General features: G+C 41.3%; 5 protein-coding genes across 15 annotated transcripts; 2 read left to right on the top strand and 3 right to left on the bottom strand.

Moving 5' to 3' along the window:
- Positions 1–11,276: 11,276 nt before the first annotated feature.
- Positions 11,277–26,859, bottom strand: ZFX (zinc finger protein X-linked). The gene is given in 9 exon segments (XM_077927414.1): positions 11,277–14,008; positions 14,010–15,181; positions 17,868–18,008; positions 18,424–18,558; positions 18,642–18,785; positions 19,198–19,347; positions 21,660–22,229; positions 22,925–23,014; positions 26,741–26,859. Coding segments are annotated over 8 exon segments (2,412 nt in total). The 5' UTR covers positions 22,986–23,014; positions 26,741–26,859; the 3' UTR covers positions 11,277–13,969.
- A 5,623-nt stretch (positions 26,860–32,482) lies between these two features.
- EIF2S3 (eukaryotic translation initiation factor 2 subunit gamma) lies at positions 32,483–44,314 on the bottom strand. The gene is made up of 12 exons (XM_028727481.2): positions 44,068–44,314; positions 41,874–41,937; positions 40,729–40,856; positions 40,481–40,602; positions 39,418–39,512; positions 38,982–39,140; positions 37,121–37,255; positions 35,110–35,204; positions 34,361–34,505; positions 33,496–33,665; positions 33,186–33,358; positions 32,483–32,888 (listed from the first exon to the last, which is right to left on the bottom strand). Exons 1-12 carry the CDS (start codon positions 44,134–44,136, stop codon positions 32,825–32,827), a joined length of 1,419 nt encoding a protein of 472 aa, XP_028583314.1. The 5' UTR covers positions 44,137–44,314; the 3' UTR covers positions 32,483–32,824.
- Positions 44,315–44,467: 153 nt separating this feature from the next.
- KLHL15 (kelch like family member 15) lies at positions 44,468–73,191 on the top strand. Of its 8 annotated transcripts, none has more exons than XM_028727475.2 (5): positions 46,257–47,384; positions 47,620–47,678; positions 48,141–48,270; positions 54,747–55,458; positions 66,945–73,191. In XM_028727475.2, exons 4-5 carry the CDS (start codon positions 54,754–54,756, stop codon positions 68,052–68,054), a joined length of 1,815 nt encoding a protein of 604 aa, XP_028583308.1. In that variant the 5' UTR covers positions 46,257–47,384; positions 47,620–47,678; positions 48,141–48,270; positions 54,747–54,753; the 3' UTR covers positions 68,055–73,191. The 8 variants fall into 8 exon arrangements, with proteins under 8 accessions (XP_028583313.1, XP_028583311.1, XP_028583309.1 ...); XM_028727470.2 differs by having other exon boundaries at positions 47,638–47,678; XM_028727478.2 differs by lacking the exon at positions 48,141–48,270 and having other exon boundaries at positions 46,256–47,384; positions 47,638–47,678.
- Positions 73,192–73,727: 536 nt separating this feature from the next.
- On the bottom strand, positions 73,728–85,719 carry C4HXorf58 (chromosome 4 CXorf58 homolog). The gene is made up of 8 exons (XM_077927415.1): positions 85,598–85,719; positions 83,911–84,010; positions 81,464–81,558; positions 79,723–79,834; positions 77,916–78,047; positions 77,184–77,413; positions 75,320–75,461; positions 73,728–73,974 (listed from the first exon to the last, which is right to left on the bottom strand). Exons 1-8 carry the CDS (start codon positions 85,663–85,665, stop codon positions 73,801–73,803), a joined length of 1,053 nt encoding a protein of 350 aa, XP_077783541.1. The 5' UTR covers positions 85,666–85,719; the 3' UTR covers positions 73,728–73,800.
- An 88-nt stretch (positions 85,720–85,807) lies between these two features.
- Positions 85,808–100,442, top strand: APOO (apolipoprotein O). Of its 4 annotated transcripts, XM_028727484.2 has the most exons (10): positions 85,845–85,908; positions 88,130–88,167; positions 88,572–88,682; positions 88,895–89,014; positions 91,483–91,537; positions 94,477–94,572; positions 94,939–95,030; positions 97,097–97,204; positions 98,417–98,500; positions 100,058–100,442. In XM_028727484.2, the coding sequence occupies exons 3-9, from the start codon at positions 88,584–88,586 to the stop codon at positions 98,471–98,473; spliced, it is 627 nt and encodes a 208-aa protein (XP_028583317.1). In that variant the 5' UTR covers positions 85,845–85,908; positions 88,130–88,167; positions 88,572–88,583; the 3' UTR covers positions 98,474–98,500; positions 100,058–100,442. The 4 variants fall into 4 exon arrangements, with proteins under 4 accessions (XP_028583315.1, XP_028583319.1, XP_028583317.1 ...); XM_028727482.2 differs by lacking the exon at positions 88,130–88,167 and having other exon boundaries at positions 85,808–85,908; XM_028727483.2 differs by lacking the exon at positions 88,130–88,167 and having other exon boundaries at positions 85,847–85,962.
- The last annotated feature ends 4,774 nt before the right edge of the window (positions 100,443–105,216 follow it).

Genomic DNA, 105,216 nt, shown 5'->3' on the forward strand with positions numbered 1-105,216 from the left:
GGGTTGGAAGAAGTAAGAAAAAGTAAATATCCAAAATGTTCGTTAGGAAATGACTTGTGACAAATTTTGGGTCAGCTCTAATCAGAGCAGAGACAGCCTTGGAGAAGGCACACACTCCAGGCTGGGAAATATATGCCACAGAGAGAATATTTTGGCTGCTTAAAGGGCCTTTGAAGAGGCGAATCAGAGTTCCATCACTCCAAGAAGTAGTGATGGATAATTATGGTGGCATCATCAGGTAGGCAGCTGCAGGACTGAATTTTCCAAATGCTTTTATTCAAACTGAATTAGTCAAAATGAGGGAAGTATTGTTTACACAGTAGCAAAGAGACTGATTCCTCAGCTGATTGGAACTCTGTTTTGACATTATTTGAATGGTAGTCAACCAAGTATTACTCACAGCAGACTTAGTGAAATTTATGGGCCGACTTAGTCATGTTGATTATTTCTGTGGGTTTATTCTGAGTAAAACTTAGGTGAATACCACCCTTTGGTTCCTAATTTTTACCTACTGGATAATGTATTTTCCCCTTCTATCTGGAAATTGCCACAAATGCCTATCTGATATTCAGTCCCTTAACTCATTTTAAAGGGTATGCATTAATGTCAAATGGAATGTTTTTAATCAACATATCAAACCCTAGGAATCTGGATTCCACAGGAGACGCCTGTATTTTAGCATGAAATAATGAGAATTAATATAGGAGTTCCAGGACCAAGAAATAAAAAAATTAATACCCGATAAGCAACTTCACATGCATTTTTTTTTACTGCACAAAATACAACATCTGTAGTTGTGCATTTCTTATGTGTCTGGTTATGCACACAACCCTGTAATAGGACTCTTAATAGCAGTGGTTTCAAATGCATAAGTTCTACCTTATCCTAATGTAAATCTTAGAACACTGCCATTATGCTGCCAGCAGCGTTAATGTACAAGGTCCCTCCAAAGTGATGCATTAAGTAAACTGGGTGGAAATCCACAAAGTAAGTAATGGAAAATCATTTGAATTGGAAAAAGCATTGACCTTCATATCAGCCTTTGTGATTCCATTGTATGTCAAAGAAGCTGTTTTCTTCTACATGCAGCCATTCTGTTTGTTGCCATTCAAAATATTTCATCTTCTTGAAATGCTCATTGTCAAAAATATTGTGTAGAAATGCATTAAGCATGGAACTTGGCTCCTCAAACTGGAATTTTCAAATTTTATTATCTGCTGGAAATTGTCATGTGCTGTTTTGGAAGATCACACCATGCAGTTGGAATAGGAAGACTGAAAAACTGTCATGCACAGAGTTGCAAGCAATTGTTCTTCAGCAATAATGGAAGGGAAAGAAGTATGAAACCAATAGGTTAGGTGTGCAGAACCTTTGGACTTCCAGATGTTGAACTAGAGATCCCATCACCCCTGGACATTGGCCAGGCTCGCCAGGGCTCATGGGAGATGCAGTCAGGTCAGCAGCACCCACAGGTTCCCTACATCTGCAATTGGTAATCAAAGGTCCCCAAAACTTTTCAAACAAGACATTGTCTCATGGGAATGATTTTATAAGCTATCAGTTTAGGACATCTTATAAAATGTTTATAGCCATCTTCTGAACTGATAAGCATTCCAAACAACTCATAAAGAAACAGATATATTTCATTAATATGAGAATCAACAAAGAAGGCAAATGCAGAATATTAGAATCACAATTCTTCGTATAACAAATAGTATATTTTAGGAAGTGTCCGATTGGACCATATGTCAACAAAAAACGAACATACCTGTAAGAAGAGTGAAATATACTCAGAGTCGAGGGTGGATTTCATGATTTTTATTCAGCTCATAGTGGTAAGGAGGAAGGAAAGTCCCCTCAAAGTATCTGCTTTATATACATTATTTACACAATGGGCTGCACGTGATTGGCTAATTCCGGAATTCTCCTGTAGGCCAATCAGGTTGTGGATTCACTTCCATCTGGAGCTGGATTGGGTGGCTCCTGCAGACCAATCATACTGCTGCATTGTTCTAGGACCAATCAGACTGCTGCATTTTGGATCCTATTCAACCCAGTACATAACAAAGAGCCAGCTGGATCAGGCCAATGACCCATCTAGTCTAGCATGGTGTTCTCATAGTGGCCAACCAGATGCCTGTAAGAAACCTGCAAACAGAACCTGAACACAAGAGCATTCTACCCCGCCCTATGATTTCCAGCAACTGGTATTCATAAGCATTTACTGGCTCCAATCGTGGAGGCAAAACATAGCCATCATGGCTAGTAGCTGTTGATAGTTTATCCTCCCTGAGTGAGCCATCCAGGTTAGTGGTCATCACTGTCGCTGTGGGAGCAAGTTCCATAGTTTAACTATGGGCTGCATGAAGCAGGTGGCGCTGTGGTCTAACCCACCAATCCTCTTGGGCTTTCTGATCATAAAGTTGGCAGTGAGCCCTCATTGCTTTGTCCCAGCTCCTGCCAACCTAGCAGTCTGAAAGCTTGCCAGCATGAGTATATAAATAGCTACTGCTGCAGCAGGAAGGTAAATGACGTTTCTGTGCTCTCTGGCACTTGTCACGGTGTCCTGTTGCACCAGAAGCAGTTTAGCCATGCTGGCCACATGACCCAGAAAAGCTGTCTGTGGACAAATGCCGGCTCCCTTGTCCTGAAAATGGAGATGAAATCTGCACCCCATAGTCAAATTCAACTGGACGTAAACATCCAGGGGTCCTTTACCTTTACGTTTTGCATGAACAAGTAGTTCCTTTTGTCTGTTCTGAATCTTCCAACTTTATTCTCCTGGACAGATTCTAGAGACGTTTCGCCGCAAACCACAAAAATTAAAGCCCCCCCCCCCCACCTTTGGTACTGTGTGTTTGCTTTGGACCATCTAGTTGGCTTCATTTAGACATCTGGCCATGCAAAAAGGAGGCCGCTTGCCACTGCCATTCTGTCTTGGCCTTACTTCTGGAGTGGCTTGCTATGGTAGACTCCTCAGGCAAGCCAGAAAACAACAGAGATGCCAGTGGAGGTTGACTCTGTGGCAGAAATGAGTGGTTTTTACTCTGCCAGAGTGCCAGAACATTTGAAATCCCAAAAATGTCAACGGGATCTCTATGCTAAAGGGCAGTTTAGCGACTGAACGAGCAGATAAATAAATGGCTTTGTTGCCTGATCATTTTGCCCCTTAGGGTGACTTGCTCCATGCTGTTATCATGGCCATAAAAGACTGTTGTGAATGCAAATATCCCATTGATTTAAACACCTTGCAGATTCCCAATGACCCTTGGTTTCTGCTTGTGTATATGTGCCTTGTTCCCTCTCCCATAATGTGTCTGGGATGAAAGCCCTGTTCTGTCTGTCTTCCATTGCCTTTTCTTTCCAGTGGCACCTATAATAACCTCTTTGCTTTATCTGTACCCTCTCAGTCATAATGTTGTCCTTCTTCTGCTTACTTGTTCCCGATTACCACTGAATTCACATGCTATCTGATAAGTGCAGGTATCTTCTTTTCTCCCTTGTAAAAAAAATTGGAAGCAGAAAGTGTTCCTAATTCTGTCAAGAAAATGACTTTCGATCCCCCTCCCTTGCATATTATTCTCGTGAGGGTCAGATGTGAATCGATTTCTGACGTGGGTTTTTTTCATGGCTGTAAAGTGGTAAAATGTGGAGTGCTTTGAAGTTAGAAATGTAATTGTGGAGACATAAAAATTGTATCTATAGCCATCACAGAGATATTTATCTCAAGATGACTGTCTCAGTGTCCTTCAGAGCAATAACTGCAACAGCCGAGAACATAACAGAGGGAGCTGAAATGTTATGACTCATTTACTTCTAACAAGTCTAATACACTTCAGTGAAAACGTATTGCACATGACATAAGGGACTCTCTGATATACTGGAACAAGCTTCAAAGGCCATTGAAATAAAATACCAGCCATTACTACTGCTCAAATATTCTTCAGTGTCTAAATTAGGCCACCAATACCAAAGATTGTAATTGCGTTATTCTCTCTGATTCCTTGTCGCTCAGAGAAATATCTATGTTTTGCACACTCTTTTGTCCAGGAGGAGTGAGGTAGATAAACCAGGCTCATAAAACATGTTATTTTTTATTGTCATGTGCAACATTACTATTGCAATGTAATTTAAGATGTTAAAATGTTCACACTTTAAATGCATAAAAATATCTGTAATGGCTTCCTCTGACTATGACAGAGGGAATTCAAAGGAAGGCGTTCAGGATGCTATGCAGAATGTCTTTGTGAATGGGGAAGCGGCGAACAATTAATGCTATGTAAACATTGCCGGCATAGGTTGTCTTTTTCTCAATTTGGATCAAAGCTGGTTTTGGGGGGGAAACACATAAAAAATGCAGCATCAATAGATATGGATTGGGACTAATGTCATATGTACTCCGCTTCCCTAACCAGTTGTGGGAGTGCACTGGATGAAGAGTAAACGGAAGAGGGTACACAGCTTAATTAACCTAAAATGGGGGGGGGTGTCTCTCTCTTTCTCACTCACTGCAGTATGTACTTGGAAATAGGTGCAATACTCCCAGGTGTGCCATCCACTGGCCATCACCCTGGACACGACCAACCAGCAGCAATGGACACAGGAAGCAGCCTTAATCGAGATGAAGTGATTTGCCCTTGTACTCCAGTATTGTTTGGCTACCCGCAGTGGTTCTCCCGAGTCTTAGGCAAAAAGTCTTCCCATCACTTCCTTTTTGGTCCTTCTACCTGGAGATGTCATGGATCGAACCTGGGGGCTTCTGCATGCAAAATGTAGGTGCTCTACTACTGAGCTATGGTGCCTTCTCTGGCAACGTAAGCCGACTCCGCGTGGCAAGGTACGCCACCTTCATATCGAAGCCATTAATTAAGCTCTCAGTCATCTTATCGTGCTTGCATCTTGAACCTCCAGCTCAGGCTACTGGTTTTAAATTCACAGGATCCCAAGGATGCTCTGTTGGTGAGCCCCTCACCATCTTCACAGGACTGATTCTCCCTGGTCCCTGTGGAAAAGCCCAGAAAGTTGCCCTGCTTTTCAATTTGTAGTGCAAACAAAGCCTTTGGTTTAGTCACCTGTTTCAGTTAGTCCTGCCACACCCAAACTCTCAGTGTCTCTCCCTTTTGTAGTTTTTTGTCCTTGTCCTCCCCTTAATTTGTCAAACATATTGTGTGTGTGTGTGTGTGTGTATGCATGCGTTTGTATACACACAGATACACTCTACCGTTAATAAAAGATCATTAAATACAGACCATAATCACAAGATTATTTAAAGAAATGTTTCTTTTAAAATGCAATTCTCTTTTACGGCGAAAGTCCTAGAGATGCTGTAGCACATTCAAACACACACACACATGGGTTTAAATGTGTTAAGAGTAATCACGGAAACTGTCACAGAGCTTAAGGGGGGGGGGGTGTTTGCCCAAATCAGGGTTCTATTCTTTGGCAGAAAGCAATACTGTAGTTTAAATTAGTGTGGTGCAGCTGAACCCTTATTTAAAATGTGTTCCACTGACATTCCACGAAGAGGGTGTCTTTGTTTAATAGCGCTGGCAGAACAGCACATTTTCCGCCGAAACCCGTTGGAGTTTAGACCTTTTAATAGAAAGTGACAATTTAAATTGCCATGACGGTGGCCTAATGGTGCTTAAAACTATTACTAGCTGATGCTACAGTTGGCTCCAGACCAGTTGGTTAACGCTCAAGAAAAAGGTAGATGGGAGTGGGCAATTAAGCGATGAATAATTAGTCATTCCTTTGTTCTTGACTATAATACCATTACTCAAAGATGAACTCATTTGCCTGTACTGTTAATTCCATTGTAGCTCTGGGCTAGTTAACTCTCAGGGCGAGGAGACCTGACAATTGGTCAGCCCTTCCCCACCCCCACCCCATGCTTTCCCTTTCAGTGGATTGCCTCCAGTCTCTCTCACCCCTCCCCTTTTCTTGACACATAAAATAGTATCAGTTTGTGCCATTTATTAGCTTGAGGTCTGGCCTAGCTAGTGTTAAAAGACTTGTTGGCACTCCTGCTATTTCCCATTCAGGACGGCAGGAAATTTAGGGTGGGGGCACAAGGCAGTTTATGTTTTAAGAAAAAGTCTTACAGTACAGTGGTACCTCTGGTTGCGAACGGGATGCATTCCGGAGCCCTGTTCGCAACCTGAAAGGAATGCAACCTGCGTCTGCATGTTTGCGCATGCGCGGGTCGCAATTTGCCGCTTCTGCGCATGCGTGTGATGTCATTTTGTGCGTCTGAGCATGCGCAAGCGGCGAAAGCCAGAAGTAACCCTTTCCGGTACTTCCAGGTCGCCGTGGGATGCAACCTGAAAATGCACAACCTGAAGCAAACGTAACATGAGGTATGACTGTAGTAAGGTGCGCAAGGAAACATTGTCTTCTTGGAGAGGCAGTCAGTGCAAGCACATCAGAATTTTTGCTGCTAGCTGCCAAAGCAATCAGAAATGCTTATATGAAGTATGAAGTCTTTTACAGCCGTTCTTCACTGTATGCATAATGAAGCTATGCTACTCTGCCGTAACAGATTCATTTCGTTTATACCTTGTACCATTCTGCACTTATTGGTGAGTTTCTCAACAAGTGCCAATTTCCAGACCTTATTATACCAATTCGTCAAAGAGGCTCCTTCCACATATATTTCTGGTGCCTAGTTACAACGATCTTTGCTGCGAAAAATAGTCGGTGGTTTAAAGCGCATGCCTGCATTTTCCCCACCGAAAAGATTTAACAAAGCCAATTCTGGGAATTTAGCCACCTTTTGTCCAGCAATTTTGTGGATATCATTAAACATTCATCCCAAAATTTAGCTAGCTTCCTACACGTCAGCCACATTTGTTGGAATGAGCCCCACTGCAGAACTTTTAGCCCTTAAGAAAAACAGTGTCTGTCACCTCAAGCTTGAGATTTTGCTTTGGTATCCAGCTTGGATATATTTCAGTAGTTATATATATTACAGGAACTACCTATCTCTCTCTCTCTCTCTCTCTCTCTCTCTCTCTCTATATATATATATATATAGAGAGAGAGAGAGAGAGAGAGAGAGAGTGTACAACTGTGGCCTTTATGATTGCTAAACAGCACAGACACCTTGCTAACTACTATGCTTGTGCCAGGCAGCACAGTCTACTTCATGCAGATCTGGAATGAGCTGAAAGTCAGGCATCCAATAATTTTTTTAGGCACACGGGTAATGTGCCTGAATCCCATGAACAGGGTCAGGAAAATTAACATATAACTGGCCATGAAAGGCACAGGATAGGCATAGACAAAACTGTTCTTTAAATCCAATTTGCACATCTATTTTATTTAATTAATGCTAAAAAATAAGTATTCAGAATCAATTATGCATATTAAATATTTGATTATATGTGGTTTGATCAATTTAATGTGCTAATAGAATGTAGGCTTTAAACAAAACTGGAATTTATATCAGATATTTGAGTAGCAACAAATACTTAGTAGAGGGAACAAAGGGGTATGGTTACTGCCGTTAGATTATCGTGCAGAATGGTCAACAAATCCCCACTTCTTCTATCTTTGATGTCGTGCCCAGCTCTGCTCAGATCTCTTTAGACCATGCCCAAATTTTATCTGTAGCCATGGAAGATTAATATATGCTTTAAAAAAAAAGAGCTGGCTATTTTTGGACCAGTTTTCAAATCTGGACTTCCCCGCCCAAAACTGGGCACAATAATCCACAGGCCACATCAGACCACATTTTCTGACTCAAGTAAGATACTTTTCCATGTATAAGACTAGGTTTAAGACTAGGTCTGCGTCAATGGCTGGTGTTGATTGGCTGATACTGTGGCAATTGGGCTGGCGATTGACAGTTTCTGCCGGCGAGGGGACAGACGTGAGATGGTTTTTTTGACATGTGCAGATGAGTGGTTTTCGGCAATCCCCCCCCCAAAGCTAACCCCCCCCCCAAAGCTCAACAACTCTGAGCCATCTTCCCCCATTTTCTTAAATTTGAGTCCCCCAAAATAGGGGGCGTCTTCTACATGGGGGTGTCTAATACACGGAAAAGTATGGTAATTACATTTTTAAATAAAACTAAAACTATACACACACACCCAAAAACAAACCTGCAGGTTTAATTTGCTTCATTAAAGGATGTGTTAGCACTTGACATTGCTACCAAATACTGAAGTGCTGCAATAACTCTGCTGAACTTTGACTCATGAAAATAGTCAAAGTTCAGCAGAGTCAGGATCACCTAGGAGCTATTAATAATAATAATAATAATAATAATAATAATAATAATAATAATAATAATAATTTATTATTTATACCCCACCCATCTGGCTGGGCCTCCCCAGCCACTCTGGGCGGCTTCCATAGAAACCAAAAATACAGTAAAATATCACACGTTAAAAACTTCCCTGAACAGCGCTGCCTTAAGATGTCTTCTGAATGTCAGGTAATTGTTTATCGCTTTGACATCTGCTGGAAGGGCGTTCCACAGGGCGGGCGCCACTACTGAGAAGGCCCTCTGCCTGGTTCCCTGTAGCTTTGCTTCTTGCAATGTATTTAATGTGAGACTGCCATCTTTCTGGCTATTTGTTACAGTGGTACCTCGGGTTACAGACGCTTCAGGTTACAGACTCCACTAACCCAGAAATAGTACCTCGGGTTAAGAACTTTGCTTCCGGATGAGAACAGAAATCGCACGGCGGCAGCGTGAAGCCCCATTAGCTAAAGTGGTACCTCAGGTTATGAAAAGTGTCAAGTTAAGAACAAACCTCCAGAATGAATTAAGTTCTTAACCCGAGGTACCACTGTATTGCAATGCATGTGGTTGTGTTTCCCTCATTGCCCATCGCGAGCCTCTGACATGGCTCCCACAGGTCCACACTCTAACCATTACGCCACACTTGCTCATTAAAAAGAAACCCAGTGCATCTCACCATCGTAGGGGTGCCTCCTCAGTCTGTGGTGCTGTGTCGATGGGCAACTTCAGTGCCCCTCTTTTTCTCCCTTCTTACGGTTCTTTAGCTTTAAACTAGACCTTGGACTGACAGGCCTACAAACAGAAGATTCCTTCACTGAAGAACATGCTCGCCAGGCCACCCTACCTACAGCAAGTCCCATTTAAGTCAATGTGATTTATTTCTACAGGGTTCTGCTGCATGCCCTATCGTTCAATGGAAATCTCTCCTAGGTTTTATATGATAAAATGCCATTATCCTAACAGTTATTTGGGAGCATGTTTTAAATACAGTGGTACCTCGGGTTACATATGCTTCAGGTTCCATACACTTCAGGTTACAGACTCTGCTAACTCAGAAATAGTGCTTCAGGTTAAGAACTTTGCTTCAGGGTGAGAACAGAAATCGTGCTCTGGCGGCGCGGCGGCAGCTGGAGGCCCCATTAGCTAAAGTGGTGCTTCAGGTTAAGAACAGTTTCAGGTTAAGAACGGACCTCCGGAACGAATTAAGTACTTAACCCGAGGTACCACTGTAAATGGCGTCAGGGAAGGCCAAATGAGTCTTCTTCACACAAACAGCAACTGAAATGGGAAGCTTTTGATAGGGGCATGCTAAAATGTCCACAATGACTTAAAACTAAATAAATAAAAGGAAGCTGGCACAAGAGCAAAAGGCCCTTGGTGCGCATTTCTGTGCTGATACACACTGCATTGTGCTCAGAGACATGTGAAAATGTTATGAAGTAGAAAGTTCTTTAAATAGCATTATAACAATATCTGCTTTTCCAAACAAAAACAAGTGATGACTAGCAGCCCCACACCACCCCACACCTATAGTACAGAGATTATATTGTCTGTGTCTCATGTTTTTGTCTAGGATTAGTTGGAAAACTTCTTTCTTTTTAAGAGTGGTGTGGGGGAGATGTTACTTCAGTTTTTATCCTTTATTGCCACCTATTGGCGAAGGCTTCAGTCCACAATGATGAAACCTGCTGTACAGATGAGCTGGACAGTTATCTTTTACTTTTTCTTGATTACTCATATTCTGCAACATTCAACACTGCATTATATAGCCCAGTGCAATGCACTTGAAGATCAAAACTAGGTAATTAAAACATCAATAAAGCTGCAAGAGCCAAGCCAATTATTTGAGAACATCATCTGAAGGCCTCAGGTTGGTCAAGGCTCCTATAGCTCTGCTGCAGAAATGGCCAGTGTGCTTAGCACTTGAGGGTCGCTTCCAATGCATGTTCTTAACTTCCTGATTTTCCATATCATTCTGAAGCAGTCCCCCGTCAGTTGTAACAGGAACTTTGCCCCTGAGAAATATTTGTAGATGCTGTGCTAGTTTTTTCCTTGCATGAGAACTGACAACCTATACTTTAAAGGTGAAGTAAAAAGCAAAATCCCGTATTTTTCTGTTTTGTTGTCTCATAGTATTTATTTATAATCTGTTATTTATTTGGCAAAATTGTTTGCTTGTTTGCTATGCATTTGGACACCTCTTAGGTATCATCACCAAAATTTGAGGTCAAGGAGCAGGTTTTTGTGTATGTTTGGATGCAATTGGGACACCATTTTAAATCAAGAGTGGACTTCACCAATTATTTGGTTTTTTAGAATTTCTGGGCAACACTGGGTAGAAGGCTGCTGGTTTCTAATGTTTCATGGCTATTTTAATTATATTTTTATTTGATTTTGCAAGCTCTTCCAGGCTTTGTAGTACTATAGCAATTAAATAATGTCCCATTCTGTAGACAATGGAATCTTAATTTTGCCAATCCTGCGAATTTGGAGGCAGTCCCTAGGCACTTATCTTTACATCAAGAGCTTTAGAAAAATAGTTTAAAAAAGGAATACAGTGGTACCTCTGGTTAAGAACTTAATTCGTTCTGAAGGTCAGTTCTTAACCTGAAACTGTTCTTAACCTGAGGTACCACTTTAGCTAATGGGGCCTCCCCCTGCCGCTGCACAATTTCTGTTCTCATCCTGAAGCAAAGTTCTTAACCCGAGGTACTATTTCTGGGTTAGCAGAGTCTGTAACCTGAAGCGTCTGTAACACGCTTGTGTACAGTGGAACACTGTATACAAAAAATCACAAAACAAAATTCACTATTTAGAGAAAGGAACTGGTGGAATCCTAGTGTCAACATCAGTTTCATCATATATTACACAGTACCCTTGAAGAATGTCCCAGATTTAGTTCCCAACATCTCTCAATGTTCCAGAGAAATAATATTCTGCTCAGCTAACAAGTTTATGGTAAGAGGAAACAGCATGAATTTTAGTGGCAATATGTGAAAGGGTTAGCTTATCAAATGAATATTCATTAACAGGAAAATAGTCTGATTTTTATTTTTTTTCACATTATCATCAAGTACACAATACAACGTTACACATCCCTATATAGGACTCTATTTTTCTTTTTCTTTTTTTACAAAGTGTACACAGGGAGGGACATATAGTATTTAACAAGCATTTTTACAGAACAATTATTTATATTATGTTCTCAGTTGGTTTTTTTTAAATGTACCATTTAAAACATGGAACTGAAACATCAATTTTATAGCATTCGCTAATCAAATAAAACTAGCCTGTAACTATTATTACATTAACAATAACTAGTTTTGATTTGCTCTTTTTACAGATACATTGTACAAAATCCACTTCACTAAACTCTTAATTGCATACGTTTCCAAAATTATGCTTCAAAACAAGTATTTACGATTCCAGATGATGTTACAAAAATAGGAAGTGGGTCACTTTTTTGTTCTTAATTTGACTAATTGTCCAAGAAGAGTTTTTCAATATGGATAATACTTTTCAGCAGCAGACTGAGAATTTGAGGTTTACTAACTTTTTAACAGGCTTGAAAATAACTTTTGTAAATTATTTGGAAATCTGGGCAGGACTTGGAAATCTGGGCAGAAAATTGAGGCACCTAAGTTTCCACTGAATCAATGAGTACAAGTGCTTTTAGGACCAGGCTTTCAGGCCATAATCCCACAGTAAAGAAACCACCTAGAATCTTTTACAGGATTCTATACAAGCGCTGCTTAAATCTACTAAAAGATAAAGAAATGGCCATGTGCATCTTGGAGCAGAAGTCATGAGTGCATTTGATTACTAGAGGTCCCCACTATCTATTCCAGGAGTTTGGTGAACATGCAACAGTCCAAACACAAAAGGTCAGAAACAAACATAGCTGCACATAAATCCGACACACTTAGGTTTGTATAAAACAAAACGTTTTATGTTAGCATATCAAGTGTTTATGTTTACATATGGCTGTCTCAAGTAATTCTTGTTTCCATTAAGCAAAACCAATCAACCCAGGAATACTGAGGTATTTATTTGAAGAAATGTACAGACATTGTATTTTCTGGCCACATAGGGATATTGTGTTTCTGATGAGAGGTGAAGGAAGCACAGAGGAAAAACTGTTCATTTGGAACTTGCGTCTGATCTCATTATATTTGACCAGTGTACTTTTGGGACCAAAACAGAAGGGAAGGGGTTGAAGAAGCCAACAAGCCAAACACACCAGACTATGTACGTTCACTAAGATGTCATCCCTTACAGCATGCTTTGGAGTCCCCGCCCCACCCTGTTTTACTGCACTTTGCAAATTCATAAGAGTACATTGTTTGCCGTGAAGCAGGTTGTGGCAGCCTTAGCTTTCAGAGCACAGGTGATCATTGCAACATCTATCCAGAAGGGTATAAATGGATAAGGAAGAACTAGACAAACACTAGATAATTACTACTTAATAAACTGATTGGAAGGACCACTACACGCTTGTTACTGAAACGATTCTTTAAGAAAAGCTGTGACATCTAATGTTTCACAGGGGGAAGGAGACAATTACTCCTCCTCATAGCTCTCTGTGCTCCATCAAAATCTGCTCTGGAAGTTTGAGGACTCTCCACAGTAGATTTTGGAGGGGCTGCACTGGGGAGGAGGAATCAATGAAAACTGCCTTGTTTGCCTACCGACATTGACTCCTTCCATCAGCTGAGGGAGAAACATTGGATATCACCCTGTGTTCCTAAGAGAGCAATAGAGAAAATATACAAAAAGTTGCTGGAAAACAAGTTCTTCATGAAGATAGCATCTGTTTCTATTCTTTATTGCTCCAGCTAATGTGCTCCCTTTATACAGTTTATAGTCTTTGAAAAGCTGTCCAAAGCTGCTGGTGGATAGTTAAAAATATGATTGGACCAAATATTTCATGGAGTCTTGTAACAAAAATGATTTTTAATTTGGGGTAACCTTAACAACCGTCAATTGATCCTGCCAACAACTGAAACAAATGTATCCATACGCACTATGAATCAGCAATAAGTTTCAAAACACAAATGCATTTGTAATACAGAACCAAAAGAGAAGCACGTAGTTAATATGTATGAACAAATGCCTGAAGTTTTAAATTCACACTTCCTGAAAATAAATGCTCCCAGCAACCAACTATTACTTATCATGGAAGAATTAAACATTATGTAAAAAGAACTCCAAATGATGGAGAATAGTAATGAGTAACTACTCAAATGAAGATTGTGTCACAATTTTTTTAAATATCAGATGAAACAATAAGTGGGTCCTATGGTACAATGTTATCTTCTTACATTAATTTCCTCCAGTTTATTTTATACAATCTTTTTATGACTGCTTTATTAAGAGCAAATTAAAAATATATCTTTAACTCATGACAAAACTGTTAATATGGTCACTGAATATGAACCATGTCAGTAAGGTAAATATTTCAGAGAACAAATGTGGTTGAAAAATTCATTTTGAGACAGGGTTTACTTTATTAAATGCAACTTTATTGTTGCTATCCTTCCTCATTTATTAAACGGAAGAGAATTCAGAACACACTAATGAACAAAATGTATAAAAGTCAACTAGAAGCAATAATCCTATCTGTATACAGCACTAAATCAAATGCACGCTAGTTTGTTTGTGTGATCTGCTTTATAATACAATGACTGCCTAGAAAGCGAATCTTTTACACACACCCTTCTAAATTTCATAGAATAAGGAGTCCTCACGGCAGCCCAATGTCTTTATGATGCCGCATAATGTGCTGGTTCTTCTCTGAAGGTCTTCTGAAGCCTTTTTTGCAGAACTCACAACGGTGAGGGTAGTCTTTTGTATGAATGGAAATAACATGCCGTTTGAAACCTGAGGCATCTGTAGTGCTATACTCACAGAACTCACACTGATAAACTTTTCTACCACTGTGTGTTTTCATGTGTTTTTTGAGTTCCATTTGCAGCTTGAAGCCCTTCTTACATCTCTTGCACCTGAACGGAAGATCCTTTGTGTGAACTGAGAGAATATGGCGACTTAGAACAAACGGATCTGCAATCTTAAAGTCACAATGTCTACACTGGTGCAATTTTTTGCCTTTGTGCACTGCAACATGTTTTTTCAGTTCTGAGGGCCTGTGAAAGCCTTTGTCACACATGTCACACTTATGGGGGTAATCCTTTGTGTGAACGGAAATTATGTGTCGCTTTAAATCACTCGAGTTTGAACTTTTGTGGTCACAGTGCAGACACTGATGTGTTTTGCTTTCTTGATGCATAATGATGTGCTGTTGCAGCTCTTTGGTATCTGAAAATATCTGAAAACAAATGTCACATTTGAAGGGCATTTCCTTACTGTGTCTAGTCTTTACGTGAGTTTTCAGGTTGGAAGAGTCAGCCGATCTATACTCACAATATTGGCACTGGTAGGGCTTTTCACCGGTGTGGATTCGCATGTGTTTCTTGAGCTCTGACGGATGCCGAAATCCTTTGCCACATTCCACACAAATGTGTGGAAAGTTCTTGCTGTGCACAGCCAGAAGGTGACGATTCAGTAATCCCTGCTCTGCTGTCTCATACTCGCAGAATTTGCACTTGTGCATTTTGTTGGCTGCCTTGTCCCTGTGCACCATCTTGTGTGTAAACAAAGCTCCTGCATGAGAGAAACTTTTCCCACATTCGTCACATTCAATTAGCTTCTCGGTCTTGGTAGTAAGCTTGTGGCTCTCTAGATGGTTATGCAAACTTAACTTTTTATTTGTAGTGTAATCGCAATCAGTACATCGATATTTTTTCTTAGCAAGAAGGTGCTCAGGGTGGTTTTTCATGTGCCTTTTCAGGAAGCCTCTAGATTTAAACTTCTTCCCACAAATCATACAGGGGTAGACTGTCAAAGGATGGCCATCGGGCCCAATTATTATTGCTGTAAAATAAAAGCAAAACCCAGATCATGAAAATGGCACTCCTTAAACAGAAAAGAAATATGCTGATATGTGTATTAACAGCTATGTAAGTTGAAGTTATGCACTTCAAAATCTTATTCATTTCAGTGACACAGTCAAGCACATACTTATTAGTGCAACCCTATATATGTCTGAGTTAACAAGGCATATTCCCAAATAAGTAGGTAAAGGATTGCCGTCCCACTCACTGAAATCCATAGGATTTAAATATTGGCTGGCAATATTACCTCTGCTAAATTAAATTAGCCACAATAATGTGTCAGAACTAAAGCAAAATCATTCAACACAAATGGGGGAAGACTTGCAGCACTTCAGTATTTGGTAGCAATGTCAAGTGCTAACACATCCTTTAATTAAGCAAATTAAACCTGCATAAAGGAATACCTTGACATGTCAGTAACTGCAGAACCCAAGATCTCTTAAAGGTGCCTTGTAATAATAGGAGTCTTTGCAGTGGATGAATCAGGTTTGTCAGGTTTGAGGACAACTGTTTCCAAAAGAGTCCACCAGTACAGGAATTTCTAATTTTAAAACTGAAGATAACTATTTGTTCTCTGTTGCTTTGTATGGCTCTCAGATAAGTGAGTAAGCTACTAGAAATGTTAATATTAACTATAATCCAAAATAACAGTTGCAAACAGATAGCATGAGATAAGAATTATATATAATCATTGTGCAATCAAAACAAATATGAGAAGCAAGTCAATCCAGACATAGAATACATGGAGCTTGATGAAATGTTTTATTATGTATTTTCATTATGTATTTTTTTGTTGTGAACCATCCTGTGATCTTTGAATGGTGGCATACAACAACAACAACAACAACAACAACAACCATGCTTCCACCACCGGAGCTATGCCAAAAGGGCAGAACTGTTATAGTAATCCCTCCACTCCTTATGAACCATGCATGCGTATTACGTAACTGTTGGGGCTGCCAGGAAGGCAGTGCTAATAGCTGCTATAATAGGCCTATGCTTCCAATAGGAGCACAACAGATGCGTATATCCTCTCACATTTTATGCATCAGTCACTGGCAGTAGTTGCAAGAGAATAATGTATCTAACAACTTCTTTTCTCCCTAAAACGTTGGGGGTATGTTCGCATCAGTACGACTTCATAGGAGGTGTTGGGTAGGGTTTACTTTAACTGCTGCCTTCCTCAGTGAGTCCACATGCTCTATCTTAGTGCAATTTCATTTTCTTTGCATTTTGGTTACTAGGGATTTGTGCATTCTTAAAGACAAAAACACTTGTGTTAACCCATCTTTACAATGAGATGAGTCACATCTTGAGGATTTATAATTTATAAGTTGATGTAATTTATTACATTGAGTCCATTAGAGATGTTTCTAAATATTACAAGCTTTTTGTCTAACCCTCATCCCCACCCAAAAACAAAATGCCAGAAACTGAACAATCTTTTGGTAAAAGGTACTCTATATTGAAGTAATGTACAGAGCATACCTACGTATGCAATCTACATTATCTCCCACTATAATTAAGTGTGTGCATGTTACTCTCCTTTGAGGTTCCAACCAACCAAGTTGTCTTCCAGGATACTCGTTCACCCTGCACTCCACCACCAAAAATTAGTTAGCATTCCAGTTCAGTTCTCACTGCAATGTTTTTGGTTCTGGCCCACTCAAGCTCCCCCCCCCCCCTTAAAGGTTTGTTTTGGGGTGTGTGTGTATAGCTTTACAAACTTCAGGGTTCCCAAAACCTACCGATATCTCCCTTTTGTGTGTGAATAGAGCTGTTTGGGCTATAGGTGGCGCTGTGGATTAAACCACAGATCCTAGGGCTTTCTGATCAGGTCAGTGGTTCGAATCCCCGTGACGCGGTGAGCTCCCATTGCTCAGTCCCTGCTCCTGCCAACCTAGCAGTTCGAAAGCACATAAAAGTGCAAGTAGATAAATAGGTACGGCTATTTTATTCATATCTTGGCACTGAGAACAGCCTTTCCTGTGGGAAGTGCTTGGAGTGCAGAGCTCAAAGTGAGTAGTGACTGATAAATTCAACATGTTTTTGTGGTTTCTTGATGCTGGTATTTCCCCCGTCATTCCAGCTTCACCCTTTCTTAAAAGAAATCCAGTGTTTGAATACTTCCAGGGGGACACTCTGTTTGGGTGAGAATTGGGAGATGCCTCCTGACTTTGATATTTTGAACTGGGTGATGTTTCCCAATGAGTCTCGTGTCCATGTGAAGGTAAACGGCGTTTCCGTGCGCTGCTCTGGTTCACCAGAAGTGGCTTAGTCATGCTGGCCACATGACCTGGAAGCTGTATGCCAGCTCCCTCGGCCAGTAAAGTGAAATGAGCGCCGCAACCCCAGAGTTGTCTGTGACTAGACCTAACGGTCAGGGGTCCCTTTACCTTTACTTGGTGATTTACATTAATAGGTGTACACGGTGTGTCTATGAATAATTTTCTGCCGAAACCTGACTTTTCAAGTAATTTATTCGTTCTTTCTGTTAACAGTTCTAAATTTGTGTTCTTGTGATATTATTAAAGTACAAAACCACAAAAAAATGCATCTACATGGTTTTGCTTTTAAAACCTTTAAAATGCTCACAGAAAATGCATTTCTATTCTCTTTCTCTTGACAGGCAATCATCATAGTCACTAGAGTCGCTGGGTACCTACCTGTTTGATATTGTCTGGATTCCAATCTCCTCCTTTTCTTTGGTTTTTGTTTTGCTAGCCTTCCAAGACCAGCAGACTCATCTATGTGCAAGAGAGCACTAGCTGTTCCATTTCGGTTTTCAACTGCATCTGTGTTATTACCTAATGGAGGATTGAATGTTACATATCATCAGCACTCTAAGGAATATTCAAAATACAGAATCTATACATGGTAATAAAATACTAAGTTGGTAAATGGTTGTTCTGTGCCTTTTTGCAGTCAACCTGGGCACTGAATGAAGTCAGATTCACATTCAAATAGAAACCTTTGAATGCTGCTCCACACAGTGAGCCTCTTGCTACTCTTGTTCGTGACTCATACTATGGATTTCATCACCCTATCACAAGCCAACATTGTTGGATAATAAAAAGATGCCAAAAGCAAACATTACCCATAAACTGCTCACGACCCAGCAGCCGCCATGTGGCTGCTTGTTTGCACAAAATAGGAGTGGGAGCCAATTTCATTTGGCATGAGCTAACACTACAGGGAAGTGTCTTTTGATTTACAACATACCATAAGCTGCTGCCCAAGCTATCGGCATAAAGCTTTTAATATCATTCTCATCAATTTGCTGTTCGTGAACAGCTGCTGCGTCTTCCTCTCCTACAATTACCTCCATATATACCTCATCAGCAATTTCTGCAACATCTAAGAGAAGAAAAAACAATATAATACAAATTTTGTGTCATTTTAAACAAATTCTTAACCCTAAATAAAGGTCAAATACTTACTTAAATCTTCATCTTCATGCTGGGAATCATTTACTGTCATATAAACCATTTTTTCCCTTGGAATGCGAACACTGCTATTTTGATTCATTAATGTGTCTCCATTGTCATTTTCAGATTCACTTTCCACAATATCTACTGTGCCTCCTGGGTGGGGGGGAAAAAGTTGGTCAAAGTATTTTGTAAAAGCATGTTTCTACTAAATTATGGTTTAAATATAAGAATAGAAAATAATCTACACTTTCCCCACACGACATCTGAAAGAAGCCAGAGTCAAATAAAAGGAGATACTATGAAAGGTTAAGACTCAGCAACTAATTTCCTGGAGATACGTTGAGAAGAACAAGGGATAGTGGGCCTAAACCTTAACTTCCACTTTCTATTGCTACCAGCCAACATGTCAGAAAGGCCAGATTCTCCACCATTTTTATTTCTAGTTTGGCACCTAGAGGGAAAGGAGGAGTCTCATGAAATCTCAAGAGCACAGCTTTTGTCCTTCGACCTCCAATTACTGATGTTTAGATTAAATTTAAAAATAAAATAAAATAGAATTCTGTACCTAAGTCATCTTCCCCTGGATCAGCTTTGAAAATGTACACCTTGATGACTTCTGGGCAAATGCCATCCATTTTACAAGGATCATTTTCTGACACAGTTTTTCTTGTCAGGTCAACAGAATCATCAGTTTCTGCCTTGACAGCATCATCCACTACAGAGAAAAACAATAAAATGGTCAATCCAACATAAACTGATTGCAGTAAGCCAAAAATTTATCATTTCAATTTTAGAAATGTTTTAAAATGCAGTAAAACTATAAATGACAGTGAAAGAAATGTTTATATAATTATTCTAGTTACATGAAAACTAGTGAAATATGTTAAGAAGATAAATTCAAAATGCTCTCCTGCACTGCCTCACTGAATAAAATATTTCTCTTAATTAGCTTGTAACTGTGACCAAACTTGAAAAATGGTAATAAATCAGGGAAGCAACATGGGCTGGGGAACTGGAACAGGCTGGTGGGCTGGATCATTATCTCTTCCACTCCTAGTGAACCAAGCATTTCCTAAAAGTTCTCATACTGGAGTTGGATCCTTAGCTGGCTCAGTCACATACATTGGGCTTCACAGCTGACTGACTGCAGTTTATGGACTAGACCCACCAACCAGCTCACTGTGGGAATTCTGCAGACTTCTGTGCACAGTACTCACAAGCCCCAACAACCTGATTGCCAGAACTTTGTAAGCACTATACACTGGGTTTCGCAAGACCCACCAATCAGCTGACTGTGGGTACTTGCAAATCCCTCTTTACACACCAGCTGATCAATGGTGCATGCAAAGCCCTTTTGGCTTGTGCCTTCATCTGCCCCACACCAGATAAAATCATGAGTAGGGTAGGTGAGTGTGGCTTGTCCAAACCGGTCTTGCAAGTCAAATGGAGAAGCCTGGTGAGCCTAATTAGGCCTGGGGGCTAGAGGATCCCACATGCCAAAGTCACAGAATAGCCGTGTTAAAAGTCAAATGCGAGTTTCTTTGTAGTTTGCCTTCGTAATAGCCAATTGTGAAACAATTAATCTGTAATTGCCTTGAGGAAAGCGGGGTGATTATAAATAGAAAAAAACTGATTTGAGGTTTTTGCTACAATCAAGCAGTATATAATTTTCATGAAATAAAATAACTAACTAAATTGTGCTCTCATGATCTATCAACAGACAGTGAAAATGCTGATGATGAGGCAGCACAGCACAATTCTACCTAGAAGTATATATGAGGTGGTGCACACCTCTATTTGTGCCACAACAGCTGAAATGGAATTCTATGCAAGGCAAGCTCATACAGCCTGTCTCATCAATTTCCATTCCACCCTGCTTGCTACATCTTTTGTTTTTGCCAATACTAGGTTGCGACTTTACCGGGAATGGGATGGAGACACTGTGAGTTTGAGAACCACTGCCGAAGCCTCAGAACACTCCTTCTACAGTTTGCCACATAGCACATTAAACAGATACATGAATTATGTAAAAAGTGGAGATTTGAGTTTAGAAGCATGTTTTCATTTTGCTTGATAAACTGCTACATACTGGCCAAGGCAACACCAAATTAGGCATCAAACTCATGACTTAAAAACTGGTAGAGCTTGTTTGGGAGGCTGAAAGCAAAGAATGAGGTAATAGGGAAACTTTCACTTGGCATAATTATTGTATAAGCATTCTCATCAAATTATAAAGGGTGTGGATTTATATTTTCTTTGAAGAGAAGAACAAGTATATATAGTTTAAGAACAGACTAAGAATTTAGAACATTGATATATGAGAATACAGAGGTGGGATCTATTATCTTTATAAGAGGTAATAGCTGAGTAACATAAGGTTGCATCTTATAGCTATGCATAGCTATGCTAGTGCACTTTATTGATATCCTGTGCCTAGGCTATAAACAAACTCACCCATCCTACTATGCTTCTAGAAAGTCCTAAAAATTCTACTATGCCTCATACAGCATTACATTGGTGGAATCATGCTAGCTAAATAGCCTGACAATTATGAGAGTTCTCCCCAAACAATTCCTACCACATGCTTTCTCTGCCTAGTGCTATGCCTTGAAATGACTTTGTGCATTGCTGCTATGTTGCATTTGACAAATGAATGCCATTTGTCAGCACAGTATTACCAAGGTATAGTGCTGTGCTGACATAACATACAGGGTCAGTTCATGTTACAGCAACCATCCTAAACCCTGCATACCCTTCTCGTCCAGCTCTTCCTGGGTTCTTCTTGACAAAGTGGTGGTGGAGAGCAATCAAATCAAGACTCACAACCACTGAGCAATATGATGGTTGCCATCTTCTCTCCACCCCTCCCCAACTCACCAGCAGCTACTTAAATTACTACAAGTGTATTTAGCATAGATTAACACCACAGAAGTCCAAGGGGTTAAAAGTGAAGCAATAGAAGTACTCTGGATTAAGGAATTTGTAAATAAATTTGTGGCTTTTGAAATACTTCACCCAGACACTTACAGGAAATCATAAGGTAGTCTTCACAGTTGCCCTTGTCATTATCATGTTCCACAGGTATTCCACTGGCATCAATTACAGCTTCAGAGGCACAATCTGCTACCAAAACTTCAGAAACTACATCTTCTCCCAGAGAACCTGTGGCAATTTCTGCTTCTACAACATTACTATGATCATGAACAACATGTTCCAATTGTCCAACATCAGGTACGTGCATTGACGCACTTGTGAGCACATGCTCAGGTATCGACATTGCTGAAGCTGTGATCTCAGAGGATAAAACATCTTCTGGAACAGTGCAGTGTGCTAAAGACACTTCCTCAGTGACATCAGTGTCCAGCACTGGTTCAGGCATAATAACAGTTTGAGATACATCAGTATCTTCCATGATATCTGGACACTCAACATCTTCTATAACAACGTCCTCAATTACATCCTGGATTACTACAGAATCAGGATCCTCTGGGACAAAGTTATGAACTGTTATGTCAGAATCCTCCACATCTGAGACATAGACTGTTTCCTGTATTTCAACAACAATCTCATTTCCATTCAAATGTGTTCCATCAGTTCCTGAAATACATAAAAATAATCAAAGTTACTGTGACAGTATAGTTTTAGGTTTCATGAAAATGAGATTTATTTATGACTTCTTTCCCCACACATCCTATGCAAGTTCTTGGATTATTCCCTATGTGACACATTCCATATTGTTATAAAGTTTACAAGCTTCTTGTTAGCTCCTGCTGGTCTTATTGTGCCTTCAAAATCACAGAGGGTTGGAAGGACGTAGAATTCACTGAAAAAAAGTGTCAGGTGGGTATGACTTTGTGGAAAGTATAGGAAGATGTGAAAACTGATAAAAAGAACAGAGAACTGAAAATGTATGTAAAGGTTAGGAAGCGCTAACCCAGTTGTCAACTATCTCGGTTTTCCCATTCTGTAACAACCGCCTACGCACCTCGCATTATACTTGGTATCCAAAGAAAATAATTATTATTATTGTCTTATTCTAGAGAAATGGTAAACAACAATATTAGTACAGAAATGCTTAAAAGATTATATAGTGCATTTTAGTGGTGGTTGGTAGTTCTTGTAGCATCAAGGTACTTCTCAAAACATGTTAACTATGGAACAGAATGAATTTAGACTTTCAGGCAGGAGAGTAGAGAAATAATAATAATAAAAAAACCCAGTCTGGTGTCATTCAGTAAAGACCAAATAGGCTACATCATGCATTTAGAGAAATCCATTTTAGACTGTCATACCTGTAGGATCAAAAAACGCATGTGGGTCATGTGGCTGTAGCTCAAGCCCATCTTCATCCATGGCCTTTAACTCTCATCAGTCAGAAATGTCTATAAAATAAAAATGAAGAAGCTCCAATATTTATGCAGCATGCATACTGAACTCAGTTCATGGATGAAAAAATCCCAAGAGGGGAAAATATTGTCAAGAAAAGAGTCAATTCCTCAGGACCTGCCCCCAAGACTACAAAGTGATACGCACACACTGCTTGCTATATCCAGTGGGGGCAGGAAAATACAGCTTTCAGGGCAAAACACTCCTACCTCACTGTATGTATTTGTTCATTCAAAATATCTTTGTGGCTCTCAGAAAGCAACATATATGAAAATGAATGATACAAAGCTATATGAGATATATTAGAGAGGTTTGTATTAGCATTAGAAAGCTGCTCATTTACAATCTTAAGAAATGGCAGTGTTGAGATTTTCTTCAAAACTATTTAAAAAAAAAAAAAAAACAATATTGAAGAGGTCAATTACTGTGGTACCTCTGGTTGCGGATGGGATCCGTTCCGGAGGTCTGGCCGGATCCCGAGGTTTTCACAACCGGAGGACCGCTTCTGCGCATGTATGTGCTGTAAAAACCTGTTAAATTACTTCTGAATTTGCCACTTACGCATCGCGAAGTTTACGTAACAAGAGGGTTACATAAGCGGAGGCACTACTGTACACTAAAACTGTGGGGCCATCACCAAGAAGGTCGTTTCTTGTTCTCCACAGCCTAGTTTATCTTATTGACAGGCATACAAACAGGACCTCTGAAAAAGATCTTGGGACAAGGATGGGGAACCCTTCTGATGCCTCAGAACTACAATGCCTATTGGCCCCAAGGCAAGCATGGTGAATAATCAGGGATAATGGGTGCTGTAATGCAGCAACATTTGGAGAGCTAAAGTTTTCCCAATCCTGTTTTAGGGCACAAGCTGGGCTGTACAGATAAAGGCAATCCTTAAGCAAACCTGAAAGATAAACACAGCACTTTGAATTGGGCCCCAGAACCATACAGTGTTAGATGAGAAGACTTTCTTGCCTCTATCTGTATGTATACACCACATTTTGCACCAACTAAATTTTCTGACCCATCATCAAAGGCAGCCCCCATGGAAACAACATTACAGTAGCCCACTTTGGAGGACACAAGTGCATGGGTAACTGAGCCCAGGTTTGACTCATCCTGAGCTGGTAGAAGGTACCTCCGGCCACTGCCACTATATATGCATTTCTGGACAGGAATGAATCCAACAGCACCCCCAAGCTGCACAACTGCTCTTTCAACAAAAGTGCAGCCCCATTTGGAACAGGTCTCACACCTCTATTTAGATCAGCCAACTTCTCAACCCACAGAACTTCTTATCTGAATTAGGTTTCTGTCTTCCTCCCCACCATCTTATCCCTTCCAATATGCATCCCAATATCTGGTCAGCTTTCTTGGGATGCATAGGTGGAAAAGAGAGACTGAGCCGAATGTCATCTGCATATTGATGTCAAGACAGGAGTTGGAAGCAGGTCAGCAATAACTCACAAGGTGTTAGTGAAGTTAACTCTTTATTGAAATAAACAAAAACAGCTCAGGCCCAGTGAGCACAGTAACTCTTCCCAGTAGGTCTTGGCCCAAAGAGGCAGCTGGTGCCTTTCCACAACTCCCTAAGTCTCTCCTCCCCCAGGGTCCTTCCCAAGCAACCTGAGACTTCTTCCCCTTGCCTGTCTTTATTCCTCCCTCTTCACGCCTCTTCGGGTTCTGGGAGACCAGGGGGCAAGAGAGCTTGCCACAGGAGGGGGAAACTCCTTGCCTTCTTCAGCAGCCTGACTCATCTCTGCCTCTTGGTCCCCCTCCTCTCCAGCCTCCTCTTCTGCCTCTGGTTCTGGACTCTACCACACTCTTCCTGCTCACCAAACCCTCTTACCTGTTCAGCTTCCGACACCTCCTCCTCCCAGCCTTCTCCCTCTGACCACCCATCGTTATCCCACCACCAGTTACCTGGCTCTGATCCTTTTTTCCCTGGGTGGTTTTCCAGCTGGTGCCTCCCACCACTTCTCTGCATCCAGCCAGTCCATGACAACTGTTAATATTGCAACTCAGACCTCCCAATGACTTCTCTCAACTGTCTCCCATGGCTTCTAAATACTGAAGATAATACTGAGATAAAATAGAACCCTGAGGCATTTTGCATGTCATGAAGCAGAGCAGAAACCACCTTCTTGGACCATTCAGGAAGAAGTGGAGCCACTGTAACATGGTGTCTCCAACGCAGACAGGAGGGGCAGAAGTATGTCATAGTAATGGTATGAAAAGCAGCTGAATAGCAGCATTACCAAAAGTTTCTTGCTACTCGTGAGCAATAAGTTGCTTTTTTAAGTAAATCCATGATTTATTCATAATGAAAATTTGAAATATTGATATGCTAATGTGCAAGGAATAAACAGAAACTGTGTTTTTCGAACTGCATCCTTAGTCGCAAGCAAAACTACTCTACATGCATTTAAACACCCACAGAAGTTCGGGACAGTTAAAAGCTTTTGATTTGCTTATTGCACAAATGCTGTTGAGTCCAAAATAAGCTGAAATTTATTATCAAAGCAGCCAGGGAAATTACCACGCACATTATTTTCTGCTTCTATTCATTCTGCAGAAAGTGGATACACACACACACGAAAATATATATATTTACTCCAGAAAATCATTTTTCAATCTCATCTCCCTGCCTGATTGTCATATATATTTCATAGGAGACTTTAGTAAATAATGTTTTTTCCCTCTCTAAAGCAAGTTGTACATTAGTAGCCCTTTCGCACTGTCCCTAAAACTGAAAGATGTTCTCTATGCAATCCCCATTAGCTTTTCAGACGTTCATTTGGCAATTGCTTTTTATTGTTTCAGATATATTGACTTTCAGTGGCCTTCCCGATTCACAGTAACCCGACCTGTCTACTTCACATATTACAGTTAAGAAACACAAAAATCACTAATCCCACACCTTGAGGCACTTTGTCTGACATCCTAACACGTGAGTGAAACTCCCAGAGGCTGCACTGTGGGTTACCCAGAGAAAACTGCCTTTTCCTTTTCAATTGGGTGAGCTTAAGCTGAAGACTGCAAAATGTACTAAGCCTGCCTAGTGTGGCATTTTTAATTTGGTTTCTAGCGTTGCGCCACCTCTACCCCGCGAAAGTGTTAACACCCTATGGAAGATGTCAAGCGACCCCGCATCCCCTTCACAATGAAGCCAGTTGGTCTTCCCCAGCATGAAGAGCCAGGCGCCTATATTCCCTGGCATGAAGTATTATGTATACTGTATATGGTTGTCCACACACTCCCTCCCCCCCCCCCAAAAAAAGAGAGTCCCTTGAATAAACTCTGGCGCCTTTGCAGAGGAGCCTGGGGGCGGTTGTGTGCGCTGCTCGTGCCCCGCGGAGACGGGACATCGTTTAACCGCATCGTTGGCAGCGGAATCGCCTGGAAAAGCCGCCCAGCCCGTCAAAAGCTACGGCGGTGGGGCGGGAGGCTGCGGGGCTGGAGCTGGCCCTCGAGCAGCAGAGCAGGACAACTGGGCACAACACGGGGAAGGAGGGGAGGGGCGAGCCTCCCCCACTGGCGCCGTCTCCGCCCTGCCCTGCCCGTAATGGGGACTGTCTGGGGCCAGGAGCGATGAATTCAAGATGGCGGCCGGCACTCTCCCTCAGCCTCCCTTGCCGCCGCCATCTTGTCTCCTCCTTGCAGACAGTCTCCCTCCGACTCGGCCCCGGCCCCGCTCGCTCCCTCAGCCCCGCGCCTCAGACCTGTTCCCCGCGCGCCTCGCGCCACCCCGCCGCCTCTTCCCTTCCTGGAAGCCGAGCTGCGGCCGCCTAGGCCCCGGAGCAGGGCCTCACGGCCCACTCCTGCAGGACGCAGCCCGGGCCCGCGGCCTAGCTGCGGCCTTCTCGGGGCCTGCACGTCGGCGGGCGCCGAGGCCTGGTCCCGCGCGGGGTAAGGGCCTAGCTGGGGCCTGTCCCGTGCTGCTTACCGGGCGGGGCGGCGGCGGCGGCCTCTGCGCGGCCTTTCTGCGCGTAGCTGGGCCGATCTCGGTGGTAGAGCCGCAGCGGCGGGGCGGGCGGGAGCGGAGGGGAGGGAGGGGCCGAGCTCGGAGCTGAGTGGAAGCGGCCAAGCTCCCCGGGCCGGGCCGCCGTCAGCACGTCACGTCACTGCCCGAGAGAGACCCAGGGAAATGCGGAAGGGAGAAGCCGGCGCTACTGCCGCATGAGCCGCCTGCTCTTCAGGCCAGGAGCCGGGCCGGGCCGGGCCGAGCGGGCGGGCGGAGGAGAAGGAACCGGGCCAGGGACGGGAAGATGAAGTGCAAGGGCGGCGGGTCTCTGCCAGCCCCTCCCGCTGCAGCTGCCGCTCCTGCCGCCGCCGCCGCCGCCTCCTCCGTTCCAGCTCGGCGGTAAAATTCCGCTCCGGGCTCAGACTTGCTCAACTCGGCGCCGGGGAGCGGAGGGTGGTTTAGGCCTGGAAAATCCCCAACCTTTCGGGGTGGCTTCCCCGCAGGCACTGCCGGGGGCACCCCCGCCTCCCGGATTTCTCTTTTACCCCCCTCGATCGCCGAAGTTTATTCTGCTCACCGCCTTGTTAAAAAGGAAGCGTTTATTGCATGCCGACATTTTTGGATTAAAATCTTTACATATTCAGGCCCCGTTCCCCCCCCCCCTCCCCACCTCGAGAACAATACATGTTTTTTGGGATGAAAGATTGAACAGGGAAATGCAGGAAACTTCTCAAGAATCGGTTTGTTAAAGGTCATAATCTTCAAAAAACAAACAAACCCAAAAAACCGTGGTGCCGTTTTTCTTTAAAAATGTTGTTTATAAAAATTCAAATAAATACGAGTTTAGCCAGCCAGTATAATTCATGTGATAATTGGGCATTTCAGGTATCGCCATAGCTTGCGTTCTGTTGTATCAGTTGGAAAAAATAGGTTATAAATTTTAATTTTCCCACTTGCAGTTTTAAGTTGTGAAGCACCTCTACATTTTATAAGTGTTATAATTATTTAATATTTAAAAGAAGATATGTTACACAAGCTTTCCAGTGAGTGTATCTTTTCAGACACAAGAAATGATGATAATTATATGGAGGGTTGCTGGTCTGTCACAATAAGGGCCAGCTCCCCAGCCATAGTATACCACATGGTTAGACACAGTGACAGATTTTGGGGGTATAAGGAGAGGTGGTTCCACTGTGTAGGTGGACCTCTGTGTGCAGTGCTGTATATACAATACTTTGTTTTGAGAAATACTGATGTCTAACAGCAGAGTTTGTCCATTTCCTTTACTTGTAGACAATTTAAAAATACTTATTCTGCCCTTTTTATGGGATTTGGTGGTATTAGTGAAGCTGGTGCTGCTGATACTATAGTACGCAAGGGAGAAAAGTGCTAAGAGGAAGGCACTCTTGGCAAATCCACACTGATCAACTCATGCCCAGAAACCAATGTCCCCACTGTGGAAAGATGTTTAGATCCAGAATAGGCCTCCACAGTTACTTATGGACTCATTGTTAAAACCATGTTTATGGAAGACAATCTTACCCAGCTACGAGTGATCGCCAAAGGAGATTTCTGCAGATATTCAGTCTGCACTCATTTCCATCGGACACCTTAATTTCCACAGAGAAGACTTAGCGTACCATTCCTCAGTCTTAACTAGCAATGTACTGTATTCCACAACTGTTATGGGCTTTTCTGTACTAAAGTGCAATCATAGCCCCCAGTTAGGTCACGTAGTAACCTCCCAACTAGAGCATTTTCCCACCTGCCAGCTGAGAGAGAGCTCTGCTGCTGGTGTAAGTTAAGATGCAGAAATTATGCTAGTGTAAAAGTAAAAACGGGGCATGGCAAGGGCAGAATAAGGGAGGAACAGACACACTGCACCCTGAAACCTCCATCTGCTGGTCCCACCCATGGAATTTTGCCTATTGCACACCACCAAAAACACGGATGTAACAAATTTCACTCCACAGGAGTAAATGGTAGGATAGAAGGTGAAGGTTTACACACTGTCCCATCTATCCCCACCCAAAACCTTTAGGATGCAGCTTCAGGAGATATGCCAGCATTTCTGCCCTGTCAGGATTGCCCGTTTGAATATACTATTTTGTAAATTGGATTTTTCACTGTACTCAATGACAAGTACTTTCCTGTCTAAAGTTGCCCCATGCAGGAGGGGGCAGACAGGTACGCTTGCCCTGGGCCTTGGAGGGCTAAGCCAGCAGGGTGGGGTGTGGTACTGGGGGCCTGCCAGACTAGTGCTGTTATGCCAATAATGCATAATAATAATAATAATAATAATAATAATTTATACCCCGCCCATCTGGGTGGCTTCCAACAGAATATTAAAATACAATAGTATATTAAACATTAAAAGCTTCCCTAAACAGGGCTGCCTTCAGATGTCTTCTAAAAGTCTGGTAGTTGTTTTTCTCTTTGACATCTGGTGGGAGGGCGTTCCACAGGGCGGGTGCCACTACAAAGAAGGCCCTCTGCCTGCTTCCTTGTAACTTGGCTTCTCGCAGCAAGGGAACCGCCAGAAGGCCCTCGGCACTGGACCTCAGTATCCGGGCAGAACGATGGAGGTGGAGACGCTCCTTCAGGTATACTGAACCGAGGCCGTTTAGGGCTTTAAAAGTCAGCACCAACACTTTGAATTGTGCTCAGAAGTGTATTGGGAGCCAGTGTAGGTCTTTCAAGACCGGTGTTATGTGGTCTCAGTGGCCGCTCCTGGTCACCAGTCTAACTGCTGCATTCTGGATTAGTTGTAGTTTCCGGGTCACCTTCAAAGGTAGCCCTACATAGAGCGCATTGCAGTAGTCCAGGGGAGAGATCTAGAGCACGCACCACTCTGGCGAGACAGTCTGTGGGCAGGTAGGGTCTCAGCCTGCATACCAAATGGAGCTGGTAGACAGCTGCCCTGGACACAGAATTGACCTGCGCCTCCATGGACAGCTGTGAGTCCAGAATGACTCCCAGGCTGTGCACCTGGTCCTTCAGGGGCACAGTTACCCCATTCAGGACCAGGGAGTCCTTCACATCTGCCCGCCTCCTGTCCCCCCAAAGCAGTACTTCTGTCTTGTCAGGATTCAACCTCAATCTGTTAGCCACCATCCATCCTCCAACCGCCTCCAGACACTCACACAGGACCTTGACTGCCTCCACTGGTTCTGATTTGAAAGAGGTAGAGCTGGGTATCATCCGGATACTGATTAACACCCAGCCCAAACCCCCTGATGATGGTATGGTCGATGGTGTCAAACACTGCTGAGAGATCCAGCAGAACTAGGAAACAGCTTTCACCTTTGTCCCTAGGCCGGCAGAGATCATCAACCAGTGTAACCAAGGCAGTTTCAGTCCCATGATGAGGCCTGAATCCCGACAGGCCTCCCACTCAACCAGGGAATCTTGCGTTGGGCTTCAGACAAGCTCTGCATAGGCCTGGTCTAAAATACCATTTCAAATACCACATAATTAATGAAACTACCTCTCAATCTTTAAAGATTAGGTGGATTTGTGGAGATAAAGTGTATCAGTGCTATTGATGAGATTCCTGAGCTGGAGAGCAACAAAATGGGGAGGTTTCAGAGCTTTTAGTCCAATGTGGTACATCAACCTATGTTATATTCCACAGTAACCAGCTTAGCTAATAGTGTGTATAATATCAAAAAGTTGTTCATGCACCTTTTTGTTCTCTCTGGTTTTGTTAAGAGCAGGAATGGCCAAGACCTTGATTTTCCAAGGCACTTTATGCTCCAGACTCTGCTCTCAGGACCATAAACATATTTAGCTGCAGAAACAATTCCTTTTAGTAGTAGTCAAACTCTCAATTGTGCAACTTTTTGCCAGTCTTAAAACAGTTGCCCTGGTTCCTGGTTTGTTTCCCTGACCCTAAGCTTTAAATCTATGTTGCCTGAGTCAAGGTACGTTACTATAATTGGTTTAAGATTTGGTAGGATTGCCAGGAGCTAGATGGAACTGCCTTATCCTGGGGACATGGGCTTTGTGCTGTGGACTGCCAGTTGCAATACATAGTTTAAAAGTTGGAAGGGGAGCATCCTTACCACTATCAGAGAAGCATGGAGTGGGCTTTGCCCAGGAAGCAAGGTTGAGAGCTTAAATTTCATTTCATGCTGGATCTGTAGGCTATAGGGCAGGCATCCCCCAACTCGGCCCTCCAGATGTTTTGGGACTACAACTCCCATTATCCCTGACCTCTGGTCCTGTTAGCTAGGGATGATGGGAATTGTAGTCCCAAAAACATGGAGGGCAGAGTTTGGGGATGCCTGCTATAGGGTATAAAATACTATTTGCTGTTGCAGTGTTGGATCTTCTGGAGAATGCAAGAATCAAGCGCTTAAGAGTGTCTTCCACACGAGAATGCAGTTTGAGTTCTTCATAGATTTTCCTCCTGCGGGAAGAGACTAGCACATGTAGTTTAGAATAAGGGTCAGGGAAAGTCATTTCAAATTCCTGTGCACTGGAGAGTTTGGAGGCACAAAATCCTTAAGATTGTGGATGTGGACAATGGAAAGCAACAGCAAACATCTACAATCCTAGATGATTTTGTGCCTCCAAATAGTATCAGAATAACTTTCCATTCTTTGTCCTATCCACTTTGGAACACTTCAGACAACAGGAATAAAATCAACATGCAATGGCATAGTTAATTTATTCTTAAGGGTTTTCCCTGCTACAATTCAGGATCAAACTGTTGAGCTATATGAATTTTGTACCAATAAGTGGGTTCAAATTCTATCCACAACACAATTCCCTAAGTGAACCCTGATATTCACAGGCTCTTCCAACTCAGATGATCCATTGTAGATGGAAACCTATTCACATGACAATTCTAAACATGGATTTCTAAATACCACGTATTTTAACGCAGTCATACCTCGTGTTGCATTCTGCTTGTTACGGACTTTCAGCTTACGAACGTGGCAAACCCGGAAGTGTTTACTTCTGGGTTCGCTGGCTGCGCACATGCAGAAGCGCTCGATTGTGCTGCGCACATGCGCAGAAGAGGTGCGCTAGTTGTGGACTTTTGGGGGTGCTAGCGGCACCCCGAAACATTAAGTCTGCAACTAGAGGTACCACTGTATTGTTCCAAGGGCATATGGATCACATATACAGTCACTTATCTAAGAAACTCAGGACTGCAATTAAGTGTCTTCTTTTTTTTAGAGAATCTGCTTTGACCATTATTACAAGCAAACATTTAAAATGTGAGAACATTCTCGCATTCCATGTGAACAACATTTTATGTCCTTGTGGTTTTAGAAACATCTACGAAGTAAGTAAAATCAGTGATTCTTAGTGATCTCAACTATAAATAGAAAAAATACAGTGACTTGCAGAAAGAAAATATTTGCTAGAAGCCTGAAAGCTAAACAATAGGGCAAGAAAGGGGACTGATCTTCCAAGGAGTGTTTATTATTATTTTTTCCACTGGTTCAACAATCTTTTCAGCTTTTTGCTACTCAAAGACTTGTAAGAATTAAATGAAAAAATAAGCAATATTTTTTATTTCAAAACAGATTGTGGGGTATTGTGTTACATTGTTTAAAGTTAGGTAAGCCAGCCCCAAAGAGAGTCTCAGACAAACTGACATAAATTAAACATGAGTCAAGTTTAGTTTTGCTGTAAGTGAGGATAATTAAATCCGTCTTTGCCAATTTCTTTTACACATTTATTGCAGATACCAACTAGAATTTCAGTTAAGAGGCTTGATTTTCAGTATAATGTGGACATTGTACAACAGCTTCCACTCTGAAAATGCACTCTCAGGTGTATGGAAACACTTCAGCTTTTACAAAGTGAAGCAATGCATTTCAGCTTTTCAGTCGTCATCTATTGTGGGCTTGATTGTCACTCCTCTTCTAATCTGTCCCCAGCCAATTAAACTGCAAAACAGAGAAAAAGTTGACAATTACTGGAAGCTGCATTTAAAAAGCTGTAAGTATATATTTTAAAAAAGTTATTCTGGACAAAGTGTGTCATAAAACGGTATGATGGCTTGTAGTATATGAACAAAGCACACTTTTGTCAATATGCATGCTGCTGGTATTGGAGAGGCTCAATCCTGCCTTACATTTTGCAATCTTTTCGCTCATATAGATCTCATATATTAGAACTACTAATGGGCAATAACCCACTCATCTAGGAATATAATTTTGACATTTTTTTTCAAACCAACTTACCGCCAATGCTTTTCAACTCTTCGACTAAGGGCAATTTTTTCTCCTACTTCGGTGCACACAGGATTTGTTAGGACTATTTTGCCCAGATCAGCTTTCACTGCACTGACTCGTCCTCCAGTGGACAGTGATCCTATGTTTACCATTAGAACTTCATTTTTGGATAGTTTTTGCACCTGAAATGAATGGTAAAGGAAAATCAGATACAACTCTTTTATTATTTAAGGTATATAAGCACCCTTTTCAAGTACTGAAAGATGAAGAATTTCAATTCTTCCCAGTATTTTTACATGGAAAGTGCCTAATAACTGACCTTTGCTGCTTTCTTGTCTCCTTCAGTGCGGACACCTAACAGTCGCCTCAGCAAGAAGTAGGAAATTTCAAGTTCTGTGAATATTTCAGGTAGAGCTCCAACTGCACCAAGAACTTGCCCCACCATTCGATCAGCTCGGCACAGAGTTGGATCAATCTTGGTGCCAACACCTAACAACAAAACACTTAAGTTACATCAAAAGCTATGTGACCAATAGATTTTCTCAAAACTTGCCATGCTGGCTAAACCACATATATACTTAAATTCCTCTTCAGAATTGGATATTTTATCCAATATCAAATATGTCATAACATCTAAATTTCAGATGAGGGACTCCCAAGTTGTCTCTTCAAGCACACTCTCTCCAGAGAGAAAGTGAGAGTGTTACATACACTGTTGACAGTGAAATACCAACACTGAAGAGAAATCAGCCTCTTCAAATCACTTAAAGGGCAGAACAACTAAAGTGCTATAGTGATAGTTTTCTCCCCCTCAGCCAAGAGGCACAGCTATTAGTGAACGGGCAAAAAACAAAGTACACTTCTTGCCCACAATTCTACATTCTGTAAAACATCTACGTGCATATTCTACAAGTTAACTGCTGTATTCCAATATTGGCTATGCAACTAAATAGATTTGCTATGGATGTACACAGCTACCACCACCCAGCACATCCCTACACAATATGTGTTAGAGAAGTTCTTGGAATAATCCTGTTAAGAAATCTCTCTTAATTAAGATGTTGGAACAGTTATGTTCGTTTATAGATGCTCTTAATTTATGTTACGCTTCCTACGCTCTTAATTTATGTTACGCTTCCTACGGCTCTTAAATAGGTATGGCATAAATATAAAATATAACTTACCAATAAGCCCTCCAGGCACAGCATACTGCAGATCATTGTGTTCTGCAAAGAGTGATACAATTTTGGAAAAGATGGGCTTGCACATAAGTTTTCCTTCACTGTCCTTTGATACAATGCCAGGCCTTACCTCAAGCTCCTGGCCTACCTATAAACAGATTAAAAGACAGAATATTAAAAGAAATAAAGGTGCTCTATGCCAGTAAGATGCTAGTTACCTAGTTTAGAAATAATAATTAAAAAAACCTGAAGGGTTACTCATAGTTGTATCACGTTACAAACTTTATATCTGTAGTATCATAAAATTAACCTTGCTTCTATATAACAATTTTGTTTTTTGAGAGAGAAATGTTTGTATGGGCAAAACCAAGAAGAGAATTAGGGTTTTCAAAATAGGGATGTGAAGACACGAGGCTTGGTTGAAAGAAACTAGTTTCAGTACCCCAAGAAAGATTTTGGTCTTTTCATCAAGCCCTTCTATGGCTCATGACAAACTCCATCTGAAACAAAATGGAGCACCATGAATAGTTTGTGATTTAATATTAAAACCTCTTGTTCCAAGGATTTATTTTTTTAAAAATTACATGTCACATCTAAGCCTTGAGCCTCATATAAAAAACCCTTTTTGGATCCTGGTTATAAGTGCTATCAGGATACCATTTTAAACTGTTTATTTCTTCCTCAGCATAAATGCAGGTTCTGTGGTTTGCCATGCAGCATCTGGGGAAGCAGCAGTGAAATAATGCCATTACCTTTAATACACCTTTTAGAATACTACCGCCTGCTACACCTCCTTTAAGGTCATCAACTTCACATCCAGGCTTGTTGACATCAAAAGATCTAATAACTGAAGAGACACATCTAATCAGATACATTCAGTAAATCCCTGCGTCAATCTTTTACTCCCAACAATTTTTTCTTGCTGACCAAAGTATATACGTAATGTTGTTCCCATGTGACTGTGGCAAGCACACAAAACTTAAGGTGCAATTTTTACAAGTCAGCGGACAGACTTAACACACAATAAATTATTTCAAGGGCCCTTTAATGCCTACCTATTGTTACAATGTACTGTTCAGAAGAAAGTATAATGGAAATCTCATGGAGTGCTTCAAGCAAAGCAAAAAAAACCCTGCTATCAATTAAACCTAGAACTTACAATCTTTAAACTGATTAGTTGAAGTTGTATCATTTGAAAGACTAGACAGATAAAACTGAAGAAGAGTTTGGATTTGATATCCCACTTTATCACTACCCGAAGGAGTCTCAAAGCAGCTAACATTCACCTTTCCCTTCCTCCCCCACAACAAACACTCTGTGAGGTGAGTGGGGCTGAGAGACTTCAGAGAAGTGTGACTGGCCCAAGGTCACCCAGCAGCTGCATGTGGAGGAGCGGAGACGCGAACCCGGTTCCCCAGATTACGGGTTGGAGTAAGCTGTGAGAAAGGCATCTCAAGTCAGATAAAAGGTTACTTTAAGCTTCCAAGCATGCCTGTTTTTCTTCTCCTGAGAAATGAAACCAAACTAAGTAGGGACATGCCCAGAACTCCAGAAGGGATAAGGTACAGAGCAGGGAGATGGGTCTAGATTTGAATCACAGTGAATTATTCTCCTAGGGCACTCCAATCATAGTGATCTGGGGAAGGGATTTGTCACATGTATCTCTGCCTTCCTCAATGCAAGTCAATAGAGAGATCTCCACTGTATCTCCACAAATCCAAGAAGGGCAGCAGTCTCCCACCACTTGACATAACGGTACTTGCTGGGTGTGACATTTACCCCACCCCAGTATTTCCTGGAGAGCCATACTTTTTTTCCATCACCAGCCACAGCCCCCTTAAGATTCCTATTGTGTCCACCCTACACAGCTATCATTCTGAAATGTGGCAGGCTTCATCACCTCTCACAGGGCAAAGATGCCTGCAAATTGCATACAATTTTGGCGGAAAATGTAAAAGTTAATACTTTTCCTGTTTGTTTGTTTGTTTTTAAATGAACTTTAAAAAGCACCCTGCACAAAACTCCCCACAAATGCTTCTGTCTACAATCTGGCAGGCTTAGTCCACTCTGAAGCGGCTTCTATACATGAAAATTTTCACCTACTTATGCAAAAAGGAAAACTTAAAGCCCATGGATGAGAAACAAAGCTTCATATTTAACAAATCCAATTTAGTCCTGAATAACAAGCCAAAACAGAGAGACAAAGCAACTCCAAAACAGACTAGGTTGCTTTCCAAAGATACAGATACAGGTCAGATCTTTTGGCCATTTTACACTCCTAGTTTATGCAGGCTCTGCATAAACAAGAGGAAGCAGCTCAGAATCTATGTTATTCACAGCATCTTCCAGTTTTATTCAGCTTGTAACCTCCATCTTGGAATGGAGCCTACAAGCTGACTTTATGGCTGCAAAATTCCGCCTATGTTTCTCCTTCATCCCCCTCCATCCCTGCTGTGTGTAACATCTTGCCTGATGAAGAGTTCCAGGGAATTAAAAAAAAACACCTCTTTTGTGACATTTTGATAGGCCCCCAAAAAGCCTGTGCGTTTTGGAAGGTTTTTTAAACATCCATCATGAACTAGCGTGGTTACTTTTTTTTTTTACGTATTATTTATTCTTCAGTTTTTAAGTCTGAGTACTTGCACTACATATGCTTTACAACGGCATTCTAAATCTTATTTAATTCTAAATATTGTTTATCCAATGTCATGAGCAAGGGGGTGAAAGTCTACATATAAGTGGACAGGTCTGAAGCAGACATACCAATAAGCCTTGGTTCTGATGTGAAGTCTCTTAATGGCACTGGAATTTTCTTTACTATGTATTCGCAAACAACTTCAATGTTGTATTTCAGCTGTGCTGAGATTGGAATAATTGGAGCTCCTTCTGCAACAGTACCTATTTTCACAGATAATAATGTATTAAAAGCACCAGTTATTATGTGACTTCTTCAAAAGTTAGCTACATCACAAGTAAGCTTTCTGCCTATTTTCTTTACAGTCTACAAAACAACACAGAACTGTTGGGCGAATACACTTGCACCAAAAACTAAAGCTTGCTCTTCAATATGCATATGATTTAGCTATATATTCAGTAGTGATATTCATAAGCAAACAGTCCACTCAGTTTTGAGTTTGTAGAAGCAGAATAGTCAATCTAAATTTTAAAAAATTAAAAAAACAAACCCTGGCTCATAGTAAAATCATCACAATCTACAATAGTTTGAACCTTGGAAACCAGATGTTTCAGAATGAATGTCCAAGATCCAAACAAACTAGTGGCCAAAGAAACTTTGGTCTTTCCTTCCTTTTCTGAAAAAGAGCTTCTCACACCACGTGGCAAATTACTTTTTAAATTAAAACAGACTTTTAAAAGCAATTTGCAACATGAGGTCTGCTACTCAAAAAAATATATTAATTCCACTAGGAGAGATGGAAAGTAGATTGTTAAGACTATCTAGAAAGTGAGGATTTAATTTTAAAATGTGAGACTTTAGTAAAGAAAAGGGGTAATCATAATCCTACCCATTAGGTGCAACAATATTATCAAATCTATTGTGCTTTAGTCAAGGTTTGGCATTTGAATCTGAAAATACAATTGTTTTGGAAATCATGTCTGGATGTGGGTACAGAAAGAAAGGATATAATGCTTAGTACTTCTATTTGTTTACAAATCCTGATTAAAGACAGTGTCGCTTATTTTTGAGTGCACATGGTGAGAATTGAGGGTTGGGGTGATTTTGCAAAAGAACACCACCAACTAAGAATCATTATTCCGTTTCGAATTTAATTCAGCTCCCTTCTAATTCAGTCCATCTTGAAACAGCATTCACTCCCGGCTTGCCAGCCCTGTTAGGGACCCCTTACCTTTTTATTTGGGATTATTCTCACAGATTACCATAATCTGAGGACTTTGAAGAGACACATATTTCATATGTTCAAGATTACTGAATTTTCTTTTTGGGCGAGACTATTTGAAGCAATTTTTCAAAGACAGAATAATAAATACATCCAAGTGTTTCACCCAACAGAATATTTTGAAATATCTGAAACTAGGAAAGGAACCATGGGAACCTGTGTGACTGAGGCAGGTAAAAAACCCCAATGGCACAAGAGCCTGTGGTTGTAAAATGCGCCTTCCACTCGGACATGGAAAAAGCCAAAAGGGACTAATTTCGACATTTTCACCAACACCAGTTCCTGATGTACATACACTAGTGCCAAAATCAAACTGCCATTCTGAATCCCTGGTGTAGTGACTGTATACTGGCACAATGCCAATGGTCACCCAAGCCGCTTAGAAATGCAAGAGAGAAAGCTCTCTAAAATTCAAGCACTTTGCACTTAAGCCTCTCTTGTACTGCACAAACATACTAGATGGACCCCTTACTGTACCCATTACTTAGCATTCAAGAGGGGAGTCCTTGCATCCCATCTGCTCAAGGCCTGAGCCAAGGTTTATTCATGCTTATTTTCTAAAACCTTTTACAGAATTTTACTAATATATAGATTAATACACAAAGTGATGTTTTAAAACATGGTTACCTGCTGAACTCAGAATTTATGCTAAGTGTTTGCTTGTAATAAACTACTTGGCAGTGGCTGGTTTTGTTCTAGAAACCTACCTTGTACAAAAGCTAGAATTTGCTCATACTGCTCCTTGGCTTGGCTTTCTTTTACCAAATCAATCTTATTTTGTAGAATCAGAATGTGTTTCAGTTTCATGATTTCTATAGCTGCTAAATGTTCTGAGGTCTGCGGCTGAGGACATGACTCATTGCCAGCTGGAAAGACAAAGGAACAAATAATTATGCATTGTTTTAGAGTATGGTCACTTTCCTTAATGAAAGATCACAATGATATCTCATCCTATTATTTCTGTGGGTCACAGTTCCTAGACAGGAACAATCTAAACATCCAGCACTGAAAACATACAGAATTCAATGCATCTTAAATATGATTACAGAACTGGATTCATCAACAGTGAAAATACTGAACAGCTATTAAAAAGCAGAAGTACTGTATCAATACCATGTCAAATTTCTCCACTCCAATAGTTACCTATTAACAGCAGAGCTGCGTCCATGACAGCTGCTCCGTTTAACATAGTAGCCATCAAGATATCATGGCCAGGACAATCCACGAAAGAGACATGCCTATTGTGCAAGGAAGAGCAAAATAAGCAACATTATTCTGAAGCAAAATAATAATTAGTCTAATTAAAATAATTGAAGGTTTATGAATATGCAATAACCACAAATATGCAGAAGATGCAGAATATCTGCTTCTTGAAGCAACTGAAGAATTAAAAGTGACAACTTTTGCACGGTATACATTTAAAAGCAGATACATTCCTCTTAGTTCTTAAAATGTACTCAAAACGAAGTCACACTATGTTTAATGGTGCTTACTCCCTAATAAATGTGCTTAGTTTGGAGCCTTAATCATTTGAGATATAGAGAGGTGCAGTTACTGGTTTGCAGGGCTTCCATAAATTGTGCAACTAATTTGCCCTACTTCCTCTCCCCCCAAAAACATGCTAAGGCAAAGAATCACACAACTGTAATAAGAGAAAGCCCAAACAGCCAACAGCTTCTTTCTTCTAGCAAAGAGCTGCTTTGCCATAGGCCAGTCATGCCCAAACTGGGCCCTCCAGCTGTTTTTGGGACTACAATTCCCATCATCCCTGACCATTGGTCCTGTTAGATAGGGATGGTGGGAGTTGTAGTCCAAAACAGCTGGCAGGCCAAGTTTGGCCATGCCTGCCATAGGCAAATCTGATAACATTTCCCGCCTTCCAAATAACACAGGAATGACAAGGAGCAAGAAAGCACCTCAAGCCTCTTCTAGCTTCCTTATCTGTTGGGACAGATTCTAGAGACAAACTTCAGAGTTTCTTGCCATATAAGCAGTTGAACATGTAGCACTGCTCTTAGGGCAGCTCATTAGTCTTCTTCTGCTGTCAAGACCAATACTGGTTGCAGACTTAATCAATACAGGTAAATAAATAAATAAAAAATCAGGTATTTTAAGTTTGAATTCCATATAAGCACATACCCACAGTAAAAACCACAACAAACTATGCGCCAATGCTAAATCATTTATGTTGAGCTTTTCATGTTACCTGACTAGTTTAAAATTCCCTTTGGTCCCAGAAATATCTGTTGGGAATTCATCAGGTGTACTGCTCCCACAGGATCGGTAACATTCTGGTCGAGAACAACTTGGATCATCAAGTTTGTAAATCTGCAGAGAAAAAGTGAAAATGAAGGTTTAATTTACCATTGGTCAGCTGACTTTGCACTGAAGAATAGTAAGAGCATGGCTTCAAACCAAAACAGGCAATTTGTTGGATATATGGTAGTGACATACCTTAGCATTGGCATAGCCCAGCTTGATAGTGATATTTCTCTCCAGTTCATTTTTGAATCTGACAGTATGAACTCCAGAAATAGCTTTTACTACTGTTGACTTTCCATGAGCTACATGGCCAATTGTACCTGGATTTTAAAAACAAATGTTTGTCAATTTCACAAAAATCCTCTACGGAGTAAAAATACTGTACATCACTTTCTGCTATACCTTAGAAGTGCTAGTTTCTCTAGTTATCCCTATGTATCCAAACCAATAGATTCCTCCATTTGTGAGGTCAGTAAATTAATTTGTTTATAATAGATCACAGGTCTAAAACAACCCTAAGACACATTCTTCCAACTCCAGGCTACATTATCTGTATACCAAACTTCATATTAAGTGAAGAGACAATACAGTGGTACCTTGGGTTACAGATGCTTCAGGTTACAGACTCTGCTAACCCAGAAATAGTACCTTGGGTTAAGAACTTTGCTTCAGGATGAGAACAGAAATTGTGCGGCGGCCCCATTAGCTAAAGTGGTACCTCAGGTTAAGAACAGTTTCAGGTTAAGAACGGACCTCCAAAACGAATTAAGTTCTTAACCCAAGATACCACTGTAACTAATTTGGTTTCAGAAAATCTTCTATGAAGAAACGTGATAGCTTCAGTTCAAAGTAAGAACCACTATAGAACAAGTATGATGGGAACCAAAATGAAGGCTAACTGCTGGAAGTGTGGCATTATATAGAGAATGAATTCTGTTTGCCTAATGCTGAACTTTAAGGCAAAAGAAAGCTATTTAGGTTTCTCAAATTAAGACTGATAAACTAGCAAACAAAGAAAAATGGGATAAAATAAAGCCACAGAGCAGATATGTTCCAGGAGTAGACAATTTAGTAATTAGGACGGGACAAAGCATGGTCAGTATTTTGATTTGCGGCCAAATAAGGAAACAATTTTGTCACATGCATTTAACTCCTATTAAAACTCAATGGGTGGTAAGTACACCTAAATCTGCGCTGGATCGAGACTTTAATCTGGAAGACCTCAACTCTCCTAGCATTTTTTACGGGCACCTCAGTTCACACAGAGACCCACGGGCTCAAGAAGCTATGCTATTAATATATTTCAACCTCTTCCAGTTAAATTTGTTTTAACTTACCTATATTAATTGTAGCTTGCCTACTGATGACTTCTGGTGACAGAGGTGTCAACTTAGTTACATCCTGCAGGAAAGAAATATTCTATTACTTCGAAAGACTTTGTTAACAAATACAGTTGCTAAAAAACCTATATTATATTTATATTAGTTTTCTCTTTCAGAATAAAGAGGGAAGAAACAGTAACGTGTTTGCAATAGTGAACATAAAGGCATTCAAAATGAAGATTAACAAGATAGTTCAGCACTAGATAAATTATTTGATTGAGTTTATATTTATTCCTTGTCTATGAAGATCCAAGGGCATGTTAAGCAATGTGAATGAAATAAACAATTTTGCAGGACACACTGTTCCAACATCTCATTTTAATAACAGCCAGGCTTGTGATATAAATGGATTTGGAATGCCTCCTGTAATTAACTGGAAAGAAAACAACTGGATTTTTAAACCTGATTTTTACAAATGCTGCTGGCAAAATTTTAAAATGTGACACAAGTTTGGTTGTACAATGCTAAATCATTCATATTTAACTTGCAATATTTGTCAAATGTTCATGTTATACATTCTTTCATTAATTATACAGCCTGTCTACAGCACAAAGTGTTTTGCATGCTTTATTATTACTGTCTTCACGTGAAGGTAAAAGTAAAGGGTAAAGGGACCCCTGACCATCAGGTCCAGTCGCGGACGACTCTGGGGTTCCGGTGCTCATCTCGCTTTACTAGCCGAGGGAGCCAGCGTACAGCTTCCAGATCACGTGGCCAGCATGACGAAGCCGCTTCTGGCGAACCAGAGCAGCGCACAGAAACACCGTTTACCTTCCCACTGGAGCGGTACCTATTTATCTACTTGCACTTTGACATGCTTTCGAACTGCTAGGTTGGCAGGAGAAGGGGCTGAGCAATGGGAGCTCACCCCGTCGCAGGGATTCGAACCACCGACCTTCTGATTGGCAAGCCCTAGGCTCTGTGGTTTAACCCACAGCACCACCCGCGTCCTCACGTGAAGATATTTATCCCTATTTCATAGGTTAAAAACTCAGGCTGAGAAATGGGTCAGTTGCCCTAGGCTACTTGTTAACACAGTGTAATGCTAACCCCTGTGCTGCTGGAGAGGGTTAGGATGAAGTAAAGGTGACACTCTGGGGACTCTGATGTGGAAGGCTCTTGTCACTACACCCAGCTGGAACTATACTACTGGCAGTGTTCCCATCAGCTGCTGCCTGTGAAGCAGCCAGAAACAAGGGGTTTTGGAACGGAACAGTAGTGGCTTTGGAGCCACTGCATCAAAAACTCCCTTGGTGGGGGTTAGATTTTTCTGTAAATTATTGAGCTCTGTAGTTCCCAAATACAGTTTAAGGTAAGAGAGATACTGCGCTGACAAACTCAGTCTAGTCAAGCCGCACAATCCATTGCCAGGTCAAGATCCAACCCATTTGCAATCAACCTTATGGCACGTTGCATTACACAAGATACCAAAAGATATTAAAGCACGCCACTGAGCAAAAGCTACATCCTCTGCTTTTTGCACGTTTTGACTATTGCCATCTTGCTTCTCTCCACAGAAGCAGGTAGGCAGCAAATAGTAGGCATATGACTTCATACCCAAATGAACCCACATATAAGTAAGGGACAAGTCTCCATTAACATACCCCTCCGATGATTTCTATCTACCCTGCTTTTAGTTATGCTATGGCAAGAGAGGTGAGAGGAGGAGGAGGAGAGGGAACGCAATTGCATGACACCCCAAACTGTGGATGCATCAGAAAACTCTCATTTAGCTGTGGCAGGCTTCTAAACGCTGAATTTCAACTACACCCAGGCACTGTGCTTGGGACTGGCACTCAAATGACGAAGCGAAGCTGTCCCTCCAGAGGAGAAATGAAGCGTGCGGACGTGCAACAGATCCCCCAGAGCAGGATCCCCAGATCCCACTGCCCTTCCCGCCGAAGCTTTTGGCGTCCGCCTTCTCCAAACGGCTCCCTCTCCCAGCCCAACCACGAGGAGCGCCTGTCCCCGCTTGGACGGAAGCGGAGGCGGCAGTAGGAGCCCCGACGGGAGTCGGCAAAGCCCACCCTTCCCACTCGCTGCCCCTGGGCTTCGCAAGGGCTCCCGGGCAACGGCCAGCCCGCCGCCGCCTCGTGGGACGCTGCGCCCCGCGAGCCCCCCCCCCCGCCCTTCGAGACCCGCTTCTCACCAAGGTACTCAGGTCCTGCCGGGAGAGGTGCGGCTGCCCCAGAGTCACTCCCGCCTCGTCCCCCGCCATCTTGCCTGAAAGGAAGTTAGGAGGCCGGTGAACCTGCCTGACCCCTCGCCACGGAACACAGCGGTTGTCTTGCCGTCGCTTCCCGGCCCAGGCGACGCCGACAAACGCAAAGGGAAACAAATTGGCCCCGCCGCCTCTTTCTAGCCCGGAGACTGGCTTCAAGGGGCTTCGGGGTTGGCTCAGGCATGGAAGAGGGCAGCCTTGGAAGGACCCCGGGCCTGGCTGATGCAACCGGCACTTGTGAGGAAAGGCGTGACTGCCATAGAGCGTCGCGGCTCCGCGTTCCCAAGCCTAGTGGGCGGGGCCGGAATGTGGAGAAGGGCGGGCGGAGGGGGATTGTTGCGGGTTGTGACTGAATAAGAAAGGGACTGGAATGGTTGGTTCAGCGCGGTTCCGTTTTAAGAGCCGCCTTTGAAGGATCTTACGTAGGTTTTCTGAGAGCGTTCAACATTCTGTTGCAGTACAGCTGAATACAAGAGGAAATCCTACTTTTCCTTTTTACTTATTTTTTTTATTGATGGTAATTTTGAAAAATATATACAGAACATGCAACATAATAAAATATACAGTAGGAAATAAAATATCAGAAGTTAATTATATGCTGTATACGCTTGCATTTATAAACAAAAAATATTCATCCCTCCTTCATATGTTTAGGAGCAGGTGGGGCACATGGACCAAGGTAAGGAAATTACTTTTTAAAAAATGAACATAAAGTCTTTAACCAAGCTGTCACTTTCTTTACAGGGAAGACAATATGGACTCTGGTCTGCCAGAAAAAGTGCCACCGTTCTAGTATACAGAGTTTACATGGCCTAATAATAATAGTAATAATGGTTTGGATATAGCTAATTATACTGGAAATGAGTGTTCAACCCCACCAAAACAGCGTAAGCTTCCATTTTTCCTATGTGGAACATGATAACCAAGGTCTCAGATTTAAATCCAGAATATAATGTTTCTCTAAAAAAGATGGACAGGCGCTCCCATGCTCAGGGAAAGAGAGCCAATAAGAAGCACTTTTTAAAGCTATCAGCCTTTTTAGCCTCCCTCTCCTAGCAAATAATCCGCTCTCCTTTTACTTTGTGAGGCAGGTCATTTCTGATAGGATCCCAGCAAGCCTCATTGTCCATCTTACTTGCCCATACTGGTGTCATACAGTATAGCAGCAGCGTACACCCCACCTGTTTAATCAGTTTAGCTATTAATTGGAGTACATTTTATGTATACATGTGAGTATGAATTTCTTTTAAAGATATGAGCCACTTCTTCCCCATCCCAGCTTTTCTCCTTAGGGAAGGATATGCATTTAGCAATATGAACAATTGTTCTGGAATATTTAGCAACAGCGAATCCATTGGGTGGGACCAACTACAGTCTCCTTCTTCAGACGCATATTCTGAATATAAATGCATATAATTTTGGGGAAGGGAAAACGAAAGATGTCAGCTGGAAATGAAATGTAGAAAAGTTGTTGCTAGCACAAATCCTGGCACTGATAAACCAATTAACTGGTATAATGAGCACAAATCCATTTGTTTCTGTGGAATCTACAAGTGACAGCTTTGAACTATTGATGTATTATAATGATTGGTTTCATGCTGCCGTCTCCCTTTAAATTCATTTGGTCCGAGATGACTACTCTTAAGTCACTGAGAGTCATAGGAGGCTTATATCATTATCATAGTAGGTAATCTTAAAGGCAAATCTGTACTTAAAGGCAAATCTGGCTTAATGTTTGTTACCGTATTTTTCGCTCTATAACACGCACCCAACCATAACACGCACGTAGTTTTTAGAGGAGGAAAATCTGTAGGCATGCCACCCGTAGGCATTTCCTCCATAACACGCACAGACATTTCCCCTTACTTTCTAGGAGGAAAAAAGTGAGTGTTATGGTGCAAAAAATACGGTATATACCATATTTTTTGCTCTATAAGACTCACCTTTTCCCTCCAAAAAAGGGAGGGGAAATGTCTGTGCGTCTTATGGAGCGAATGCAGGCTGTGCAGCTATCCCAGAAGCCAGAACAGCAAGAGGGTTGCTGCTTTCACTGCACAGCGATCCTTCTTGCTGTTCTGGCTTCTGAGATTCAGAATATTTTTTTTCTTGTTTTCCTCCTCCAAAAACTATGTGCGTCTTGTGGTCTGGTGCGTCTTATAGAGTGAAAAATACAATATACGCTTTCCCAAGTGGACAGTTACTCTGCCATGGTATGCAAGTGTGCTGTAGCAGCCATGAAGCTCAGTTATTTATTAAAATATTTATATCATAATAAACTTCAAAGTGGTTTAGAATTTGTATGTATACACCAGAGACAGTCAACTAACTATGCTATGGAAAGATGCGTTCTTAATTGCTTGCAGAAGTGCGAAATGAATAGATACTGCTTCAGGATTCTCACCAAACTACAGTTCCCAGGAGTCTTTGGGAGGAAGCCATGAAAATTAAACTGCTATATACAGAGCAATCTTAACGTGCGTTTAGTTAGAAACGTTTCGTTCCCGTGCAAGCAGGCAGAGGGCTGCAGACTGCTATGTTGGTATTACACAATGATAACTCGAGTTGGAAGTGCCCCTCCTGAAGTGCACAGCACTGAATATACGTGCTCAGAGAGAGAGGGAGAGAACTTCTCAACTAGGTCAATGCACGTCCTGTGCGCTAGGAAATGGAAAATAACGAAACCAAACGATGTCATGTTTCGACTTTTCTGCTGTTAACCGCCCTGTGATTCTCAAGACGAAGGGCCATATACAGGCATTTAATAAACGATGGTGGAAGTTGATAAGGTGTGAGAACAGGAGGGGAGGAGGAAAGCCCGCCCGGCGGCGGCGGCGGGTCCTGAGAAGCCCCGTGTAACGCCCGGGGAGCGACCGTGCGGGAGGCTGCATTTCGGCCCGGCTGAACGGGGCAGCGGCGCTGTGGCCGGAGCTCCGCCGGGAGGCGGCTCCTGGTGCGGGGCGCTGCGCGAGGAGGGGCCAGTGTTGCGTGTGGGGTTGGCGGCTTTTGTGAGGCAGCGGCAGCACCGGCGAATGGGGCGGTCCTGCGAGAGCCGGCCGGGGAGCGCGCCTTGGGAAGGCGAAGGAGGCGGCCTGAGCATCCCACTCCGCCTTGATGGAGGTTCCTCCTGTGCGTGTCCCGCTGCCTCTCCCACAGGTGGTGGCGGCGGCGGCGGAAGTGACGGCCGGTGCGAGGTGCTTGTCGTTGGGGGAAGATGGCGACTGTGGCTGTGCTAGGCAGTGAAGAAGGTAAACAAGTGTGAGAGGGAAGGGGAGAGGTAGGGACTCTGGGAGGGAGCGGGCGAGGCAGGGGCCGGCGAAAGCCGGTGCCTGGACGGTGCCGCCGAAAGAGGCCTCGCTCGCTCGCGCAGCCTCAGCCCCGGCAGGCGAGGAAGGGGCCCGGGCGCGATACCTCGGTCTCCGTGTAACCCCACTTCAGCCCCCCTGTGAGGCTCTCCTCCTCCTCTGTCTTTATGTCACCCAGAGACCCCCCTCTCCGCAGGTTCAGCGGGAAGAGCTGTGTCTTCAGTGCTGCTGAGAGAGGTAGGTGAAGCTGCCCGAGGACCAGCCGTCCCCCCCCCCCCCCCGTATGTGTTCATGATGTTTGCTGCTCTTTTTCTAGACCCAGTTAGGTCAAAGTCACTCCCGCTCCTCTCCTCCCTGAGATATAGTATTTTCCCTTTTTTTCTGGCTTGCCCTCCACCATGTTTAGGGCACATCAGTTGAGGTACTTCAATATACTTCCCATCTCCAGCTTTTGAAGGACAGCTGCTTTTGGGTGTAAGGCTTTGGGGGGGGGGAGTAAAGGCAGTGGCTGTGATGGAACTGGAGGTTTTCATGGTAGCATCATCCTAGTATCAGAGGTTCAAGGGTTTTTCAGTTGCTAATTGGATAGTTGTGTAATGCCTCTGGGTTTCAGTTGAGCATCTTGCCCTCTCAGGTGTCTTTGTTTCTCTAAAAGAGGGCGGTATGATGAAGCTGTCTTTCCTCTTTCTAATTCCTCAGAAAAGTCACCCATGATGAACAGGGTGGGGAAGAAGATTGATATATGCCCTGGCCTTTGTGTATGTGAGCATGCTAGTGATGCTTCCAGGAACACAGCGCACTGAAGTCTTCTGTGCTTAAAATGCACATGGTAGGGATAACAGTGTCATACACTTCTTCTCCATTAATCTATATCCATGTTTTGATCTCTGGTTGCATGCAGCCCCTCCTTTAATACTTCACTTTGTGCTCGAGATAGTAAAGTGTTTGACCGTTTATCTTAGTAAATATTACGCCATAGTGTTTTCGTTCTGTACCAGGTGTATCAGAGTCACCAGGGTACACAGTAATTTGCCACGATTCTGCACAATTTTGATACATTTGAGGATTGATATGTAAAAAATTTATGGGATTTTATAGTCTCCAAAAACTATTTGCCTTCATCTTTGGTTTGAACACTTGTTTGTAAAAGTTGGATGGTATACGAGTGAAGAAATCTTCAAATAGTTCTTGAAGAAAAGAAGCTCTTTGTTTTGAGATGGTGTGTGCTTGTTACAACAAGCACTGCCTTAGAAGAAATATTCCTTTTTGAGTGTAAGAGAAAGAGCAGTGGTCTTTTTGAGATAACACTTGCCATAAGTCATTTTTTTAACTACTCATATTAAAATAATTAGCATGAATATATGTATTTCTCAATTACTCAGGAACACTTAGTCAATGAAAAGTTATAAAGTTTAATAATATAATAGACCAACTAAATTGTGTGGCCCTGATTTAAATGTAGCAGCAAGGTGTCTAGTGCTGCTGAAAGATAACCTTACAAGCCTTGCTGTATAAATATTAGGTTATTTTTTTAACTTTGTTCACAGATTGCCTCTAAAATATAGTAGTACTTTCTGAAACTCAGGCCTCAACTATCGAAGGCTGTGTTGAAATTTAAGTGTGACTCTTACTGGGCAAAATCCGTCACGGTTTACAGTGTTGAGTCTCTAGCCACATTACAAATTTGCACAAATACTAAGATGAAAGTTGAATACAGTATAGGAAATTGTTGACATATGGAAGAAACTCCTAATTATGAAAAAAATTAAAAGTTTATGGTGCATAGGATAAATCTTTTTGTACAATAATTTGTAGAGCCCATGGGTTTTCAGTTGGCTCTATTCAGAACTGTGTTGTCTTCTGTTAGTATCAATTTAATGTAGCTTTCAGAGATACCACCTGTCTGCTTGTTTGTTTAGTTTGAGATCCTAATACCTTAACTTTAGTCCTTAATAATATACTATTAAATCAGCAATGTAAATATTATAGTATCAAAGTATTGCTCCTTTCATAGTAGAAGTGTGAAAATTTGCTCAAATGTAAAGTTTTGTAGCTGATCAAAATAGAATATAGGACTAATCCAAATCTGTCTTGTTTGGCAGTGATTGTCATTTTAAAAAAATAGTTGTTTCTAGAAGCTTCTTATGGAAATCGCAAAATGTAGCCGTGAGAAATAAAACGAGCAACCCAAACTTCACCCTTAACTATAATCTGCTGCTTTTTATTATGCATTTATTTTGCTTTGTAAATTGGTTAATGCTATAATTTCATTAGCGGCATTTACATGTACACAGATATGTGCAGTGCAATTATTTTTTCTGAAACAAGAACAATTTACTGAACATTCTGCCTTACATCTGATTGTAGGCAAGAAATGAAGAATAATGTAGTGTAGTTTACATACCATGGCAGCTTTGATTCCAACCCCATGGTAATGGAGGTTGAAATCTTTGTTTATTTACCAATGATTGTTTTCATACATGAACAGTCTGGTAGATGGTATGCTTTTGCAAGCCATCTGCCATTAGTAGAATGTGTTCATTATATATTCTGTGAAATATCTCTTCAGTCACTGTATGTGCACTCACTGTTGTGGTTGTACATCACAGTATAATGTACTTCAGTTACCTTAAGGAGTGGCAATGCTTTGGCCTTCCTTAATGTCTCAGACTGACAGCTTAATTAAACATTTTTGATCAGAATCATTGAGCATCTATCAGTGGCGGTGGCTTCTTTTTTATATCATTATCCTTGACTCCTCTTTTTGGTTGTGTGGAGCAATGGTACTTGTGTCAAATTAACTGTTGCCCCTCAGGAGATGCTTGTTTGTTCCAGATTGTCTCCGCAAGAAAGGTAAAAAAAAAAAAGGGAAAAAAAAGGTGCATTTCTAACCATGCCTACTCAGAAGCAGTTTTAGAAACTGAGATATGAAAGTTAGGAGCTAAATGGCACCTTAAACCTAGGTTATGGGTGCAACAACGGAATGTCTAGGCACACTTTTTTATAACAAGAATACAAAGCTGAAAATGAATAAACTTCAGCTAAAATATTATGTTCATTTTTCACATGGTTTAGTCCTTCCCCTGCTCATCCCTCTAACATTCTTAAGAGGGTCTCTTCTCCAGTCTTCAGAGAGTAGCTGGAAGTGGGGAGGCAGAAAAAGGTCCTCCTTTCCTTCTGCTCTACAGTTTTAATCTGAAATCTTTGGTGCGGTACTGCGCCCAGAGCTCAGAAACTGCTGCCGCTAATGAAATTCCCTGTTGCAAAATGTGCAGTGGGAGTTTTGAACACTACTCAGAAGTAAGTCCTATTGAATTCAATGAGTCTTACTCTTAGGTAAATGGCATTAGGATTACTATCTTAATCCTACTTTCATTAACTTTTAAGAAGCTGTAACTTTTAAGAAGCTGTAACTCTTGGTTAGCAGTTGTATTGAGGGAGTAACTCTGAGTCTCACATCTGTATCTTTCTTCACACACATTCCTCCAGGTTACTTTTGTGATTTGCATCCTATATGACATCAGTTCAACCAGTTGTGGCCTGGTTTATTCTATGTAACAAGCATTCATACCAAAGGGAATCATCAGAACATCAGAAATCATTGTGATCAATGTTACGTTTCTGCAGAAAATGAGATACATTTAACTATGAATAAGTCTTTTGGTAATCTTCTTTTGACTAGTCATTGTACACCTGAACTTCACTCTTCATAATAGCTCTCTGTTCCTTGTGTTTGGAATCAGCATCCTTTTCTAATTCGCCAGAAAGTAGAAAACAGTTATTCTAGATTTTATCAGTGACATACTGTGACTGGCCAAGAGTCTTGGTTACCTCTATTTACTAAAACATTTATCCAATCCATCCCAGTAGCCACCTAGAACACTGTAAACTACTGTTTCTCTGAGAAATTACATATATAAACTCAATATGCGGTGGTTTTCTCTGTATTGGGGGTAGGGAATCTGTAGCCCTCCAGAGGTTGCTGGTCTCCAACTCCCAAAATTCCTGGCTGTGTGCCATGTTGGCTGATGCTGATGGGAGTTGTAGTACAAAACATTAAGAAGGTCACAGTTTCCCTACTCTTACACCAAATGTAGCTAACATTGACTTCTAAGTTGTCTGCAAAAGCACATGAAATAGCAGGTGTCTATGCAGATTCAGATGCTTAGTTGTCACTTTCACAAAATTCATTGTATGCAAAATCAATGATAGAGAAAGAGCAGTGGTAGAAGACTCAGTTTGGGTAAAGGGCAAACATTCTGATTCTGTGAAGTGTGAAATGTCAACCACATTTTTTGTTGATTTTCCTGATGTTCATTCTTAAGCAGTAGTGCTTCTAGAATAGTGAGCCAATTCAGATTTCTTTTTCATAATATTTGAATGGTTTACATCAGTGTAACTAAGTATCAGTTGATATTTCAGGTTAAATGTTAGGGCCAAAACATAAAAGCCTTTCTAAATAATACCAGTTGCTTAAATGGTCATTCCAGAAATGATTGCCACATCCAAATTACACCAAATTCAGATTGGCCCTGTCCTTTGATAGACGTGGTTCACTCTGTATATATGACTTGCATTTCTTGTTTCTACCCCCAAATGAGCAGTTTCTCACCTTAACAGATCAGTTAATACCTGATATCTAATTTTAGTACAAGTTTAGTATTATGTGGTGCTGAAGCACATATACTAGTACATAAGACGCATGTGCTGCAAATATAGAAGATTGTAAAAGGGTAAAATTTCATTGCATAATATAAAGATAGCTAACTTTTGGCCCTCTGTTAGACAGCATAGCCAATGGTCAGGGGTGATAGGATTGTAGGCTAACAATATCTGACAGGCTATAGGTTCCCCACCCCTGGCACATTATAAAATAAGAGCTGAAAAATGTGGATTGGTTTTCTTATCCGATAAGAAAATTAAAGGTGTAGGTGGTGTAGGGTTTGAGACTGTTGGGCATAGCAACTGCTGTTGATTGCGGTAGCAATCCCATTGTACTTTTGCTGTTACTAAACATACATGGCTTATTGAGAGCAGTGAAGACACAATGGCTGCATTCACACACTACAGTGATTAGGCAGAGTTACTGGCCTATTATGGTATATTAGGAATGAACAACAGTGTGCTTCTATACTCTGTTGATGGCTTCCACTTCACTTTTCTCCCAGTGCAAGAAACAAATTAGAAAGCTGCAGTGAAGCTTGGCCACTGTGATAGTCACTTGGGATCATTTTTTGTTGCTCTCTGTAAAGAGACATGATTCATAAACCAATACAAACCATGGTTTCAGGCCAGGTTGTAATTCTGGCATGTAAGGGAGCAACAAATCAGGATTCTGGGTTTGAATGTCATGGAAATTGAGACTTTGTGTCTTGTTTCTCCTGCTCACACTAGAGGTGGTGTGAAGCAGGAATGAATGGGTAATATGCTCTTTGTTCCCAATAAATAGCTAGCAACCCTGACTTACTGTGATATGCAGGCATTGCTAACAAGGAGTAAATAAAATTAAGGACAAAGATTCTAAGAACAACTGTGCTTGAAGGTGGTCATTGGGGAACGATGATGTAGTCTTACAGAAATATTAATTGTTATTATTGTTTTGCTATACTACTGTGTTTAACGATATGAAGGTAAGAACCAGTCCATGTAAGGTTTTACAACATAAGTTATAACTTTCTGAATTTGAATTCAAAGATGCCCGCTTCTGTTTCAAAAATGCGCTTCTTTACTCCACTGCTTGCCTTTTGAATTTTTATTTAAGTAAGTGCTGGCAACCTTGGAAGAACTTGGAGAACTTGCCAACATTGTTTTTAAAACACAGTGAATTTAAGCTTTCTAAATTGATTGTCTGTTAGCAGTATTTATTCTCAGTGATCTGTATATGTGTTAAAAGTAGAGGAGTTCTTCCAACATTTGACATGCTTAACTTGGTGTTGCAGAACAAATTAGCATGCTAAAGCTATCACTTTTTCTGATGAGGCCCATAACATGTCATGCTGCTTACAAGATGGATTATCTGCTTGTGCAATGATTTTCCATGGCAGAATATACCATGTCTGTGTACAGGCTGTGCCGTGGAAATTGCCTGGTTGACATATGTTAAAATCCTGCATTGCAGGATATGTTAAATATGTTAAAAGTCCACATTGCAAAAAGCATGGTAAATTTCATTTTTTCCTTCAGGGAGGAGGGGATCCTGGAATGGATTGTCCCTCTCACTTGCTCCACTAGGTAGGCCAATATGCAAATTAGATCTCACTACCTCATGTGGGAGGCAATCTTCTGATTTTCTCCTGCCTAGTTCCACGCAGGTTAGGCGACAGATGTTTTCTGTCATGCCATTACGTTAGGAGAGGTCTTCATGAATTCATTCAAATTTAGAGCATATCTACCAGCCAAATATATATTTTTTCTACAGCTCAGCTTGCTAGCCTGCTGTTCTTAGCAGATTCTTTGGCTCGGGAGTTTGGGGGAGCAAAGGTTGTCCATGGTGGCATACCTTTTCCCACCCCAATACAGGCTTGCTTCCTGGAGGCAGAGCTTCCTAGACATTTATAAGAAACAAAAAGGAAATCTTTAGCAATAGATTGTTGTGTCCCTTAAAGAACTATTATTTTTACCATATTTTCAATCCAAATAGTAGACAGGTTTTTTTGTTGTTGTGTGTTTTTTGTGATGTTGCCATGAAGTGTCTGTTCCAGGTAACGTTGCTGCTTACCAGCTTGTGTTTTTAAGTCACCATTTGAAAGTTTTTTCTAGGACATGGGGAGAGATGCAGTTTGAGTATATCACAGCTCTTGAACAATACGGCTGCTACACCAAAATGATCTCCACCATGGCAAATTGCCTGTGCCGTGGCATAGTATTGTGAAGCTGCAGCAGTCTCAGCTGAGCTTCTGAGTGACACTTTTGAAGAGTATAGTTCCATCTGCTTTAGGATCCTTTCATTTGTAAGAGCAAGAATTATCCTACCTTGCCACTTGCAAATAGCAAGACTGATTTTGTCTTCCAAGTTCAAACCTAACACTCGGCCCACTATGCTAGATCTCAGCCAATATAGGTAATGCAAGAGTTTGGAGATAAAAGAGCTTAAATGTTTACAGTTTTGAAATTTTGCTGTAAGTAATTTTCATGAACAGCTTCTCCCTTCTCCAAAGCAAAATTTCTTATATTGGTTATTGATTTGTTTTTAAAAAAGGCAATTAACACTATTCACAAAGCATGATAAACACAAGTTTTATATGTTTCTACATTTTCATGAATCTTTAGAAATCATAACATTTCTTTATTTACATTTTTCCCCAGGTGATTCATGGCAGGGGACGTGGAAGGATTTAGTTCCTCCATCCATGACACCAGCGTCTCTGCTGGGTTCAGAACACTGTATGAGGAGGGATTGCTTCTTGACGTCACTCTTGTTATTGAGGACCACCAGTTTCAGGCTCATAAGGCATTGCTTGCCACCCAAAGTGATTATTTCAGGATTATGTTCACTGCTGATATGAGGGAGCGAGATCAGGACAAAATCCATTTGAAAGGCCTAACTGCGACAGGCTTCAGCCATGTTCTCCAATTCATGTACTATGGAACCATTGAACTGAGTATGAGCACTGTTCATGAAATCCTGCAAGCTGCCATGTACGTCCAGCTTATTGAGGTGGTGAAGTTCTGCTGCTCCTTTCTATTAGCAAAAATATGCTTGGAAAACTGTGCAGAAATTATGAGACTTTTAGATGACTTTGGTGTTAACATCGAGGGCGTCAGAGAAAAGCTGGATTCCTTTTTGTTAGAAAACTTTGTGCCTCTCATGGCCAGACCTGACTTCTTGTCCTATCTGAGCTTTGAAAAGCTTATGACTTACTTGGATAATGATCGTCTGAGCAGATTCCCAGAGATAGAGCTCTACGAGGCTGTTCAGGCTTGGCTGCGGCATGATAGAAGACGCTGGAGGCATACCGACACCATCATTCAGAACATCAGGTTTTGTTTGATGACACCATCCAGTGTATTTGAAAAGGTTGGTGCGTTTGAAAGCAATAGATAGAATTCATCTTTACGTTTAGGGCAGCATGCTGTTAATAGGTAAAATTTCCAGAAATAGGAGGAGGGAAAAATAAGACACTGTTTTAGAAAATGGAACATTGAAGTCGTCAATGTCTGAAACAAGTGCCATCTAGCTTTTAGAACAAAACAAAACAAAATCCCCCAAATGCAAACTAGCAGGATTTACAGCCAGGAAAAAGGTAGGTTTGCAGCTTTTTCTGATTGTTAGTGATAGAAAAAACCTCATAAACAAGTACAGCAAGGTGATTGACAAGACGACATGTATTGTAATCAGTGAAACAAAATATATTCCTGCAGCGGGGAGGGGATCCTCGGATTGTTGTCCCTCCCACTTGTTCCACATATGCAAATTAGACAAATTTTACCTCATGATAGGAGGGTATAATGCCTCCTGTTTCATTCCTGCCTTGCAGCAGTGCAGGTTGAGTAATCGTTATATGCTGCTGTCCTTAGCTTTGTGAGGAAAGGGTTGACTTTGTTGACCAATTCCCTGCGGGGAAAAAGAGAATTGGTCAACATAGTCCAATTTACAGAGAATTCAATGACAAGAATGTCTTGAGTCGTCTGAGGGCTCACAGCCCCCCCCCCCCCTTTTGGACTGATTCCTCGGAAGAAGAGGCCAGAGGAGCAGAGGTTACCCATGGCAGTGGGCTGTCTCACTCAGTGTATGCTCAAGTTTACTAAGAGTTTCATCCCAGGAAGCCAGCAGAGGCTGTGGAGGAGGGGATGGCTGACCTGACGGAAGGGCAGTTAAGATGGATGCTGGCCTTGCCCCTGCCTTCCAGTTAGTCCACTGAGAGAGCTGAGGTTTTGGAGGGTCTGCAGACACTGAACTTTGTGTCATCCCCTCATCTAGTGATCGACAGCACAGCTCTCAACTCCCAAGTTTTGTTGGTGGATCTGACATATTGGTACAGGGCCTGGGGGTCGGTGTGGGCCCAGTCTCTCAGATGGCCTTTTTGCGCCTGCTCTTTTCCACCAACCATGGCCTGGAGCCCAGCCCTAAGTCTTACCTCAGGTTTGGGCAGGAGAGAGGGCCTCACAGTGCACAGTGCTCCCTTTAGTGGTATATTGGGACTTCAAGATTCCTCAGTGACGTCTCCTGCATGGGCTCTCTCCTGCTGTTTTGGGGGCAGAGAGCTATTCCTCGCCTTCCTCCTCTCCTGGCTGTAGTGTTGCAGCAGCCATTTCCAAATCCAAGTTGTGATCTAACCTTTGCAAGTATAGGGCCACCTCTGGGCAGCTGGAAGAGGAAATCTTGGTGCCACTAAAATTCTGGAGGAGGTTCTGGAGGAGGTTCTGGCTAATAACTCCCACCTTCTCTAGGGAATCTGAAAGCTGGAGAAGACAGCTGCCTCTATGGCTGATGATGGCCTAGATGCCATGTAGTATGCTGCAAGGGCCATGGCAGTCAGTGTAGCTATTAGGAAATACCTATGGTTTAAGATGTGGAACACAGATTCCAAGGGTAAGGTTAATCTAGCTACAGGCCCTTTTCTAGGGGGCAGGCTGTTTGGTGACCTCTTGGAGATGTACTTGGTGGAAACTAAGAATAAAAAAAAGCTGTGGGGTGTCAGTTTGGGTGTAGCTCCTTTCAGCCCTCCATGGGTGCGTATGGTTCTAAAGACAACAGATGCCAGCAGTACCGGTGGGGTGGACAGATTCTATCCCAGGCAACAGTAGAACCAGTTCTCCAATTCCAGAGGCTCTGGACAGAGTCAGCAGGGAGGAAAGAAGGCAACTCAGTCCGGACTCCCTAAGTCAGCTGCAGGAACTTCCAGTTGAGGGTTGCCTGCAGTAGTTCTTCCTTTGTTGAAGAGAGATGACAATAGATCAGAGGGTTCTGCAAACTGTGAGGGAAGGGTATACTGTAGACTTTGCCTACTTACCTTATGACCATTTTGTGATTTCTCCAAGATCCAAAAAGGAAAATTACACCATCTGGTCTTAGCAGCCATTCAGCACCTGATATCCATCAGTGCTATAGAGCTCTTGTCCCCAGCAGAGTCCCCTACAGCTGCTACCCCATATTTATTCTTCATATTCCCAAAGAAGAAGGGAGATTTCAGGGTCATACTAGGTTTGAAGAGGGTGAACAGGCACATCCAGAAATGCAGGTTCAGAATGGAAACCCTTCATACCATCATGGAGCATCTTATCAGCTAGGGGCTTCCTTGATAGCATTTCTATATCACACCAATACCAGTGTGGTCCAGCAAAACTCAAGTCTTCTACCTTTCCCATTGTCAGCCTTTCCAGAATTGATGGTGAAGAAAGCTACTTGCCCACACAGTTCAGTGTAAAATGTTTTATTGCTGCAAGACACAAGACAATTCAGACATAGTTAAGAGATGCTGGTACATCATAAACTATTCTACTAAGTACAGTAACTTGGTCTTAGAGGTTAAACTGAAGAGATCCAAATATACAGAGAGGTCCAAGTTTTGGGAGAGTTCCACCACCACCACACACCACATTGCTGCTGAATGCAGGCTTGGTTTTATACCTGCTAATGCATGTTTAGACATTATCTGAGTCATGCCAGAGGCCTTTAGCCTTAAGCTGTTTCAAGAGGCCCACCATAGTTGACGTCCTAACCCTTAACAGAAATCAGTTGCAGAGGAAGGGCAACTCAAAACACTGACCAAGCAGTTTGTGCAATTTTGCATATATTCCCAAATTACACCAACACCCCTTATATTGGGCTGTTGCCTTGAAATATTTCAATTTGTGATACCTAACGGGAAAGTTGCAGACTTGTTCTTTTTTGCAGATACAAGCTTTGTAAATATATCTGCCAGCATAGACTCTGAAGAACAGTTTTGGAACTTAACTAGACCTTGCTGAATATGATCTTTCACATGATATGGGATATCAGTGTGCTTTGTTCTGGGGTTATACTGCTCAGCCTAGTAGTAGTAGAGGGCCTACTATTTTCTTGTTCTTCCTCTTGCTTTGAGTATAGCCAAAGAAACCCTTTTTATTATTTTTACCCTCTCTTGCAAGCCTGATCTCATTCTGAGCTTTGGCCCACCTGGCCTTCTCCCTTAAACTGTTGGCTACTCGTGTGTGCTCTTCCTTCATGATTTTCTTTCATTTCTTCATTTCTTATACATGCCCTTATTAAATCTCAGCCCATTTGTAAACTCCTTTGTGTAGCCATACTGTTTTCTTTAGATGCCTCCCATCTTTCTTTCTTGTTGGAATTTTGCATCTCCCCCCCCCCCCCATATTTCACCTTTAAGGAACTCCCATCCATCTTTGACTCCCTTCTCTTTGAGTATGTCTGATGATGGGATGTCACCTAGTAATTCCTTCAGCTTTTTGAAACCGGCCTTCTTTCTTCTGGAAAGTGCTTTTCTCAGTAGCTATTACATCAGCACATTGAGTGTCACAACTGGGGGCACTCTCAGCATGTAAGGAACTGTTCTTGTTTCACAGAGATTCAGTGATGCAGAAGTTGGTCCCCACGTTTTAACTCAAGTTTTCATAGGAGCCAGGATGTCATCTTACCTTCTTTCTGTCCCCATCCTAGATTGGACAAGGAGAGGGAATGGTGCTCTGGACTTCACAATGAGCACTGCATGTCTGTCTAAAGAGAACAAATCCTGCCTGTCTGACTCCCTGTTCATCTCCTTCCAGCCACAGACCATGGGAAAGAAGGTTTCAGCTGCTACACTTTCCAGATGGCTGACAGGATGCATTTCCAAGTGCTATGTGGTTTCTGATTTGGCCTTGCTGGCTGGGGTCCCTACTCACTTCACTAGGAGTGCCTCTGCTTCAGCTGTCTTTGACACTTTGGATATTTGTAGGGCCGCCACCTACTCTTCTCTGTCTATCTTTGTGAGACATTACAGGATCAATATGTATCTGCCAAAGCTTCTTTCAGTAGGTGTGTATTACAACAGGTGGTTCCCTAGTTAGGGGTAGGGTCCACAGCTGGCTCCACCTGACAGTAGCTTTGGTGCCTCCCATCCAAGGATTCCTTACCCCTGGCAGGAAATTGTGACATTGGACCTCCAATGAAGGTCCATTTTCTGCAGGGGATGGAGGTGATCCTACCCACTCTAGGCTAGTTTCGGCTATTCCTTGCAGCTTGGACAAATTGGTTTATATGCTGGGGTTTTTTAGTATTCTCCTCAGTTCAGTTCAGTTTTGTATTGGGTTTTTTTAATTGGATGTTCCTCTTCCTTAAGCGTTGCAGTTCTTGCCTTTTGCCTTTTGTATCCATGACATGCAGTGCTTTTGTCTGAGATTAACATACTTTCTTCTGAGCTGAATTACCTTGTCAACTGGAGGTGTTACCCTCTCTCCTTGAGGTAAGATCTGTCTAATTTGTATATTCCTGCCTGTGGAGCAAGTGGGAGGGAAAACCACCTGAGGATCCCCTTAATCCCCTGCAGAAAATGGACTTTTGCGGGAGGTCTAATGTCACAATTGCACACAATGACTTCTTTTATAAAGTGGAAAATGAGAAATGCAAAAGTGTATTAGAAATATAGGTGTTACTTGATTTTATGTTTTTAATTCTACCCTTGATTTTATATTGTTAACCCTACCCTTTTCTTTCTTGATTCCTATGGAATCAATGGAGGATCTAGGTTGATGTGCTCCAGAAGTAGAAATGAGCTCCGTTATGGCTCTTTATATTTTTCAGCTGTTCCTGTCATTTGCGGCTGAAGTTTAAGGCAAATGGAAAAGAGTCTCCTCTTGCTGGGGCCTTTAGTACCAGTTCTCTTTCTGTTCCATCTCCTCTTTGTTGGAAGAGACAACTCTGATTATTATGGGCACTCCTGTATTTATTATCATTATTTATATTATTATCATTCTAAAAATATACATTTCAAGTGTCAAAAGCCAGGGTACAGAGGCACCTGTTCAGCGTTCACAGAAAGCTGTATAATAATGGTGCAAGATGCACCTCTGTGGGAAGGGATTTCCACAGCTTAGGGGTTGCCGCAGAGAATGCCCTCTCCTGGGCTACCTTGTCTTTGAGCTTCCGAGGGCAGTGGAACAATCAATGAGGCCTCCCCTGCCAACACCCAAGTGTGTCTGTAGATTAGGAAGTGGTTTTATAGGTGTTTGGGGCCTGAGTTGTTCTATCGCAGGAAGCTGAATTCTCAGTCTGCTTGGAAAGTTTCTGTATAATATTGTTCCTCTTTTAGGTTTGGTCTTCTCCAATGACAGAGAAGTGGGAGATGGTAAATGTCTGTTCATAAATGTATTTACAGTGGTAGCTTGGTTCTCAAACTTAATCCGTTCCAGAAGTCCGTTCCAAAACCAAGGAGCGCTTTCCCATAGAAAGTTAGGCAAAATGGATTGATCTGTTTCAGACTTTTAATAACAATTCCCAAAACAGCAATTTAACATGAATTTTACTATCTAACAAGACCAATGTACTGCAGTCACACAATCAATGAGTAGCAGAACTGGGTTCCACACAGTCACACACACACAAAAGAGCCACAAAACCGCAAAATAAATAGCAAAAACAGATAGACCTCAGTGTAACACTCCAAACGGAAGTATGGCACCCCAAACGGAAGTGTGGCACTCAAATGGGAAGTGTAACACTCAAAACGGAGCACATTCAACTTCTGATAAAAGTTCGCAAACTGGAACGGGTTTGCAGTGTTTGGGTTCCAAGTTCTTTGAAACCAAGGCATTTGAGAACCAAGGTACCACTGTATATACGGTACTTCCCTCTTGCAGAACATCAGGGAGGTGTACCATATAAAAACATTTAGAAGCAGTCCAAAACTCATTAAAATGACTGGCTGTTGTGCACTGGGTTGAGGTCTGCATTCTTTACAGGGGCAAGGTTCCCTGAGGAGTTAAGAGACCTTTGGAGAAGCTGGTTATTAGGAGAGCAGACTGCAGTTTCAATCAATCAGGAACAAAGCTTTTCATTCAGGAAGACTACCCAAGCAGTGGCAACTTTCCCCTAGGTCTAGATATATTTCAAGAGTTGGGCAAACAGGTCTAGATATGATATTTCAAGAGTTGGGCGAACTTTGATTCTAGGAAGCCCATCAGTATGGGGCAGGAAAAATGGGAAAACACAGAAAAGGAAAAGGTTAGGTGGAATACCACCTCGACTTTGCAGCTGTACATGGGTGGAATCCTGGCTGGGAGGAGGGGGAAGATCTCTTGGTGCCTAGTACTAAACAAAGATCAGCCAAATTACGAAGTAGATAGGTTTTTTCTTCTTCCTTATATTAAGAAAGCAAATACATTTTCAATAGCATTTTCCTCTGATGGCTGTACACGGAGTTCTGTTTAAACAGAAGTTCTAAAGTGTCAGTACCTTTGTGTAATCACTGCACTTGTTATCACTTGCCACAAGTACAAAACTATCATTAGGAAGATAGGGTTATATAAGATTATGTAACAGTGACCCAAGTAAAGCTGTCATACCAGTTTGGCATTTTTCTTTGTATTAGGACTAAAATAGTTGTTCAAAAGAATATGCAAAATGTTTAAATCCATGTACATTTTGATACTGATATGCATTAGAAGAAACCTAATGATATGGTTGATTTTAAAATTAGGTTTTTAAGTCAGGTGTCCAGCCTTATACATTTGTATTTTCATGCTAAGCTGCATTAAATAATTTCTTAGCTTTAGACTTAAGTTCTGTGAGCCAATAGAATGAAATAGAAGCCTTTAAAGACCAAACTAAACAACCAAGAACGACACGTATATTTTCTAACACTTATCCCTAATGCCACACTTTTGAAATTTATTAAATAAATGTGTTGTATTCTGATTGTTGTGTACTGTAGTCATTGGTTACAAACATTTGATGTATCTTTAAAACCTTATTTTGCTTTTCATACATTATTCTTTTTGTGGACTTGCTCACTTTTTATGTTAGATCAGTATATGTGTGTTTCTCATCCATATTTTCTGTTTCCATTTATATTACAGGCAGTTCACAACTTACATGTACTTAACTTGTGCACATTCAGATTTACACGCTTGACAAAAAAAAAAGTTTAAAAATTCAGAAGGGGGTTAGTTTCTGGGGGAAATTACTTTGGCAATCCTACTTCGCCATTGAATCCAGTGTGTTTTGACTATAAATGATTTTGGCTTTACGCATAACCCCTGTGTAAGTTGAGAGTCACCTGTATTTATTAGTCTAGTCTGTATCCAAAATATAGTTGTCTTGGTGTCAGTTCACAGCGTAGTATCTTAATGAGATGCTTCCAGGCCTACATGTACATAACCCCTTGTGTCGCTGCCCTAGTTCTTAAAAGAAGAGAGGGACCTTCTTCTCCCAGTGGCCAAACTTTTTGTACTTTTTTATTTTACTGCTGTTCCTCAGCTAGTGATCTGTTGCTGTCACACACAGTCCCAGTTTCTAGCAACTTTTGGGTATAGTCTCCAGTCCTTTCTCAAAATCCAGTTTGCCCTGGCAGTATCGAGAACTCTCAAGGAAATGCAAACGCTACATGAGTGAGGATTATTTGAAGGTGGGATGAAGAGAGAAAGGGCTAGATGCAAAAGCCAGAGGTTGATAGAAATAGGAACCCAGTGTGGCAGTGGTGCTTTTCTAAAAAAGCAGTATCAAGTAAGTCTAGGCAAAATCTTGAGCCTGGATTGCTTTCTCCTGTTTTTTGGTACAGGCAAAGAAGGCATTAGATGAATAGTGTATGATTTAATCCTTGGTATATTTCTCTTTTAGAGTTCATCTTCTAGAATAAGTAACCTGCTCAAGGAAGAGCAGTATATGTATGGAAGTTACTTCATAGTTGGGTGTTCCCTGGAATGAAAAGACTGCATCCACAATGCAAAACTGTGTAGTTATCCAGCCTATCTTTGTAGTTCTCTCCATGTATCACCTAACAGTTAGTCCCTGACAGTTGGTATAACAGGGTTTCATAGCAAGTGGGGGGACTTGCTGGAAGTGGGTGTAACTGAATTCCAAACAACAGGTGTTTCATAACAAGGCTCAATCAGTTGAAGCATTCTTAGGACAACAATGCATTGTGGATTCATTGACTTCTTCCTTCCTCTCTTGCCAGGGGCGCCGACTTACCCCCTACATGGGGGAGGGCATCATGTGATGCATCATGTAACGCGTCCATGATGCAGCACTGGGCGGGGAGGAGGCGGAGTGCGGCGCTGGGCTCCAAGCTTCACTCCTCCCCGCGGCATGCACCCAGCAGGGGCAGGGCATATGGAGGGCGATCTTCATCCTTGCTCGACCCAGCCCTGTCGCGGCTCCCGAGTGTGGGCTGGGGTGCACAAAGGGCATCTGGCAGCAGCGGGGGGTATCAGCCCCCTCAATATTGGGGCTGGGTCCCCTGATTCAAAACACTGAGAGGGCTGGAGCCCCCAGCGCCCCATATACCTGGCGCCGGTGCCTCTTGCATGGGTAGTCCTCCTTTTCAGTTTCAGAATGAGCTATGGTAGCAGCAGACTTGGCACTAAGCCACTGTTTGCAAACCTGCTTCTAACCAGTGTATCAGGTTGAGTTTTTGTTTAAACTATAGTAAGGAAAACGTAGGTCTACTTGTAGTACTGAATTTAGTTAGTCCCCAAACTGAAAGAACAAGAGAAATGCCAACGGGAGAGATGAAGTTTCAATTAAGGTTAAATTGGCTTGTGTTACATCTGCACCAAGCCTGTGCCAGTTATTTACTCAGAAGATGTGTATTCACAGATCTTCAGCTTGGCCTGTTCTTGTGCTTTAAGAACTGTGAATCAGAATAGCTGTCAATCACAGAAGTCAGCCAATTAGTGAAACAACAAATGCAAGGATAGGAGATAGGTTGAAAGTTTTGGAATGGTATTTATTGACAAGGAAGGGGTGATATTCAGTTACGTTTTAATGCAATTAATGGACCTAACTTAGTAGTGCTTGTTAATTTTAATGGGCCAACACTGAGTAAAACTTAGCTGAATACCAAGCTGCTGTCTTCAATGTAATAAAAGGGGAGGGTGGGGAAGGAATCCTCAGGGTGGCTAACCTGTGGCCCGAAATATGTTTCTGAGGGTTATGCGTGAACAAGCCTAGACTAGTAATAGCCTTTGCTAACAAATGGCAATTAAGATAAGAGGTAGAAAAGACTTTTGTCCTAAGAGAAGCCTGTCATGTTGAAAACAAATTCAACCAGGTTGAAAATGAGGATTCATAGCTGACTTTCATTTTACTGATAGCAAAGGGAGATTTCTCCAAATTTTATACTTCCAGAAGTATTAGATTTTATGAGGAAGTTGTTATTTTGTAGCCTGTGGGAGCAAGTTGTCTTGGAATGCAAATGTTCTTTAATGTTAGTTACAGCTTGTGGAGTGGGCTGGTGTAAGTTCTGCCAAATTTATGTGAATGTTGTCTAATCTTATGTTACTTGAACTGCCAATCATTATTCAGTTGCAAAGGATGAAGATTTGAGGATCTATATTCAACTTTTTAGTTGCTTTATCCAAAATGTGTGCTGCTGCGTGTGTTTACATGTCCTCTATTGTGGTAACTTTTTGTCTAAGCTACTACTTTGTTATGTTTCCCATGCAACTTTGACAAACTAAAAATTGGATATATTAGTAAACTAATAAAATCAAGAAAATGCACTTTGTCCAACCAGATGCCTCTAGGAAGTAGAACTTGCTGTTGCTCCTAGCAAACTAGTTGGCATACAGTACTCAATATATAGCCATCATGACTTTTAGCCATTAAATATTTTTTCTAATCTTTTAATGACTACTGGCATACATTGTGACAGTGAATTTCACAAGTTAGTTATGTGTCATGTGAAGTACTACCTTTTGTCTGTCCTGAGTCTCCTACCAATTCCATTCTAGTATTATGAAAGAGAAAAATTCATTCCGCAAAGTTTTTTGGAAGCAATTTCAAGAGTCTGTGTGCTAAATTCCACTGTAAAAATCAAATGCACTCTAGAAACTTTCATAATGCAATAAACCTAGCTGATCAGATTACTCTAGTTTTCTGATTTGGTTTTTAACAAGGAAAAAAAAGTAAAGCATTTCAAATGTTTCTGTGATGATTTGTATTTGCAGTATTTAGTACAGGTTCGTAACCCTATTGATAAACCCAGTGTACATTTTTTCTTAGTCTAATGACTGTCTTGTGCTCACAGCCAAACTTCTGTTCACAGGTCATTCATTGTACCAGTAAAATTGAAACAAAAATACTGTCTATTTACTACGGCATCATTTGATGTTGCAGGAAAATAAAGTACTTCTAACATAGATTTCCAAATGTGAATATATAGTATTCCATTGTATATGTATTTAAAATTGAGAGAAAGTGGGGCTAGCGTTTGGTCACAAAGGTTTAAAATGTGGTCATTGTTAGAGCATGTTTTTATCTTGATGCCTCTTTGTATATGACTGAAATGCACATAGCTCTAAATGGTTGGGTAGCTTGATTTTTTGGTTAAGATCAGTATGACTGTGGTTGTTAATGCATAACTTCCTTGAGTGTAAGATCATAGCATCCATGAGGCAGCGGTGAAAGGTCACTTAAGAATGATCTTATCTCACTTGCATGTTATTTGTTAGAAGCAGCAAATAAAGTCTTTCTTGTGAAAGTATGTTCTGTAGCAGCAAGGTAAAAGCTCTTGGTGTAAGTATGTAGCCTTGCTGTTAAACTTATCAAAAGTTTCCTATAGATCTTGGAAGGTAGAACCAACAGTTTTCCTCCTGCCTTAAAGCAGTCAGCTGTGTGACCAAAGCTTGTTGGGCTCAATGAACATCAGAACCGGTGGCAACCACTAGGTATATGCTTGCTGATTTGTTTGCAAGTGTGACAAAAGCCCACTGTGAAATGCATGGGCTTGCTGGCACGCCACTAGGAATTAACTGAAAGAGCTATTCAGCATTTGATGGCCTTTAAGGACTTTAGTAAGCATGAGAGCATTAGGAAGGTAGTGGAATTCCTTGCAGCGGTTCTCAACCTGTGGGTCCCCAGATGTTGTTGGACTACAACTCCCATCATCCCTGAGCTCTGGCCTTGCTAGCTAGGGGTGATGGGAGTTGTAGTTCAACAACATCTGAAGACCCACAGGTTGAGAAAGGCTGCGAGAGACTATCTAAACCTGAATTGGGTTCTAAGCATTTAAAAACTGCCATGGAAAAAGCAAGTTCTATTTAATCCTTTTTTGCCTGACATCTCAAGGTAATAGTTAAAAAGTTTTCTGGGAACAATCAATTAGATGCAAAAAATAAAAAAATATTTCATTAGTTATGAGTCTTGTTGAACATAGGCAGGGCAGTTAGATAGAAAAGTGACAGAATAAAGGGTGCAGTTTGTCAGAAGGTTCAGCAGGCTCTGCTGGACTTATGGGACTTATTGCTGTGATTAGGTCATGTTTTCCCCCTCATGATTCAATTGTGTAAAATTAGGCAGCATAGATTTCTTCCTCATACTGTTTTCCTTGGTCAATACACACGTGTGTTTTGCTCTGTCCTTAGGTGAAAACATCGGAATTTTATCGTTATTCCCGGCAATTGCGGCATGAGGTGGAGCAAGCTATGAATTACTTCCATAGTGTGCACCAGCAGCCTTTGATGGAAATGAAATCAAATCGCATCCGTTCTGCCAAACCCCAGACTGCAGTGTTTAGAGGAATGATAGGACACAGCATGGTAAATAGTAAAATCCTCCTTCTGCACAAACCAAGGGTCTGGTGGGAGTTGGAAGGTCCACAAGTACCGTTACGACCAGACTGCCTTGCTATTGTTAATAATTTTGTATTCTTATTGGGCGGGGAAGAGTTGGGGCCAGATGGTGAATTTCATGCTTCCTCCAAAGTGTTCAGATACGATCCAAGACAAAATTCTTGGTTACGAATGGCAGATATGTCTGTACCACGCTCAGAATTTGCTGTTGGTGTTATTGGAAGATATATCTATGCAGTGGCCGGAAGGACAAGAGATGAGACATTTTATTCAACAGAGCGATACGATATCACAGAAGATAAGTGGGAATTTGTGGATCCCTATCCAGTCAATAAATATGGACATGAAGGAACTGTTCTTGGTAACAAGCTGTACATCACAGGCGGAATCACATCCTCGTCCACATCTAAGCAGGTGTGTGTATTTGATCCCAGTAAAGAAGGGACTGTGGAGCAGCGAACAAGGAGGACTCAAGTGGTGACTAATTGTTGGGAAAACAAATGCAAAATGAATTATGCAAGATGCTTTCACAAGATGCTTTCTTATAATGGCAAGCTTTATGTTTTTGGAGGCGTCTGTGTAATTCTGAGGGCCTCTTTTGAGTCTCAAGGGTGCCCTTCTACAGAGGTTTATGACCCAGACACTGATCAGTGGACTATTTTGGCTTCTATGCCAATTGGTAGAAGTGGCCATGGTGTAGCTGTGTTGGAAAAACAGATAATGGTTCTTGGGGGCCTATGTTATAATGGTCACTACAGTGATTCAATTCTCACTTTTGATCCTGAAGATAATAAATGGAAAGAAGACGAATACCCAAGAATGCCCTGCAAGCTAGATGGCTTACAAGTTTGTAGCCTACACTTTCCTGAGTATGTGCTGGAACATGTTAGACGTTGCAGCTAAAGTTTAAAGAAACAAAACAAAACTATTTATAATTTGGTGGGATGGAGGGCTGGGGTAAGGGAAAGCAGATTTAAGCCCACTGAAAACAGTGTCTTGTGTAATATGCCACTTAAATTAATAAAGAGAAAAAAGAAGTGTACAGGGAATGCATCTACCAAGTTTATTAGGAATGCTAATACCTGTGGTTTCATACTGATTTTATTTTTTACATGGTATTACTGTGTTTTGAGAGGGGAAATTGTTCTTCCATTTCATGTGTTTTAACCCCATATACTATGTCCATTCTGTATGAGTGAAGACAACACATGCTTCAGGATGCACTAGAATACACTCTGTTTGCAAGGTGGGTCAAAAGCATTTATGTATTGTGCATTTTTATTTTTTAAACTGTCAGGATAAAATTCAGCAGCCTTACTAGAACGGAGCATGACTTCCAATGTAGCAGTGAAAGGGGCCTTTCAATTTGTTCCTGTAATTACTTGTTGTTTAAATGTTATTTTTATTTCCATTTATGACTCCTCCCAATCAGGTTTGACACTCCTCATTTTGATATCAGTGACAATTTAAAATGGTTTTCTATTTATTTTTCTATTTCTATTCAATTTATTTTAATGTACAGTAGTTCCAGTAAGTCTGCTGAAAAAATAGGTTTTTGAAAAAAAGAACACTGAAGATTTTCTACTAAAATAAATTCTAGGCTGCATTTGTCTGCGTTGTGGTTTGTGAATAAAATATATCTATATATATACATACATGCATACACTGTAAGATCAAAATGAAATGCATATTTTTATGTGCAGCTGGAAGAGTCTATTTTTAACTAGTGGACAGATATGAGCTATATCTGTTTAATTTTAGCTCTTAATAGCACCCTTTCATGTATTTAAATTTGTTGGGTAACTGGAGGCCTCGTTCTTATCAATGTAAACTTATATTTGGTATATACTGATTGATTCAGTAACACTTGAACTCCTTTATAACCAGATGATAAAAATGTCGAAGCTACCATTTTTGTTGTTTATAAAGTCAGATCCCAACCTATAGTCTTCAGTACTTGATTCTAGAAATACAAATCAGAAATGTTTATAACAATCACTGCCTCTGCTGTTCTTGAAGGATGGTAGAGCTTTTTAGTTGGTGTTTATCGCAGAAGCATTGCAGCTGTACAGTTCTTTGCACTGATTGAACTGCTGGGCTCAAAAGATGCCGAGTTAGGCAAACTTCTATTTTTTAAGCAAATTTAGAAAATAACCACTGGCTCCACAGTATACTTGTATGGAGGTCTGAGGGTGTTGAGCAATTGTATCTTGTTGAGGTCACTTTCTTAACTATTAGACAACTATCTGCATATCACTGAAAATAAATCTGAACAGAGTTCTGAGCTGAAATACTCAAGTTCCAGTAGCTGCCTGTGGAATATGGAGGTGAGCCAATCTTGCCTGGGCAATGTAAGGCTCACTGATGCTTGGCAAACTGCTAAAATGTGGCTTCAGAAGAAATGCAAGTCCAACTGTTTGTGTAAAACATGGAGGAATTAACTGTACCATTTTGTTCCAGTATCATGAACTGGAAATCACTGTAGAACATGTAGTTCTTTTCGTATTCTGGGAGTTGAAGCTTATGCATGCTAGAAACCTCCACAACGGACACATTTGACTGTGTCGTGTTTCAGCTCCTGGATTACATAGGCCCCAAAGTGGTGTTACTACTCTGCATCAAACATGTAAACGTCTACCCAAAAATGTTTTAACATTTTTCTGTCTTTTTTCCTGACACATGGATCAAGATCTAAGCTGCACAATCTAACATGATGTGTCTCCCTGTGCATACAAAACAAGCAGGTACGGGAAGAAGTTATAGCCCAACCCTTCTCTCCTAAACAACCCCGCCCCCCATATAAGCCATGGCCTCACATGTATTCTCCGCCTATCATCTTTAGCATGACCAGTGAAATCAAAAGCTTTCACTTCTGGTTTTAAATGAACCCAAGTTCCTCACTGAACTTGGGGGAAATCTGGTTTGCTTGATCTATGGTTTGTTCAATAAAGTCAAGATCAACCCATGTTTATAATCCTTTTTTTTAAAAAAATACCAGTGTTCCTGGAACAGAGAACTAATACCTTTAAAATATGTTTCCATTGAAGGACGTCCAAGGCTCACTGCTGCTCATGCATGCAACACTAAACAGTGATTTAGCATTATGCGTAAAATGGGCCAAAATATCTCTGCACGTGCAAAAGTAAACCCAGGCACTTTGTTGTGAGAGTGTTTTCAAACACACAATCGTGTATAATGAAACTGATTATACCATGTGCTCTGCTGTGCATCTGAATCGGCCTGGGCGTCAAATAAGCATTTTAAAAATGATTTACCCGGGTTTCTCAACCTTTGACGAAGACCAAATGTGCAGATTTAGAAGTCATTGCTTTGCATATGTGCCACTTCTCAGCTTCTGACTTGAACTAGGTATTTGGTTTTCATTGTTGCTTTCAGCATAAAAGGAAGTTAGGTCTGAAATGATTCACTAAATGTAAAGTATTGGAGAATTAATTACAGCAAGCCAAGAATGAAATGATAAGACTATGTAAAAATATTTTAACCTGTTTAAAAATCTCTAATGCTTGTGGTTATCAACCCTTTATTCTTCATTCCATCCCAGTGCAACTGTTTAAGAAGCCCAATTCCATACATGTTTTATTGGAAGCCCTAATGAATTGGGGCTTAACCTCAAGTAAGTCTGCATGAAATTGCAGCCTTATTTTATTCGATTCCTATCTTGTTTACACTGGATTTGTTTAATTGTATGTGTTTATTTGTTTTTATTATCATCACCCCATGTACCAGGTTTGAAAAACCAAAACCAAGCATCTAGCAAAATCAAGCCAGTTTCAAATCTAAAGGATGGTATTCTTTTCTCTTGTATAAGGTTAAGAAATATTTGTCAACTTGGAGTGTGTGTTAGTGATATTTAGCCTACTATCTTGGCTTTGCCTATGATGCCAGAAACAAATAGTATGTTCTTAGAACGTCTGTGCATTACTTGAGTTTGTTTGCTTATTATAAGAGAAAAGGATGCACCAACTTTTCTTTAGTTCAAAATTCTAGTTCTCTGGCATCAGTTCCTTGCATCTTTTTCCTTTGATTCTCAACACATTTCCTATTATGGACTAGAATTTGTCAAGTACCAGGCAGACTAGTCTAGGCTCATTAAAAAAGGCTCAATACTTTGTTTAAGCCCAATGGTTTTCATTTGTACTGGTGCTTCAGCTACCTGTTTAACTGGTGCCAAAACAAGGGGCATAAAACATAAAAACTCCATACAGCCAGTAACCACAATCCAACACATACTTAAGCCCTCGGGTTCTGAAAGGAATTTGTTTAACATGAGCTTAAGTACCTTGGTTTTTGAACAACTTGGAACTTGAATGCCGCAAACCTGGAAGTAGGTGTTCCAGTTTGCAAACTTTGCCTCGGAAGCCAAGCATCCGGCGCCGCTTCCGTGGCTTCTGATTGGCTGCAGGATACTCCTGCAGCCAATCGGAAGTTGCTCCTTGGTTTCTGAACGTTTCAGAAGTCGAAATGACTTCTGGAACACATTCTGTTCGAAAACCAAGGTACGACTGTAAAGATATATGTATGGCTCATACGTTTCAGTAGAAAGGGGGGGCATGTGGGGTACATCAACTGTAGGGAAACAAAACTGGGAAAGAAGTGGCTGCTCCTAATGCTTTTTAAGGGACCAGTGGCTCTCCAATGAGTTTACAGATGTTTTATACTAATGGAAAAGTTGACTCTAGCATTTTAGCGACATAAGCCAACCATTTAATAGATGAAAAGGTCTGCAATCATAATTTGAGCCTAGATAAAGCAGTGTTTGTGTTGACACAACTTTTCCCCCAAGCATGGTAGCTGAGAAAAAGGATAAAGCTAGAATTGGAAGGTTATAGCATACATAAAACTAGACTTATTTAGTATGATGCTGCTTAAGCCATTAGTCACTGCTAGAAACTAAGTCATTTAGAAACCATGCGGATGGGGTCCAACTTAAAAAACAATAATTGGGATGATACTGTAGAACTCCATCACTGTTAAGTCTTTTTGCTTGTTTCATAATAGTTAAAGGGAGAAATACTTTCTTCTTATTAAATCCTGGTCACAGAACTTGCTAATGTTCAGAATACTTTTATTCTGGAGAGAACAAACATTGCGAACTCTGAACTGGAGAATGGGCATTGTAGCATCAAGATTGCCCATACATGGTGTAAACTGTAAAAGCCAATTAAGGGTGAGCTTATGTCTCTGTAAAACAATATGTACTGTATCATTAAAGTGATAGGGATTGAAAATCTTAGTTTTCGTATAGTGTGATCTCTTATCAGTGGCAGCTTTTGTTCCAAATAGTGTAGCAAAGAGAAAAACAGACAGAAATCTGGATTAATAATTCTGGATTGCTTTGGTGGACTTTCCAAATTATAGTATTGAGTTAGGATCAGGATTCCAGCTATAATCTCAATAACTGGTAATCTTTACTATTAATATTAATGCCATTGGAAGTCTGGAAAAGAGTACTAGTGTAAAGCAAACTATGGGTCTGCAAATGTTGAAGCACAACTCCCACAAACCCTGATCATTAAAATGTGATGGCTGGGGCTGATGGAGATTGGGCATCTTTAACAGCATGTGGAGAGCCACAGGTTTTCTGCATTCCTGGTGAAAAGGTTGCCGGGCTGCAGTGGCATATCCCTATATGGCATAAATTCTACTGTTGCTTTACTACTGTTCTGAATGAGTTGGCAGAGGTTTCATGAACAACGGTCTTGACAAGTTAACTTGGAAAGCTATCTTCTAACTGTGCTGAATCAAATGGAAGTACTTTGTTCAAACATATACACAAACTCAAATGTGCGTGTTGGGGTACTTTTTCCAGGAACGTTCCCAGAGCTGCTATGAAATTCTGTGATCTGTCCTTTTTAACTTTCTAAAAACATTTTTTCTTCCCACCTGTTTCCAAACATTAACTTCTCTCATGCTGTGAATGCATTATGTTCAGTGATGCATATGTACTCTATTCTGTTTTTAAACTAATGTGTAAAAATTGTATATATAAAAATGTAAATAAAATATTTTTAATCTTTAAGGTACTTTGTCCATTGTGTATTATACTTCAAGTTCTTCTTTTCTATGGGTCAAGCAGGTTGACCTACTGTTTATTTAAAACATTCAGCCCAATTGATAAGCAAGCACAAATGACTATGTTAAAATGGACACTAGATTAACATTGCAATTTACCAGGCAATATCCTGCTGTGTCATGCTCAGTGTAGACCCCTTGAAATAAATACTTATCTTGCAAAATGGATCTACCCTGAATATGACTTAAAATGGAGATCATACACCAACTTTCTCTCTTGGTGCCCCCTTAGCTGTAATTCAGAAAGGGAAACTATTACTCTCTTTTCAAAGTTGTCCATGTGGGTTCTAAGGATAAATAACTCTGCTTCTCTCCCTATAGGTCATGTTACCTTCCCTCTTATCTGCTAATGAAACCACCATCGTTGCTTTAGCACAATAAATTGTTGCACCATGAATTTCCTAAAGCCAGACAGTAATTATTCACATGCTATTCATGTTCTTCATGTCTGCAGCATGACAGGAGAAAATTACACACATCAGGACAAATTATTTGTTTTATACAATTCAGTGATTCAAACAGAAGAAATGGAAGGGGACATAAGTTTTATCATGGGTTAGTCTCCCCCAATATCTCCCCCAATATCTTCCACTCGTAGGGATCTGGCCCAGTTGTATAGCTTCACTGCCTCGTGCTCCCAGTCTTCATCTGACAAATGACTTTCATGGCTTGACTCTTCAGTGACTATGGAGTCTGAATGGTCACTTAACAACGATGAAGTTCTCAGCATCTGCTCCAAAATAACCAAGTATAGATTATTCTAAGAAGAAATCACAGCTTAGTTGTTTAGCCTCATACTCCTAAACAGAATCCATTGTATATGTTGCACTATAAGGTGGAATTTAGTGTGGGATGAGGGTGATCATTCCATCAGTGCAATAATTTTTGCTTTCCATCTCCCTCCTTCCCTGTGCACTGTTCACAGAGCCAATTTGGGGGAAGTCATAGGGGCACACAAAGGGGGGGGGGGGAACCCTGTTGCACTAGCAGTTTTTGTTCATTTAGTTGAACCCGCCCATAATAACAAACAAACAAACAAACATAAGAGTCTTGGATTGGACACTTGAGCAGTGTCTGCACTAATCTTCCTTCCTAGGCTATGTTGCAGCAACCAGGATGGTGTCCTTCAATAGGGCCCTATTGCAGGTTTTGTTGCAGAATGTAACTTACTAAGCAGAGCTTATTTTCTAAACTACTGAGCCTCTTGGGCTTGCTGATCAGAAGGTCAGCGGTTTGAATCCCCGCAACGGGGTGAGCTCCCATTGCTCTGTCCCAGCTCCTGCCAACCTAGCAGTTTGAATGCATGCCAGTGCAAGGAGATCAATAGGTACCGCTGCAGTAGGAAAGTAAACGGCATTTCCATGCACTCTACTTTCCGTCACAGTGTTCTGTTGCACCAGAAGCAGTTTAGTCCTGCTGGCCACATGACCCAGAAAGCGGTCTGCAGACAAATGCCGGCTCCCTCGGCCTGAAAGCGAGATGAGCGCCGCAACCCCATAGTCGCCTTTGACTGGGCTTAACCGTCCAGGGGTCCTTTTGCATTGCCACTTAGTTAGAAGTAGATCTCAAACACCAGGTGTTTCTTTAGAAGGTCTATAACAATTAAGGACTGCAGCCAACCCCTTGAGATCTAGCAAGTGAGGTTGCTTACTAACACGTTAATTCCTGCATTTTTTGCATGCCAAAGCTACAAATGTGCTGTTTTAAAATTATGGAGATGGATTTCTAATATGTCTAAATGCCTTTTAATAAAATTAAAACAAAATAAAAATGATAGGATCAGTAAAATACAAACTTTTTTTGGCTCTTTATTTAGTGAGTTACACAAACGTTCCTCAGCATAGGTGATCAAGAACAATTAGTTAGACATAGTGTTATGCTGTTGTCCTCACCTTTCTGATGGCATTTATGTAGAACAAGTAGAGTTACCCTGGTCATAATCTTAGAACTGTCTTATTAAGTTCATCCCAAGGGGGGGAAACAATAAAAGCTCTTTAAGACAGACTAGTAGAATCTTAGCTGTGAGATTTATCAGCATTTGATCAGAAAATTTCTTTTTCTTTTAACATGCTCACCTCTCTTTGTTTCTCAAGGCTATAAGCCTTCCTCATTTTTGCATTCTTCTTCTGAGCTTGGTAAGAGCGACGCCCAGTTCTAGGTGCTGATTTTCTACTCAGTCTTGAGAAGATTGCAGTTGTGGGAATTTGTGGTGGAGTTCTGGAGGGAAAACAATGTTTTAAACAATTTCCCCACACAATTGTACAGAATTAAAATGTTATCAGCATTCACTATAGAATAAGGAAATTCCTCTTTTACAGTGTAATCCTAGGCATGCCTATTCAACAAACCGTCCCCAAATTAATCTAGATTTAGTCCCAATTAAGTGTGCATAGGACTACAACTTTAAAAATGTTTTAATGGGTGCAGCATTAGGTTTCACCAGTATGAATGAGTAGTCATAACTGCACTGTAATGCTTGCACATTTGTTGTCAGTATTAAACAAATATATTTATCACTGACACTATGAAACATTTAAATCAACAAAACCAAAACAACATGAAAATACACTTCTGTATCATATTATCAAAATACTGAAACTATCACAAATATATTTTACATTGAAACCATGTTAAAAAATAAACTAATGGGAGCTGAGCCATTTAGCATTACATGGAAAGCCCTTTAAATACATAGCTGCTATAAAACTAAACATGATGTGTAATTGTTTAGATCATAATATATAATAAAATAAAATAATGTATTAACTAAGAGCTGTAAGTGGACAGCTGAGGCCAGAGCAATGCTTATCTATATCCAGAAGGGGGAACACCTGCCTTCAAATAGACATTCCATTCCATATCAGTCATGGACATTGTCTTTGCAGTGGTACCTCTGGATACAAATGGGATCCGTTCCGGAGCCCCGTTTGCATCCTGAGCAGAATGCAACCCATGTCTGCGTGTGCGCGGATCGCGATTTGCCGCTTCTGCGCATGCGTGTGACATCATTTTGAGCGTCTGCGTAACCAGCAAAACCCGGAGTAACCTGTTCAGTTACTTCCGGGTCGCCGCAGAATGCAACCTGAAAACGCTCAACCTGAAGCATATTTAACCCAAGGTATGACTGTATTATTAATAATATTCTGTTGGGAGCCGCCCAGAGTGGCTGGGGAATATTGTGTGTGTGGATATGTGCAAAATTTAGGCCATCTTGTTTAATGATTTCTCTCAAGTATGCAGAATGCTCATTAAGCGTTTGCCGAAACTGGTGCTTTGAAATAATTCTATGACGGTCTGTGAAATGTGGTAAACTGTCGAGTTTACTGTGCCAGTGTATCTTGGGACTCTGATGGGAGAGTGGGATTTAAGAGTAATCCTGTTCTGTCTGCTGGGCATAAATTCTGGGACAGGATCATGCTGAAATTGGTTTCCCAGAATGCAGGATCAGGGCTACGGTACACAATGTATCTCACAAGGCCTGCTACTTTAGTGGCTTTGTGAATAGAAGAAGTCTGGCTGCCAGCCTTCCCTCATCTGTCTCAGGATATGGGAGTGCAGGTGCTACATCTGTGTTTTACTGATATTAAAAAGCAGCACACATTGGGTGGCCAAGGCAGAATGGAAACTGTAATTTCACACCTTTATTTTCTATTTACACACACACATACAAACACAAGGGAAGAAACCAGGTCCAAATTATCAAACATGGCAGCTGATATGATATACCTAGAGTTTTTCAAACTGTGTGTCGCAACACATTAGCGTGTTGGCTGCAGTGTGTAGATGTGTCATGTGAACGCTCTCCGCACTCCTCCCAGGGCTGTAAAGGGGTTAGTTTAATCTGCATATTACTAGTAAAACTGAATTACTATGACGTGAAATGATGCATGTCTAAAAAGCGTGTCACCAACATGAGGAGTTTGGAAAGCTCTGATTTACCTGATTTGACAAATAGCCATGATTTGAGCACGACACGTTTCTTCATTCTGTGGCCTCAGCAGCAGAAATGGCAATTCCATCCTAAGTCTGGAAGATAGCTTCCCAGACTGTGCATAGTCCATGATGTCATACACAATCATTGATCTGGGAAAATCATGTAAAGACAGCCTTCTCCAGCAGTTATGTCTGCCACCATAGTATGCTGGAACCTCATCCATGAGATTGCTATACTAGACAGTCACGAAAGAACAATATGTATGAGAAAGTTGTACTAGGATTCTCTGGTTATCTTTTGTAAACTACCCCCTTTACTGCAATTCTTCCATTTTATCAGCCAAGAAAATGAATCCTAAGGCTTCAGTTCTGTGAAGTAAGTCCCTCTGAATGCAGTGGAACTTACTTCTAAAATATGTAGGGTTGCATTGTATATTATTACTGCTAACATAATATTTTCTATAGGATCTGTTGCCTGGATTGAACTGAATTTTACAAATACACAAATATAATCACAGTGTATGTGGTAATATGATGTTGCCTTGCTCTTACTAGTGTTGTATTTAAGTTGACTTTGGGGCTGTTCAGATCTTCCTCCAAACCTCTTCCCAAGTGAGACTGAAAGCAGGTCTCAGGCTCATTCATTCCCTCCTCCAACCCTTCCCACGTGTTCGGTCTTTTTCATTATCAGATTAATTAATTACGGCATAAGGGGCGGAGAACATAATCATTGCTTACTTGTACGTGGTCTCTTATTGTAGCCACATCTAACTCCTCTGTTATTCCATATTTCTTATGCTGAAGTTCATCCTGCAGTATCTGATTATAATACGTCCGGTATCCCATTAATTTGCAAGCATCAACAGCCGCCTATCAATCATCAGAAAATATAGAAAGAGCCTCAGTGTCACTGTAACTCTACCCTAAATCACCATTCTGAAATCCTCATGCATTCAACACAAAGCTCAGCCTGATTATACCATTATAATCAAAAGTGCATCAATTTTGTATCTGAAAATTTTATAGGAGCTTGATGATGCATTTTCTAAGGCACGGTTCAAAAGCTTAGTGGAAAATAATCCTAGTCTCATGAAGGAAATGTAGCTGCATCCTGCTTTCCATCATGAGCTAAGTGTCACATCAGTTTTTGAGAGGGAAGAACAGCATGAATATGATCTCTGTACAAAGTGTGTGCATCATATAGTAAGTTTCTAATATTCTTAATATTTTATTGTACACCACTTACTATGTGAAGTGCAGGGTACAATTTCAAATATAGTGGTACCTCGTGTTAAGTACTTAATTCGTTCCGGAGGTCCGTACTTAACCTGAAACTGTTCTTAACCTGAAGCACCACTTTAGCTAATGGGGCTTCCTGCTGCTGCCGCGCCGCTGGAGCCCGATTTCTGTTCTCATCCTGAAGCAAAGTTCTTAACCTGAAGCACTATTTCTGGGTTAGCGGAGTCTGTAACCTGAAGCGTATGTAACCTGAAGCATATGTAGCCCGAGGTACCACTGTAGTAAATTCAAACACAATGTGAAGAAGCAGGTATTGATGGGGAGGGCAATCTGTACACTAACTGATGTCTTAGAACCAGTAACACTAAGAACTCAAAAAATTCTAAAGAATCATAGAATTGTAGAGGTGAAGGGATCCCAAGGGTCATCTAGACCAACCTCCTGCACTGCTGGAATCTCAAGTAAAGCATATGTTAGCTAGCCATCTAACCTTGGCTTAAAAACATCCAAGGAAGGAGAGTCCACCACCTCCTGAGGGAGACCGTTCTACTGTCGAACAGGTCTTACTGTCAGAGAGTCTTCTTCATGTTTAGTCGGAATCTCCTTTCTTTTAATTTGAAGCCATTGGTTCGAGTCCTACCCTCCAGAGCAGAAGAAAACAAACTTGCCCCATCTTCCATTTGACAACTCATTAGATATTTGAAGACAGCTATCTTGTCTCCTCTCAGTCTCTAATTTTCCAGGCTAATCATACCCAATTCCCTCAACTGTTCCTCATCAGGCTTGGTTTCCGGACCCTTCTTTTTGCTCTTGTTGGAACTGTCTGCATTTGTGCCTTCAATATTTCACCTTTAAGAAACTCCCATCCATCTTGGACTCCCTTCTCTTTAAGAATTTCTGACTATGGCATTTCACCCAGTAGTTCCTTAAGATTTCTGAAATCAGCCTTCAAGTTCAGAGTGGGTATCCAACTAATACTCAGCTTTTCCTTGCTTCTATATAATGAAACCCAAGAGAACATGATCACTTCCTCCCAAGGTTCCCAGTACTTTGACTTCCTCACTGGCTAAATTAGGGTATCTGCTTAGCCTACTTAGGCCCATGGGCTGAGATTTCTGCATTGCAGGGGGTTGGAATTGTTGACCCTCGTGATCCCTTCCAATTCTACAATTCTGATTCCTCACAGCTGGTGTAAAGTTATCATAATTAAGAACAGTAGTGTTTTAAATATAAAGAACAACTTATTATAGTATCAAGCTTAAGTAACAGATGATACAGAACATTAAAAAAATATCCAATAGGTTACCTCACTTGTTGCTGTTATTACGCTTTTCCCAGTGATGTAATGGGTGTTTTGGTCTCTTGACTTGCAAAATATCTTGAACACAACGAAAGGGGGGAAATCAGATCCAGCTAATCTAAAAGGATGGGAAACACCAGAACTTAATTACCTATTGTTATTAAACAGCTTATTTAATGTTTGGCAATGGAAGTGACTGTTTTCACTTTAATTTAAATAATATGATTGGCAATGTTTTAAAAATCCATCTGTGGTTTTATTTAACAAAGGCAATCCAACAAATTATATCCTTAATCCCAAACACATGTTAAGAGTATGTTCCCTTGAAAGGTATGGGATTAGCTCTAATCTGTATGCAAATTGAGGTCTATGGGGTGGATTTAACTAACCTGGTTCCCTAGTGGATGCCAGGGCAAGGATTCCCAATATTGCAATGGAGCTTCCCCCTCCTCTTCCCCCAAATCTGCTCTGGGTCAGGAGAACCCCCCAGAATAGTGCATGAAGGAAGAAATGGTTGCATTGAAAGAATGATCAAATTAGCACAATGTTGAATTCTATCCTATGTGTGTAAAATGTTTTCCTTTCTGGATCTCTATCTGCTGGGAATAGTGAACACATTTTGCCTCACTGGACTAGAATTGAATGTACAGTGCTAAACATATAGCTGACCAGTGTGTCTTGGCACATCTTGGGAGGAAGAAGTGAAAATAGATCTCTTGCTGTCCTCTATTAACAGCAGCTCTGCCAATGCTATCAAGTCAATGGAACTCTATGGATGGGACTCAAGTGTGTTTAAGGCAACAATCTAGGACATAGTTATAAGGAAATAAGATCAAATGTATATGTTCAGTAAAATCACTTGGTAAAGTCTATATCATTTCAAACTATAAGCTGTCTAAATGCCTATCTATCTACACCTCCTGCATGTTGAAAATCAGCATACCAGGCAGAAAGATATACTGTATTTTTCGCCCCATAGGGCGCACCTCCCCATAGGACGCACCTAGTTTTTTGGGGGGAGGGAAATAAAGAAAAACAATTTTATTCCCCCCCCCCCAGGCGCGGGGCTGGCACAGGGGAAGCCCGAGCTTCCCCCGACCCCAGCCCCGAGAACAGCCTGCTATCCGCAAGCCTAGGGAGCCCCAGCGGGAAGTCGCGCCGGTCTCCCCAGGCTTGCGGAGAGCTGTGCGAAGCCCGGGCGCGCTCTTCAGCGCGCCCCAGGCTTCGGAATGCAGGCAGCTCTGCGCAGCCCTCGGGAGACCGGCGCGAAGTCGCGCCGGTCTCCCGAGGGTTGCGCAGAGCTTCCTGAAGCCTGGAGAGGGGTCAGCAAAAGCCTACATTCGCCCCATAGGACGCACACACATTTCCCCTTCATTTTTGGAGGGGGAAAAGTGCGTCCTATAGGGCGAAAAATACAGTACGTAGGACTGCAGCCTTAGTTACTGTCATCAGTAAAAATAAGCCTGCTCAGATGGAGTCCATATTGGTGTTTTTTCATAGTAAAGTATCACTATGAGATGCTTATGATTCTTGTATACTACTGTTCTTGTGAAGCTACTGCCACACAAAGTAGAATAATATATTTGTTCATTTATCAATAGGAACAATTCATTCTCAATTACTCTTCTTTGGAAGAAACTTCCTCCATTGGAATCACCCCTTATAGTAACATTTAAAAGGTGAAGAAAGAGACCGTTAAACTAAACAAAATATATTAAACCAAGGCATGGAAATGTAGTACTTTTACCTGAATCGAACTCTGCACGTAAGAGTAGGGTCTTTAAGAAGTTCAGCCTCCAAAGGACACACTCTTTTCAAAATATCATGAGTAATGCAGTACTCCTGAAATAAATATGTTTTGCTCAAAGTTTTCAACAAGCTTTGTTTTAAAGCAGCATTTAAAATAACTCTATCTTGCAATAAATAAATAAATAAGTATATATGAGACAAAACTAAAGAAATAAGGCATACTGAAGCAGTGATAATTAAAAAGAAAAAAGGAGGAAGCCTCAGTGAGGAGGTTGGAAGTCATATGGAGAATTTGTAAATTAAGAAAAAGACTTAAACAAAATAACTCATTGTTAGGAATTTAAGGATTTGTATAAATAGGTTGGAATGTAATTTTTTTGTTGTGTGGAAAATCAAGAAAAAGAAAAAAATAAATCTCTACCTTGCTCTTCACTGTGAATAACAATTCTAGAGCAGATAACAATAAAATGTACATATGAAGGTAAAAAAAAGTAAAGGACCCCTGGACGGTTAAGTCCAGTCAAAGGCAACTATGGGGTTGCGGCGCTCATCTCGCTTTCAGGCTGAGGGAGCCAGCGTTTGTCCACAGAGCTTTCCGGGTCATGTGGCCAACATGACTAAACTGCTTCAGGCGCAACGGAACACTGTAACGGAAACAAGAGTGCACGGAAATGCAACAATTTTACAGTAAAGGTAGAATATATTACAGTCACAGCCCAGGTCATGAGTAAAGGAAGAGGGAAGTATCAGCATGCTATGGAAGTGCAGGACTCCAACTCTGAAGTGTTTTAATTGACTTTAATTCTGTAATTTTATATTGTAACTGGCGCTGTGGGTAAAAGCCTCAGCGCCTAGGGCTTGCCGATTGAAAGGTCGGCAGTTCGAATCCCCGCGGCGGGGTGCGCTCCCGTTGCTCGGTCCCAGCGCCTGCCAACCTAGCAGTTCGAAAGCACCCCCGGGTGCAAGTAGATAAATAGGGACCGCTTACTAGCGGGAAGGTAAACAGCGTTTCCGTGTGCTGCGCTGGCTCGCCAGATGCAGCTTTGTCACGCTGGCCACGTGACCTGGAAGTGTCTCTGGACAGCGCTGGCCCCCGGCCTCTTGAATGAGATGGGCGCACAACCCTAGAGTCTGTCAAGACTGGCCCGTATGGGCAGGGGTACCTTTACCTTTAACTTGCCTGGTATAACTGTTTTTAAACAAACATCAATGTACAGAAGTAGAAATTATTTTTAAGAAAAATTCTAAGGACAACCCATCTTGTAAACAGCAACTACTCCCCAAAACAAAATAAGAAATAAACTCAATGACCACAGAATGAGTCTCTATATGGATGGGAATGGAAACTTGGAGGATAAGGTAATAGAATGGAGTATGCAGGAAGAATGCATGGCTAACTAGAACCCTGAATAGGAAAATGGCACACTGCAATTTTCTGTTGAAGGCCCATTTATATAGTCACCTTTTCAGTCTGAAAAAGAACATGTGCCTGTCAACGTCTAACTTCAACTAGAATGTTGAGGCATTGGCTATTACAGGGTCTGCAGCAAACCAACACATCTTCAGCCAAATTAGAAAAAAGTAACAGTTGGGTCATTATTTTGCTTATTTGGCTTGAAGGGCATGGAAGACTGGGAGTAATGAAGAGTAATGAAGATTGCTTGTGTGTGTGTGTGGGGGGGGGGGGGTACTTCTGGTCACAGCCTGGTCCCTGGATAACCAGGTGGTAACAATGGCCAGGAGTGCTTTTTATCAACTTCAGTTTGTGCACCAACTTGTGCACGATCTAGAGTAACTGGGGTTGGCCTCATGCTTCAACCACATACAGGATAATGTAATGCACTCTATATCTAGTTGCTTTGAAGATGGTTGGCAAACTTCAAACAAATGCATCTACTATGATTTTGACTCCAATTATATTATCTAATATAGTAGCCTTCTGCATTGGTTACCAAATTATTTCTGGCCTCAATTCACTGTGCTGGTTAGATCTTTAAAATCTTAAACCAGTTGTGGCCCATCTCTGAGCTTCTGAATCTGTACTGTTTTACTTTCAGGAGCAATAATTATTCCTGATGGGGAAATGGCCAAAAATCAATTCTTGCTCCTCAGTAATTTAGGATGCAGCAATTTTCTGGTTGGCTTTCCTCTTACACCACACAGCCCAGCCCCTCTGTGTTAGCAGATTTCTATTGCCAACAGTGACAGAGAGCATGAAAGTATTATCACTGGGTCCCTGCTGGCTTTGGAATATTTGTAGGTATACTGTTACAAACAAAACAAATATATTCATGATACCTTGAGGGATACCCCTTGCAAGCCAGAGCTTGTTTCTATTCCTCAATGCAGCCATACAAAGGGAAACCACTTTAATAATAGAGTTATAATGACACATTAAACTACAGGACTACATCTAGTCAGCCCAAACCACATGCAAGAGCATACCGCTGCCCGAATTGTATGTTTCATGAGTGTATACAACCGTAGCCTTGTGTGACTCCACCACGCCTTCTGAATAGTTTTTGCTGCTGTGTCAGGATGAGACCTGGTGGAATAAATTGAAAGTTACCAGACTATGGTGATTGGAACTTAAAATTATCGCCAGAAATCAATTACATCCCCACAGGCCCATAAAGGGAGGAAGAGTGCACAGCTGGGTACACTTGTCCTGGACCTCAGAGAGCTATGGCAGTCAGGGTGGGTCCGCCAGGGGCCTGCCAAACTTATGCTGTTTGAGTTTATAACTTTACCCTAACAAGACCTTTACCCTCCAGGCCTCATACAAGCTCTGTGCCAGCCTGCACCCACATGCTGGAAAGAGCTTCCCTGTTGCTTTCTGTTTTGCAGCTATTACAGAAACAAAGTTTTTTCTTCTTTTTTTTGTTAGATCATTTTTATTAATTTTCCAATAAAAGACATCCAATTAACACATCAAATCATAAACCAATAAAAATAAAAAACTAAAATAAAAAAGGTCGAATTAACTTCCAAATTGTAATTTTTAATTTTACGGTTTCCCATAGTCTGAACCTTGAAGCATGTCCAAATCTCAGTCACAGAGACAAAGTTTCTGACAATGTTTGAAACTCCCATTGTTCTAGACGCATTTTGCAACAGGGAATTTCATTAGCGCAAGCAGTTTTAGCTCTGGGTGCAGTACTGCGCCTAAGATTTCAGATTAAGCCTGCAGAGTGGAAGGAAAGGAAGACCTTTTTCTGCCTTCCAACTACTCTCTGAAGGCTGGATAATATTAGGGGGTTGGGCAGGGGAAGGACTAAACCAAGTGAAAAATGAACATAATTTAGCTGCAATTCATTCATTTACAGCTTTGTATTCGTGTTATAAAAAAGCACACCTAAACATTCCGTTGTTGCGCCCATAACCTAGGTTTAAGGTGCCATTTAGCTCCTTGCTGTCACATCTCAGTTTCCAATATTGGTTTCTGACCATCAAAAAGGTGACACCCTTCAACATAGATTAAACTGTGCTCTCCAGGCCAATGTTTGTGAGCCATAAAAGAACATATATTCGTCAGAAAACTGCTCACAAGACAAGTTGTTCTATTTGTTCCACCCTTGTAGTTTGGGGGCCAGAGTCCACACAGATCCATATTCGTACTTAAAGACTGATTAGGTTTTTCCAACTTGCACAAACTTTTCAACGTGTTATGTTACGCTCCCCCTGCAAACACGTCGGAAGCCGGCCGTTTGGGACTTAAATCCGTGGTATGCTTAGACTAGGGATTCAGCTAGCTATACAGCTGCAAATAAAGCGTTTTAAGCGTGTTTCAAGCGCAATATACAACATGACACGAGATGGCAATGGTGAGACGTATGGAAAACTCTATGTATTTTTTAAAAAGCATTTTCAGAGCGGCTTTTTACATGTGTGTAAATCGTTTTCCTTCGCGTTTCCTTAACAGTTGGCTGAGGAGGAAATTCAGCACGCGGGGAAAGCTACATTTACTGAGCGCCTGCCTCACATGCGGATGGTAAAAGCCCCCACGCGAAAAGGTGCCAACCCACACGGCCACCTCCTCCTGCTCTGTCCTTAACAAATTCACGGTAGAATTGGAAAAGCATAGCTCACTTTCAGCCCAGAGCCAGGCTCCCAGCCTATCCGACGCCCTTACCTCCGCTTTATTCTGCTGTCATTCTTGGATCCTGCCAGGTGAGAGCTCCTGCTCCATATCGTGGCCATCCTCGACTCAAGAGCCCGCAGGCGCCGCAGTCGAACTCCTTTAGCCGGTCGCCTAGCAACAGGGACGCACAACGCGACCGGAAGCCAAGTTGGGCACCGCCCACCAATCGCGCGCGACGTCTCTCCTCCCCCTTCCCTCGTATCGGGCTGGTGCCGCTCTGGCGTCCGTCCGCGGCGCGTGGTTTGTGCGTCATTGCCGTCGCGCCGCACTCCCGCAGCGGCGCTGTCCTCGGCATGTTCAAGGTGAGAAAGTTTCACCTGTAGTTCTTGAGGAGGGAATTGAACGAAATCACTGTGGTTAGTTTTCTTTCTCTTCCTCCGCACCCAGCCCCGGCTCTGTTTCGCCGCGCGCGACTTTCGAACTGTGTGTGTGTGCGCGCGCGCGCCCTTGCGCCGTCACGGTCGGCGCCGCGCTCGTATTACCGCGCGGTTGCCATGGAAACATGCCGGTCAATCGCGGCGGTTTTTAAAAAAAGGGAGTGTAGACGGAGGTTTGCACGCGCTGGGGTTAGCAGCCCCGCCCTCTTCAGTTTTGTCTTTTGTGTGGCCGTTTGGGCTCCGCGGGGGGGGGGGCAAGCCGGACCGGAGAGTGAACTGCTCTTCTAATTCCAAATCCTCCGCCCGCGCACATAGGGAGCCCTCTCGATGTTGGGTCAATGCAATACGGAGTTCAACTCGCATTTCAGCCCTCGCGCAAATCCCCTCTTCCCTCCCATTTAGAAAAGAATCTAAATGCGATCTGGTGCTGTCGGCTCAATTGGATGTACGCATATGGCGATAAAAAAACCCCCAGTGATGATGTTCCCCTGTCGGTGTTCATTTCCTAGCAGAGTTCCTAGCAGGCTTTTTAAAACGACTAAATCGTATGCATTTTGATGGCGCTGACTCCCAAGCGAGTTTAGGATTGTAGTCACGTCAAATCAGAGGTAAATACCATTGAATTCTGTGAGACGTGCTCTCAGATAAGTAAGTGGCTGTAGGGATGCAGCCTTAGTTCGTAGCACAACCAGAGAATCCTTTATCACCTTCAAAGATGCGAGTTACAGTCCTAACACCACTTCATGTGGAGTGAACCCTGTAGAATTCAGTAGGACTTCTGAGCCTATGTTTACATATGAATAGATTAAGTAACTTATCATGAAGTGAACTGTAATGCACAGATGTTTTATTATGCCATAATAAATCTGTTAGTTTTTAAGGTGCCACAAGCCTCTTTGCTTTTGCTGTTTTGCATGGGATACTGCAGGGGCAAACAATATATGGAACTGTTTTTGTGTTTTTTTAAAGGAAGATGGTCTGCCATGTAATTTGTATTAGAATTCACAATGCCTACAAACCTGAGTGAAGTTTTGCTTCTGATACAGAGGGACAATGAAACTTATTTCGGATCTGTTACAGGAGTAACTATTCATCCCTCATCAGAGGAGCATTGATTGTTGATTTGTATGTTTCTTAAATGTTTCAGTTTATATTCAGGTGTTTGAAAATACAGTACAGTAGTTGCTAGTTTTCTAGGGTTATACATCCTGCCTTTCTACAGGGGGAGCTATAGGACCAAGCTATGTGAAATAGAAAGGTGTTTTGTATGTTAATTAACAATGTAATTGTCAAAAAAATCATGATCTGTTTTTTCACTTAACTGTATTTGATGTAATTCATACTCCCAACCAATTTGTGGAACTCTTGGATTTGATGACTTTGTTATTCTATCTTCGTCGCTAATTTAACTGCTGTGGTTTCAGTACAATCAAGTAAATATATTTTGTGGAACAAAATAAATAATTCAATGGTAGTTTTGAACATGGTTGTAAAAATAGAGGCTATTAAATGCCTCCCTTATGATAAAACACTATGCACACTAGATAGTCTATGAATTAACAGTTAAAGTTTAAATTAAACTTTCTGGGCCATTTTCAGTACTGAGCATTTGCAGAGCTTTGTGTTGTACATTATAATCATATGCATGTTTACAGAAAATTTTTCCCTCCCCAACTTCAGTGATCCCAAATAAAAGTGCACTGGGTGGCAACCATAGAAAACCTGATGAAGATTGAAGTGTTGTTCTATTTTAGGCATCTGTTTATTTTAAGAGAACATGTTACTGATAGTATGATTTCTATTTGAAGTATTCACTCAAATTCATCAATGCCATGAGGGAGCTCAAGTGTGCACATAAAGTTTCTCTGTCTCCCAAGTGTTCTCTCCCCCCCCTGCCCCCGCCCAATTTATTATGGTAGACAAATAAGGATCTAGACAAACAAGGATCTGCACACACTGCTTTTCTTTCTCTTTAAGTGATGCCTAACCATTGTTCTGAATATGGATGGCTTAAAATCCTTGGAAGAGTGATACAAATTGTTTGTAGTCCTTATGCCGTCAGACATTTATATAATTTGTGTGCTCTATTCATCTTGCCTCATTCCTAAATTTATTGTAGCAAACATGTTGGTATTGGTATTTACAGATTATCTCCAAAGAAGCTAATTTCCCTAACCTCTGAAGGTTAGTATGTTCTCTTCTTTGGTAATTAATATTTATTTATAACAATAAACAATTACAGAAGTGATGGGCAAGTTTCATTTCTGATGGCAGCTGAGTGTCAGGAATTGAAAGCACAGCTTTTCAAGCTAGATTTCCATGGAAGCTTATCAGAAAATATTGATTTGCTTCCACTGTGCTCCAGTTCAGGCTTAACTGAAAACAGAAACGTTATTGACATGCTATCCTCAAGAAATGCAAACAGAAATACTGACAAAATGTAGATTGATAACAGTGGACAGGGTTCTCTAACTACACACTTCTGATAAACACCTCGGCTTTTTTATCTGCATGTATATTAGGCGTATGGGATGTGCAATATAATTCCACTTGAGCCCATAAAATATAAATGTTTTCATCATATTTAGGTAAAGCAATTGATGGCTGCTCCTGCTAGTTTAAGCTTCCTTGGTGTACAAGTTTATGCCGCTGCTCCTGAGAATGATGCATCTAAAAAGAACTTACTGAAAGTTGATGAGGTAAGAGTCTGTTGTCTTTGTAAACAATTGTTTTCGGTTAGCCAGCACCCAGTTTCAATGTGGCCATTCTTAATTAAGAAGGTTCCTCTTTCTGGGGTGCAATTATTCTGCATACACGTTGATGTCCTGAAGTAATGCAGTACTACTTAATGTTTACTATTGTGGAATAATTTGACAATAGCAAGTAACTTTGTGTTTTCTGTTGTTCACAGCTTTCACTCTATACTAGTCCATCACCAAAATCAAAGTATGTGGAAGATACGCATACACAGTTGGAGGAAGGTATCTGTTATGTGCGGCAATCTTTGGAGCCATACACAGCCTGGTTTCAGGTATAGCAGTATGTAATATTGAGAGTCCTGGCAACTGATGAATTCATACTAGCATGAAGATCTCATTCCAGAACTTCCCATGAGTAGAACCAGTTCTCTTGCATACTAACTGTTGATACAGATGTCCCCATACCATCATTTTGCCAGGATATGCTGTCTTGAAGTAATTCTACCATTTTCTAAATACAGATTTGCCTGACAAGCTATCTGACCTAGTTTTTGTTTGGTTTCAGACACAAACTGAGTGTTAACACATGTTATTTAGCTCCTGTAACGAATGTGCTTGAAAATGCCCAATTGGTTCTTTGTTGAAGGAAGTTCTCTTAATGGAGTTTTCGGGTTGTAAGCTGAGGGGTACAGTTAATAGGAACTTTATAGAGTTTAAATTCATAATGAGACTAAGCTTTCACTGTTAATTATTTCAGATTGTGGAGATGCAAGTATAAGAATTCCACAAACAGGTTGTAGTCCAGATAAGCTAATGGCCAGTGCATTTACATTTTAATCTCCCAGTCCTGTTACCGAAGCTTCCATACACCCCTCTGGTTTAGGGCCCCCCAAGACCACCTGCAATTTGGTGGTGCTGGCAGATTTTTTAAACAGGGTTATGAGCAGGATTTGGTCAAGGCCTGAGCCAGGGAAAAGGATGGAGCCCACTGCCAGAGTTTTCTTTCTGCAGGGTGCCCCTTTGCTAGCAGCTTTTGTGGGGCACTTATAAAGCAGTGCCCCACCAAATCGACACCCCTGCTCTCTGCTTCCTTCCTCTGCCTCTCATGGCTGTACGTTTAATTAGGCTTTGGTGTTGTTGTTTTTAACCAAATAAACATAAGCCCTGCACCTGAACTACTTCGGGGCCAGTTCCAGGGTGGTGCGGGTGGTTCTGGATGGAGTGTCCTGATTTGGGACCCGGTGATTGTGGTCATGGCTGATGGGGCTGTGCACAGCCCTGTTTTTTTAATCTACCTTTAAAAACTAAGCCAACACGTGCCATGTTCCAGTAATATCTTGCTTGTGGTTCAGGTTGTTCTGGTTTAATTTGCAGCTGTGGCACCATTCTTGGTATCACTTCCATGTTGCTTCCTGGTTGTGAGTATTACTGGGAGCAGTGGCATGTGGTGAAATTTTTCTTCTTCGTCAAACCTTTATTACGCATTACAAGTACAAGCCATCATAAAACATCCATATATAAAATTTTAAAATATATACAAATAAACAGCCATGTAAAATAAATAATAACGAGGATTTTCATTGGGATTTCTCTATGAAAATTTTTGTAGGGGAACAGCTGGAGGCAGAGGCACCAGCTTTGCAAGGGCGATGGGGCAGCACATCATGTGTGTGACATTGGGACATCCTGACGTTGCATGCATGAACATCGTGCCTTCCTCCCTAAGCTGGGCAGAAGCTTCCCAGGCTGTGGGAAGGAGGCATCAGGGTTCTGATAGGATGCTGGAGCCCTCCTGCCTTCTTCTCAAAGCCAGGGTGGCTCTTGGACCCGTGAGCATCACACCTCCCACCCTAAGCTGGGCAGAAGCTTCCCAGGCTTTGGGAAGGAGGCATCAGGGTTCTGATAGGATGCTGGAGCCCTCCTGCCTCCTTCTCAAAGCCGGGGTGGCTCTTGGACCCGTGAGCATCTCCTTCTCAAAGCCGGGGTGGCTCTTGGACCCATGAGCATCACACCTCCCACCCTAAGCTGGGCAGAAGCTTCCCAGGCTTTGGGAAGGAGGTGCATGGGGAACATTTAGGGGACTAGCCTTGTCCCCCTAGACCACTGGCTGGGAGGTGCACTGTGCAGTGCTTCTGCGGGATTTGATCTCTTTCTTTGTTCCCACCCTGGCTAAGAAGTCGGAAAGCAGCAGCCAGGACATTTGAGCATTTTGACTTCCTACAATCTCCTTCCTTCCATATCAGAAGAAGTGAGAAGTGAGGGAAGCTACCTCAGTCAGGATTCAGGAATTGCTGCCTCAAATATGGGAATGGAGAGCTTCTCTTCCCCCTCCTCATGAGGTCAGTCTGATGAGTAGAGTGAGACATGAGCTTCCGTGAGTTGTAAGGTTACAGAAATAGAGGAAGGGGCTAGAGCTAGTGCACTTGTCTGCTCCCCCACCCAAATCACACACATGCAGATTATTTTGTAACACTCAAGAAGGCTCTAGGTTGCCTTCTTGAAATAAAGTGTTTGGATTAGAGTGTGCCTTGTACAAATGACAGGACCATTTAGAGACACCTAGAAGTGAGGAATCACTAGCTTACATTCCTTCCTGTGTGTGGTAGACATTCTATAGCAAGCCTGGTGTTACTTGGTAGCCTACAACATAGTATAATACGGTATATAGAGATATGATCTATATAGAAACCATTTTAAATTGCTTTGGAATACCTGTAATGCCACTAGGTGCTTACAAACAGCTTCGTGATCTTCTTTGATGAAAAACAGTAGCAATTATCACTGTTGTTCCCATCTCTAGGGTTTTTCTGACAAAGCCATGCCCAAAGTAGAAAAAGCAGCTGAATATGGCAGAGGTAAGATCCATTGATAGTTCCTACAACTAAATCAGATGTGGTTAAGTAGTAGCAAGATTATAAAAACAGTTTTACATAATCTGTATGATTGCAGCTGTATTCAACATTGCTAAAGCAGCTGCCTCATTCTGCTCAAGGGGAAGCTAGCCATGTAAGCTGCTTATTTCTGCCCTCTTAAAGGTCTCATTTATTATAGGCACATCACACCAAAGGTTACCCATAATGAGATCCTGTGGGGACCTAGTCATACTGAGCCCATTACAGTGGTTGTTTTGTTGTCAGTATGCTGATTATAATTAACACAAAAGGCTTCCACCTTTTTTACTGCAACTTTCAAATCTTTGCCTAAGTTATGCAGGAATGTACTTTTCTCAGCTTACTGTAGTTTGTCACTGCAGGTCTTAATTCCCTCCTCTCCAAGAACATTATGGCAGTGATGGGTCTGATATGCTACAAGGAAAGGCTGGGAGATGGGAAGCATTAGGGGGCAACAAGATACCTGAATTCTGTGTTAAGGCTATGTTGAAATAATAGGTTTTGATGCTCCTATACCTATACTGAAGCATTAGAAGATATGCAGCCTTGGCTTCTCTTTCTCTCTGTAAAGGAACCCCGGTCTTTTCAGCATTTCCTGTTTAAATGTTTCTGTTCTTTATGGTCATGACTTTCTAGATGTGCATTGTATTTCTCCATCTTGGCTGTACAGTGAGGCGAGGCACCAGTTAATTGCTGCATATTTATTTGCTGCAATGTATTTGGTTTTATTGGAGCGTATTAGGCTCAGAACAATGTGGTTATAAGAAGATAAGAGACCTATTCGAAATGAAACAAAGGTCTTATGCTGTTTCAAATAATGGACAAACAAGAAATGATTGAGTGAAAGTGCAAAAGAAAAGATCTCAAAATGCATCTCTTCCGGGGCATAATGCACTTTGGACTTTGAACCATAAGCTAATAGTGAATAGGTTATGCAAAACAAAAGGATATTTATTTAGATAACATCACTGAGGATCAAATTAGACATTAACATGGAGTTGTCTGTAATGATCTTTTTACAAAAATGAACTATGGGACTATGGGAACTATGGTTTCTAACCCTTCCCTCCATGCCATTTTCTTGCTAGCTCCCCCACCCCGTGTCATTTGCCCCTACTGGAAACAGTATAGTCATATACTACCTGTCCATGTATGTCATTAAAAAATAAAAATCCTTAAGCTAAAAGAATCCGATTCTTTTTCTCTCTCTCAAACTGTTTAAATGATTTAAAAAACAGAAAGAATGACGAAAACCACCGTTGGGCAGTACTTTCATTAGGACCAGCCAAAATTGTAGCAAGTTCTCAAAAACTCTTCATTTAGATTACATTTGCTTTTTAAAAATGTAGAGAAATGGAAGAGAGAATATTTATCACTTAATACTGTACCTTGATCTAACTTCAGAGTACCAGTTCCCTTTACCCTCCCCAAATTACTCTGGCCCACTGTTCTGGGGCTTAGTTCATTCTGGGGCTTGTCAATCCCAGGGCTGCAGCTAACTAACCATGGATGATCGAAAGGCAGTCCTGTGCTTTGTACAACAGAATAGAATGCTTATTGCAGATGTATTTTTAAAGGTTTCATGCTGGAGAAAACTGCACATAAAGGAATCTGATAAGCTACACCCTGAGGAATCGTCCCTTATTGCTGTATCAATACAGCAATATCCTGTTCGATACCAGATAGGGTCAGAAAATAGTAAATGGTAAATAATTGTACATTTCTGAATCATAGCATTGTAGAATTGGAAGGAACCCTGAGGCCATCTTGTCCAACCCCTTGCGATGCAGGAATCTCATCTAAAGCATCCCTGACAGTTGGCCATCCGACCTCTGCTTAAGAACCTCCAATGAAGTGCATAGAGACTAAGGCATTGGTTCCGATTTTTGAAAGTATTAATTTCATTTACTCAAGAACTCTCAAAGAAGCAGCACATTCACATTTGCTCTGCAAGAATGGTTCCCAGAGATTGTTTCTTTGCCTAACCAGATGTCCATTCTAGCAGCACCAAGAGGACAAGGTGGAAGCTCCATAGTGCTCACTGGGGTTCCGCAGAGATCTTTTGGGCAAATGGCTACTCTTAGAACTTTTCTTTTAATTCTTATACTCTTAGCTCAATCTTTTGGTTGTGTGACACAGTCTTGATTGCAGATACTCTTTGGATTGCAACATCAACTTGGAATGTTTTTTGAGCTTGCAAGATTCTTGCAGCATCTTTCAGATCCTCATCTGAATGCTTCTAGGTTTCAGGGTTTCAAGGTCTTTTCTGACTACATGACTCAAAGGCCATAATCTCTGTCCTTATCATAGTGCCTTTAGGGTCTAGGCAAATTGGCATTGTTGTTCTGGAACATGCAGTTTCATCCCCCAAGGAATGTTGTTTTTCTTTAATCTGATGTTATTCTTAAAACAAAGTCCTGTTTTTAGCTGTGTGCAACTGGATCTTGTTTTCCCTGACAGCCACATTTCCAAAAATTCACCCATCCCCTATTCATACAAATTAGAATTGAGTACATTAATTTTTTTTAGTAAGTATAACAGTGTATATGATTATATTCACAGAACCTTCAGATTCATTTTGCAAAATAAAATCTGGCTTGATAAGGTGTGCGACAGGTACTAAAAAGCTGGGCAGAGCCAGGTTCAAATCCCCACATTGCCTCTCATCCTAACCCACCTCATAGAATTGTTTTGAGAATAAAATGTGGGAAAGCTATGTATGCTGTCCTGAGCTCCTTGGAGGAAAAGTGGGTTATAAGTGGATATTAAAAGTTGCTTGTAGTTGTAACCAATTATTTGTAGTTGGAAATATAAGTGCAAATAATACTTTCAAAGTTAATTGAAATTATGAAAAGATATACATACATGGCATGTAATATGATGCGTTCTGATTTTTATTTTAGAAGGCTACGAACTTCTCAAAAGCCCACCTCCAGGATTTTATCCGAGGCTTGGTGTCATAGGTTTTGCTGGTATTGTTGGCTTGTTTCTGGCTAGAGGTATGTGATAATTTACAATTCCCCTCTTCAAATTCTATGTGATAAATTTCTCTTTCATTGACATAAATATTGATGTGCAATGGAGATTTAACTGTATCTTTTTAATATGTTGAATCCTCATAATTGTAGAGAAGAATTTGGAATTATGTGGGCAGGATCTGCTAAAGGCTCGGAAGCCAGGCTTGAGTTCTTTAGTCGTTAGTATATCTATGTTCTTATAACAATGTACCTATAACAAAATATTGTGCCATTTGGATAGCTTAGGCTGGCTGAAAAAATTGTGTTATAATGTGTGGATCACCTTGTTCAGCACATCATTTGTTGGATACAGACATCGTGAAAAGTAATGTATATTCTTTGGCGCAGGTTCCAAAATAAAGAGGTTGGTGTATCCAGCAAGCTTCATGGGGATTGGTGCTGCTCTCTACTACCCGCAGCAAGCCATTACCCTTGCCAAGGTTAGTACTGTGAGAAATCACACAGTTCCTATTTGTATAGCTGTAAATATGGCTTGCAAATAGCAAATGCTCATCTGCTGTTGTATGTACAGTGTTACCTCGGTTTAAGAACAGTCTGGTTTAAGAACAATTTGGTTTACAAACTCTGCAAAACCGGAAATAGTGTCCCAGATTGAGAACTTTACCTCGGTCTAAGAATGGAAGCTGAATGGTGGAAGGGCACTGGCAGTGGGAGGCCTCATTAGGGAAAGTGTGCCTCGGTTTAAGAATGGTTTTGGTTTAAGAACGGACTTCCGGAACAGATTAAGTTTGTAAACCGAGGTACCACTGTACTTTGTTTTAAAGGCAAGCACAGCTTATTTCTTACAAAAGCCTGCATTACTAATACATGCAGTCTAAAATGCCAGAATGACACAACATAGGGTAGTCTACTTCTTTTGGTGTCTTTGTGTCAGCTAGGCAGGTTTTAAGGTTTTGCAGTGTTGCTGTATGAATGATCAGTGATCAAAAGTCTTGTTTCCACACTTGTATTCCCCTCAGGGTTGCCTTAGAATTCGTAGAATAGCCCTAGGTATGTATTTTTCTTAAAATTGTCTCTTGGTTGAGTGAATCCTTGTGGTTGCTTGTTCATGTGAAATAATTCACTCTCATCCACTGAAAATGGTGAGGTTATCCTCCATATCATAAGTAAAGCTGAAGAAGCAGCTGTTTTTGAGGCCCTCTCTAACTGTGTAAAGCAGTGCTTTTTCCCTAGAAAAATAGGTGCTGGTGCTCACCATGAAGTTGTCACTGTAAGTGTCACACTTTTTAACAACAACGACAAAAGATGTGCCGGTACTGCGTACCCTTGAGTACCCCTTGGGGCAGGAGAAAGCACTGGTGTAAACCCATCCCTCTCAAGTGTATTTGAAGCAATTAAATCCCACATTTAATGTGTTTGAAGCATACAGCAATGCTATATGGAATGAGTACTGAAAGTAATATGCTTTGAAGTACAAAGACATGGAGTACAGATGGAGCACAGCACAGTTTGTTTACAAGCTGGTGGCTTAGCCTTAAGTTAATGATTAATCAGGGTTCTTGCATATCATTTTTTGCAGCTGAAGTTTTGAGCAGATGTTTTCTAGATTTATCTTTGACCTTTCTTTAAGGATAACTAGTAGTTATCATATGCTTCTTTAAGTATTTTTCTAGACAATCTCTGCATTTTGTAAGGCTGGCTTTCTTATACAGCTTTTGTGGTTTCTGTCATGGTGTTCCATTGTGCCAGAAGCGGTTTAGTCCTGCTGGCCACATGACCCAGAAAGCTGTATGTGGACAAACACCGGCTCCCTCAGCCTGAAGTGAGATGAGCGCCACATCCCATAGTCGCCTTTGACTGGATTTAACTGTCTGGGGGTCCTTTACCTTTTTACTGGATTTGATCCGGTAAAATAAATTGAATAAAGGAACTTCATAAATGTAAAGTTTGCCACCACATCCCTTAGAAACCTCTAAAAGACCGCCTTGACAGTGTGGGGTGAGGTTGCTGTGAGGAGCAGGGTACAGGAGCGTTTTCTTTCATTAGCTACTTTTAGTTATTTTGGGAAGTTTACTACATTCCTCAAGAATGCCCCTGAATCTCCTCCTTTGCCGGGGGTGCTACTGTGTTGGGGCGGGGGGAGAAGGAGACTGGGAAATATCCTTCCATAAACCAACTTAATCTGCCAATATCTTTAGCAAGACATTTTTCTTGCAAGAACAGCTTTTTTAAAAAGTTGGTACTTGTGAATAGCTGTTGCATTGCTACAGTAGTTTGATTAATCTCATAGAAACGATGTTGTCCTTGTTCAGAGGGCTCTAGGCTTGTACTGCATGGATAGCAATTGATCTTCCCTGCCATTATTGGGCTGGGTCAATATTTTGCTGTAATGGCCTATGGCTAGATACAATAAAAGTAATTAAACTAGCACTTCTTCATAAATGTTTGTAAAGTTTTTTTTAAAAAAACCCTAAAAATAAAAATACACAGTGTTTCAAGTGGATGTTAATTTGACTGTTGTTACGAAATCTCTGATTTCTGAAAGGTAACTGGTTCTCAGCTGTACGACTGGAGTCTCCAAGCCTACATAAATATAGAATCTCTCTGGAAAGATCCTCCCAAAAAGAAAAAATCTGCAAAAGCCAGTGACAAGGTATGACATTTGAGAGTTTGTTGTGCTGTAGGTGTATCTCTGTTCTTGGCTGTGTTCTTTGTTTCGGTGCTATTCTCCCTATGCTTTTAGAGAACCAGAGCTGTGCAGGGATAAGTCAAATTAGTCCCATAGTTTCAAGTACATGCTGTTGTTCCTAGAGTTCGAAACTCCCATTGTTGCAGGCATGTTTTGCGAAAGGGATTTTCATTAGCCCAAGCAGTTTCTGAGCTCTGGGCGCAGTGCTGTGCCTAAGATTTCAGATTAAAACTGCGGAGTGGAAGGAAAGGAGGACCTTTTTCTGCCTCCCCACTTTCAGCTACTCTCTGAAGACTGCAGAAGAGACCCTTTTAAGAATATTAAGGGGGTGGGCTGGGGAAGCATGGCTTTGTTTTTTGCAGCCTTCCGATGAAGACTAGACCATGTGAAAAATGCACATAAGATTTTAGCTGCAGTTCATTCATTTTCAGCTTTGTATTCTTGTTATAAAAAAGCGTGCCTAGATATTCCATTGTTGTGCCCAAAGCCTAGGTTTAAAGTGCCATTTAGCTTCTTGCTTTCATATCTCAGTTTCTAACATTGCTTGTTCCTACTTTCATATACTCATAATTAGGAAATGCAGCACAGTACTAGAAATGCCATGCTCTTACAGGTTTGGGATTCAAGCAGCATGCTACTGCTGCTCTTAAATTATGTTTAATGGGAGATGCCGTGTAATATGCCATTTGAATTTTTTACATAGTATGCTGCTCATTCTTCAGGTTTGCGTGTTTATGCAGTAGTTTGTTGCAGAAACAGGCTACAAGCCTCTACATCCCATCAGTCAAAATTGTAGTTACCTTTTAGAGATGTCAGTGACATTTTTCAAGTTCTTGTATCCTTCTGCTGTTAATTGCATCATATCCTTTCCTAACCTCATTCCTCTCTTGTTCCTTTTGGTTAAACTACTTCAACATGTTAATTTCAGTTGATGGTACCTGACGCGTCGTAGGCCCCTTGAAATCCATGGATTTGTTAGTGATGATGGCCTTCAATCTATTTGTTTCAGTAAAGGACCCCAAAATACATACTGAGGAGAAGCTAACATTAGATCATCCTCTAGAGATGGTATATGCCCAAAGAGTATGGAATCTTATAATCAAATACTTTATTTTGTGGAGGCAAATTGTTTTGATAAAAAATTATTAAAACTTCAGTCTGTGATGTCTTTTTAAGGGTGATGCAGATAGTGACAAAACAGCAAAAGTACAAGAAGAAAAAGCAATAAAATAGAATTGTCTATGGCTTCTCAATGAACAGGTAAGGTGCACTAACTATTCCATGGTTCCCATGAGAAAAATAAGAATAGCCCTAAAAGTAAAACTGGATTAGTTGTTAAGTTTGTTTTTTAAATTCTTCTGGCTCCAAATACATAATTTACTCAAATAGAACACTTGAGTGATGCAATTTTAAAACTATTAGCTGTTTTTATTACTTGTGTTATCTCTCCTGACCATTCCAAAGGTATGGTGATGTGCATAATATTTAACTACAGCAATTAAATGTTTTCAAAGGCTTAGAACTTTGTAAAATATAAATCAAGCTGGGGGTTTATCTCTAAAGCACCAGTTTGCAAACTCTGCTTAGGTGCATAGCTGAGTGGCAGAAAATCATGCTTTGAAATCCATGTTTGGAATAAAACAGTAAATACATATCTGAAAGTAATGTATCGGCTTGCACCCCTCTATAGCTATGGTTCCTGTTCCCTTTTTGCCGGAGGAAGAAAAACTAATAAAGTAGCTCCATTGCTTCTCACTTGGCACATTCATTTGAAGCCCTTCTGCCATGTGTTCCCTCCAAGGGAAATGCGGAGAGTGCAGACATGAGAAAAATACTTCTCAGCAATGGCTCCCCACTTATGGTATACTCTCTCCAGGCAGTCACATTACTTATGTGGTGTAAGAGCGAGCCAGTGTGGTGTAGTGGTTAAGAGCGGTAGTCTTGTAATCTGGGGAACCGGGTTTGCGTCTCCGCTCCTCCACATGCAACTGCTGGGTGACCTTGGGCTAGTCACACTTCTTTGAAGTCTCTCAGCCCCACTCACCTCACAGAGTGTTTGTTGTGGGGGAGGAAGGGAAAGGAGAATGTTAGCCGCTTTGAGACTCCTTAAAAGGGAGTGAAAGGCGGGATATCAAATCCAAACTCCTCCTCCTCCTCCTCCTCCTCTTCTTCTTCTTCTTCTTCTTCTTCTTCTTCTTCTTCTTATCTTTAGGTGGTAGGCAAAAACAATACTTTTCCATCAGGCCTTTGGTTTTTAATTATGTCTGGCCTTTGTCAGTGGGTGTGATGTTTTACTCCTTTTTTTCAAAAATATGAATCCGTTTTAGATTTTAGTGTATTGTAGTTTATGCTGACTTTAATGTATGTTATTAATTTTTTATTGTAAATGCATTGATATTTTGTAATGAAAAACAACTAATAAGTTTGATAAATAATAATCATTTAAGAGTTTTCTAGAAGGTAAATCAGATTACTTGAAAATTGGACGGTTGCTGGCTAATGTGAAATATTATGTTATCTATAGAGTTGTTTTATATGCACTAACAGCAAGGAAACTATGGGCTACTTTTTGGATCCCACCTCAAACAATGTTGACTAAACATTTTGGGGAACTTAACAATTTTTTTTTTTAAAGTTTTGAAAACTTGCAGTTCTGTTTAACTTATTATTGGATAATCTCTCTCTCCCTCCTCCCCCCCCTCCGAAAAAAGCACCACAACAACACTTCTGCTGTGTGGAATAGTTTTTGGTTACAAAAACAGCAACAATCTTGACTGACTGCAAAAACTAACTTTAAAACCCTTCTTTTGAATACAGATGGATTGAGCGCCTGCAGGAGATCAACACTTTTCTAAAAAAGAACAGAATCTGTGTTGACTATGAGTACATTTTGTCTGTGATTTGGCTCAACAAGAACAAGACTTACAATCTGTTTGAAAGCACCGTATCTGGATCTGAAGGGACACAGTCCTGTTATTTGCCAGCTTTGGACTTTAGGTCAGAGTTCAGCAAGATTACTCATAGATTTTGTCAGGACCTCGGTCTACGTCTGCAACCCTGAGCCCTGCTTACAAGGAAGTACTGGACTTAATGGGACTTAATTCTAAATAATTGCTTAGAAGTGTCCTGCAAGTTGAGTCTCAGAACTCCTCTGTCTGTTGCTACTATTTATAGGCTTAATTAAAATGAATGCCTGATTCCCCCCTTATGTTTGGTCATTTAATCAGCATCCATATATTAATCAGAATAAATTACATTCTTGGTCAGAACAAAGCTTAATTGTGTTACGGGTGGCGGTGGAGAAGCTAAACAACATATGAGCATTAAAGTTGTGCCCAGCAGTAGGCTAGCAAACTTGACAAAAGGCTCAGAAATACAATGGCCTTGTCTCTTTTCTGTGCCTTCCCCTTCCCCCTCCAAATCAAACTTTTCTGGATGACGAAGGTCAGTGGGAAGTGCATAATGGAATGCCTGTGAGATTCCCTCTATAGATGGATGGGAACAGAACTCTTTGTTTTTCTTTAGGGTTTTTTGCTTGCCTGAATGCACAGCTCAGTAAGGGTCAGAATGCTGCGCTGGTGAGAACTAGCTATAGCATAGCTAATGACTTCGTATCGGCCACTCAGGAAGGAGAACTATAGAGCAAGGGAATGCAAACATTTTGTGTCGGGTTGGACACAATAGATGAGCTTTATCTTGCTTGCAGCCACATCACATCATTTCCAAGTGAAAACAGCCTAGCTGAATGGTGGCATGCTGGCAGGCTGCCCATTCTTTAGTTTCACGTGCAAGAAGTTTGCAAATGCATTTCAGACATGTAAATGAAACAGCACAAGGCAGCATTGAGGATTTCTGTTCATGCCAAGAACATTGGACCAGCCGAATGGGAACACATTTCGATATTTGATGGGATTTTTCAAATATTGTAGGTATCCTGTATGAGTGTGTTGTTCTTCCTTTACAATTCAGGAAGAGGTTATGAGGCATGGGAAATCCTGTATTAATGTAGTATCTGCCCTATTAATAAGAGCAATTGTATGCCGGCTCTGTGAATACCTACATTACTCATGTCATGGCCTGAAAAAAAAGAGAAACTACACAATAGACTTCAGTCTTATCTGAGTAATCTGGTGCTGCTTCTAATGCAGCCTTTTTTCTTGTTAAAAGCCCTCTCTTCTCTCTCTTACATTGGGACACTGGTTCTTGTGTCTGTTTGCATGCCATTTGACTGCTAACAAATTACCTCATTAGTTCAGCTTGTTTCTGTGACAAATGTGCACTTAAATGTAGTTTTATGAACTTTACTTTAGACCCTCATCCACATACTAGGGGTTCATTAAAAAAAAAAAAGCTTGCAAATCCATAAGACATGTTCTGTAAGGGCTAAAATCTGGGGCATGTTCAGATCTAGAAAGTCATGTTGTCAAGATGCTTACTGAAAATGAGGCCTGGATGTCTCCAGGATGATAATAAGCAGGACATTAAGACAATCTCTTGTTTGCCCCCAGCATCTGGAATACTGCCTCTGGACAAGGAAGATTCATTTAGCTATCCTAACTAATGGTTAGTTAGGCTGTTCCTTTGCCCTCATGGTGCCAAGCCGTACTTGGAATGAATTAGATTTAGTGTATTTGTGTTACGTAATAAATATAATAAAACCTACAAATTAGGGGGAGGAAGGGAAAGGAGAATGTTAGCCGCTTTGCGACTCCTTCGGGTAGTGATAAAGCGGGATATCAAATCCCAATAAAATAAAAAAATAAAATAAAATACCCATCTGATACTGCGGCTGGCATATAAAGTACCAACATATGTTCAGGAGGAAGCATGTGTGGAGCAGATACTTCTCTATCTCTAGATCTCAGCCTATGTAAAAACCAGATTTTTCAAAATCACCCTAAAACACAATTGGCTCTTAACTGTTTAAGGCAGCCAAATCAAATTGTACAGCATTTTTGTGATAGAGGTTTCTGGCATTTACCTATTCTAGTGTTCAATGGAAGGGAGTTTCATAGTTCCAGGGTAGCCATTGAGAATGCCTATTTGTTTATTAAATTTGCATACCACCCTTCATCTGTAGACCTCAGGGCTTTTCACAACATAAAAATACAAGATAAAAACACAAAATACATGATAAAAACAAGAGCAGCAACAAAAAACCCCAATACCCCCCCATCCACTCCCACAAATACATTTAAAAGTGAATAGGATGTTAATCAGCCAAAGGCCTGGTTGAAGAGAAATGTTTTCGCCTGGCACCTAACTGTGCATAATGAAGGTACCAGCCAAACCTCCCTGGAGAGAGCATTCCACAAACGGGGAGCCACTGCAGAAAAGGCCCATTCTCATGATGTCACCCTCCAGACCTCTTGTGGAGAGGGACACAAAGAAGGGCCTCAAAGGGTGTTCTCATGGTCTTGATAGGTCCGTATGAACTTTGAGGTCCTGAGCTATTTAAGGCTTTGTAGGTCAAAATCAGCTGTTTGGATTGCTTGTGTGCATAGTAGTCGAGCACATTTCACAGAGTAGCAGAATGACCACACACTAGACAAATTATGGAAGACCCAACCTTGAAATGTTTTCCTGAACTAAACCAGGACAGCTGCATGTTTGCAAATTCTTCTGTGGTAGGGGGAGTGGGGCAGGCAGAGGGAATGCTCATGGCACTTAGCAAATGAGGATCAAAGGTTTATCCTGGTCTTCTCCCTGTTTTTGTGTGCAGACAAGTTGCGAGAGAGGTCAGCCACAGTTCACTTGCAGCTTGAGGCAGTGCAGTATTGAACATTTACCACTTGGACCTGCTGACTTTATGAATTTGCACTTATTTAAATCCCGTAAGAGAAAATTATCCGACTGCATTTCAGAATGCATTTTCTCACCTCTTTAAAGCTAACGCCTGAAGGCTAACGAGGCAAGTCTCATTTCCTCTTACAGTATAACCACAGCAGCTCAATTTCCTGCTCTTGTGAAATGCCGTGGTATATTATCTGTCCATTCCAGCTCAAGACAACAATAAAGAAATACTTGGGTAACAACATGTTTTCTTTTGTTGCTTGTATTCATTTAAGCGATTTATTTTTCTATGTAGGATCCTATTTCTCAGAACGCTGGGGCTAACCAAACTGACATGCTGACGTGATTATGAACTTCTCTAAATTCATATCCTGCTGAAGAAATCTGAACAGTGCTATAAACAGTTTCTGTGTCATTTCCCTCCCTTTTTGTTGCCTATAGCCGACACCTTGCGTTAAGAAAGGCTTGGCTGAATTATTAAAACATGCACCCACCATTGTTCTATTCATGTGCTGTCAGCTTGTAAAATGCAGTGGGAAATTCAGATTTCTGGTACTTTAATATTGGCTTAAGAGAGACAAGCTGTATATTGCCCTCAAGCAGTTCTGGTTTTCATTTCCCCGCTTTTGTTCTTAAATATAGTAACAGTTGTTAAAGCACATGAGGCAGTGATATGAGCCTCCGGTGTCATAGCCACTTCCTGGGAGGCACTGTTAGCCTTCCTCTCATGTCTGCTGGTTGTCAGTCCAGAAGGCAAAGTGATGTGAAGGTGGCATGGCAAACAAGTGCTGGGAGGGGGGGGGGAACACACTTTAAGTGAAAAGCAGGGGGACAACGGGGAACCTCAGGCCTAACTGGCCCTCGGGATTCTCCAGACCACACTTTGACCAACACATCCTCCTTGAGTGTTTTTGTGTGATTGGAACGTGTTCTTCAACTCATAATCCCCCTCTGCTTGCCTGGATAAAGATGACAGAGGTCTATGCGTGTGTGTAGAAACTAGGCCACTGTACCAAGGTCAAACTCACACTGGTTGCTCCATCAACTTTTGTCGCTAGCCCCAATCACACCTGGCACATGGCCCCCACAAGGTTGGCCAGAAAGGAATGTGGCCTTTGAGCTGAAAAAGGTTCCGCAGTCCTGGTCTGCTACTGATCACCCATCACAAAGTGGCTTTAGCAGGGGGAAACTAAGTGCTAATGAGAATTACTACTAATTGGAAGTAACATTTTCTTGATAGAGCAGGGATGGGCTGCAGGTTCTCCTGGACTACAAGCCCCATCACCCCAGCTCCTTAGACAGGCTGGCTGCAGTTAGTGGGAGCTGGGAATCCAACAACATTAAGAGTTGCAGGATGCCCATCACAACCCAAGAGAGAGAGATACAGGAGGATGGGTGTGAGAAAAGGTAGCATACATTTCTCTGTGTGTATGCCTTTCATGCTTCCCCACCCCCTTAATGTATAAAAGGATACTAAAGGTGTTTTTCATTTCCTTAAAAAGACTTGTGCCTAGAGGTATAATGTATGAGAAGTGTGGTTTGTAAGCTAAACAATAAAAGCTCTACAGGAAATGAGTCAGTGATGCCAAATGTGTCCAACTTGCTGACGTTAGCCAAAGGAACTCAGATTACGTTCTTCGGTATCATTCTCAGACCGTGATTATAACATAGTGTAATGGGGGCTTTCCTTGGAAATTCTTGCCAAAGCTACTGCTATCAGGAAATAACCGGCACTCTCTGACTCTTAAGCAATGAGAGGACAGTTGCATATACTGATTTTGGGGGGAGGTAGGGAGAAGAACAGTAGGTTAAAAAGAAAAACAACACAGGAGGTGGAATGAACAAGTTTGTTGGCTTTTAAAAGGTAAAGGACAGTTAAGTCCAGTCATGAACGACTCGGGTTGCGGCACTCATCTCGCTTTACTGGCCGAGGGAGCTGACGTGTGTCCGCAGACCATTTTTCCAGGTCATGTGGCCAGCATGACTAAGCCGCTTCTGGCGAACCAGAGCAGTGCATGGAAGTGCCATTTACCTTCCCACCGGAGTGGTACCTATTTATCTACTTGCACTTTGACATGCTTTCGAACTGCTAGGTTGGGAGGAGCTGGGACTGAACAACGGGAGCTCACCCCATTGTGGGGATTCAAACCGCCGACCTTCCAATCGGCAAGCCCAAGGCTCAG

This window comes from Podarcis muralis, chromosome 4, assembly GCF_964188315.1.
Source record: "Podarcis muralis chromosome 4, rPodMur119.hap1.1, whole genome shotgun sequence".
Taxonomy (NCBI): domain Eukaryota; kingdom Metazoa; phylum Chordata; class Lepidosauria; order Squamata; family Lacertidae; genus Podarcis; species Podarcis muralis.

Bases quoted from the DNA above. Each gene is read 5' to 3' on its own strand.
- C4HXorf58 (XM_077927415.1), bottom strand. From the start codon at position 85,665: ATGGCCACGATATGGAGCAGGAGCTCTCACCTGGCAGGATCCAAGAAT. The intron at 84,011-85,597 runs GTAAGGGCGTCG...TTATTCCACCAG, and splicing joins GACAGCAGAATAAAGCGGAG to GTCTCATCCTGACACAGCAG. The intron at 75,462-77,183 runs GTAAATCAGAGC...TTTTCCCTCCAG, and splicing joins ATGGCTATTTGTCAAATCAG to AACTCCACCACAAATTCCCA.
- APOO (XM_028727482.2), top strand. The intron at 91,538-94,476 runs GTAAGATCCATT...TTTTTATTTTAG, and splicing joins AGCAGCTGAATATGGCAGAG to AAGGCTACGAACTTCTCAAA. The intron at 97,205-98,416 runs GTATGACATTTG...TGTCTTTTTAAG, and splicing joins CTGCAAAAGCCAGTGACAAG to GGTGATGCAGATAGTGACAA.
- KLHL15 (XM_028727480.2), top strand. From the start codon at position 54,754: ATGGCAGGGGACGTGGAAGGATTTAGTTCCTCCATCCATGACACCAGC. The intron at 55,459-66,944 runs GTTGGTGCGTTT...CTCTGTCCTTAG, and splicing joins CATCCAGTGTATTTGAAAAG to GTGAAAACATCGGAATTTTA.
- EIF2S3 (XM_028727481.2), bottom strand. From the start codon at position 44,136: ATGGCGGGGGACGAGGCGGGAGTGACTCTGGGGCAGCCGCACCTCTCC. The intron at 40,603-40,728 runs GTATGTCACTAC...TTTTCTCTGCAG, and splicing joins TGGGCTATGCCAATGCTAAG to ATTTACAAACTTGATGATCC. The intron at 39,141-39,417 runs GTAACTATTGGA...TTGTCTTTCCAG, and splicing joins CGCAGCTCTGCTGTTAATAG to CTGGCAATGAGTCATGTCCT.